Source organism: Onychostruthus taczanowskii, unplaced genomic scaffold (genome assembly GCF_017590055.1).
Source record: "Onychostruthus taczanowskii isolate IOZ18803 unplaced genomic scaffold, ASM1759005v1 scaffold53, whole genome shotgun sequence".
Taxonomy (NCBI): Eukaryota; Metazoa; Chordata; class Aves; order Passeriformes; family Passeridae; genus Onychostruthus; species Onychostruthus taczanowskii.
This window is the reverse complement of record NW_024502902.1, coordinates 1,428,602-1,548,349: the sequence shown is the minus strand read 5'-3', so window position 1 is coordinate 1,548,349 and position 119,748 is coordinate 1,428,602. Positions and strand designations below refer to the sequence as shown.

Below are 119,748 nucleotides of genomic sequence, written 5' to 3'. Positions count from 1 at the left end.
TCCCACTGGCACCAACTGAGACCCTGGGCACACACTGTGCTTAGGCCAAGCCTTGCCACTGTGCCCCACTGAAGAGAGGTGGTAAGTAACAGTCAGCCTTGGCAGGAAGTTTGAGGAGCTGCTGCTGGCCAAACTGAGGCAAAACTGGGCATTTATAACATATGGAAAAGGAGGTGTCTCTGGTGAGTGTGACGTCTGTGTTGGCAGTCAGCATGAGGAGCTGAGAGAGCAGAGCAGAGTTTTGCAGGGGCACCACGTGCAGGCCAGCTAGATGGAAGATCTCATCCATGTTTCCTCACACAAGTGATTTTCTCTGGCCCAGAGCAGAGACTTCACCTCTGATCTCCCAGTCTGGGGCAGCAAAAGCTCAGAGTTGTTGTCACTGGTTGCAGGGCACTGAGATGCCAGGATGTGTCCGCATCTTTCTCTTCCTTTGGACCAGGCCCCTCAGGATCAAAACAGCCCTTTCCCAAAGGCTGGCTGCTTCTGCTGCCTCTTGTGCAGGCCTGGACCCACAATAGCCTTTCAGGGAGGGTCTTTTCACAGGGGTGAGGTGCCTTGTTGAGCCCATGCAAGATCACTGTCTCCAGCAACATATGTCATTTAGATTCCCAGTGTCACAGAATGTATCACGGAAGGTATTTGTGATAATTGCTCACTGGGCATTTTCAGAAGAAGCCAGGCTCATCTCTTCCAAGACAGCAACAGCAGGAGAGAAATGTGTCAGGTATGGGAGCTGACTCCCTCTTCACACCCAGGTCCTTCCTGCTTCCCTTCTCTGGCCTGTTGGAAGGCTGCTCTGTCTCTTTGTGTTACCCTTTGCTTTCCCCTCCCTCCATCTCCTTTGCTTGGCTATACTTCCTACTAATGATATTGTTCCCCTAATCTTAAGCATGCCACTCTGAGTATTTTTGCAAGCTGAGACACCTTAGGCCTGCCTAGTATTAGGCCAGAAAAAACTATAGTTGTTGGAGTTGGCACCAACCACTTGGGAGCCAGCAGTGGAAGGCTCTGACCCCATGCCCAGTCTGCATGGTGGGTAGCCTGGAGCTGCGTTCCAGCAGGATGCTACCCTGATACCTTGACAACAATGTGTCCAATTAAGCCCTGTGGTATTTTTGTAATAGCAGAGCTGTGAATTGCAGCTTCCCAGCTAAATTGCACTTGAGTAATGCTCTCATGACATGACTATCTCTGCAACATTTTAATTAGTCATTTCTGCCTTCCCTACCAAGACATGGTATTAGTACAAAATTATTGTTATTAGTACAAAATGGCTGCCGTGATATCCACCGTCACACAGCTCTTTTCAGGATGGGGCTGTTTCAGCAGCAGTGGGTGTTTTTGGAGCCATTGGGGGAAAGAAGCATCAGTATCACGGATGCAGACCCAAGAGCAGACTTTTTCACTCCTTTTCTTTGCAGCCCACCGAGGACCTGCCACCCAAGGGTCATAATGCTCCCACAGAAGTCAGCTCTGATACTGAGTGCAGCAGAGGTGGAAACAGGCCCTGGGAAAGGATAGCAAAGACAGGAGCTTGGGATGGAAAAGATTCAGATGACCCATGTATCCTGACTCCTCAAGCATAAGCAAGCAGAGCTGGATCTATACTCCTGTTTTGTGCAGAGCCCTGAAAGGAGCAGTTTGTACTTGAAGGGTAACACAGCATGGTGATCATAAAAAGCCTGCCTCCCTTTTTGGCTCGAGCAATTAGCCCATACTCAATGTTTCCATTAGTAAGAGAACTGAATGACGGCATTAGGTTGTTTGACATAATCCTGTTTGCCTACAAAGAAGGTACAAACTCCTGCTTCTGTAAGCACAGCAGGAGTCAAACTGCATCAACAGCTTCTTTGGTCATAGCTGTAAGCCTCTTTTTAACCAGTTCTTCAACCTGCTTGGAGAAAGCTCCTCAAGTTCTTGCTGCGTGTCAAGTTGCACATTCTTCACTGTACTGTACACTTCTAGACAGTTTCTACCACCACTCTTCAGTTCCTCTCCTCTCCTCTCCTCTCCTCTCCTCCCATCATTTTTCTATAGTTTTGCTTTGGGATCAGTAACTCCCAAGTGCCTCAGGCCATTTGTGGTAGACACACAGTGCAGGAATTTGGTAAGACAGAGCTTCTTTCATCAGACACTGACATTTATTCCCCTCTATCATCATGTTGCATCAACATGGGTGACATATAAATGCCCTGTTGCCACTTTGCTTCTGATTAAACACCTTTGGGGTTTAATGAGTTTTCCTCCTGCTGTAAACCAGTGGCCACTGCTATGGTCACTGCCGTAATCCCAAAATAATTTTGCACATCCTGGGAGGGGTGGCAGAGCCAAATGCAGCTGCAGCGTCCTTCAGAGATTGAAGGTTGTTTTGGGGACTTCTGCAAAGCAAGAACACACCTTGCAAAACCCATCATCCCAGCTGGTCCGCAAAGACTGGTCTTAACAAGCCGCTCCAAATGTGCTCCCCTCATCTCTAGCCACCTTCTGCAATCCTCACATCTGCCACCTGCTCCATCATTAGCTCTTGGGCTGCAGCCAAAGACTGTGGCAACACCTGAGCTACTAATTGGGCTATTGCAGCAGCGGTAGCAGAGCAGGGACGCGGCTGCCAGCCAAGCCAACCGCTCCAGGACGGGCCAGTGTGCAGCCAGCGCTCCCACTGTGCAACGCAGCCCCAGCTCCCGCAGCTGCCTGCTGAGGCCAATGCTTTTGGAAATGCTCTTGGCTGCATGGAGGGCAGCTCTTGCCAGACGGGCAAGGCATATGTGGGAAGTGGAGAAGACTAGGAAGAGCTGTAGAGGGGGAAAAAGGGGAATCAGCTGCTTTCAGGTGAATGGCACAAGGGGAATAGGTACAGCAGGAGTCAAAGGGAGAGATAGAGCTGCTCACTGGTGGCAGAACTCTCCCTTACACCCTACTGCTGGCTGCTGTTTGCTCCTAGGATCAGGCCCCAGCATTTAGGGAAAATAATCCCTTGGAGCAAGGAAGATAGAGAGGTGAGGGAGAAGAGAAGGATAGGGCTTTGGAGAAGGATGTTTCCCTAGTTCCCCAGGTGGATGAGCTCCTACCTGGGGAATGTAGCACCCATAGTGGCATTAGCTGGTGTCATATCTAGAGGGCTGGGAAGCCTTTCCATATCCTTGGGGTCTTCCTATAGCTTTTGGCAGCATGTGCATGTAACAGCAAACATTACAGGGGTGCAGTCACATCTGTTCACCTTCCTTTCTACTCTGCCTGCTGAACAGATCCACAAAGCAGAGCAGACACACTCATCTGTGAGCCAGTTTGAGTGTTTCGCTCTCTGAGGTCAGACCTGCTTTGCTTGGCAAGGTGTGAAGAGGCCAGCATTCACCCAGCAGGAGTGAACCCTTTGGCAGGGCAGGCTCCAGGCAGGAGTGAAGACAGCTGCACCTCTGGGTTAGAGGCTTTTAAATATTTGCGGGGTGGAGAGCCACAGCCCTGCAGCCTGCTTTGCTGCTGGAAGAGCCGAGAAAGCCAGCCCCTGTCACCACAAAGATGAGTAAGATCCTGCCAAGTGCCAATTACCCTAGGAGGAACAACTACCACTTCCCCCACCAATATCTGCAGGTTAAGAGAGTGGTCTCACTAGGCACGGGAGCAAAGGAAAAGCTCTCTGGGCATTTGGCTGGGAGGGGAGAAGCACAGCCTGCAGTGGAGACCCCTTTCTGTCTGCAGACCTTGCAGAGAGAGAGGATAACATTAAAGACAGTGAAATAAATGGGGGAGGGGGAGGTGGGGGTTGCTAATTGTACCTTCCTCAACAGACTTGTATCACAGATAACATTAAAGACAGTGAAATAAATGGGGGAGGGGGAGGGTGGGGGGTGCTAATTGTACGTTCCTCAACAGACTTGTATCACAGCAAAATACTTGGGAAGGGTTTGTTGGGGGTTTTTGTGAGGTCAGAGCCAGCCCTGTACCCAATTCTGTCAAGGTTAACAACCATCACTGGATAAAATCATTGGGGTTTTGTCATCCAGGCAAACACAGTGACAATCCCTTCCCTTTGCCCTTTTACCTCCCAGCTGTGGGAGCCAAAAGGCACGTCCAGCCAATTGTGGGAAGCTTTGTCACACCACTGAGGTGACATGGTCTCCTCCAGTGTACTGCTGTGGTCTGGCTTTTGTGGCTTCCTCTTGGGGCCCACCCCCAACAGCTCTTGCAGCCCTATGAGAGCAGAGCAGCTCTGAAGACACTTGTGCAACTTTGTAGCACATTCCAGGTATGTTAAAGGAAGATATCCAGCTCAAACCTGTTCTGGACTATGAAGCTCTACTGGCCAGGCAAGGTAAGGGTCAGCACACAGTTACTAACAGAGACCTCCACTTCCTAGTCGTGCTTTGAAGACTGCTATTGTGGCCCTCTGATGGCCTCATTCAACCGGTTCATTCCACCTTCCAGGAAAGCTCCATCACAGGTGGAGATCAATCAGGTGCTGCTGGAAAACCCACAGGTCTTAGCAATCACCCTTTGTGCTCAGAGGAGTCAACAGTGCCTCCAGTCTAAGGCACCCCACAATACTGGAGTCAAGCTTGGATGGACTCGGGTCCTTTCATAGCATTCTAAGGTGCACTGAGAAGCCTGGAGTAATTTCTTTAAAAAGATAACAAAATCTTTTCAGCTGTGATGTTGTCTGTGTGTTCACATAAAGATGTGGTCACGTGGCTTTCTCCTGCAATAAATATTGGCCTCATATGACTGATGGAGTACATGCTGGTTACATGCTGTATTATTCTCTGCTGGTGATGGAGCTCTTGTAGCCCCCACTGTCACCTCTATTACCATTGAATTTGGGATGGTTTCTACTTAAGTTCTGTGACTGGTCTAAAAATTTACATAACAAGTATTTCCATGAAAGAAAATTGGATTTTTCAAAGAGCACGGTACCTTGGAGAAGACAATAATTCCAAGATTAAAAATAAAGCCTTATCAAATTAAAATAATCTTTCTTAGCTGGCTTTGAGTGGTTATTCTTAATGGTCAAGTCTCTCATTTGAAGAACCAAGTGATGTCTCTCTTGCATGGTTGATCTGTGGTGTGATTTATAATCCAGACCATAAGAAATTTTTTTTGTTTATGTTTCTAAAAACCAGCAACTTGTGGTTCCCTGTGCTGATGTGTTAGCCCTTAGACTGTGGGTTGTAGCATCCAATGCCTTGTCCAACAGTGACAGCTTCCATTGCTCTCCTCAGCAGTGCAGATCACCTTCAGCTCTGCTTTGGAGCATCACAGCCCACCTGTGCTCTTTCTGGTCTTATTTTGTTAGATCCTATTTTGTCTGGATTTGTCAAGCCCTTTCCCTTCCTCAGTGGCAGCTGGCAGCAAGGCATAAGCTGCCCTTCCCCAGCACGTCTCCCTCCCATCCTTTTGCATCACCTCCTTTCCCATTCAGAGCAGCTCCCGGCGCTGGAGGATCAACGTGAGGCAGCAGAAGAGACCAATGGTTGTCAGCCCGGTGCTCGTACTGCCTGTGAGCGCAGTGCAGCCATGGCTCCCCCCAAGCCTTGGCATCTCCACATCTGTGATGGAGGCAACGAAAGCACTGCGATTCATGGCTCCCCTGTAAGATCTGGCCAGGTCCCCAGAGGGGAAACACTGTGCCAGGACCAGCCCAGACTGAGAGCTGGAGGAGGATCATGTATGAGAGTTTGACAAGCAGGGAGGAAGGTGGGGGATGAAGAAGCTCTGCTTGGCTTTGCTCTCAAAGAAGGAGGCTCATGCAGCTGCTGCCCATGTTGGGTCACTGAGAACATGCACCTTTTCACCAGGTAGTGATGGGGAGAGTTCCTGCCTTTCTGTGGCATCAGCACCTGTGTGTAAACACCTCAGATGTCCCTGGGGTGCTGTCTTCCTTCCCTCTGCTCCTCAGTCCTCCCTTGGCTCATGTTTGTGGTCTTCCAGACACCACTGCTGCTCTTTTCCTTGTGTTCTCCACTGTGCTGCCAGTCTGTCCCCACAAGGATGCCAACCCCACTTGTCCCCTGGCAGATTAAGTCTCTGTGGTTCCCCCCAGTTTTTCTGTGTGCCCCTCACTTGCCCAGTGCATTGTGCGAGTGCTGCCACTTTGGATGTTGTGGGGGACATCCGGGGCGTCCTCCCAGCTGCAGCTCAGCAGCCCAGCAATGCTGGACATAGGTAGGGAAGAGGATGACCTTGGTAGATTTTGGAAAGGTGCCCGAGGCCTGCTGTGACGCCACTCATGCCTCTGAGGGAGCCTGCAGCAGCACGTGTTGACACTGAACCCGACCACAGGAAGATCAGGAAATGCAAGAACGCCTGTTGCTGAGGGAAGCTGGACTTGGTCCTTGCGTGAATTTGCTGAGCTCTGCAACCAAGGCCCGTGAAGGAAGCATTTCCTGCTGCAGCAACATCGCCCATTGCCCTCCCTACACCTTGTGTGGGTCATTTCAGGTTCATTTTTGTCTGATGAAAGCCCCAGCTGCACCTTCTGCAAGTAGTTTCTGGCTGATTCACTTGAAGGAAAACTTTGTCCTTGGTGGAAACACCCTGCCAAGTGGGAGGGACACACTCCCTCCTGAGGATCTGCTTCCTTCAGCATGCAAACTGTGCCAGTAGTGTGAGGCCAACAAAAATCAGCACAAATGCCCCCTCCTCAGCTAGGACTCAGCAGCTGCAGAATAACATGGGACTACTCTTGCCTTCTTGGCATTCGGTGAAGAGGGAGAACACACTTTCACCTGCACTATTCCCTACCTCTCCTCAAGGCAAAGAGGCAAAATTCAGTCGTGACCCTCTTTTCTTACCTCGTTCCTGTGCCTTTTTAGAAGGGCTTCTTAGAGAAGAAAAAAGAGCACATTCTTTCCTGACATATGCATGCACCATGCTGGAGTCACTTGCCACTGGCAATGGCCACACACAAAATGTGTCCTTCACTAACCTGTACAACTCAAAAGCACCAAGTGTGCCAGATAGAGCTTATCCTTCCCTGGAGTGTCTTAGGGATGGAGGGTGAAAGGTTCATTCTTCATCAGCTTTATAAAAATATCATGTTTCTGGAGGTGACAACACAGGCAGCAGTGGGGGGACACTGGAAGAACAGCTCTGCAAGGCTGGGAGTGAACATGCTCCCGGCTGTGTTTGAATTGGAGCCCTGCCACAGAAACTAAAGGAAAAAGCGCAAGGTTTTGGAGGTGGCTAACCTTGGCCACAGCCTGCAGCTGGGCTGGTGCCTGTGCTCTGGTGGAGGACACATGTGGGGTGGAAAGACCTGTCTAGCCCTTTGCAACCGTGGCATCAACCTTGCCCCTCGCACCCGCTGGGGCCATGGGCAGTGCTGCGGCTGCAGCCATGTGAGCATGGAGCAGGTGGCATTGGCAGGAAAACTCCTCGGGGATGCCAAGGACTCAGCGGGTCCAGGCCCCCCCACTAGTGGTGTTTTTCCACCTCTCGGTCCTGGCATGACAGCAAGCGCTGGGACACGGGGAGGCACCGGCTATTGGCAGCGCCCATGCCATGTGTTATTCAATCCCAATAATGCCGAGACTCCAGGAGGCTCTGGGGTAGCAGGAGATCCTCTCCTGCTAAACTAAACTCAAGCTATTTTGCTGGACCTGTATTTTAAACATAGTCCAGAGAATGGCTTTTCATGCTTGTCTAAGGCTTTCCTCTGGGCACCAGCCCCTTCCTACTCCCCAAACAGCCCAGTTCGAGTCAGACACTGCTGCTGCTGCTGTCACAGACCAAAAAGCCCCAGGCTGAATTGTGGCATTTTCTACCTGAGCTGTCTCTTCCTTTCAGGCAGAAGCCCGCCTTCTCGGTGACTCAAGTTTCAAGTTTCCTGCTTAATAACGGAGTCCCCTGTGACGAGTGTCTAAACAATACCCCCACGCCCCTTGCTTCGGAGGTTTCAGGAGACAAGTCCCATCTTGTTGCTATGCCTTGCTGGAGCAAGCTGCTCGGGGACTGACTCGGTCACTGTCCAAACATCCGGCAAACACTCCCACACCCAGGCACTACCCCACACTGGCCCAACACGGGGCTCCAGCAGCTCCCCTCTGAAGGCTGATGGAAGGCAGAGCCTCTCCCTGCACGCTGCACTACATGGGGTTCAGCTCCCTACACTCCTCCTGCTCCCTGAGACAGCACAGCGACAAATATCTCGGGAGGAACAAGCCCATACTAAACCTCTTCCCTAATCCCTGCTCAGGCTGTGCAGCTATCAGCTGTAAGCCAACTCCAGGCCCTACCTGTGCCCAAAAAGGGAAAGGCTCCGTGCCTTCCTGCGTCACAGCTGAGCAAATGCAGGGCAAGGATCAGGAAGGCACATAGTCGCTCTCGATTTTCCATTTCCAAAAACATGTCTAAGGGCAAGCGTTGTGCATGGTTTAGATAAATGATTACAAGGGGTTTGAGACACAAAGGGGAAAAAATAGTTTTGTTGCCTAGTGCAGTGTGACAGTCACGAGGCACACAGTAGGCATGAGCAGCAGCCCAGCTCCTGGGGCTCGCAAAACCAAGGGCACAGCGAGCTCTCCCAGGAAGAAATTTAGGCTAGAGGGGCTGAGGAGGCATGGGGGATGCTAGTGGGAGTCAGCTCCAGTTCCTTGTTTGGTTTCCTCAAGGACATTCAAAGCAGCTCCCTTCAACAGCTTTTTAAGGAGGCAGCATGGGGAATCTGAGGGACCCCTCGAGCAGGAGGCAGCAGGAGCGTGGTGGGGCTAGGGAAGCTGGGTTACACAGCCAGCAGCACACATGGGGCATGACAGGCATTTCAGCACCTTCCTCAGCCATCTAATCTCCTTCTGCTAAAAAGGAGAAGCTCTCTTGAACAGAAATTATGATTGAAACTGAGCAGTGAGTTCATAAAGAAAAACAAAATCAGACCACTATCATTACTGTGTGCTCTCATATCCAGCCTCAAGCCCACCCCACTATGGGAAGTTACCTTGGATGAACATTCACAGCAGGGAGGACAGAGCCTGCATATGTACCTTGATGCTCCCTTTGCTCAGCAAGTACCCCACCCACCCCAGAATAAACACAAACTGGTTTGTGCAGAGGGGACAGAAATCAACCCAAAATCAGCACCTCTCTGCAGGAAGCACTGCCGTGGGGAGCTTCATCTACCCCATGAGTGACACCAGAGGGCTCCTAACCCAGCCTCAGAGGTGATGGTCCTAGTCAGCTGACACAGAATTTGGGTATTTTAGGAACTCTGCTGCTTGACTGAAGGCTCCCTCCTCTCCTGCAGAGAGCCAGCTCCTCCCCCCACTCCAGGGAGCTGAATCTTGGCAGGACCAGGGATGGCCAGGCACATCGCCACTTTTTCCTATGTACTGCTATTCTTGGCAGCAGGAGAGGTCACTGAGACAGCTGTCCTGGCCATGTTGCACAATCCTGGGCACCACTGAGCTATTCCTAACGCTGTGAAACCGGGACCCTGCCTGCAAGGCTAACACTGAGCACCACTTCATCCAAGTCAGCTGTATTCCTCCTTACCCAAAATCAGGCATGTCCGAGGTGTTCTCTCTGCACTTAGCACACAACACACGACAAACAGTTATTATATCATGCTTTTAATACAAACTTAAAAAAATCTGGAACAATAGAAACTGTACAGATTTGATCAACCTTTTTGTGGGGTTTTTTTGTTTGTTTTTAACTAAATCTCTAGACACACCAATATCCCGTTCCAAAATATTGCACAACATTCTGAATACAAAACTCTGATTGTATTCCTCCTTCGCTAAAGAAAAAAAAAGAAAGAAGGAAAAAAAAAAAGAAAAAGACAGCAACCCCCTGGTTCCCCATCTCAGTAGTCCCCTTCTCCAAAAAAACCCCAAGCAGAGCACAGGCAGAAACCCTCCACTCGGAGACATACAGACTTCTGTCCTCTTTCACTCCTCTCCCACAAGGCAACTGTCAATTCACTCCTCGGAGAGGGGCAGGAGGAAAGGGAGGCTGAGTGGGGAGAAAGGAATCTTCACCACTTCTTTTTTTTTTTAAAGTTTTTTCCTGAAAAAATATTTTTTTCTCTCCTCTTTTTTAAGAAAAAATCTTGAAAAGAAAAAAATTACATTTTTTTACGTTAGAAATATACATATATTATATATACCTCTTACATTTTACAAATGTAGCAAATTATTCAATACAAACAGACATCAACAAAAAGAACATAAACCCATAAAAAATAAAAGTTAAAAAAAAATCTTCTCTCTTCTCTTCCTAAGAAACCAGGTAAATTAGTGCAGGTTTTTAAAAAATAAAATTGAAGCTGAACGCCTACATCCAAGACTAGAAAAGACCTGAAAAGGCCATTAGTTTCCATTGCTGCCTGATGCTGGAGGAACATTTCTGAAGCACACTTTTTTCCTTTTAAGATGCAAAGAGGCTGGTCCCTCTTCTTTTCCTCCTTCCACTCACACCACTATTTTTAAAGCAGGTATAATACGTGTGGCAGGGCAAAGCAGCATCAAAGCTTCACACACACATAAGCAAGTGGACAGGGGACATCCCCACTTCTTCCCTCCCTCCCTCCCTTGTGCTGGAGGAGAGCACACTGTCTCACAGCAGCAGCTCGCAGGTGGCTTGGCCAGATGTGGGGACAATCAGGGGCAACTGGACCGGGTCCTGCCATCAGAGGCTGAACACCCCTCAGAGTCCAGTGCAACATGTGGGGTGGCACCCAGCAGCACCCTGTTGGGGAGAAGGACTCCATGGCAGTGGTAGCATCCATTAAAAGCAGTGGGTTCAAAGGAAAGAAAAAAGGGGAACACAACAGCTGGGCCACTCCTCATCAACTTGTCCTAGTCTGGAAACCTGCAGGGTTGAGGTTGTGGGCACCAGCTTTGGGAAACCGGCTGGGCTCTGCTCTCCTCACCCACCTGCTGCATTGGTCATAGCTCAATAGCAAGCAGCCTGCTTGGGAACCCATGCTGGGCACAAGGTCAGGACTGTGCACCCCATCACCCATGGAGGGGAAGGGTACACTGGAAACTCTCCTCGGAGAGCTCTGGGCAGGGACAGTCTCCCTAGGACAGCCCATTACCTTCTGCAAATGCTCAGAGGCAACACAACTACAAAAGGGCTGGAAGTGCCTCCATCTCAGGGAAGGAAGCAGGAAAAGCACATGGTCAAGCTCATCTCACCTGAAACAGAGATTTCTTGAAAGAGCACATTGGTTCCACAAGTGCAGGAGGAGTGGATTTCAGACTGTGCCCCAAGAAGCATCATTAAAAGAAAACCAAACCTCAAGTTTGGGAAGCAGCAAAAGCTTATTTTTCATTTCAACTGAGAACTTCAAAGACTGCAGTTTCATCATCTCCATCTCTCTCCTCTTTGCACACTTCCATGCTCACACAGCAGCCTCCAAGGAAACCTCCCTTCCCACCAAAAAAGCCTCCATCCTTCCTGGGCATGAAGCAGTCCTCCTTTGGCTTTCTGTGAAGGTGGGTCTTGGAGTCCTCGACACAGAAGGGATCAAGCTGAACAGCCACTATTGCCTGACTGCCACACATCATCCTGGAGAAAGGTGCAGAGTCCCATATCCCATCCCTGCTGTGAAGAGGCACCATACATTCACAGACTGAGACAACCACTTGCCTTTGGAGAGCCCATCCCAGCTCTACGCTAAGCTTGCTGCTGTCCATGCTGATGTGATCAGGCTGGAATGAGGAATTTATGATAGGTGCTGCCTTTTCTCACTGGATCAACCACCTCCTCATGCTTCTCCAGAAAGGCAAGGGAAGGGCTTCAGTCAAGTGCATACCTGGCTGAAAGCATAAACCCTTATGCTACCACTCAAGACAGCAGCTTCAACAACATCACCTGATCTTCTTAAAAAGTTACGCTGCCTCGCTAACTAAAAAGGAAGGAATTTCTTCTCTCAGACAAGACGATGAATTCACAGCAGATAATGAGAACTCGGACCTCAGAGGCCACCCCAAGTGGATGCTGGCCCCTGCTGCTGGGGAGAACATCTGGGAAGTGGGGGAAGGATCCAAGTGGGGTCCAGCTGGTTCAGTGCCACCTCCTCCAAGCCACAGAGAGAGGCAGGTGTTGATTCTACACCACAGGGGCTGTTATCCAGACTGACTGGTCAGCCCTGAGAGAGCACAAAAAAAGCCCTCTTGCTCAGCTACAGAAAGGTCCAATAACCAGAGCCACTAAGCTCTAAGCACTGTCCCTCTGTAGCCACAACTGGAAGTGCAGATGAGTAAGGGAGCAGGAAGAAGCCATTTCACAGTAATGCTCTGCCCTGACTGTGATGTGCTGCGAGATGGTCAAGGAGAAGAGTTAGTGCTTTTCAGCACACAGAACAGCTGATGCCAGCTTGGGCTAGAGCCACAACAGCACAATGGTCTGCGCCCGTGGGCACAGGCGATGTTCTCTGTATACACAGAAAAAGCAAGCTCACCCACCCATTCTGGCTAGCACACAGCAAGACTGTGTGTGTCCCCACCAACACTGACTCATCCTCTTCTTGTCCCTCCTCCAGCACGGTGGTATGAAGACGACATCCCTACACCCAGGTAGAAGGACCCTGTGTCCAGTGTGGGGCAGGGGGTGGTGCAGGGAATCAGGAGCATTGTGACCTACAGTTGCACCAGTCCTAGGCTGGGGTGGGGAAAGAGGGCACACAAACCAAAAAAAAGCCCAAGACTCATTTTAAGGAGTAAAAAAGTGAGTAGGAAAAAAGCACAGGTACTGAGTTAAAAAACAATTCAGTGCTTCAGGAGCGTTACCAGCACAGCGCAACAACACTGAGCTCTCTCTTTTCCCAAGAACCTATATTTGTAAGGTTTTAATATTTTCTGTATATTTCTATTTTTCTTTTCTCTCCCTCTTGTTTGTTTGTTTTGTTCTTGTTTCCCCCCTCCCTCCCTGCCCCAAAATACTCTCCTTCCGTTGTATTCAGTTGGCCAGGACGACGGGCTGGAACGACTGGCTAGGATACTGCATGGCATTCAGGTTGTAGCTGAGTCCTTCCACAAAGGGAGACTTCTCCAAAAAGAGGCTATTGGTGCTGCCACCGAAGACCTGAGCCATATCAAAGGTACCACCTGTGCTGGCGTTGAACTGCGATGCTGGCGGGATGCTGCTGGCCTGGCTCTCACTGGCAACACCATCGAAGAAGAGACTGCTGGCTCCCGGCGAGGCGCCGCTGTAAACGAACTCCTTGGCATTGGGGGAGAGCTGTGACTGCGGGGCTTGGCTCCCAGCGCTCCCGACGAAGTTCAGAGAGTGCATCGACAGGGAGAGGCCCTTGTGCTTCAGCAGGTTGGTGGTGGGAGACCTGACCATTCTGGGCTGCTGCACAGCCCCTGCTCCGCCGCCCCCTCCTCCGGCTCCCCCACCCTTCTTCATCTTGGTCGAGCCGAACTTGGTGGCAGCAAAGGTGGCAGTGGTGAAAGTGATGGGCTGCGCAGAGCGAGGGATGAAGGTGGGGCTGGGCGACTGGCCAAAGGAGGGGGACGGAGAGTTGGACAGCGAGTTGTCCTGGCTGCCGATAGGGACAAATACCTGGGCATCAGGGTTGAAGCTGCTCTTGATTTCTTTGTCCAGCTCTGTGGCACTGCAGCCCTCGCTGTCATCTAGGTAGAGAACCTTAACAGAGCCCTTCTCACCGATTTGGTAGGAAACCTCAAAAGGATCAATCCAGACACTCAGCTCTTCTGGCACATTGGCACGCACATCCTCCACAGCCAGCCCGCTCCGCTTGGCCGCCAGCTCCACCACGGGATCCACCGTCTCCCCTATATGAACACAGCGATAGCCAGAGCCCTTCAGAGGTTTCTCTGGGTACCAGTGACCCTCATATTTCTTCTTCAGCAGGCGCTCTAGCTCCTCACCGAACAGGTCTGCCCGCCTCCGAGGAAGCTTGTTGTACAGGTATGAGATGATGAAGTTAAGAGCAACTTTGATCTCCAGATGCATACTCTCTTCCCAGCAAGCAAGTCAGGGCAGTATATTAAAAGTGACAAAATGACAGAAACATAGACAAGTTTTGACTCCAAAGAGACCTAGGGAAAGAGAGAAAAGGATGGATGAAGACTAGAGAACACAACAACTATCCCCCTGTTGAGATAAATAACCGTGCCTTTTCATAAACAAAGCAGAACGAGCAGTTTGCACAAATACTAACAAGAAGCAATGCTCTCTAGGAGAGTCATCACAAATCTACTGATCCTCAAAACAGAGGGATGCTGATAAGGAGAACTCTCCCTGCTCCTCTTTCAGAGGAAATAAGGGTGTAGCCACTACCCGCACGCAAGTACGCGCATCACGCTCACCTCGGCGCCGAGCACGGCTGCAGTAACCCAGCAGGGCACCGCCTGCTGGGGCAGAGCTCTGTCAGCACACCTAACACGCCTCTCCTGCCCCGGCACTCAGCCGCCTCCAGCACGCCTCAGCTGCACCAGCCCCTCCAGAGCAGCACCTGAACAGCCTCGTGACTCGCTCAGCAGCTTTGTGCAGAGACCTGCTCCCGCTCAGGACAGCAGGGCCGGCCTCTCCTCCGGGAGGCCGGGTGGTTGTGCCGGGTGCCACGTCCTGCCGGCACGAGGGACGAGAAGGAGCGAGGGAGGGTGCCGGGGCACCAGCTGCCGGCCCATGTTTACTATCCCCTTGACTAGCAGGCACGTATCTCATTTAGTGTACCCAGTTGAGACTCTGCCTAGCTACAAGCATAAAATCTCAGTTTAAGTCTGCTGAGTGGAGACTTAAATGTGCACAGGGTCACAAAATACAAAGATGCCAACAGCCTGTCCAATATGGTTCATATCGTTTATCCCTGCACAGAGGAAAGATGAGCTCTGCCGGGATCAGATACCTACTTAATAAAAACAGAAATTGCTTGCCAAAGATTGAAGTAATCCTCCCTCCTCTCTCTCTCTGCCTTGTGAGGAAGTCTCCAAAATGGAGAGAACCCACAAAAGCACAATGCAAAACCACAACACTCAACTCTCCCATTATACACAGATTTGCAAACAATGCTTGTCTGGGTACAAAAAACCCAAAACCAGGTATGTCAGCATACACTCGGTCACTCATCGAAGGAAGATGGATCTCACAGATATTTTAAGAGGAAGCACACTTCCAGTAGCCTCCACACCTCTCCAGGGGAAAGAAGAATATCCAGTTTTTAATTGGCAGCTTAGTCAGAGGCTGCTCTGTCTTCAGCTGCCCTCACCTTGCTGAAAGAGACACACTGTGTTCAACCATCTTCCTAAAATGGGCTTTAGGGATATTCTTGTACAGCACTCAAGCCAATGTTTATGATGACAATTATTTGGGGGTGGGGATGAAGTACAAACATACGCAGTTAGCATTCCCCTGAAAAATCCCAGCAGCACAACCAGGTATCCATGCTGGCCTGAGTCAGCAGGAGTTAAAAAACTGACCAGACTTGTTTGCTTGGTCTAGTTTATTGGACAGGAAGGATCAAATAATTTTGAAGAAGCCCTCAAATATTTTAAAGCTTTACTGCAAAAAAAGGGATGCAGATTCTATGCTTTTTCTGTACTACTCCACGTTCAGAGAGGCTTAGCTTTAGGAAGACAGTAACCAGAAGCAGATCCCCCACCTCTGATCTGCCAACAAGGAGGCCGGTTCTGGAAGGAACCCCCTTTGGGTTTGACTCAGCAACATAAAAATGCACAGGAACAAGGGACTGAAAAGAAGTCTCCTTTAAAACCAGCTTTAAGGAATTACTGTAATGTAACAAACTTTGGTAGATCACTGCAACCTGACCAAATCCAAGTAAGAACACCAAAGAAATAAGCAACCACAGTTTTTCTAGGAACAGTTATGAAGAAGTCGTTTCCAGAAGGCAAAAGTCTTGGCACAATGACAGAGCCTTTTCAACAAAAATTAAGTATGAAACAAACCCCTAAAGAGCACACCTAAACCCTAACAAGAGCCTGTACAGACTATACTACCTCAAGGGAAGATTATAGGGAGCTCTCTAACTTCTTTGGCTTTGAGATGTTCAAAAGAGAGGACACCTTGGAATCCCAGCAAGTTAAGCAGGAAGAGAACAGCCAGTTTGTAAGTCTTTTATCTTGTGATAAATTCTAATCCAGAACCAAAATCTCTTAAGAGATCAGATAAGACTGGGAAAGGAACAGTGGCCAAAATGAGTTAACATCCTATATATAATATACATTGAGCTCCTCATCAACTTTTTGCAGAAAGCTGTGAGGAGGTACAATTATGCATCATCTCCTTTTTTCTTTTCTCCAGTTTTCCTAAAAAGAGAATACTCTGTATCTTGGTTATGAAAAAGCTAAGTTAATTAGCCTAATAACACCAACAGCTGCCAAGGTAAAGACATTCAACTGATACCTGCCGAAGGCACAAAAAAGTCACTGGCTTCTCAGGTTGTTGACATGGCAAGATGAGCTCCAGTAGAATCCCCTCAAGCTACTGCACTGAAATGTGATAAAATAATTTTAAAAAATATTTAAGAACCCCCAAACCCACTGAAATGCAACCGAAGAAGCATGGCTCTGAGAGAAGAAACTATTGAATATCAATTTTAAGAGATATTCTGGGCAGTCCTCCATAAAGGCCAACATTTTCAAACTAAAGGCTTACTGTACATCGAGGTGCTGGCAGGGAACAAAGAGCCGTTTCTCTGCTCTGCGAGGGAAGGCAAGAGCCCCCTCAGACTCCTCGTTTATCGCTATGCTGAAGGGGTGAGGCCAGAGCATCACTTACAACAGAGAAGAGCGAACACGGGAACGATTCCCTCTCCTCCCGGCTACACCAACACGGTGGGTGACCTTGTGGGTATCCCCCTTCGACTCCTGAACGAGGCCGGGCCCAGCCCAGGCCGCCCGCCGCCTCGGGACTTAGACGGCTTCACGGCAGCCTGCGGCCCCACAGCCGGACACACCCGTCTGGAACGAGAGCGCCCTTCCCCGGACCCCGCCAAGGGCGGCGGAGAGCTTCGCCCCCACCAGCCGAACGGCCCCGCGGGGACGGGCCCCGCCGCTCCTCCATCCCCGGTAGCGCGGCCATTCCCGGCGCCGGCCGGCCCCGGCACGCCGGGAGCTGTAGTCCTCGCCCCCCCTCCCCGCCCCGCGACCTACTTCTCCCCGGACTGCGGCTCCCGGCGCGCCCCGCGCCCGGCCCGGCGCGGCCCCCGGCGGGGCAGGGCACAAAATTTTCCAGCGCACATGCGCGCTGGGGCCCGCCCGCCCTTCCCGGCGCTGCCCACGGCCGGGAACACGCCCCGCGGCCCGGGACCGCCGGGCAGCCGCCCCCTTCTCCCCTTCCCTTCCCCTCCCTCCCTCGCGGCAGGCATGGGCGGGCGCGTCCCCACCCCACAGCTGTTTCCCCCCCCACGGCTGCGGGACGGAGTCCGGGAGGCCCGAAGCCCAGTAACCTTCTGTCCCTCTCCCCCGCCCCCCGATGCTTGTCCCCTTCGCCCCAGTGGGGCACGCGAGGTCGGCAAACAAGGTTCCCAACGGAGCGGGTCGGATGGATGGGGATATGTCAACAAGGGCGAGCTCCCGGCCCCGCACACCCAGCGGGGCATCGCAGATCGGGGTGTCCGGGAGAAATGGGGGGAGGCGATGAGGGGGGGGGGTAGCCCAGCCCAGCCCCGACAGCGCCTTTGTTGTCGCCGGGCTTCTCCCCCTCGGACCTCGTCGTGCACGAAAGGGAACGCGCCGGCGACATCCCCCTTTCCCGGGAGCCCAGGGCACCCACCACCGCCCTTGGGCCCAGCCTGCCTTTTTTGGGGCTGCTAGGGCTGGGGCTGAGCCGCATCCCTCTCCCGCCCACCCCCCCCTCCTCTCAAACTAGGCTCTAGAGAACAAAATGGTGAACTGGGGCACTGCAAAGCGTCCCCGACCCAGTGACTTTCACCTCCGTTCTTCTCCCCTGAAGCCCCATTAATCCCCCAGGGGACTATAGCCGCACAGGGACTCCACGGACGGGCAAATCGCTGTCCCTGGTGGGGAGGGGGACGATGAGCCCCCTCAGACCGAGCTCACAAAGAGGACGCGCGCGGGAAGGGTCCCAGCCCAAAAGGGGGTGCGGGGGAGAAAAGCAACCCCGGCCCCACTTACTTCGTTCTCGGATCCAGGGCCGGCGGCTGACTGGCGGCTGTCGCGGGGGCCGAGGGCGCTGCCGGCAGGTCTCGTCTCTGCTTTGCCCCGTCTCGTCCGTCCCCTCCCTCCCTTGTCCCCGACGGCGCGGGGCGGGCCCGGTGCTGTGGTGCGGATGCCGCTGCTGTGCCCCCAGAGCCGCCCGCGCCCTGGCCCCGAGTGAGCCAACTCACGGCAAACTTTCACCCTTAGCAACCTCTCGGCGCACGGATCCGCTCCCGCCCCGCGTGATGCGGCCGCGGGGGGCGGGCCGGGACTACTTCCCCCTCGCGTCGCCGTCCGCAGCGCCCCGGCATGGACGGGGGTGGGGGGGCCGGTCCGGCGGAGCTTCCGCTGCTGCCGCCCGGACACCGGGAGTATCCCGGATTCGAGCTCAAGGGAAGGAGGGAAGGAATGAAGGGGCCGCGGCCTTAGCGGGGATTGACCTGAGGACTTCACCAAGCGGCTTAGCCTGAGGCGACGGGGGGATGGAGTGGAATCCAACGGAGCGGGGAGAGACGGGACCGGCCGGCGTGGTCCCCGCCCCCGCGCACCATGGGGACGGTGGAGCCCCGGCTCAGCGGCTAGGCCAGCCCCGGGACTCCCCAAGGGACAATTCTCTGCACACCCCAAGCACGTCTGCGAAGACCCCGTGGTGGAGCCCCCCGCCCCGCTACAGTGGAGGAGCTCGAGGAGACGTGCCCACGGGCAACCCCGTCTCCCTCCATCTTTGCGAACCCCTCGGGATCCCCGGTCCCCGATGCGGGCGGGGAGCCCGGGGGACTGCGAGCGCATCTCCCCGGGGAGCAACGGGGCAAGGCCAAACCGGGCGGGCTGGTGTCACCGCGGGGAGAACAGGAGCGGCGCGGCACCGAGACGGGGACGGAGACCCCGCCCTCGGCATGCGCTCCCGCCTCCCGGACTATTTTGTCTCCGCACGCCTGTGTCCCTCCGCCTCCAACAGAGCAGGGCCAGCCCCGCCGCGGCGGAGACGAGAGACCCGCAAGGTGCGCGAGCGCCGGCCGTGCTAAAAATAACTTCGGCGTGTTAGCAACAGCCTTCCCATTGGCTGGCCAGCCCCGGCGGCGCCTTCGGATTGGAGCGCTGCCTCAGCCAGTGAGCCGAAGGGGGTGTGCGCCGCGGGCGCTGCCGGGAGATGTAGTCACCGGCGCGGCCGCGGCCTGCCCCCGTGCCGGGTGCTCCCCCCGCACTGCGGGGCGTTCGCGGGCTCGGGCAGGGCTCGGGGTCACAGGCTGCCCTGGAGAAGGACAACCACGGCCACAGCCATCCCCGGGGCCATGGGCCGATGGCGGCACCTCCACCGCCAAAGGCTGAGCTGCACCACCCACCGGCAAGCTGAAGGCACTCTCCGCCAGCGCACAAACGGACCCGCACCCTTTATTTCAAAGCAGACCCATTACTAGTTCCAGGAAAATGGAATTGCCTACAGGCATCCCCAGGCCGCGTGTGCTACAGTCCAAGGTCACACCACCTTTCACACACACCACTTGCAAAGGCTGTTTGCTGTCCACACTTAAAGCAACTTTTGACCCAAGCAACACCCCGAACTAGTGGAAGGGACACCCAGAACGGTGTTTCCAGGCTCTCCCAGCCACGTGTTCTGCATCTTCCTCAGTGCTGACACAAGCAGACGGTGACACAGGCATTACCACAGTCCCTGTTGCAGCAGGGACAGCAGGCCTGGCAACCATCTCTAAAGTGCAAAAATACAAAGTTCATCTCTTGCCCTATTTCCACAATAGCCCTCAGCCTTCTGGGTTTGGTTTGTCCTCCTCTCTCATTCAGGAACACTTTACCTCAGTACTGCCTTTGCCACAGAAGAGCATTTCTTTTGAGGCCAGCCAACGCCATGTGTTAAGAAATCCATTAATGTTCCTTCCCAACCACAGCAGCCAGCCTTGCTAATTTTCCCACTGATTACAGAAAAAAAAACCAAAACCAACCAAAAAAAACCCCAAAAAACCAACTAATAACTTTTGAAGTTGTTTTATTTTCTGCAGGGAAAGAGAAGAGGAAGATTTATGAGAGCTATTATGAGCAGCCTTATTTTTGTCACTCCTATTTTAAAAGGAATTTACTTACAAAAGAACACCTTTTTTTTGTTGTTGTTGTTTCTTGTTTTTTTTCAATTATTCCCTTGCTTTGCTGGAAGCAAAATCATACTGTCAGCCAGAGATCAGGAAATTAAAATGACTGAGCTATTTTTAGCATCGTTAAGCAAAAAAAGGCAATTACATTTCTAAAATCCTGTTATTGTTTTAATAAGGTGTTAGTAAGAGGCTGTCGGGTATTAGGGCTCTTTAAAATACCTGTGCCTTGACCGTGCTCCCTTAATTCCGGCGTGGCCCTCGTACACATGCAGGCAGAGGAATTCTGTCACACTATCTGCTCCTGCATTCTCAGCCATTTGGCTATGAAGTCAAAGCAAAGCTCCCGTGTCACGTGTGCCTGGGGAGGGGAGCCATTGCCAAGCCACTGGGACAGAGCTCGTTTGGTTGGGTTATTTAATGCCAAGGAAGGGGAGTCAGGTTATAATTGGACATAATTAATATCGCCATACCCTGAATCCTCTGTACATTCAATTCACATGACAACCCCAAGGAAATGAAAAATTCTTTCCTGCTATTGAAAGAGGCAAACATCTCCGGCTGATGTCTGTAATGAGAAAATAACAGCTTCTGTGCAGATGAGGTTTCAGAAGTGAGATTTTGTCCATGCAGCTCCCAGGAAAAGCTCGCAGGCAGATTCCAAACCTCCGCCTACCTTTTCTTTTTGTTCTGTCTCTTTTTAAAGAGAAGCAATGCTTGGGGCTCGAGGGCTTTGTCAAGACGAGGTCTAGGTGGCTCAAGGAAGTGGATCTACGTTACAGAGCTATGTGCTGAGCTCAGCTGTAGCTGTGGCTGGCAGCTGGTCTGAAGGGGTGTGTAACAGGGAACACCTACATTTCAGAACACAGCAATGCCTTGTTAGTACTGGCAACAGAGCCTCATTTCTTAATAGGCCAAGAGGTCCTACGTTCTCTCCTTCAATGTAAATATTTAAAATTGAAGGAGGGTTTTTTTTTTTTACTTCTTATGCAACATTTTAATAAAAAATGAAAAAATGGCACTACCTAGAAAAGCAACGGCAGGAAGATACATTTAGCTCCATGCATTAGGATTTGAAGACAGCACCACGGGGTTTCAGCTGCCACCTTGACAAAGCTGTCCCCGTCTCTCCCACCCTTCCCTGCTGTTGCCACACTCCCTGGCAGCTGGCAGCCAGGGAGCCCCTGAATCTGGCTGCATAAAACTCCGTGGATGGATGAAGCCCTTCCAAAGCCTGGCCTGCACACAGCAGCAGGATGTGTCTTGTCTCATTTTTTCCCTGCGGGGAAGCTTACCCTTTTAGCATGTGTTCTGATCTCCTTCTCCTGGACAATACTTTAAAATCTATTTAGGTGAAAAATAATACACTTTTCTAGAGGCCCTGCCTAGGTATCATCTACTGGTGCACAGAAATCATTACCAAGCAAGGTCATGTTTTTCTGGGCTACACGAATGTGTCCATTGCCCTTGTCTGAATTAGCAGCTTCAGGGCAATGTCCCATCCATGCTCTGAAAGTACCAGAAAGGCAGCGGCACTGAACTGATCCGAGCACCAGCAGCATTTGGCACGCTCCCCAGAGCTGTCTGAGCAAACAAGGCAAAGGGGAAAAAGCCTGTCCCTCCCTCTCTCCACCTGCCCAGTGACTCAGAACAACTAGAAATGGCAGCTTAACTCTCAGAATACAGACCAATATATCCAGCAGTCAGCGTGAGGGCATCGGGAGTGCCAAGAAAGTGAGTATGTTCAGCTGTTTTTGGGGATGGGGGAAGGGATGGGGACACTCGTACCTCCACAGCAAGCCCTGCCTGGCTGAGCCGCTAAACGATCAGGAACAAGGGGTGCTCTAAAATTAGCTCACCAGGGTGTATTGGTTCTGAGACAAAAAATAATTCCTTGCTTCATTTCCCTCCACCTTTACTGAAAAACTTTGTCATCTTTCAAATTTCTGGGAAAGGAAAAAAGTGCGTACAAACCTTCTGCATTCCTAGCGAGATAATGCGGGCAGCCTGACTGAGGGTAAGTGATAAATTCTGGTTGAAGCGATAAAGTTCCAGGTACAACAAATCTGCATGTCATGGCCTGCTTTTAAAGAAACACAGAATTTAAAATGGCCGATAACAGGTCTGACATGGACTTCCTGGGCTGCAGAGGCAGTTGCTTATTCCCATAGAACTGCTTTGGGAGAATAGGTTTGCTGTAACCAATGAGCTAGATTGCTCTGAACATCTTGGCAAATGGCATCCATCAGAAGCTACGTAGGGAAAAAGACATACTAATACTCTCAGAACTGCAAAAAGCTTGGAAGAGAAACCTGACATAACTAATAGCTGGGGGCAGGAGAGGGAGGAGCAGCTGAGATACCTGCAGGGCCAGTGACAGATACAGCCAGCTGCAGCAGGGAAAAATTGCTTTTGAGGGCAGGATAATCACAACTTGTGCGCTTTACACTTTTATCCAAATGGCTGCAGCAGGTAGAAGAGGTATTTAAGCCAAGGAGTAATTAGAAGAATTGGTACTAGCCCCAAGGGAATAGCTGAAATCCTGGAAGGGGCACAAAACAAAAGAAGGTTTTGGGGCTCTGCACCCCAAAGCTGCACAAAGACAACTGTGTTAGCGTAGCGCACGCTCTGCTCAGACTACAGGCGCTTGAAGGCCCGCAGGGCACCCTGAGCAGGACCCTGATTTGACCACCTGAGGAGCACACACCCACGGGGAGCTGGGTTCTGCCTCTGCACAAAGGCGCCTGTTCCCAGACCTTTGCTGAGCCAACAGACTGCTTTTAGTCTCTACTGGTATTTGACAGACAAGCAGCCTCTGGTTTGCAGCGCGCACGGCCAATAGCCCAGAACACAATGGTCGGTTTCCCGTTACGGCAGGGAAGGCTTTAACTTATTCACAAGAACAGGACGGCGAGTCAAACAGCTTAGTAGGTTTTAGAAAGGGATTGGATGTTTGCACGGTGAAACAACACCCACGGCCGCATTAGCCGGGATAAGGGTTACGAGCTCAGCGATCCTCGTGCTACGGGACAAAATGATCGCTGGCTGGGATCACAGGCAGACAAAAGCAACAGCCATTCCCTGAAGCTCCTTGTGGCAAGGCCACGTGGCCACAAGCAGACACTGTCAGAAACCAGATAAGCCATTGTGAAGTGCTAGCTGGGCTAAGCCTCCATGTCCTCAGAAAGCTCCAGAGAGGCTAGGCACAGAATGAACCAAATAGAAATCCTTGTTGTACCAAAAATAAAAACCCAAAAGCAAAAGCTTTATTGGTATGCATCCTACAGAAATGGTTACAAGAAATGGCCTTGGATTTATCTGTAAAAGGAAACATGGAACAGCTGTGCTCTCCCTGGGAAGGTACCAGCCATGAGCAGATTCCTTAAAAACAGGGGAGCATGGAAATATACTGGAGGAAGGGAGGAGGGGAGCAGATTGGTGTTTTGTTCTTCAACACTCATGGATGGGGCAATTTCAAACAATTGAGAGGAGGCCCAGTAAGTACAACCTCAAGGTGTTTCTCCACACTAAAAACAGCACTTTCCATTTTTACATGGCTCCTTCTATGTGTAAGTGCTTGTCCACTCTGCTTTGTATAGTTGGGGCAACTACTAGCAGAGCTTCTGCAAAAGCAAAAGACAGTAATCTTCATTTGCCCTCTCTCATCATTGGTTCTCATCACATTTTAGTCCCCACTCAGTCTCTTATTTCTCCAACCCCAAGTATATTACTGAATTTGTATTGCTTTAGAAAAAAATCAACCAGTTTTCAGTAAGAGCAAAGTCCAGAGATGTTCCAAGACCCTCTTGCCAACCCAACAGGAGGTAGCCACATATGAATAGGATCACCTCTTCTTGAAGCCATATTTTTTCCTTTCATAGAAAAGATCTGTCTTGGAACTGCCCAGGTTGACAATCTTAGGGCAACCATCTCTCTGTAAGAAAAGAAAATGCAAGTTAGGAAATGGGCAAACACAGAACAACATCATAGCTGTAGTAGGTTCTCAGTTCCCACACTCCTTGCCCTGTCCTCAACACATTTCAAACACCTGTACAGACAAATTGCTCTCCAGTGTTGGTTACCAGTAAGACAGTGGAACAGAGACCAACATGGATGTCCCTTCAGCATTGCTGTAGGACATGGTCTCCCTCAGGACCGAAATGGAAAACAGCTCATAAAACATCAGCCATTTAATGAAAAGGACGTGCTGTGCCTCAAGACGGAGTTCTTTCTAAATCAGAATATGCAGGACCTCTAGGGCCCAGAGGAATAACCTTTTCCCTCCTTAGCCAGAAGAATCTTGCTGCTCTAGATGTCACCAAACCATTCTTGTGTTTAGGAACCCCTCAGCAGTGACAGCAGAACTGAATCTCAGATTTCTTGGATCCTGGATCGATTACTGCAGAGGGTGTAGGGTCAGCTACTCACAGCAGCTACATAGAAAAGTTCTTGTACCTGAATTCCAGTAGATGGTGAGAAAAAAGCCTCAAGAAAAGCAAGGGGAGTAGGGGAGACCCTCCTGAGAGGTGTAGATGCAAAACCAAATCAGGAATGCCCTCTTGGTATACCTGGGAACATTTGCCCATGGGCCACCTGAACCCAGCATCTGCATAATTCCTTAGGGCAAAACTTATGGCTGGCCACAGCAGTTGTGAGGGACCCAGCAGGCAGAGGAACACGTGTCTTTGGCTGAAGTGCAAGCCTGAGTGCATTACATTTAGAAAGCCCCTGGGCAGATGTCAGATGCTGTAGAATCTGCACCCAAGCTGCCTGGCTCCCATACCAGAGAGACAATCTGGTGGGGAGGATCTGCACGACAGGAATGACAGGAGAGGTGGGGAACAGAAATCATCCCTCCCCCATCCACCTGCCACAACCCATTTCTAGCTACGTCTCCTTAGTTCATTTTGAACCTCAATAGTAGGACTCCTCCAAGACTTGCCTCCCACAATCCATGGAGCCTGTTCAAATCTTGACAGCCTTATTGCAGGGCTCTGTTCATTCTCCCACCTCCTCCTAAGGACACAGCTCATGAGCACCCTCCTTTCTCCAAGAAAAGATTACTATTTGCGACTCACAGATGTGCTGGGTGACAAGGTGGGATTCAGGCCCTTACCCACAGATCAAGGCTGAAACAATACCTCATTCCTTCCTCCACCAGAATAAATGAACCAAGAGTAACCAGGTCCTTTGCTTTGTGCCCAATAGCATTCCATCTTTGCTATCCATTTTATTTGCTTTCTTGCTTCACTATCTTTTCCAGTCTTTCTCTGAGGATGATAAAGTGCTGTGGCTGAAGTGGCTGAAGCCTTGGGTACAGGTACAGAGCTTCAGGTACAGAGCTCTGCCCATCTGGTTTTCTTATTCACATCAGCACCAGATACCGTAATTGTGACAGGCAGCAGCACACTTAATTGTTCTCCTTCTGGGCTCCCTATGCTTGTGCAAGCATTCTTCAATCCTGCAACAAATCATGTTAAATGATTTGCTGTTTTAGATCTGCAACTTCACATCTGCAATAATACGTAACATCTGAGTTTTCTGCTACAGAGCAACCTTCTTCACTCACAGGAGCATTCACCCAGGTGTCAAAGTACTCCAGACATTTTATTCTTCTCTAGCTCTACTTTTTCTACAGTCCTCCCTGACAGAGCAGCTGGTTACTTCACACTGGAACCAAACATTAGATACAGGTAATCTTAGGTTATGCAAAACACCTCTTGGGAACCCCTATGAATTGATAAAACTAAAACCAAGCCTATTTTACTCATGACTCATAAAGTCAGGCATCCTCATTCCAAAGGCAAGTGAACAAAGCTACTGTTTCTCACAGCATTTATAAAGTAGGAGGCAGCACCCCCACCAAAGTACTTATATCCATATTTAGATACAGAGAATGATTATGGTCCTGTTAGATCTAATGACTAAACTCAAAGGAGGACCTGCTCCTGTTCTGGATTTGGCTGCAGGCCTCTAGAGAAAACAGGCACTAGAGAGAATTAAAGCAGCAACTCACTCAGCTGAGGACACTCCTGTAAATCAGTTTGAACCACCCTCTTAGCACGTTCTTCACAGTCATTAGGGTGTGTAGGAAATGAAATTTGCAAAGCACCAAACAACTTTTAACAGATACTCTCACAGCTACCAGGCCTACATTCTGGGACAGCAGAACTGTAAACATCGTGTTCTTGTTGTCCTGTAAGGTCTTTCTAATGCTCTGTTGCAGTTCATGTTCTGCACTCATTGTGTTTGATTATTAACAAAAGCCTTACAAGGGGTGAACAGCTGCCTCATTTCCCATGTGCAACGGCTTTCACTGCAACATTGTAAAAAGATGATAGCTCTGGCTACAGACAAAAGGGACCATTACACCAGAAAGCATTAGCAGAAAGAGAAATATCTACAACATAGACAAGTCCAGAGAAGAGAATGAAAATATACATTGTATCCCATTGAAATTATACAAGAAGCATCAAACTTGTGAAACACAATTACCAATAGAGGCACTGGACACTAAGGACCAACATTACCTTGTTATTCAAAGGAAAACAAAGGTTTTGATTCCACAGGCCTTATAGTACCATATGTGTTCTTAATCAGTGGCTCATAATGGATTTCTAGGGAGGAGCTGCCTCTGCCACTGCCTTGCGGTGTCTGCAGTGTTTCTGACCCTGGTGAAACCTAGGCTGGAGCTGTACTGAGATAACAACCTGAAGTGGTAATGAGCAGCGTGTGGAGGCAATGAACTGTGACTGTGCAAAACACTCGGAGATCCTTAGAACGAAGAGAGTTACGATACCTCAAAATGCTTTGCAAACACAGAGACCTATCAACAGCGGAATAAAGCTTTCAGGTATCGCAAACGAACGGCAATCGCTCCAGCACTAATTTCAGCAGCTCCAAGCCCCTTAAAGGTAAGCATGACTACTGTGGAGCTGGGATGGCAACTTACATCTTTCTCCTGGATGGTGCACTCCTTGCAGTAGTAGGCGTCGGACACGCCGGGCCCGCCGCAGATGACACAGCGGCCCTGGTAGGAGCCGTAGTTGCACTCGTCGCAGATGCGCACCAGGGTGCAGGGCCGCACGTACGAGTCGCAGATCACGCACTTGCCGTCGCCTGCGAGCACAGCAGCCCCCGTTACAGAACGGCCCTTCTGCACCCCCACGGCACAGGAAAAGCTTCCTGCTCAAATCACGTCCCTGTACGCTCAAAGACAGCACAGCTGACCGGCAGAAACGTGCCTTGCAGGCACAGGGCACAACTTCAGGCTCGAGAGGAACAAGGGTCGTGGCCTGCAATGTTTGAGGGGTTTTTTTAAATGTAGTTATTCATTCACAGTCAGAGAGGAAACCCAAAATTCCTTGGGCAACTACTTTGTGATTAGCCAAGGCTTGCTCAGTTTGTACCACTACTTTTACTCTAGAACTTTTCCTGACTTTGCAAAAGAAAACAAGCCAGACTGACAGGACTAAAGTCCTTACCTCCACAGAAAGAGCAGTGTAAGCTTCTCCCACAGTGCCACATCAACAAAAGTCTGGAGTTACTATGCTCAAAGAGATAAGAGAGTGTACTCATGGTCCCTTTAATCCTTCATCTGTGACAAGGCCAAAGGAAGGGCAAACTGGCATAAGCGGCCATTTCACAAAAGTTGCTCTTGCGCTCTCACAAGGATCTGAGTGAAATTCAAGTACTGATATCATACAGGCAAGGAGCCATCAATGCCAGTGACAGTTTCTGCTGAGCTGGACCTTAACCAAAACACTGACCTACGGATGAAAGGCTTCATATCCTATTACCAGTTCCCAAGGTATCTAATCCTGACTCCCACAAACAGCTTGCCTAACCTGCTCTTAAATCTCTGGCGTGACAGCCCTCAGCTGCTGCCAATGGCAATCTGTTTCACTGTCAGGTGCTCTTGAAAATTATCTTCTTGCTTCAGACTGTCCTTCTCCCACTTTACTTATTCTCACACTATTTTTGAGTCACAAACTACTCACGTTGTTTGTTGTTCAAACTTCTTGCCCTGCTTTAAAAGGATCAGGATGATATTTGGGTATTACAGGTTACAAGGATCCAATGAAGCAGTCACTGCAGCCTCAGCCACTAGAAATGCTGGCAGCAGGTACTCTAGAACTGGGTTTGTGCCAGAGTCTGTCTGAGCTTGCAACTTTTTAAGTATTCCTTGAGCTACACTTGCAATGTTAAGGTAATTGCTCCCTTCTCAAAGAGTGACATTAAGTTTGGGGTTAAAGCAAAAATAGATTCCAACCTTCAAATCCAAACTGCATGCTCTAACCACAACACCATGTTCTCAAGCAACTAAATGTGGATGCTATACTTACATTTTTCACACAGTCTTCCAATTGCTGGGGGGAAAAAAAAAGAAAAAAATTATTTGAGGCAGGAGAAAAATCTAAGTACAAGCTTGAATGTCAAATAATTATCTACTGCAATGAGCATTCCTTAAAAAAATTAAAGGTTAAACTATAGAAACAGTTTGAGCATAAATACAAACATTCATGATAAACAATACATATATATCCTCCTGGAGAGATTTACCAGGACCAGAGATGCACTATGAATGCACAATGACACCCCTCTGCAGTAAGAAAAACTACATTCATCATTCCATTCCAAACACAGCCAGTGTGTCTGACTGAAGGAAATGTTGTACAGGAGTCTTGGCACAGCTTTTACGCTGGGTTTAGTGGGGGGATAAAAACCAAAATCAAACGTTTGTTTAAAGCAGTCCAAATACCTTATTTTCTTTAGAAATGAAGATTTAAGATACATTAAATGTATCTTAAAAATCTTGTCACTTGTCTGGGGCACTCACAACAATGATGTTAGGAACTTGGCTAAGTGTAATATAGTTTCAAAGACTAGATGTGCACATCCACAAAGACTAAATATCGATTTGTCTGAAGTCTGAGAGGCAAGGGGTTTGTCAGGACATGATTTTCAACACAGACAGATGGTGAGAAGCACGGACTATTCTAAAAAGGAATTTCCTACGGACAGCGCAGCTGAATGCTTTGTGTTTATGGATCTTGCAGACGGCTGCTCGTTAAATTTGCCTTTCCGAGGAGTGACAAAAGCCTGGAAGGGACACCTCAACTTCTAATCTCGTCTAAGAGTTCTTTGAACCTTGACCCAAGTTCTGACTCAGCCGCGGCAAGGCTAAACCCCGCTATCTGCATTACAGGAATAACCCGGAAGATAACTTTTGCCTCGCAGCCAGAAAGATGCTCCCAAATGCTGCTGGATCCAGAACGCATGGCGGGGCACCGGAAAAAAAAAAAAAAAAAAAAAAAAAAAAAAGAAAAAAAAAAAAAAAAAAAAAAAGGAAAAACAAAAGAGGGAGGGAGGGAAGGAGGGAGGGAGGGACGGAGGAGCGGGTGGCGCGCGCCGCCCCTCCCTCCCCCGCCGGGCCTAACGGCCGCGCGCGAGCCCCACGGCCGGTAACGCGCGCGCGCCCGCAGCCCGCCCCGCGGCGGGAAAAGGGGCGAAGGGATCCTCCCATCCTCATCCCCCCATCCTCCGGGACCCACCGACGCCCGCCTGCTTGCGGCAGAAGATGAGGTCCGGGTGGTGCTTGGCCATAGCGAGGCGATACCCGCCCGGCGCTACTGCTGCTGCGGCCCCGCGGAGCCCTTATCCGCCGCGCCGCCCTCGGGTCCTGGCCGGGGTGAGAGCAGCGTCTGCCAAAGCGCCTCCCTTGAGCGGGAAAACGCCGAGAGATGCCGAGATAAACCCTCCCGCTAAAGCCACCCCATCTCACAGCCTCCCCCCGCCCAGAGGAGCCCCTCGCGGCAGCCGAGGACCCTCCCGTGTCGCGGGTGTCTCCCTGCCAGGACCCGCGCGGCCACGCCCCCCCGCGCGCGCCGGAGATGTCAAAGGGGCCGCGTGACGCCATCGCGGCGCGACTCCATCTTTGTCAGTGAACAAAATGGCGCCGTACTGCGTGCTGGCGGCTCGGCTGAGGGTGAGCGGCGGCGGCGGGCGGGGCAGGCAGCGGGCGGGACGGGCGGCGGGGATTGCGGCAGGGACAAGATCACTGCCCGCTGGGCCGCCACCAGGGCGGCCGCTCGCCCGCGGCCTCGGGGTCGGGCCGTCCCCGCCTCCGCGTGTAGGTCACCGTGTCCCCGGTGCGGCCCCACGCCCTGTTTCCATGGCGATGGCGGGGCGGCCGCGGCTTTGGCGGCGGCGGCGTGGCCGCTGCTCGGGCCCTGGGGCAGGACGTCTCCCGCCACCGGGCCCGGCCGGCCCTCAAGGTGAGTACAAGGTGAACGGGGCGGCGGGGACGCGGCCTGGCGCCGCCGCCTCCCCGTGTGCCCGGACCCCGCTGCGGTGGGCTGGAGTCGCTGTCAGAGCCCCGGACCTGGCAGGGCAGAGAGCCCGAGGGCGCGGGCCCGAACGGTGAAATAAAAGGTCTTTCCTCGGGGCACGCATTTTTCTTTCCCTCGTCTTGTATTACTTCCCCTAACTGGCATGCGGTAGCACAAGGTGACTCCTTGTTGTGTGAGTGAGCTGTCTTTTGGCTACTTTGCTTCAAAAATCCTCCTTTTAATACAAACAGAGGCCCCTGGGTGACAAAGATGCCAGCCTCTCTGTATGGGGAGCTAGGACGCCTGAAGAAACAGGCGGGTCAGGCACATAAATTGCCTTTTTTCCTGGGGCCGTGATAGAGGCTCTCTTGGTCCTGTCTGTCGTGACCTCTAAAACTCACCTTCACCAGTAATATGAGCTTGCCACAAAGATTGCCTTCCTTGAGACTTTGTCGTGGTTTGTGTCTACTCAGTAATAAAGTTTTCATATCTTTTAAAGCCTGTAATGCAAATGCCAGGTGCAGTTTTCTGTTTAGGGTTACTAAGGGATAATGAAGCCTTTGCTCCCCTGTGATAAAGCAGGCAGCGTAACTTCAGTTTGCCACTTGTGACCTTGGCCAACGTGTTCCCCTTTCTTAGGGAACTGAAGTAAGAATTTGGTTGGCCTTTAGTATTCTAAAAGTCTTTTGTGAATCTTAACTCCAGTTTTAGAAAAGTAGTGGTTTTTAAATTTAAATGAAGGTTACAGAATAGCACCATCTCAGGTTGGTATATTTGTTCTTATCTTTTAAATAGTTTTTAGTTTGTACTTTGAACAGAAATGACTTCTCATAAAATGAAGGCAAATCTTTTATTAGGGTAGTGAATTGGTTCTTGTTTTATGCTGTGACATTGCATGAGAACAAGCAGTCATTTGCTAAAATTAATATTGTGTGATGCAAAACATAAAGGCTGTGCTGGCACAGTGAATGGGGAATTTAGTGTTCCAGGAGGTTGTCGTCTGTTATCAGGCTCAGGGTGCATATTTCTTTTCCCCCTGTGAAGGACTAAATCTGTGATGCTAATCACACATGCCTCTAGGTGATGTCTTTAGGAGGCAGGGTTTTTGCCCCTGTGTAGCAGCCTAGAGATTAGTGAATATGAGCATCATCTTGTCAGTCACTGTGATAGTGCCAGCACTGACCATGGCACACATCCCTGCTATTGGTTCTGTTTGCCTCCCATCCTGGAACTGGTTTGGAACTGGAACTGCAGAGAAAGCTTGCCTCTCAAGGAAATAAATTGGAATTAGCCTGATTTGGATTGACTGTCTTATTTAAAGTATAGTTCTAATAGCCTCAAAGGATCAAGATCTCTTTTCTGCCTACCTGAAATAATGCCTTTAGTAGCATTCCATTTTTCAAGCCACATTGCCTGAAGATTGACTGAAAGGGAGAACTGTGCTGTAAAGCTCTAAACTGCCTGAAATATCAGGTTTATTGAAGGCATTATGGGTAAGTACCAAAATTATGCATGGGTAGCTTTGTGTGTCTGGCAGAAATGTTGGCCAGGGCTAAACTGATCTTCAGAACCATAATTTTGGTTGCTCTTTTGAAGTGGGTCTAGAAAATGAGCCTGCATTTACAATTTGATTATACCACACTGCCTTTTTTTTTTTTTTTAAAGGCTGAATCATGGTGAATGTAGGAAACTTGGCCAGTGTTCTTAGATCAGGGAAGATGAGGAAAGATGGTATTTTGGGTTTCAGCTGGGATTTCTAGGACAGATTTCCCAGATGGAAGTGCACGTAACACAGTTCCTACTCTTTGGAACATGAGCTTTTGCTCACTGGGCTCGTCTGCCTTACCAGCTGCCAAAATGCAAGTTATTTTCTGAATTCAGACTTCCCTTGGCATCTGGAACATTCACTGTAGTGAGCTAAATGCATGACATCTACCTTAATATTTGTAAAGGGCAGTGTTAGCTTCCTTACAGAGACTTCAGAAATAATGACCCATTTATTAGACTGGCTTCTGTCTTTAAAGGAAGCTTTTCACCTTGTGAAACACCAGTAGGCTTAGGAGCCCTGTAATGATTACTGCCATTCCTTTTACTGAAATTTGAACAAGGACACTGCAAACTGGAATAAGGGATTCAGTGCCAGGTGAGAGGAGGTCACTTGGCAACTGTTTGGTCAGCCTGGAAATAAACAGTTCCTGGATAAAAGGGAAAATTTATAGGTTTACAGATTGCCTACTTCCCTTGGCTCTTGGGCTCAAGGCACTTCTCACTACTTCCTAAAAAAACCACCATGGGAGCCCCCACAAAGCACTAGTACATTCCCTCTCAGAGAATGAGAGGAAATCAAACTGGGAACTGTCAGGCTTGTGACTTATCCTTAATCTTGCAGTTCTGCCATCCTGTTTCTGAGGATGCAAGAGGAGGAGGACAGGCATGGAGAATAGATAGCTGTGATGAGTGATACAGTTAGATCCTTTGTGAGGAGAGAGCAGACTTTTGAACCAGGCACTTTATACTTGTTGCTTGTTGCTGGGTGGTGGTGGATCCTTAGACTTGCTGGGTGCCAACACGAGAAGAACCATATTGAATCAAATTAATTCCCAGCAGAAATACAGGATTAGATTTATATCCTAAATGAAGATGAAAAATGAAGATGGCACTTTTTAAGTAGGTGCCTTTTAAAATTCTTATGTAAGAAAAATGCTTGTGTAGTCTACTGAAGCTGATTGGTTTAGGCAGCTATTTTCCTTTGGTCATATTGGCCACTGCAGAAACAGACCTTCAGTTTTCCAGACTTCTCCAGGTCCAGACAGAATCCTTCACCTTAAACACACTCTCCTCCTGCTTCTGGTGGTCTGAAGCTGTTTGCCAACAGGATTCAACTACTTTGAATTGCTGATCTTAAAATTACCAGCTGAACACTGACATAGTAGTAGAAAAAATATTACATTTCTTTGTGCCATTTCATGAAGTTAAAAGACCCATAGACATATATGTTCAAACAGAAAAGATTTTACCTGAATTTTTGTTTGAAAAGTTTTGTTCTACCTCTTTTTGGAGCATCTGCTTCAGATTTCTGTTTTAATCAGCTTTGGTCCCAGGCAAGACTAAGATGCTATGAAGCCTGTGCTATTACTTTTATTTGTTCTTCTCTATAATGAATTAAGAAGAAATTACTGCATTAAACCACAATACATTTCATGGCCTGGGAAAGAGATTATTTTTCCGTGAACAGTGATTGAATAGCTCAGTGGACTTTTTCCAGCCACTCCAGCAGTTGGAGACTTTCACAAGACTGAATATCTTGTGAGGTTAAAAAAAAAAATGAAAAAAAAAAAAAGGCCAGAGCAAAGCAAACATAAAAGTTATGTGGCTATTGGGTAAAGAGCAGCTTTGCCTAGTGTGTAAGTTAAACAATGAGAAGCTGGGTGGTATTTGTATTGGTGTGGGTGGTTATTCTGGGGTGGTTTGTTTTTTTTTTTCTGCTGATGGAAGAAGGAAAGGTCTTAAGTGTGACACCTGTGATAAGTTCTGGAAGTTCTAGGATTAAAGTGCAGCACAGTGAAATTTGATGACTGGGTTTCCCATGCACTTGTGGAGGAGCAGTGCCCTCTTTGTACAACCAGGCTGACTTCCCTCAGATATTCTTTCATAACACTGGTGTACAACTGCTGTAAGTCTGTACTGCTTCTAGCAAAAGCTCTGTGGAAAATGGCTTAGGACAGTTTGGTAAAAATGCAAACTGCATCCTTCTTGCTATTGTGCTGAGTAGTGTGATCTTGCCTAGCTTTCCCAAAATTTTTGTTGCAAAAGATACTAACAAGTGTTATCAAAAGGACAATAAAACAAGAGATTTTGCTAAAAATTGGTGATGTCTCTTTGATCGTGATTATTTCAGGCAATCTTTTCAATGCTGGTAACAAAAAAGCTGGAAAAAATACTCAGAGGGAAACATTAAAAGGCTTGAATGGGTTTAAAGAATTAACTAGGGTTTTTTTGACAGTGGTTAAAAAAACCCCCAGTGGTAGGTACAATGACTGTGTTCTGAACAAGGAATTCTTACAATCACACATGCAAAAGGGGTGTTTAGTGTACTACTGCTACATTTATGAACCTGTACTTATCAAAACTTTGTAACTCTGAAATAGCGGGTGAAGAGAAGAAGCGGACTGAGATTAAGGTGTAGTGCTGGAGGAGGAAGAGTTCTGAACACATTTCTTCAGTCTGTTTCCAGACTTCTGATGCTGATGAGTGAGACTTTGAAAGCATGTAAGAAATGCATGTGCCAAATCCTTGGAAGTTTTTCTGGAGGCTGCTGTCTGACTCAGTTTTCAAAGCTGCGTGAGAGCTTTTAGCTCTGGGCACTGACCCGTCTCTTTCAGGTCAGCTGCTGTGAAGGTGCCTCGCCATAGCCTGCCCTTCTCCTGTGTTCCAGGAAACTGTCTCACTGTGGAGGCTGCCAAGCGAAATTTGGGGTTTTTTTTTCCCTGGCACTTTGTGCTGATGCATTCAGCTCACAGTATAGTTCACCTGTCATGCAGATAACTCACCTGTAGGGTAAGTGCAAGGCTTTTCAGAGGCTAAAGGTGAGGGTGCCTTTGAGAGAGGAAGGAAAAGAGCACCAGCCAGGCTGGTGGAGCTGGTGAGTTTTTTCCACATCTTGCTTCTCCTGCTCTCTGTTACATTGTAGACCAGGCCTGTACACCGAAGTCTCCTTGGGAAATGTAATACATTCTGTAGCAGTATGGAGGGACCCTGCCTAGGAAACTTGGTATGTGATGGTGGAACAGAGGCAAGTCCAGTCACACTGGCGCTGTATCTCCTGCCAATGTCAATTTCAATGTCAACTCAGTGCCAGCAAGCAAATACAAACCTAGGGATAGTTTGCTTTAGAAACAGCATTGGTTCTTCACCATGACTCTGATGTGTCAGGAGCATGGCAAACTGGTGCTTTCTTGAGAATTGGCTCATCACTGCCTGAAAGCAGATTTCTCATTTGAAAGCAAAAGGCATCTGGTGCGACAAAACAAAATGTGGAATAATTTAGTAAATGTTACCTGTTCTGGGTACTTTGGTGTCTCACTGTTTAAGATAATATGGAGTATTGTATGATGAAATATATTTGGGTGCCTTTGCGTTCCTCAGTCTATAAAATCCCAGTAAAATTGATATGTTACAGAAATTCACTCTGCAGGGTTCCAGTTTTAATACTCTCCTTTTTTTTAGCATGCCTTGAATAGTGGGGTACGACGCTACCATGTTGCTCCTGTCCTGTGCCAGCGGGCCAAGGTGGCCATGAGCCACTTTGAACCTAATGAATACATAAACTATGAAAAACTGGAGAAGAACATCAACATTGTCCGTAAAAGGTAAGAGTGGAGAAGGAGAGGGGTCAGTGTATTGAACTGAGCTCTGCAGTGACAGGAGAGGAAGAAACAAATGTTGTGGGGCCCTGGCACAAAGAATGCTTACCAGGGAAAGCAGCGCTGAACAGTGGCAGTTGTAAATACAGGGAAGCATGAGTTGTAGTGTCTCCTCATAGTGGTGGGGCACTATGGGAGGGGGTTGAAGGATATGATGAAGCACTGCAACGTGCAGAGAACCAGGCCAGTGCAGAGGAGGTGCTAGAAAGGGCTCCATCCTCTTTGTTTAATACCCTCGTTGAGGAGTCTTTACATTAGCCCTTGCTTCTTTCTGGGGCAGCAGCGCGTGGGTCATGGTTGTTACAGGCTAATGCTTCTTTGCACTGTGGTAGGCATGGAACAAAGGGCTAGGAATTCATAGCATATGTAAACATAGTGACCTTAATCTGCTGATAGAGGCTTGTGTGCCTGTTAATTTGTCATTCCTGCTCCACTTCTGTGACAGTGCTTTGTATGACTTGTCCTTCAGTCTTTGTGTTCCTTGTTAAATGTGGTAGCTCTCATTTCAAGTTGTTGTGTTGATTTGGTTACTTCTCAGGAGATCTTGCTACATACATAAATAGATTCCTCAGCTGATACAGCTACAGGATGAAAGGTCTGAGGTCACGAAGCTCCACTTAGTTGTATTTGCTGTGGGATCTGGTATTTGAGTCAGAATTGAGTCTGACCTCTGTCTCACCTCTACATTTGCTGTCTTGAAGTATGATTCAAGAAGTGAGCGGTCAGTATTTCTTTTACGGTATAGGAAGATTAGAAAAGAAAGCATAAAATTACATCGGTTTATATGTTTTTGAACTTTATGAACTGAACCCTTGTTTAACCATGTGCCACTTGATATTTTAGTGCTGTAAGAAGAGCATGGACGTTTCTCTGTGCTAATAGGTCTTAACAGTCTGAGCAATACAGGGAAGCATTCTGTTACATGCTTAAAAGGGCAAATGTTGAAGTACACGAGATGCAGATACTAAAATTATTCTCCCCAGGCTTGACCGCCCTCTGACCTTGTCCGAGAAGATTGTATATGGACACCTGGATGACCCAGCCAAACAGGAGATCGAGCGCGGCAAGACCTATCTGCGCTTGCGGCCAGACCGCGTGGCCATGCAGGACGCCACGGCTCAGATGGCAATGCTTCAGTTCATCAGCAGCGGGCTGCCAAAAGTGGCTGTGCCTTCCACCATCCACTGTGATCACCTCATCGAGGCCCAGTCAGGCGGTGAAAAGGATCTTCAAAGAGCCAAGGTCGCTATTGCAGAGACGTAACTTCTGTCTGTTTGAAAATGTCCTTCCAGTTGAAAGATGAGCTTCTTTTAAATTTTTTTCCCATAAGGACAGCCAGGAATCAGATATGGTAACAGATTGCCTGTGGTGGTCAGCTCTGTAGGTCAGATGCAGTGAAGAAACAGACTAAATGGATTTTTGGGAGTTCTTCACCTCAGATTCACCCATTACATGGTTTAAAGGACCACGAATGTGGGAAAAACTAGTCTTAAGTTGTTAGTGATGGAAACCCAGATCACGTGTGTTCTAGAGAGAGAGGATATTTCAGCTAAAGGAGAGGAAAAAAATTATTTCAAAGGGGAAAAAAGGAAGTCAGATTACTCTGTGTTGCAGTATGGCAGTGTGAAAAACTTAATGAACATATGTCTGCATGGCACTGGTGTATCCTGTGAGGGGGAGGCAAGTAGTTACTTTCCCAAACCATTTGCTGCTGATTATCTGAAGAGCAATAACTGAATCATGTACAGCTTTCATGGCTCATGAGTATAGTATAAATGTGTGTAAAAGTATGGAGGATGTTGGGTTTTATGTGGGAATTTCAAAGTGTTCTTTGTCCATTCAGTGCCATTTAAAAATTTTCTACTCAACTGCTTATTCCTCTGAAAATGAGCTTCTGTAATCTATAGACACATTTATCTCTGACCAACATACCACAATGCATCTGCCAAGGAAATCTGATTACTCTGAGTGGACTTAGCTGAAGTCCACTGTCAGAGCCAGGAGGAATTGCACCTGGAATGTTGATACCAGAATTTATGAACAGTAAACAGGGGTCAGCTGCATTTCAAGATTTTAGTCCATACCTATTCTCAGAAACTTGTGGTGTTGAAGTATCTGCTTTTGGCTTTCTTCGGTGGGCCACAGTAGAGCAACTTGCACCATTCAGGAGTGATCTGGGGAGTTCTTGCTCTGCTTGTCTCAGTCCTAAGTTGTGCAATTAACAGTTTGAGACTTAACTAAATCAGACAATTTCTTTTCTCCTGTTCACCTCCTGTTTTCCCCTTTCCCCTATTCCTGCATTTATTCTCCATAGTGCAATTATATTTGCTGCAGCCCTGAACTGAGCTGAGTCCCTTCTTTGCCATCCACTCTGAGCAGAGCAAGTAAAGGTCCTGCCTTCTTCTGACTGGCCTCGCTGCTGCCAGCTGGCACGCAATGAATGCTGGCAGGCCAGAGGGTGGTTTGGGTTTACTGGGGGAGGGATGCACAAACAGAGTGGAGTGACCCAACTCCCATTGGAAAATGAGGCTTAAAGAGCTACTGCGGCCTCTTGGGAAACTTCAGCAAATGTGTGCTGAGACAATTCTTCAATTATCTCGTTTCCCCTTTCCCTTTATTCTGAAGCTTAGCTGCATGAGAACATTCTTTAAGAAATTCTCTCCTTCTAGTGCTTATCTTATCTACTCCAGCACTCTTCTGCCAAGAACTGTTAGGATATAATAGTGTCATACTTCCTTGGCAACCATGGTTTTTCTCACAAGCAATTTTCACGGTGTGACCTCCACCAGCAATGGTGACAGTGCAGCAAGAAAGGCAGCATTGTGCGAGTCTTAAAGAGGGGACTTGCTAGAATGACAAATGACACTCACCAACTCCCTTGGCAGTGATCACTTCCAGTTCCATTTCTTAATCTGCAAAAATAAAGCCAGAATATTTATCTAAGGGATTTGAAATGTCTCCAAAGCATCTGTATAGGAAAAAGAACACCCGGTAGAGAAGGAAGGAGGGGCTAGAATGAGTGAGGGAAACAGGTTAAAAAAAGCCCCTGAGAATAGGGAAAGTGAACACAGCATTTTTCAATGTCTTATTGACAGGGTTTTCCTTAAATTGTGCTGTTTAGAATTAGAAACTAAAAAACTTTTAGTAGAGCTACAGTTGGGATGAAATTAAATGGCCTGTTACAACTGTCTGTCAAACAGTCTTAATCTTAACCTTTTGGTTTTAAAGATTATGTGCACCTCCCTCCCGCTGCTGCAAAACTGGGAAGCAAACTACAGGCAGGCATGTGAAAAAGGAGCGTGTTTGAACGAGCTCTTGATGTATGGAAGAACAAAATGTGGTACTAATGCTCTGTGCTTCCCTGTGTGAATAGGACATAAACCAGGAGGTGTACAACTTTCTGTCAACGGCTGGTGCCAAGTATGGAGTGGGATTCTGGAAACCTGGGTCAGGAATCATTCACCAGGTAAAGTATGTGTGTTTGCAGTCTTTGAACATGCAGGGGTCTTTTACTTTAGGGTGGAGAGAGAGCTCAAGTACAAATCTTCAGAGAATTTCACTGGTTTAGGGAAGGAACTTGCTATACTTGAGGCAGGCGAGGTTTCTTACTTGCTCTGTCTCAGTTATCTTGACCACAGTGGGGTTTTTTTTAAAGGCTATTTTGGTCAAACTGTAACCTGATGTGTCATTAGGTAGTGCCAACAGCATGCCATGTGAATTACAGAAGCTTGAAATACCTTAACTGCTTGTGGGCTGGCTCCTCTTGGTACAGTTGAGATAGTAAGGTGAGGCCATGAAGCTGCCTACATAGGGTTAATGTGAATTGCTTTTGGTGGTAAGGAAAGCAGCCTTGGGAACGTACTTTTTTTAGGGTTATTATGTATGCATTTAGTTCTATAAAACCCAGAAGAGTATATGAGGACACAACAGAGCAGCATACTTCAAGTACTCAGGAGTGACAACACATAAGGATTTGCTAGGTGAATTTGAATAAAATGCAAAACGGTTTCCAAGTCTGAGATTCTCTGGCTATTACACTTGGATTAAAAAAGAATATGACAGTCCCAAAATAATTTACCACTTAATGAGGCTTTTTGTTTTGTTAAAACAAACACCTCTGTCAGGATGTCCCTAACTTGTGGTTGGTTTGCTTTGAGGGTCCAGTAGTCATTTTTCGTTGTTCCTCTGAGTCTCAGGCAGCAAAAGTTGAAGAGCAGCATGAAGGAAAAGGAGTGGAGAGGAGAATGGATGACTGGTTAAGCATCCTGTCAGCAGGGAACTTGTGACCAGGTGCAGTCAAGAGCTCTCTGCTGTGTTTTCTTAGGTACAAAATGAGTTACTAAGGTTACCTTAACTTAATGTGACGCAACAGCTGAACTCTTCAAAAGGTTATGGGAACACCTCGGGTCATTTGTGTTCTGGAACCACTCGTAACATCTGTCATGCGACAACATAGCTCTGTGCTGTGGTTACCAGTCTTCTTGTGGCTGACTTCTCTGGCTGGAGGAAACTGGTCCTGTTGTATAGCTTCAGAGTACAGCTGTGCCAAAGCGAGGCCTTGAGAGTGACCTTTCTCACACAAATACGTTGATGTGGATACAAGAGTATAAAGCTGAAAGTTCTGAAAGCAAAGGCTTGGTCTTTTTGGTAAAGGACTGCCTTAGTTCTGTTCAAGCTGTTCTGTGATGCATGTGCTGTGAGTTCTGTTCTTCCCAGAAACGCTGTTCCTAGTGTTGGTGTGGCACATATGCAGTGAGAAGTTCATTGGCTTGAGTTCTCTACAGTGTTGCTACCATAGAAATCTCATTTTTTCATTGAAGAATGGTTTTGTGGTTTTGTTAATACTTGAAAAGTCTTGCATGGAACTGGTAGCATCAATAAGGGAAGGGCAGTGTCTTGCTGAGAAGTTCCTCTATGTAATTCAGTTTTGGCTGGCAGCGTGGATTGGAGGAGCCTGTTGGTATTGTTATGGGAGCACAAAGGCTATGGAAGATCTTGCTAGCATTGGATAAGTAAACTGACTTGCTCAGCTGTTAATTAAGGGTGTGGAGATGATGGAACAGACTCTTGACGCCTAACAAAGGTGACACCTTAGCAAAAGCCTTAACTGGAAGGAAAAAGAGGAGATGGCTTTCTAATTTTTTTTATTATCCTGGGATGAACAAGGATCCTGGGACTGAGACTTGGTACCTTGTTCTGTCACTACATCCTCCGCAAGAAGTCTGAAACAAAAGAGAATTTCCAATTCAACCCATATTCAGTTATTTTCTTGCTACTGAAATCTGCAAATACAAACTGATCTAAACTCTTGTTCTTGTTTTCTTTGTGCTGTCTTTCCCCTCCTTTCCCACAAAACAAGCAAGCAAACAATCCATTTTTATTTTCAGATCATTCTGGAGAACTACTCCTACCCTGGGGTTATGCTGATCGGCACAGATTCACACACCCCCAACGGAGGTGGCTTGGGGGGAATCTGCATTGGTGTGGGTGGAGCTGATGCTGTGGATGTCATGGCAGGAATCCCTTGGGAGCTCAAATGCCCAAAGGTAGGAGCAGAAGGAATGTGAAGCTTTGATACCAAAGACCAGATACATGATGTGTAGGGAGCATTGATTTTCAAGCACTGTGTATATAAGGGATGAGATACGATTGCAGTATGACAGGAATATACCCCACAGCAGAACTATATACTGTTACCTTTCTGACAGGAAGTGATGCCAGTATTTTTTTTTTCCTTTGTCGATGTTGCTCAGGTTATTGGTGTAAAACTGACTGGCAAGCTCTCAGGCTGGACTTCTCCTAAGGATGTGATCCTAAAAGTGGCTGGCATCCTCACTGTCAAGGGTGGAACGGGCGCCATCATTGAGTACCATGGGCCGGGTGTGGATTCAATCTCCTGCACAGGTAGGTCAACACAGATCTCTTATCTGAGTGGATTGTTGGTGGAGCTGCTTTTCAGCTATCTGTGGAGGCTGGGAAGGGAACTAAACAAGAAGTACTAAATGTTCTCGCTTAGCCTGGCCCTGCAGTTTGTACATGGCAAACTGGAAGAGTGGTGTAATCAGATACCACTCCCTCTCAGTGAAAAAGTGACCTCTCTCCATTAAATCTTGGGATTTTGAGAACATGGACTGGTTAATTGTGAAGAATCCTGTAAGATGGTGTGTCAGGATAAGAATAAGGGTGGATGTATTCTAGTGTAAACTTAGAGGGTGGAGATGTCAGCGATAAAGGAATGACATACTCATTTCAGCCTGAAAGAGGCTGTGAATAGAAAAAAGAAACAGTGCTGAATTTGAACTAGCAAAAATTGTAGTTCCCTGTAATGTGCTAGTTAGGACCAAATTACAAGAAATGTCCTCCTTTAGCTTGATGTACAGCCTTCAAGCTGGACTTCTCCCCTTAATTTGCATGACTTGGCTACAACTTTGAATACTTGGATTACAAACAGAGAGCAATTTGGGATTTTTCTTTTCTGAAATCAGAGGAGTTTTTATATCTGCTTCTAGCTTGCTAAATGTTAAACAGGAGCTTCTACAGCTTCATTGCTATGTCCTTCAAAGGGATGGTTGATAGCCATGCTGTGAGCAAATATCTGGGATTTTTTTAATGTGTTCTGTCACTGGAAACATTTTATTCAGCCCACTAAATTTCTCACAAATGTCTGGCTCCTCCAGTGAAGACAAATGAGATTGTAGGGAGGGACAAGACACTCATTGCAGGTAGCAGAGACACTGCTCACTGCTGTAAATTATTTGATGCTCAGTGCAAACAAGAGTTCCTTGTTATATCAGTATCTGCAGGTATCAGTGTAATTTTTGGCTCATTCCTTTCCCAAGAGTCTGGTCACAGGCACTGTATTGGTCAGAAACATAGGGGGCTGACCCAGCCATTGTGTTGTCAGTGTCCTCTCAGCTGTGGCTTTAGGTTTCTGTGGCTGATGCCCTGATCTCTCTTAGCTTTGCTGTCTTTTGCATATACTGACTTCTGGAGAATTGGGTGGCCTTGAACTTTCTCGTGGTCTCTTCTTCCACTTCTGTAGGAATGGCAACAATCTGCAATATGGGGGCTGAAATCGGAGCTACCACGTCGATCTTCCCTTACAATGAACGCATGAAGAAATACTTGGGCAAGACTGGGAGAGCTGGTAAGAGGATTTGGGGATTGATGTGGGTAGAAGTATGGGTTCAGGTGAAGGTGTATTCTGGGAGCAGTAGTCTCCTACGTGTTGTCAGATGAGATTTTTGATCTTATGTGGTCCTGTAGGGCATCTGCTACAAGCAGGGAAGTCTGTAGATGAAGTGGCTGGGGAATTACACGTTGACCCCCCTGTGTTTAGTTATTCTAGACTTTTTTTTCTCCCTCATATTTGCTGCACTTTTCAGATCTTCCTTCTTTCTTATTCCAGATATAGCTGCACTAGCAGATGAATTCAAGCAACACTTGGTACCAGATTCTGGTTGTCAGTATGACCAGGTGATAGAAATCAACCTCAGTGAGGTAAGGCTTCATTTCTTCTTGCCATCTTGAATGCTGTGATGTGACTCTGCTTTGTGTGACTGAAGACCAAGCTGGAGTTTGATGCAACACTCCTGGTGCTGTGCTAGAACATGTAAAATACATTCAGGTCTGCTTCACTGACGGCTTGTGCTCCCCTTTTCATGTAGGATAATCTTAGTTACTAACAACTTCCAGATAGAGCTGTGAAAGGAATTGATTTGCTGCTGTGTTTTGGGTTGTTTCTTGCTACTGTGATTTCTGACTTTGTCACTGTTTCTTAAAGCTGAAACCGCATATCAATGGACCTTTCACACCAGACCTGGCGCACCCTGTGTCAGATATTGGTGCTGTGGCAGAAAAGGAGGGCTGGCCTGTTGATATCAGAGTTGGTGGGTAGCATTTGCTCTTTCCTCTGCCTTCGTACTTGTGGCTTAAACGTTGTTGTCTTGGGATAAGCTGTTGGTCATATAGCTTGGGATTGTTTATTCACTGCTGCTGTCTGTGCTTTGACTTTGGTGCAGTGTCATCTGTTCATGGCCATATGAATTTTCTGGGAAAAGTAGTGACCACATGGGCCAAGTGTGTAGGATGAGATCCAGGATAGTAGAAGGGATTTTAAACTCAAGAGGTAGACCAGGTTTCTTCCATTTTTGAAATGTTTGAATGTTTGGATTGACAGGAATATTACCCATTGAAGATCGTTTTTATTAAGAGTCTGTGGTATGGATTTACCTGTTGCAGAGAGTTGTCAGGAGCATCATTGTCAGCATTTCCAGCAGTTGGCTGTTGAACTCTTGGGACCTAGTGAAGTTAGAACTTGCTGTCCTAAAAAGCGGGCTTGAAAATTTATGTCCTTGCTTTTGGGATGGCAACTTGCGGGCTGACTTCTCTACTGTTGCTCATGGAGTGGAGGAAGGAATGAAAAGAATGGAAATACATTGTAAAGCCATGTCCCAGGTGGGAAGTGTATGATATTCTAGTGTTACAAATAGGATACAGTTACAGTAGGTGTAACTGAGAGAGGATTTTTATTTTGCTGCTTAGCACCTGAATGCTGTCAGGATGGTACAGCACGTCCTTGTGTGGTCTTCATACTATACTGAAGATGTTTTCTTTTCATAATTTCCTCCATTTCTTGCCATCTTGACTTAAAGCTTTTTCTGTCTTTGTGGAACAGTACCTCTCTTTGGTTATTTGCTTAACCAAAGTGCAAGTAGGTGACACTCGGGTCTTGTAAAACAGTAACCCAGTCAGATTAGACTAGTGACTGAGTAGTGTGTTCTGACTGTGCAACCTCCAGAGCTGGACTAGACTGCTTGTGACAGCAGTATATTGCTGGGAGGCTTGGCAGTGTTGGTACCTGAAACCCTTTCAGATTCCTTATCAACAGACAAGGGGGTTGTCTCTTGTCTGTTCTTCTGGGAGATGGGTCAGGGAGAATCTTCCAAGTGCCAGGGCTGCAGTAACCACCACCCTGTTTCTGTCACACACCACAGGCTTGATTGGCAGCTGCACCAACTCCAGCTATGAGGACATGGGACGTTCTGCAGCGGTGGCAAAACAGGCGCTTGCGCATGGATTGAAGTGCAAATCCAAGTTCACAATCACACCAGGGTCAGAGCAGATCCGTGCCACCATTGAAAGGGACGGTTATGTGAGTATGGCTGCTCTTTGCACTTCCAAACAGAAAGGGTTAAATTCCTCAGGACAGTATTCTGGGGGCCAAGTTAACTAAGGGAAGCCTCCTGAACTTTGTCTTCACTTATTGCTGGAGGTGCAATTACTGATGTAGTAATTGGTCTTGTGCTACTGTGCCTGTGGGTTCTGCCATTATCTTGACAGTGTTTTGACCTGATATCTTTACTACCTGGGCATGTAAAACCAGGATGAGAACTGAACAAGGCTGAGGCAGTTGTCAAGAACTGGGGCCCTGAGGAAATAACAGTATGCATAGCAAGGGATACCTCATGCTCCTGGGATTCTGTAGATGGCCACAGCTGACAAAAGGCTTCAATCCACTTTTATCCCAATATATAAAGACAGCATGCCTTTTTGTCAGAAGGTGGTTCCCAATTTAGACCAAACTTATGGCAAAATTCATATTGGCTTTAAAAGGAATGTTTCTGTTGAGGAACCATTACCTACTTTCTTCCTTTTTTCTGTGAAGAAAATGTTGTTTCAATTAGCTTTACTATTTAGTAAATTTTAGATCCTGTCATAGTACGAGGACAAAGTCTTTACATATGGATATTTGCAGCTAATGTTTGATGGTTCTTCCAACCAAGTCCTACCTTTCAAGTCATACCTTTCCTTACCAGCTGCCCCCTTAATTGAGTTGTTTGCTGAGCAGACTGAACAGGCACACATACTTGCCTGCACTGCTGCCAGTTCTCTCCTCACATGGACAGGAAGTCTATAGAATATTAATCAGACCAGACACTGCCCTTCAGTCAAATGGCTGTAAGTAGCTGGATTGCTCAAGTTGAAGCAGGTAGAGAATGGGAACATCAGGCAAGTCATCCTGTTCTCTGCCTCAGTGTTAACTCACAGTCTTACTGGGGTCAAACCCCATGTATTTATAAAAGTGACTCAAAACTGAAACAAGGAAGGGAACTTTTTCAGGCTCGGTGCTTCCTGTTAGTGTCTTCTTCCCCCAAAAGAGTAACCCCAGAAACTCATTCCAGGCATTTTGTGGTAACAAAGTTGTTTTCTGCCCCCAGGCAAAAGTCCTGCGAGATGTTGGAGGGCTGGTTCTTGCTAATGCTTGTGGGCCATGCATCGGCCAGTGGGACAGGTAAAATGAAAGATGGACCTCACTCTAGCTCTGTATCTTTTAGCTCCCAGAATGCTCTGTGAAGCATTTGATTTGATTGTAAATCAAATCAATTGTGAAGCACTGATTTGATTGTAAATACAACACACGGGTAATTAGATGTTTAAAAACCAACTGGCCATAGCTGTCTGGTATGTACTGGAGGAGGCAAAAAGAAGGGCTACAGATTTATATTGAGCCTTTAGGTGAATAAAGCTGCGGAATGGACACACATAGAAGGCAAAGAATGGGGAGAAAGATTTGTTGTCTGTGAGAGGGTGGACTGAAGTTTGGACCTTTTGAAATGGAAAAAGTGAACTGGTCCAACTTCAGTCATTGGAGTGGCAGGGAGAATAATTCCCAATAGAAGGGATGGGAGGCACATTTTTATGTTGCTTTATTACAGCTGACCATGGGATATCCAAAGGCAATGTGCTTAGTTGATTATTGTTTAGACAGTTCAACAGTGAACAACATGGTCTGTGAAAATTACGGCAAGAATCAGTGTTTGACTCGGGTTTGCATTCATTCATTTTGGGTCTGTGCTGAAGGGAGGAAAACATGTACAGGCACCAGCTCATGTTTCTAAGACAGTGATTGCTGCCAAAACCAGGCTGGGGGATTCTAGCAGTGAGACATCTAGAAGCAATGTTCCTTTTGGATCTGATGAGCACGTTTGCTTCTTTCATAGGAAGGACATCAAGAAAGGAGAGAAAAATACAATAGTTACATCCTACAACCGGAATTTCACAGGTCGTAATGATGCCAATCCAGAGACTCACGCATTTGTGACTTCTCCAGAGGTAAGAAACAGCCAAATGAGGGGCTGTGGGATAGTTCAGGGCACCTGCAGAAGAGGCCCAGTGTGCCTCATTTAGTAGCTTTTGGCTGGTGGCTTTGAGACTTAGATGTAGGACTTTCAGGTGAAGTGATGGGAGGTAGAATATGCCTTTAAATTTGTCCTTTTTTTTTTCTTTCAGATTGTCACAGCCCTGTCCATTGCTGGCACTCTAAAATTTAACCCTGAGACAGATTACCTGACAGGAGCAGATGGAAAGAAGTTTAAACTAGAGGCACCTGATGCAGATGAGCTGCCCAAGCTGGTAACTGCTCTGTCTGGGGGCAGAGGGAGGGAAGACCAACACCAGCAGTGTTTTCTTTATACTGAGGGAACTTAGAGGCACTGACCTCTTTATTGACACATGGTGGTAGAGCTAGAATGGGTGCAGTTGCCTGTATTGGCTTGTTCTTCACGTGCTGTTGGGGATGGCTGAGGCTGATGATTTTCCTTTCTTCTTTGAAAGGAGTTTGACCCAGGCCAGGACACCTATCAGTACCCTCCCAAGGATGGCAGTGGGCAGCGTGTGGATGTGAGCCCCACCAGCCAACGTCTCCAGCTTCTCGAGCCCTTTGATAAGTGGGATGGCAAGGATCTCGAAGACATGCTGATCCTCATCAAGGTCAGGAACAAAGTGGGGGAGCATCAGCTATGACAGGTCTGCTTGAACAGGGGTTTGCACAACAACTGCTAGAAGGTTTGGATGTGCCTTTGAGATACCTGGTTCCCTCCCCTACAACCACATTGTAACAGAAAGGGAAGCAAGGGGTCTTCCTTTCTTCCAGGTGTTTCCTTCTGATACTTCTTTCTGTTATAACTAAGTGACTTTTCTCCTTTGGGCTAGTGGTTTGCTAATACCATGCAAAAGCAAGCTTGTTATAGCATGTAATATGATCCTGCCCAAACCATGCAGTCTGCAGAATTTGTCCCAGTTACAACCTGCAATAAAAAGGTGGATGGGTTCTTTAATTAGCACCTCTAGTACTGACTGTTTAAGATGCATTTTGTCTGAAATGAGGTCGTTGGGAATTTCTCATCCATCAGTATGCATGTTCTCTTCCCACTTTATAGAAAGAGAAATTACTTCACACTTGTTAAACATTGCAATTTGGTCTTTCAATGGAGACATGGGTTTCTCCTCACTGCCTGAGGTGAGTTAACAGATGGAAATTTCAGTTGATATGGTGAGGGGTTCTGAAATGCAATCCCTTATGAACTGACCTTTGGGAACATTCCTGATTCTCAGTGACAGAGTTGGATGTACTCCCAAGTACATCCATTTGCCATACTGCTGTGCAAAAGTTTTTGACACAGGCAATTCCTTTATAAGCACTTTAGAACTTACCAGTTGGAAGGCCATTATCTGTGGTTGGGAATTCTTTTCTTACAAGCTGAGAAGGCTTATGTGCAGTTTGGAAACTTAGAGGGTAACACTTGGCATCTTGTTGAAGTTCCCCAGCAGGAAGGCTGGGCTGTAGCAGGAAGGGCTTAATTGCTTTTTGTACCTGAACAACATACTGCTGAGGGAAGTGAGGACACAGCAGGAGATGTCATGGCTAAGCTAATTTTTGTAATTTACCCTTTGGAAAAAGGATGTTCTTCTTACCCAATGCATGCAGAATGACTACTATGTTCTGCTTTAGAGTGCCTTGATTCTGTAACTGACGTGCTTTTCTGGGGTTTATGTCTTTTTAAAGAGATACGATGATCACAGAATGCGTTAGGTTGGAAGGGACCACAGTGGGTCATCTGATCCAACCTCCCTTCTCAAGCAGGGTCATCCCGGAGCACATGGCACAGGATTGTATCCAGATGGTTCTTGAATATCTCCACTAAGGGAGACTCCACAGCCTCTCTGGGCAATCTGTTCCAATGTGGCCACTGCACAGTAAAGAAGTTCTTCCTCATGTTCAGGTGGAACTTCCTGTGCCTCCGTTTCTGCTCCATTGCCTCTTGTCTTAATGCTTGGCATCACTGAGCAGAGCCTGGCTCCACATTCTTAACACCCTCCCTTGAGATACTTACAGATACTGTAAATGAGAGGTCCTCGTCTCATTTGTCTCTTCTTGAGGCTGAACAGGAGATGGTCCAGTCCCATAATTGCCTCTGTCACCTTCCCCTGAACCTGCTCTAGGGGCTCCATGTCTCTCTTGTACTGAGAAGTCCAGAATTGGACACAGCACTCCAGAGGTGACCTCACCAGGGCTGACTAGAGGGACAGGATCATTTTCCTTGACCTGCTGGCAATGCTGTTTCTAATTCACCCCAGAATACCATTGGCTTTCTTGGCCACATGGGCACACTGCTGGCTCATGGATTCCTTATTTTCCACCAGGACCCCCAGGTCTTTCTCTGCAGAGCTGCTTTCCAGCAGCTCGTGCACGGAGTTACTCTTTTCCAGGTGCAGGACCCTGAGCCTGCCCTTGCTGAACTTCAGACAGTTCTCTGCCCACCTCTCTAACCTGTTGAGGCCTTTCTGACAGGCTGCAGAGCCCTCTGGAGTATCAACCACTCCTCTCAATTAATGTTTCATAGTCACAAGAGTTGAGGAAGGGTCAAGTACATTAGTCCATCCTGAGACATTCTTCTCTTCTGCTATGCTTTAGGTAAAAGGGAAATGCACCACTGATCATATTTCTGCAGCTGGACCGTGGCTGAAATTCCGTGGCCATCTGGACAACATCTCCAACAACCTGCTCATCGGTGCCATCAACATCGAAAACGGCAAAGCCAACTCTGTGCGGAACGCGTTAACCCAGGAGTTTGGCCCAGTCCCAGACACAGCCCGTTACTACAAGGTGAGACGTTCCCCTGACACGTCTATTTTAAGAGGATGTTTACACTTTGGGCAGTCTGTGCCAAATATAAGGATCTCACCCTCCTGCTCTCAAGTAACAGCAGCTGCAAATTCATTCAGCATTAAAGGCATTTTCTTGGTACTTTCTCTGATGATTGCAGTTCCTGTAGGAGATTCTATGGGGAAGAGGGAGGAAGATCTCATGGCTCAGAGGGGGCCAGAAATCATAGACGAAAGAGGAAGAGCCTTTAGGCTCTGCACACCTTACAAGGCATGGGTGTCATCAGACTAACTAAATCTTGCCTCCTGGAATGCTTCACCTGTGACTAGTCTAATGTTTAAATAAATTATAGTCTTATCCCCTTATTCTTTAACACTAGGCTTCAAATCTTAAGAAATGTACTTTTACCCTCTGGACAACTTGGCAGTTGTTTCTGATTGGCTCTTTCAGTAGAAAGAAGTTAAAATTTTCCATATCCCTTCCAGAAGTAGAGCAGAGGTCATGGCTCGTGCAAACACTGGTCTGGCATAGCATGATGGAAGGAGAGGTGGCAGGAAAAGGAAGGAAAAGATTTGCTCTGGATCCCAAGAGCAATCCTTCTCAGCCCTTGTCAGCAAGGATGGCAGTGCCTAACTACTGTGAAGCACTGAACTCCTTTATTTCTCTCCTTACTCAGAACCCAAGGGAGTCTTCTGGGAGAAGGCATCATGGCATAGCAGTGTCAGTGAAATGCTGAAATGAGATGTGTGGATGGGTATTTATTGTACATTCCTCACTTGAGTAGCTGCACAAATGTAAATCTGTGTCTTTTGTCACAGAAAATGGGTATCAAATGGGCAGTTGTCGGGGATGAAAACTACGGTGAGGGATCAAGCCGGGAGCATGCAGCATTGGAGCCACGTCACTTGGGAGGAAGGGTCATCATCACCAAGAGCTTTGCCAGGATCCATGGTGAGTCAGGCTTCCCCTATGGTGTTTGTAAACAGGATGTGTTCAGTTGGAGTGGAAGTGGTGTTTATACCTTGCCCAGGGCTCAACACCTACAGGCATGAACCCTCCCTGCTGACAGATGGCAAGGTCCCTCCTGTCAGGAGTCCTGTTACATCTCTAGTTGGATATGCCACAGACAACGGATATGCTGATTTTGCTACAGACAGTAATTGCTGGAATACTAGTCTGAGCAGCCAGAAGGTAATCGTGCTTCCCTGGAGTGAGATGTTACAAGTGTGGTTGGTGGTTTGTTCTCCACAGAAACCAATCTGAAGAAGCAAGGTCTACTGCCTCTCACTTTTGCTGATCCAGCAGACTATAACAAGATTCATCCTGTGGATAAGCTGAGCATTGTGGGGTTGAAAGACTTTGCACCTGGAAAGGTAACTGTCCGGGTGTCTTGTCATGCACTTGGGGGCAGGGATGTGCCACTGATGGGGATCAGTGGTGAGTTGTGTGCTGGTGAGGCAGCATCAGCACTGATGAGCAGTGCAGTCTGCCAGGCAGGTGAGACACAGTGGGCTGGGAGACACAGGGCAGGTCAGAATCAGTGGTGTTCTGAACAGTTAAGAGAAACCTTCATACAACAAGACTTGTTGACTTAAGCATGAGCGTTCCCTAGAAGGAACTGCGACCTCAATTTTAAGTTAAGAGCCACCCTGAGCTGGAATTTTCCCCGTTTAGCTCTTCAAAGCCATGTAGAAGTTTTCCTGTGAGAAGCTTCAGATAACATTCTCCCTTGAAAGAAAAGGGAAAATAAAACTGTCTTCTTCCTTTAGCCTCTGAAATGCATCATCAAGCATCCCAATGGGAGCCAAGAAACAATCATGCTGAACCACACCTTCAATGAGTCGCAGATCGAGTGGTTTCAGGCTGGCAGTGCCCTGAACAGAATGAAGGAGCTGCAGCAGAAATCAAGCTAAGTGCACACAATGCCCCAGTGCACTGGACTCGATTCAGCTTTGGCATTTTCATGAAAGTGCAATTCCATGCCTACTGTTGGAATAAATGTCTGATCAAATGTAACCATAGCTTCCTTTTTGTTATGGTACTTCCTCTTCACTGACACTATGAAAAGGGAGTGCAGCTAGGCTTACTTTTGTCTTTTAAATTCCCCAGCTTCTTTTTTCTATTTTGGCTCAATTTCAGTTCTCTCACAGTTATTTATATTTGGAAATAACCAGCAAAGGTGGGTTTGTCTGCTCAGTTGGTTGTTTTCTGCCCATTCACTTTACTGATGGCTAAAGACTTAAAATGAAAATAAAGAATGTGACCATCTCTTCTGTCATGCGTTATTGTATTCATCATCCCAATCATTGTTTCTAGGAGGGTGGGAAAGAACTTCTTCTACATCACTGCTATATGGAGAAAAAACTCAAATTGAACAGTAACTCATTGTGGTAAAAAAAGAGCCCTCACAGCTGTCCTGGACTGTTTAGCTCTTGACATTAAACCTACTGCAAGCTACACTTGTGACTGTGACCACCTTCCCCCTACATTCCTGTCTAGGGCAACACTGCCACTATGACAACAGTGACAAACTTGAAAAGAACACCTGCTTCTCTGATGTCCCTGCACACTTAGTTTCCTAAAGCACAGCTTAGAGCAGGAGAAGGATTTTGAGGAGTCTCTCACGAGAGCAGCACACAAACCACATCGCTACCTCTTCACTGTACTCCGGGGAGCCCTGACCCTGTGCAAAAGGAGCTGAGCAAAACAACTACCTGGAGTAGTTGGACTGTTTTCTTCCCCTTGCCTTGGCACTGCCCCAGAAGAGCCTGTGCGGAAGCTCCTCACTTGTTTCACCCAAATTTCCACCTATACAAACAGCTGCGGGGTTTCTGCAAACAGTTGTTTCCATCACAGCTAGATGGTTGCATGTGTGAACACTGCTGCTCTGTAGGTGGCATTCAGTAAGCTTATTATGTGCACAGATGGACCTCAGTTACTATGTTAACGTAAAGAATTCTAGGCTCTCTTTTAATTAGGGCATTGCACCAGGAATAACAGTTGAGAATTAAGGGGTTCTAACGATGCTGCAGGGAGGGCACTGATGACTCAGGCTTTGTTTTCACAGTTGGAGGTTAAGCAGACCCACTATCCCAGGGAATTACAGCTCCTTCCTGCCAAACGTGGCTAGCTTTGTAATTATGTGCAACATCACTCTCTTGGCAACGGGCCCTGCATAGATTTTACTCACTGTTTTGTTCCCTCCTTTCCTTGTACTGCTGTCAGGGAGGGTGATGGCAATTGTTTGTCATTGGCTGTTAGCACAGAGCAAAGCGTTGGTCTCAACTCTGTCTGCCTTGAAATCCAAGTAGCTGAACTGCAGGAGGCAAGTGTTTTCTTCCTGCTAGGCAGGAAGCTAATAGTTTCCCCACAAATTGTACAGGAAGGCAGGCTGTGTGGTTTTTACTATTTATTCCACTTAGAGTATTAAAACCCCCACAAACAAGGATTTCACTTGCTCAAAGCGGCCTTCATCCATTTCAGTCAATAATTTAATATTTTCAAACTCCTGCAAAGTTCAGCTCATTCTGCATCAATACAGCCCACCCCAAAAAAGTCATTCCATTCAGCACAATAAGCAGCCTGTAGTTTTCCACAGTGGTCATCTTCACTAAGCCCGAGTTACTTTTGGGTAAACTGTCATTCCTCTTCCTTCTGGCTGACTTCATCCATGGGTGAAGTTCCCATACTTAGCAGAACATCACCACCACCTCCCCTGCTCTCTCAGCAGCAGCATTTTCCAGGTCTCCAGAGTACCACACCTCTACTAACTCAAGCCTTTTGCTGTCTCTTCTTCAGTTCCTGTCAAGAGAAGGGCAGATTTCTACTCCTCTGAGATCAAGCTCCCAGCCTAAGGAGTGATACTTCTTGATAGGTATTCTCTTCTGCCCTTACTCACTAAAGTTAATTCTTTCCTTGATTCAGGCAAGCAAAGACCTCCACAATTTTCCCTCCAGGGCAGGAGACCAAAGCTCCAGCTGAGTTTGTAGCTGCTGTGCTCAAGGCTTTTTGTGCCTGTAAATTCACTTCTGCACATCAGTGAAGACTTTTGAAAGCAACTGTCTCTCTCTGGCAGCTTGGAAGCTGAAGGGAAAACAGAATGGCAGATCTAATTTCTTATTCAGCTTCAGAGGAGCAGTGAGCACCAGCAGGGTCCCATTATGTCCCAAACATCCACTGGAAAGACTTTCTGTGGAGCAGGCTGTGATGGCAGCTAACTGTTTGTCCACCACGACAGGAGGCCCAGGCCTGGCTCGCTGATTGATCCCTGTTCATAGAGAGAAAGATGAGAGCATGCAATTGTATACTGCAGAGAAAATGCCTAAAAATTTATCATCTTTCCCGTCTGAGTTATGGAACACAGCTGCCACTGGTTCAGATCCACCTTTCTCATGCATTGTACTCAGGTTTCATGCCAGAACACTGTAAGGAAAGATCGTTCAGTTGCCACGTAGACCTTGATGTGTTGCTCCCAGCTCTGCACTCTTCATGCACACGTAGTTTGCTTTAAATCAGTTCCCAGGGGGAACCACCAACAACCACAAAGTGTTCCAGGGAAAACACTCAGAAAACAGAGCAACCACAAGAACAACCTCATTTCTCCCCTTTTCCACTCCTTTCATTTTGTGACTCCGCTTCATGGTCAGCTTAAAGCAATCAGTTCCTTGGGAAAGGGGTGCTATTTTAGACACCGAATAAACCACAACACTTACAAAGCCGTAAGAACTAATGCACATAGTTACCACAAGAGTGTAGGGTGCCTCTTTCTTCTGGACTTCTTCTGCGGCGTTTGAAGTGGAAGCCTCTGCGGAGCTTGGACCGGTCGGTGACGTATCAACAAACGTCTCATCCACGACTCGGAAGCGGATCTCTTCCCCAATGTCCATGTAAAGGTCATGGGCCCCTTCTTCTGTCTCATATTCCCACACCCACACCTGCTCTGCTTCATCACTGGCCAAGGATTAAGGAGGGAAACAGCATTCTCCTTGACAGATCACTTTCTGACAGTTCTGAGAACACTCGATTCAAAGCCTTTTCACACTTATTTCCCAATCTGCAATGTGCCATCCCAGCTCATTGTCTGCACAGCCCAGGACCCTCATCTTTCTGATTTTCCTGCATCAAGCTGTATGCTGCTTGTCTAGACATCCTCCAAAAAATCCCAGCAGCAGAAAAGACCCCCAGACAAGCAAAACTCCTCAGACCCAAGACAAACTCACCTACCACGCTGAAGTACGTCAGACACGCACGTATGTGGACATTACACCATGTGGTAAAACCTGCACTCTGTCTTCAGCAGCAGCCAAGACTGGAGGCAGGGATTACAACAGGGCAGGGGACACTGCCATTCATTGCTATCAGCAGGCACAATGATCCTGCAAAACCTAATGAGCGTGAGGGCCTGTCTAGCTGCGATAACAGTCTGTGGGACTTGCCCGACAGAAGGGCTTAGCTTCTGCTGCTGTGCACCTTCATTGTTGCAGTGGTGAATGCCTGTTGGGCCAGCACTGCACAATCTTTTGAAATGAAGTAGTGAAGCTATCAAAGGTGATCAAAGGATACAACTTAGCTGGCTGCTGCAGGGATTCTGGTGGGATGACAATATCATCAAAGAATCCAAGAGAAACTGCAGAGAAAAGAATCTGGTAAAGACTGAAAACATTCTTTGCAAATGATGTTCCACAGCGATTCCTAAAATGCATTTCTAGGCTCATTCTCCTTCCTCTCTCAGGAAGGACACTGAGATTATGCAGGAATTATTCTTTGAGCCACAACGCTCAATTTCAGTTGGCAGCAAAGCAACCACCCAGCTGAAAGTACATAGAGCAACAGAGGGCACAGTCTTCGTGCCCGCTGGGAAAGGAAAAGGTTGTTTGGAGCAGGAATGGAAATGAAAGCGTTCCAAGAAATGAGTCAGATGCTATAGAGGTCTGTGACAAAAAAAGAGCTCAGAAATCACAGATGTAGTATGTTAAATAAAGACCAATATAAAGTAAGAACAGCCCCCACATCCCCCTTAAGATTTCATTACGCTGAATTTTATCAGGGAATGGACCATGCCCAAATTCAGCAACAAAAGCAGCCAAGGTAACCTTATTGTCCTAATTTAACAACTGAGCAGCAGAGCTCCCTTGTATGGAAGACTCCGAGAGGAAAGGAAAGCAACTCATCAATTATATATTCCATGACTCTGGCAGCACTTTGTGCTCACGAAAACATTTCCCTGACACGTTTTCAGGTACAGGAAAAGAACACAAATTTGCACAGCACTATAGGAAAAGTACATCAGACCAACACAAGCCAATAGTTCCAGTCTGAACAACAAATTCTGTTAACTGAAGCAAGGAAGGAATCCAGACAGGTTATTCTTGGGCAAAAGGAAAAGTGGAAAAGCGAGTGCAGACAAAACCATCAAGGTCAGGGGAAGCTGCCAGGCTCAAACTACCAATCACCTCAGATCACAGCAGCAGTAGAGGCCAGCAATAGCCATGAACCAGCCCACAGACAGCACCACTCCAGAAATCAGTGTCTCAACAGACCCAAGGACTCTGCAGCTCACGTGTCCCCAATGTCAGAAGTTGCAGTTTACCGTGGACGCCATCCTGACTGCAGCTTTTGATCTGTCCAATGAGAATCTCATCCAGGAAGGGATGGAAGACCACATAGCGGAAATGCACTTAAAAGAAAACACATCGTTAATGTTAAGTCCATGTTGGTCAACTACAGTCCTCCCACAGGGTGGCAGCCATTAAAACAAAATCCCTATATGCCCTCTAAAACACACAGTTTCTTTTACGACTTCTTTACAGGCACTGATTAGATAGAAAAATGGGAATAGGAGTTCTGATTCCTAACTGGTTTGAACAAATTCTGGCAGCAGCTGATCAGCAGTGTCCTGTTCCCAGCTCCTCAGTTTTGCAAGTTCACAGAAAGAAAGTGTATGATGGTAAACATGGAGCATGGCCTCTGATGAAGTTATGATGGAAGCACAATGCTTCACGGTCAAGAGCATCAGTTGAAATTATACTTTCTCCTAATACTTCTGCCTTTTATCTTTGTCTGCAATGCTGTATTTTCATTAAATGAAATCTTTTAAATCAAGTATTATCAGATAAAACAAGGTTCTCTAACATAACAGGATTTTTCCTCCACGCTAGATAAAATGTTTCTAACTAAGCACATGGCATTTGTAATTACAAGACTGCTACACTAAGGCAATCTCAGCCAAATGATGCTTCTGAGAAATTGAACATCATTTTAGCTGTACCTCCTCAGTGCTCCTCTTTCACATACAACACAGGCAGTGCATTACAGAAAGAGTTATTACCAGACACAGCGGGATTTATCAAAGTGCCACCCCAGATTCTGAAAGCAGACGTTTTTCCCCGAGCTCAGAGAGAAAAGTTCTCTTCTTTCAGTTCAAGGAGTAATTCTAAGCTGAGAAGCTGAATGGAGTTTAAAGCAAGCAGGAAAGCCTGACATCCTCCTTCAGTATTAGAGAAGCTTTTATTTTCAGGAAATGAGTTCTATTGGAGTTAAAATTTAGACAAGGCGAGGCACACAGAGTCAGTACAGTTCCCTTCTAACAGGAGATATTTCATGTGCTCAACCTATGATTCCACACTGTAAACTGAAGCTAGAAAATGGATCTCTTACCAGTTTAAAGCCTTATTTTAACTTTAAAAAAAGAAATTTTCTTTCATGCGCTTCAAGTTTTTACTCAGATTTGCCAACAGTCAAAGTAAAGAAATTAGTCATTTCTTATTAAAAAAAAATCACTAGAAATGTATGATGAACCAGATCTGTCTAAGTTTCAACAAAAGTGTCTCAAAACTTCCAGCTAGCACAAGAGTGTTAAATGCTGTGCAAATGCTACATGTAGAAACAGGTTTCATATCCTAGCTAGGGAAAATAGGCTTTAAAAAGAAAAAATATCAGAGAAATGCAGACCAATTATTACAACTTATTTTCTATGTGCAGACTTTCAATAATTTTCAACTAAATCAACCCTTTCCTTACCCCACACCTATGGCTCCAGCTGTAGAACAGAGATGGGCTGCTGGATAAGGCAAGAAGGCCTGGCTATTTAAAGCTGTATTTGTACCCAAAATGGCAAAGAAAACAAGAGACTTTCACCATGTTCTTCTTGCCCTCCTAACAGGAACAGAGTCAAGGCTGTGAACTTAAGTTGTTAGTGCCCCTAACAACTGAACTCAGCTTACATTTCCAGATCATTAATTAACCTTCTGCAACACAATATAAGTGAGGAAAAGCAGTTACCCTTGGTGTGTGATGCACCATCCCCAGGAAATATGTATGAATCTTCCAGCTTTGTGATGTCATACAGACAGATGCAGAGCCCAACATTGTACACGACCTGATAAAAGAAAAAAAAATTCAAGAGCACTAAATCAAGCAACCCAGCAGGTAAAATCAAGCAAACTATGGAATTCATACATTATGCACACCTTTTCAAAAGGCAGCAACAGAGGGCTGACAAAATGGGATGGAGGCTGTTTTGGAACACTGCCTTCAACACCACCAGCAGCGTAGGGGAACCCCAATCCAAGCTGTGGGAGCACATTTTACTGGCACTGGAAAGAACTGGAAAGAGCACTGCTACAAAGAGAAACCCTTGGGGAAAGTGTCAGCGGTGAGAGAACTTGAGCTGCCAAGACCATAAAGAGCTCCCAATCATTCAGCAGCCCCACAGCTTGCCCAAATGCTAAAGACACTTTTTGCTAGAGTTACACTCTCAGAAGCCTCTAGGCTTGCCTTTGTCTTATATTATATTATATTAGCTCTGGGGGGACACGAGACAAATTCTTGGTTTCTCTGCTACTTCTGAGACAGCTTCACTGCCTAGGAAATTTGAGGCATCTACCAGTCACCAGTGGATGAAGGAAGACTTTTGCTCTTCATAACCTGCCTGTATAATCTGCTGTTAACAACCCTCGATCCCTTCAGGCTGCTCTTTTGAGCTCCTCTCACATTTACAGCTGCATTTTGAGTTTTGTGCCTGTCCTGTGTTGAAAGCCATACACTAATCACAGTCCCGGGGCTGCACAGGGAAACTCTGACCTCCAGGTCCACCAGAAAACACTTTTTATACCCTGCACCAAAGACCAACTTCCTACTGCCACCATGTATTTCAATTACCAAGCACAGACCAAATCAGCTATTAGCAGCTTCATTTCTCTTCCAGTATTACTGTTCTACATGCTTATATAGGGTTTTTTTCTTTAAGTTCCCCACTGGATGGATTAGTTTGCATTTGTTTTTCAGGCTGCATTTTGGATTGCTCCTTTTAACCCAAACCAGCAGCTGCTCTCACTTCTCTTCCACGCTCCTCTGCCCCATCTGGTGTCTCGGTATCTTCCCATTACAACATCAGCCATTAGAAATATGTCCCCTTTGAGATGATAGTGGCTCTTTGTTGACAGTCGCAGGGGATGGCCTTCACATCTAACCCCCTCTGACACCTCACCCACGCACCTCAGCAGGCACAAAGAAAAGGAAGGGACGCTCGAGGATGCTGTGATGCCTGCATCAACCTACTAGTGACCCACGCTTTACCTTATTGGCCAACTTCTTGTTTAGCTCTTCGGCAATGGATTCGTTCAGTTTCCTTTCAAACTGCCAGGGAGGAATTCTTACAGTGTCAGTCATCTCCACCAGCACAAACATGGTGGCGGGGGGCGAGGAGACGCCAACAGCCTCGGGAATGGGAGGGCTGCGAGGACCGGGCTGGGAGGTGGCCCCACGGCGTGGCACGGCGCCCGGCGGGCGGTGTCCCGGCTGTCCCCAGGGAACCGGCCCGGGAGCGCCGGGAGCGCCCCTCAGCCGCACGCGGAGCCGCGCCGCGCGCCCCGGCCGCGCGCCACTTCCGGCGCCGCCGCAGCCAATCGCGCTGGGCTGGCGCGTCGCGCGCCCTGATTGACATGGGGCGGGGCGGGGCCCCCGCGGCCGCCATTTTGCCCGTCCTCGGGCGGGGTGGGACGGCGCTAGGCTCGGCCCCCGCTGGCCGCGGAGAGGGCGAGGGTTCGGTGAGGGCCGGGGCCGGTTTTGGGTAATATTCACCTGAAAAGGGACTCAACGCCCGGGCGTCCTTTGCAGGGATGCTGTGTAGTTCCCTCCTTCCCCTCCGCCTCTGGCAGGTGGGTCCTCAGGCACTTTCTCCCGTGCCCCAGCTAGAACAATTCCCGACTGCGGTTATTCTGATTTAATTTATCATTTTCATAAACTTCAATCCAGATAGGGCAGCAAAAATCACAAAAGCACGGAACAGGTCAGATAGTACGGGACGCAGTGGGGCATCTGGTCCAACCTCCCTGCTCAAGCAGGTTTGATAAATAACAGAGAATAGAAATTTTCAGAGCTAGCCTTTTGTGTGTCCTATGTAGATAAATAATGCCTGCTTTCTAGTGCTTGAGAATGTGCTAGAAAGTTTGTTTTCCAGCTGTTTTGATATTGTGGTTATCCCAAAGCACATGGCACAGGAATTGCATCCAGAGGGCTCCTGCTTTCCCTCTCCCGTGCGGGAGACTCCACGGCCTCTCCGGGCAATCTGTTCCACCAGCCGGGCACCTGCACAGAAAAAAAAGTTCTTCACAGGTGGAGCTTCCCGTGCACCAATTCTGCCCCACTGCCTGTTGTCCTGCTGATTGGCACCACCGGGAAGAGCCTGGCTCCAGCCTCTTGGCACCCTTCATGTACTCATACACATTGATGAGGTCCCCTCTCAGTCTTCCCAGGCCTAAACAGGCCCAGCTCCCTCAGCCTTTCCTTGGAAGAGAGGAGCTCCAGTCCCCCAGTTATCCTTGTTGCCCTCTGCTGGACCTGCTTCAGGAGCTCAGTGTCTCTCTTGCACTCAGGAGCCCAAAGATGAAAGTCTCTGCCACTTCTTCAGCTGTTTGCCCACATCTCCTGGGTGGATTTATAATGGTCTTTGCACCTGGAAATCCCTCACAGCTGTGTCTGCCCAATGCTTAGGTCAAGGTTCTTTTTAGGAATGCTACCATACAGAGCTGGAATAATTTGTGAGTGTTAGTTGCCAAAAAGAAACCAACCCCCATTATATAATTTTTGAGGCCTTGGTGCATTCTGCAGCGAAGGAATCAGTGTGAGGGAGAAGCAGCATGAGGGATAGCAGAAAACAAGGGGGTGTGCTAACGTCTGAGGTTTGTCAGGGAAAATGAAAGGAGGTTGTTTGAAGTGTGCTTAAAAAAAGATCTGCCAGGAAAACCAAACATCCCTGGCTGACAGTGAAAACTGCACTGTCAGCATCATGGCTTTGATGCTAAGGCTAAGTGTGTCATCCCCCACGCTCCCCAGCAGCATGTGGTGGGACAGTAACGAGCAGTTTAGGTAAGAAATCATTAAATGTTGAGCTGTCTTGGAAAGGGAGGGGGAAACAAGGTTGGAAATACCCTGGTTAGGCCTCATGAAGAAGGGGCCTGTCCTTGGACAAGGAGGTGTTGATTTCTTCTCAATTACTCTGTTTCATCAGGGTCTGTTAGGTTGTGGGGTTGTTGTTTTTTTAAATCAACATGGCTGATGTGCCCATGTTTGGCATGTTAGTATTAAATAGGGGGCTCGGAAACAAGATTTCTCCTGTCTCCTGGGGAGAGCAGCATTTTCCTTGGAGCAGCATCTACTGTCTCAGCAAGGAGCTCTGCTGCCAGCACAGCAGACACCACTCTATCAGAACACCTCAGCCCAAATCCCCCAGCATTTCTTGCTCTTCTTGTCCTACTTCAGGGAGCCTCACAAAGGCTCCTTTCTCCTGCACTCCACTCACGGCTGCGCTAATCTCGGCACAGCACAGTTTTGCTGGCACACATGCTGCATCCCTTGCTGCTCTGTCCTGGCCTCACGCAGGTCTGGCAGTGCAAGGTTTGACCTTTATCTAGTGCAGCTTTTGCAGGTTCTGTAGCTACTTTGCTCAGAAGAGCGAATTGTTCTCAACCCTGTCCTGACGGCAGGGGAAGAAATAGCTTTGGTATCACACCAGGAAAAAGAACTCAGGCACTGTTGGTTGTGGCAAGGTGATCACTCTGGGTGCTTGAATATAAGAATATATTGTAGGGTTAAGTAGGGGCATGTGCTCAGGGAATAGTAGACTGAAATACCTGGGAGAACATGGGAGATGGAGAGCAGTGAATTTGGACAGAATCATATCATGCTTCCATTTCTAGCCCATTCTTGAGCTAACATTTGCCATGCTTCCAATAACTGTGCCCCATCGGGGGCTTCTGGGTGCCCAGTACAAAGCACACACATCTTCCTTCAGCCTTATCCACAGCCCCCAAAAAGCAGCTGTGTGAGTAGCAGGTCTGCAAGGCCTTGCTTCATACTGTCTTGGGTCCTATGGGTGAGGTCTTTCATGTGCTGTGAAGTGCTGGCACCAAGCAAGATGTACAGAACCTCTCTCCTGTATCAGCTCTCTGATTGCCAACAGGGATTGAATGCTGTGGGCCACTCTTCAGTAAGGACAGTAAGACTCCCCTTCTCCCTGCAGCTGTGTGTTTTGCTGAAACTTGCAGGTACTTTGATTTCACACTGGGGAAACTGAATTGAAGTGTGTGCAAAGAAAGCTGGTGATGGCAGTGTTGGATGAGCTTCACTGCCTCTGGTACCAGGCTACAGTAACCCCAGAGCTGAGTCTGGATGAGTGTTTCAGCCTCCACCAGTAACATCCCAGGCCGTGGGAAATTGTTTCCAGTCTCACTTTCTTCAGGTAGCCCCTCCCCAGTCCCAAGTGGTGCATGCCTGGGCTGTCTACGCATGACAGATGTTGCTCTGTTCCACCTCGGTTTTCTCCCTGGAGGAATTCCATATTTCATAAGTGCTGTCTTCAATGTAAAAATATAAACAAAAGCCAAACTATGCTCTGTAAAATATAGGTGTTGCCTCAACTCAGCTAATGGTAGTGCTCAGAGTTACTCTATATTTATTGCTGCTGCTGAAGTGTCTTGCTGTTGGAGAGGATGTGAACAGCTTGGTTTTGCTGAGTTGTCTCCTCCCAGTAATACTGACATGGTGAATACCCAGAAATAAATCCACAGTGCCTGTACATAGCCCTAAAGTCTCTAGAATCTCTCTCAGCAGTACTGGGGCTTTTCCAGTATTTCAGAGTTCTTAGTTGCTGGGTTGGGGTTTTTTTAAGCTTTAGCTGCTGGAATCCAGGGGTTGCAGAAGATTTTTTCTGTCCCTCGGAGAAAACACCAGACATTTCTCATTCTCTTGATTGTACAGGAAACTGGAAAATAATATTTGAAGTTACCCAAAGGATTGGAACCTTTGAGGAAAATGAAAGGAGCCCCCAAATTACTTGGTTTAAGATTTCCTCTGTCCCCACATGCCCATGGCTCTTGGAGAAAACTGTCTCAGGAATGTTAGGGGAGGTGAGTGGTAATTTGCATCTCAACAGTTCTGGCCCTCCTTTGATTGACTCCAAAGGAATTATGTATCTTCTCACATAAAAAGTCCTCCTCGCTCCTGCCTTTGCTTCCATCTCTGCAGGCATCTCTGGCACCCCCACTCCCACTCTCAGTTTGATCAAAGCTTCCCCTCTTCTCCTTTTATCATTTTTAAAGCATGCCTGCTTTAGAATCTCTGCCTCCTCTGCTGCAGCACATGCCCAGAGTCACCTTCCAGCCAAATGTACTTCAAGTTCCTGTGCATTTTCCTTCAAGATCCTTTATGTGGGAGAGCCAAAGTTGTCCCCCAAGAAAGGAGAAGCCATCTCAGGATAAACTCAGCGTGGAGACTGAGAGCTGGCTGGGGCCTCCTCCCCTTCTTTTGCAAAGAGTAGACTGGAGAGATAAGACTTGTGGTGTCTGTAGGGCATGAGTGGGGCTCCTGTTCTGTCCTGGAAAACTATTTGAAAGGCCACAAACAGAGCATGGTGGGCAATGGCACTTGGATTTTCAGTCTTCTTGGTGGCCTTGCCATGGGCTGTTCTCTTCTGCCTATGGAGCTTTTTTCTGCATTATAATTCATTGACAGAAGAGAGACAAGTGCTTTGTGATCTCATCCCTCTGTCAAAGCCCTTGGGACAGCCCCATATCAAGGCCAAGTATTGGGATGGATGGATGGATGGATGGATGGATGGATGGATGGATGGATGGATGGATGGATGGATACAGCCAGGTGGAGCAGTTGTAACCCTCTCTCCTGCCTCTGTGCCATGCCTCGTGGTTCCCACACAACTTGTACGCCACCCTGCAGTCCTGAGGGTTGTTTGTGGAACAGGTCTAGTTAGCATCACCATGTTCAGCTACTTAGAATGTATCAAGGAAAGAGTTTAAGGAAACAAAAGCAACCCATGACCACCCCACATCACCCATGACCACCCCAGGTCACATAACAGCTCCCTGCAGCACTGACTGCACCATGGTTTTTCTGGGTTGTTGTAAATTTTATTCCAGGATCACAAGGACTTGCTTGGTAAAGTGCTGATATCGACTACCTTTCCACTCCAAAATGAGGCTGATATCATCTAAATCCCCCCTGAGCTGTGCCTACCCAGCCTATTCTTACCAGCCTGCAGTGATGGAGACCCTGGTGATGGGCCAGGCAATCTACTTGAGTAATTAACTGTCTGTTCTGTTAGAAAGTGTTTCCTAATGTCTAACATCAATCTTGCTCTTTGTAATTTAAACCCCATTACTCCTCGCCCTATTCCCCAATGGAATCAACAAAGGATTCTGCCCTCGTGCCACTGCCCTACACCCCGACTAGAGAAAGTCTCAGGACAATTTAGGGCACGGCCTCTGCCCGCAGAGGTGGCTCCCCTGAGCACGGTGACACAAGCACAAGGGAAAACAGAAAGGAAAGATCTTTTGACACAGTGTGCTGATAGAAATGAGCCCCTTAGAAAGCACCTGGGTTTGTGATGGCCGGCTGTGAGCCCGGAGGGAATGGGGCAGTAGGATGGGTTTGTGGCATGTGCCTCCTGTTCTCTCTGACTGCGCCGGCCGCGACTGTAGTACCCAGGGGTGCTTGGGCAGGCGGGAAGAGCGGCTGCAGAGCACCAGTGAGATTTGGGGTGACAGGAGAGAGGTTTCACCCATTGTGAGGGACCCTGTCTGCATCCCTGCCTGCAGTGCACACCCCTACAGCCCGTGGGGCTGCCCCAGTGCGTCCGGCTGTGCCACCGATGTGCGTCACTTTGCGCAACCGGAGCGATGCAGCCCCCCGGGGCCCACCCTCGTCACCTCCGGCCCCCCGTACAGACTTTCTCCTTTAAGCCTAGCTAGCTCAGAAATGACCAGGCTGATCCCTCCCACCTGCCCGCTCCCCCTGGCCCGGCCCTGACGTCAGGGGAAGGCGTGCGGATGCGTGTGTGTGTTCGAGGCGCACATCAGCCATCCGCTCATCAGACACCGCACATCCATCAGCCGGCGGGCAGCCAGCCCTGACAGCCCCCCGCAGCCGGGCTGCAGGCGACACCGCTGCTCCTCGCAAGGGAGCGGAGGAGCGTCCGGCCCCGCCGAGCACCGATGCTCTGCGGAGCGCAGCGCCAGGGAGCCCTTCGCTGCTAGGGAGGTGAGTAAGGGGAGGCACAATGGCCATGCAGCGCGCCAGGGCTGTTGTAGATGGAGATTAAACTTCACGGACCACCTTTTTCTTTGAAACCTGCTTTTTCCTTTTGACGGTGGAGAGGTGAGAGGGTGAAGCGTGACTTCCCTCCTCCGGTTTGGTTATTCCCCACCAGCCTCAGGAACAATAACTCCCCTGGGGGTGGCGGCGGCAATGTTGCACGTCTGTTTTGGCTTGGGGGCAAATAATCCCGGGTTTTGCCACGGAGGGCTGAGCTCAGCTGGGATCCAGCTCTCGGATTGCCGAGTGAGCGGGAGGCAATTTGTGAAAAATCTGACTTATTAAAATAGGCTGATAGTGATGGGGGCTGGAATTGGGATTTCTTTGGACTGGCTGCACTATTCCTGCAGATGGCAAGTTAGATCCACAAAGGAGGAAGGAAGGACACAGACGAAGATGTCTGTGCCATGTCTTTGAACAGATACTATGCTAATTAAAAAAAAAAATCTCAAGAAAGTAAATAAATCTCACAAATTTGGTGTTTGGGAATGATGATTATGCATACATGCTTAAAAGGTAAATCAAGCCTCCATGATGGTTTCTCCCTTTGCTTGTCCTTTGCATTTGTCAGCCTGCTTGCTTTTCCTCATGGCCTCTCTGAGAATTGGGCAGCCCAGCACGGACTAAGGGAGCTTTTAATAATCAGTCCATAAAGGTGACATTCATATTTTAGCGCTAAGCAGGCTGTATCGTAGGCGAGACTATCTCAGCAAAGATCCCTGGAGTTGGGAGTGTGATTGGCTTAGCTGGGGAGGGGATGTTGTCAGTGTGCATTGCCCAAAAACCGCCTAGTTTTATTTTTCCTATAGTAATTTGTCTCGTCAAAGGGGTTTGTAATAGGCAGGGAGGTGAAAAAATGGCTTTGCTTGGTATTTAACTCTTAACATGATCTGGTGACCAAAAACGGGAGAGGGGGGAGCTGAGAGGCTTTCATTAGCATCAGACAGAGACAGCATTTATAAAAATCTGCCAGACACCAAGGCTGTGAGCCTTCTCCGAGGAAGGAAGGATGGAGAAACACAGCCCAGCCAGCGTTGCAGTGGCCCTGCTCGCGGAAACCCCTGCCTGAAGCCATCGTGGTTTCCCAGCTGGTTCCTGCCGTTCATGGCAGCCCCCCTGGGATGGCTACTGGCCACCGTGTTGTTGTCGGGTCCCTCGGCAGGTGAATATGTCCAGCAGCTGAAAAATGGGATTTTTGTTTTGGCATTGAGCTCTGGGGACACGCTCATGTGTGTCTGGAGGGGTGTAGCTCTTCTCTGTTTCAGCCTGTGTCTAGACAAGCTGAGTCTGGGGGGGCATCAGCCTCCCCGAGAATGGCAGTGGGCCAGAGCATTGCTTTCTGTGCTCCACGGGTGAGGAGATGGCTGCTGGCAGCTGGCTGTGGGGATGGGGTGTCTTTTTGCCATACAGAGACCTTTTCTTCTACTGGGGCGGGTTTAGAGGGGGTAGCAAGCCTGACTCTTGAACTGGGCCAGTGGCAGTTGCAAGGGATGGAGAAAACGTCATGGAGAGTGGCATGGAAGAGCCGTGCAGGAGATTGCTGCAAAAGGTAGCAGAGGGAAAATAACCTCCAGCTCCTTGGCTGGGGCGGAGGTACCAGTGGCACTCGGGAGAGCCGAGTGTGGTGTCAGGCAGCATCCGAGCTGGGGATTTACAAAGAGAAGCGGCGCCGTGAAAGGGAACTACCCACAAAGGCGACGGCCTGGCCGGCCGAAGGGTCACGTCCAGAGCCGGAGCGTGAGGGCCGCCAGCAAAGCGGCCACCCATCCGCCAATCCATCCTGGGCATGCCGGGGGCTCAGCGCACGGGAAGGAGCACAAAGAAACGCCGCACGGGAGGGCCGGCTCACCGAGGGCGATTAAGCTAATTAAATATGTATTCCCCCGCCCGGGCGAGGGAGCGTGAGGGGTTTTTTTTTCGCTGCCACTAATGAACGGGGAGTGGCAGACAGAGGCTGCTACCTCTTCAAAAGGCTCTTTCCCCTCTTCCAGGGGGCCTTGAAAGGCTGTTTAGTTAAACAAGGTCACAGCCAGCACCCAAGTCAATGTGTTTGGCTTTAAAGAAGGGGAGGGAGACAGTGATTTTATTTGATAAACCGCAGACCTTTCAGTCGCTGCTGATGAATGGGGGACTTGGATCTCGAGATAAAAGCTGATGTGTCTACTGCCTGTCTGCCTTAATTGGCCTGCGTTTCCTGCCTCCGTCTGCAAAGGCTCCTGACTGTCAGCTCCGCTTGCTCAGGAGCCTGCCCTCCCAAAAATATAAAAGCAAAGCTGGCTTCTGCTGCCAAAGAAGACCCTGTCACCAGAGGGCTCTGGCGTTTGGCTTTGAGATGGGTTTTTTTTTGGGAGGAGAGAAGGTGGGCAGGGAAGGAGGTGTTTTTTATAAAGAGCATCCTTTCAGGAAGCCCTGGGCTTGCAGCCACTTTCCTCCTTGGCTCGGAGGACTGTCACCCCGGGAGACCCTCTGAGCAAAGCCACCAAGAGGAGACAGGGAGGAGCGAGGTGGAGGTCCAGCAGTGGCGGTGTTTACTCTGGAAAGGCTTCCCATGCCCCGCGGCAGAGCCGGGCTGCAGCAGTCTCTCCGCTTGCTTCCTCAAGTGACCCGGATTTCATCCGTCCCTGCACTGTATACGTGCGTGGGGTGGACATAGTGTCGTGGGGAGGTGTCAGCCAGGCCGGGAGAGACCTGAGGTGGGGAGAGATGCTCTCGTCCTCAGCAGAGATTACTGTGACCATAGGAGATTGAGGAGAGGGTGAAAATGCCTCTTGTGCCGAGGTACTCCCTCCTCGTCCCCTGCTGGGGCTGCATTGTGGAGAGATGGCTGGGGAGAGGATGGTGGGGTGGAGAACAGGGAGGGAAGGAGGACAGTAGAGGTTTTCCCTTATCTGATTTTGGGCTGGGAGGAGAGGAGACACTGGTGAAGATATCCTTGTGTTCCCGCTCTTCTTTCAGCCTGCTGTTGCCCTGAGTTTACTTTCCTCGGTCCCTTTGTTTGCAGCAGGGATTTAAAAGAAATGGGAGGTAGGACACAGCCCTGGAGACCCCCATGTGCCAAAGCTCCTATGCAGCCTCAGCTTCCCCAGCACCGCCAAAGCCAGGAATTCAGCTGCTGGGCACCAAGGCTGACCAGCAAATCTGGGGTGCTTGATCCAGGTGCTGAAGAGGGGCTGAGCGAGACAGCCTCAGCCTGGCTCCAGGACAGGGATCTCTGCTCCAGCCCCTGCTCCATGCAGGAGACAGAGCAGGCAGCTCCGTGACATGTCCAGGCAGTGCATCCACCAAGGATCGGCATCCTACAGCCTTGCTGTGCCCTGTGCCTGTGTTTATCCCAGTGAGCTGCCACCCTACACCAGGGCCCCCTCCAACATCCCCATGGGCCATCCGGAGAGCCCTCAGGGTGCCTGTGGGGGATTGCATTTCACTTGTTCTCCCACAAGGAGCAAGCTCAGCTCCTGGGGGCAAACAGCAGCCCAGGAGGGCACCCTCTGCTGCTGCCCTCAGCTCTCAGGAGCAGACTGTCTGCCTCCTCAGCAGTGCCTCTGCCTCAGCATGTTCCCATTCTTCCCCACCACTCATTTCCCAAAACAGGGAGCCTTCCAGGGCACCTGGGCCTGGGCTGGTCCCTGGGTGAACCCGGGGCACCCCCCTTTGTGGTTGCCACTTCACCAGCGCACACCGTTTTGTCCGTGCAAACTCCTCCTCCTGCACACCCCCTTGCTTCTTGTTTTAATTTTGCCTCTGGGAAACTTCCATTTTTCCAGCCCCTTGTGGATTCCAACCAACTCCCTCAGCATACTAATAGTTTGCTCCAAGCATCCTTATTCGGGTTAAATACCCTCCATTGTCCCTAAACTGGTGGGGGAACAGAAAGGCCTCCTCTGTCAGAGAAAGCCGCACAGAGGAGGTGCACCACTGTGGTGAGGCCGTTTTCATAGTGACAGCTTCATGATGTGGCAGAGAACTGAGGGCCATTTCCCTCAAATCATCCCGCTCCTCCAATCCTGACACCTCCTGGGAAGGTGACAAACCCTGCAGAAATGCATGGGGATCACATCACTTTTTGCTGCCCTAAAGTGGCCAGGCTGCTCACCAGCCCAGGCAGGGCAGGCAAGTGGGGGCACAGATGGGAGCTGGGAAGCAGTTCGGTGTCTGGTCTGCTTTGGGGTGTCTCGCTTGGCTGCTCCCTGAGCCTCGCTGAGCTCCTTAGGCATGGAGGAAGGAGATCTGAGCCTGAGCCTGGGAATGGGAGAAGGAGATGCTGAGCCAGGGCTTGGAGGAAATAGATGCTGAACTGGGCATGGAAGCAGGAGCTGAGCAGCCCCTGTGTGGGGTGGGATGGGGGCAAAGGCAGATGTGCATGCTCCAGTTGCTGCATGGAGGAGAGCAGCCACTGAAGCACAGGAGGGGTTGGTGTGGGGGTGGGTGGGGAGCCAGCAAAGGGAAAGATGGTTTGTAGGGGTTTGCAGCCACAGCTGGAAGTTGTCTCAGAGGGCAGGAGGAACGTGGTGGCTTGTGCCTTGGAATCCAACTCTAGTGTGGCCTTTACTGCCTGGGCCTGGGGGTGAAGCTCTGCAGGGCTGAGAGGGGGTAGCTGTTTGGAGGCTGGCTCAGGCCCGTGTGGGCAGCATCCCATGGCAGAATCCAAGCTGGACTGGCAGCCGTGGGGACCCAGTGGCAGGCACAGCCCCTGGCAGAAGAAGAAGGTGGAGGTGGGTGAGGGGAACAGGAATTGCCTGGTGCCTCCTTGACACTTCAGTGCTCTAGAAATCTTTTCCCATGTCCTTGGTGCCTGCTAATTTCAGAGTGGAGGTGACCCCCTTTTGTGCATCCCCCCAGGGCCTTCATGTCTCAAAAGGCCACAGTGAGTCAGAAAAGAAATTAAATATTCTCTCTGTTTCCTGGTGTGTGCAGGTGTTGTTCTAAAAGATGCTGCATGCCCCAGTGGGGTGGAAAAGGGCTGATGGGGGTGCTGGGGAAGGGGATGGAATCCGTGGAATATTGGGCTCCTCAGCTCCAAGTGATGGAAACTCCTGAGGAGCAATGGAAATGGGTGAGCCCCCACCCAGTGCACCCAAAGAGGGGTGCCCTCAAGCAGCCCCTGGCGTGGGGCACCCTGGGACAAAAGCACCAGCGTCAGATGCAGCAAATGATTGGAATAAAAATCAACAGAGGCCTTTCTCAGCAAACAGCTGCAGTGCTGATCACACATCAGAGCATCTGGGAGACTTAAAAATGCACAACCCCTCCAATTTCATGCTGGGTGCTTCAGTAAGGACAAGAGTGCCCACAATTGCGATTGCTCCATCTGCAGGGTTTCTGCCCCTTAGGGCTTTAACTGCTTGCAAATGGCATGAAGCCTTCAGAAACTGGAGCATGATGATGGCAGGAGGTTGTGCTTGTGTAGTGGCTGGACTGAGGTGCCTGAGGGGCATGAGGGCTGCTGGCAGCCTCACCACAGTCTCCTGGTGTCCCTTCTTTCTGTAGGAATGTGCCTGGATGGGCAGCAGCTGCTGGCTGGGGTTGGGGTTGTGTCCTAAATCCTGTGGGGCTGAAGTAACCTCCTGTGCTGAGAAGACATCAGACCCCTGACCTTGACATACTGACCTGTTGTCTCAGCCTTTTTTCTTCACTTTTTAAATTACCAATCCCAGGATGGGGGAAATTCTCAGAGCCTGGGACTGGAGGCCCAGGCATGCTGGCACTGCATGGGCATCCTTCCCAAAATGGTCCCTGCCTGTGGCAGCCCAAGCTCCACTGCTTCTTTTCCCAGGGTGTGCTTTTTAGTGACTTCATCTCAAATATGTGGGATTATCCTGGCAACTGAAAGGTTGGACAAACCAAGTTCTTCCCTTGGGATTGATTTTCTGGAATGTCCCAGGTGACTCCAAGCTGGGACAGGCTTCCTGGGGCAATTCCCAGTGCTGGAGGTTGGTGTCCAGCCTGGCTGAAGGCTGGCAGCATGTGGGAGCTCCCTGCTCCCACAAATGGCTGGGAGCCGAGGGACAATTCCTGACAGAAAATTGTGCCAAAAACCTCACAGAAGGTCCTGTAATCCCCAGCCCCTTTTGCTCCCCAGGTCACCAGCAGTAGGCCCACACACCTGGGCATCCTTTCTCCTGCTGCCTACCCGCCCAGTCCCAAAACGGAGGAGCCCACCGACCCCACCATGTCATCGGAGCCCAGCGCCCCGCCGGCAGTGCCACCCCTGCACTCCCCCAAGTCGCCGGTGTGGCCCACCTTCCCCTTCCAGCGGGAGGGCAGCCGCATCTGGGAGCGGGGCAACCTCCTGCTACGGGACCTGCCCAGCCCCCTCCCCACCAAGAGGACCAGGACCTACTCGGCGTAAGTACCTGCTGGGTTTGGGACCGTCCAGTGGAGCCGTGGTCACCTGCAGTGCCTGCAGAGCCCTTTGCACCTGGTGCACTTTGCCACCGCGGTGCCCAGCACCGCTGCAGCCCTGCCCAGAGTGCTGTGGGTGGGTGCCATGCACTCGGCTGGAACTGTCGTGTTCGTAGCAAAAATCCCTCCCTGTGCCTCCACCTGGGCAAGTGCCACCAGTGAAAAATCTTCCCTTTCCTCCTGTAGGACAGCGCGTGCCTCTGCTGGCCCCATCTTCAAGGGTGTCTGCAAGCAGTTCTCTCGCTCCCAGGGCCACGGGTTTATCACCCCAGAGAATGGCACCGAGGACATTTTCGTGCATGTGTCTGAGTAAGTCCCAGGGCTGTGCGGTGCTGGAAGGCCCCAAGGAAGCCATGCCATCAGCATGGAGCTGGAGACTTGTGGGCTGGGGTGTGGATATCTCCATGGGGTGGACATGGGTCTCTGCTTGTCCTGTACCCTCCATCACCAGTGGGTTTTCTTTTCCAAGGCACAGCTGGTGGGTCAGGTGCCTTCCTTCGTTTTGGGTGGTCTGGGGCAGGGGTCCATCTCTTGGCTGTGGCACCACCACCACCACCTCTCCTTTCCTCTCCTGCAGCATCGAGGGAGAGTATGTCCCAGTGGAGGGGGACGAGGTGACGTACAAGGTCTGCCCCATCCCTCCCAAGAACCAGAAGTTCCAGGCAGTGGAGGTGGTCCTCACCAACCTGGCGCCCCACACGAAGCACGAGACATGGTCTGGCCAGATCATCGGCTCCTAGGCGCCCAGGGGGGCCGCCAGCCACTCAGCCCCATGGAGCAAGCCTGCCCAGCCGCTCACAAGGGGTGTGGGGGGAGCCGAGGCGGCGGCGGGGCCGGGGCTGCCCCCAAACATGCAGGCGTTTGCGTTCAGTGTCTTTTATAAGGTTACGGTTTCCTTTCTCTGTGTGTGTTTGTAAGTGTCTGTCGAGGGGGACGGGGGAAGTGGAGCCCTCCCTGACTGTCCCCCAGCTCCGGGGGCAGCACCGAGCCCCATGTTCCATTCCTTGCCCCTGAGGCCATGGGGAATAGAGGAACCAGTCCTAGCCCCAGCCCTCCAGCTCTACTGGGCTGAAGCAGGTGCTGAGAGCAGGAGGGGGTGGGGAGAGGCTGGGTGGCTCGGCTCACCCTCCTGAACTCCACTCTGGCAAGATGGGCACCCCACTCAGTCCACAGTGGGACAGCAGCAGTGGGACATGCCCTGGTGCAGGGACAAAACATGGTGGTGTGAGGTGGCATATCACTGTGCGGGGTCTGGGGGCTGAGACCCATCCCCATCGCTGGCAGCTCACAGCACCCACCTGAGCCACATCCCTCCATCACAAGATCTCAGGTCAGCGGTGCCACGGGGAGGTGACTGCTTTACAGAAAGCAAAAATTTGGTTCTAAGAGGCAGACAGCTGCTGGCAGGGCACCCGGGGCACTCGGTGCTGCTGTGCCTGGGGGGCTGCACCTGGGCACGGGGCAGGGGGCACTTGGCACCTCTGTGCTCCCCACTGCTGCTGGGCAGTAATGCACTTTTCTTGGCTCAGTGCTGATACGGTTTTGGGGAGACAGACACTTTCTCCTCCTTCTCTTGCCCTCCAGCCCCCTGGGGACCCCCTTCCCACGTGTGTGTGTGTGTGTGTGCATGTCTGTAGCTTGCTGGGGCGGTGAGGGGCTGAGGGTCTGAGCAGCCTCGGCCATGGGGCGAGCACAGCCACCTCCTCCCCAGCCCCTCGGTGTAGGCAGGGTCTTGTATACAAAGCACAAACTTTGGTTTTGGTCTTTTCTGCCATACCCTGGCCAGGTGGGCTCCCACAGCCCCAGGGAGCGACGGGGCAGAGGGCACTGGGACAGGGACAACATGCACTGGGCTGGTCTTGAGCTCACCCCAGGGAAACAATGCCGATGCTCCAGGAATTACCAGCATCTTAAGGGGTTCACAGCAGGCTGGGGACAGTGGGGTGCCAGCAGGTCCTCCCCAGCAGGGCAGGAGCTCCAGGCAGCTCCCGGAGCACCGTGCCAGCAGGAGCTGCTGCTGTTGGCGACAGGGCTAAGTGGGGAAGAGGAGCAGAGCAAGGCTGCTGCCACGCAGGACAGCTGGGCCCTGTGGATTCAGGAGGACCACGCTGGTGTGGGGATTGCCCCAGGACCCTCCGGCCCATCTCACTGCCAAGCCAAAGCCTGGCTCTCCCAGAGGCCGTGGCAACGGTGGCTCAGGCTCCAGGCATCCCCAGGACATGCAGTCAGCTTGGCCAAGGCAAACTGTTGGATTTTTTTTTTTTAAATAAACTAAAACCCTAGACTTGTTGGTGTTTTTACAACTCTGGTGTGGTTCCCGCCTGTCTGACCATGTGTCAACCTTTGTAACATTGGCAATAAACCATTAAAAGTGACTTTCCCATGAGCCCTGCCCATCCTGGCTCTTTGTCCTGTGTGCATGTGTCACAGTGACTCTCTTAGGTAAAGCACCTGGAGCACCCAGGAGTTTATCCAGACATCAGAAAGGACTCACCCACAGTATGTCACTGAGGGGGCTGGAGATGCTCCACACTGTGGGCCTGGGACAGGAGGCTGCTGCTCACCTGAGGGGTGACCAGGAGTGGGGCTGGTCCCCCATTGCTGTGGGGACTGTGAAGTGTGTCCTGCCTGTTGTCTGCCTGCCCTTCACCCAGCACAGCCCAGCACAAAGCACACACTGCATCCAGCTGCTGCGTGTTGTGGCTTTAATAGGATTGATTTTAATTTTTTAATATACACATCTATGTATTTAAATATATTTCTCATTTAACAGTTTCATCAGCCAGACAGGAGCTGCCCATCTCACACTGATATGGATCCAAACAGCAGGACAGTCCCAGGTAGGGCCTGCCACGTCTGCTTGCTCACACCCATGGGGAGAAACCCCAGTGATGCTGCGGGCACCCACCACGAGAGGAGCATCATGGCAAAGGGGCCTCAGGGACAGGCATGAAATGCCTTTCACTTCAAAGGTGCATGTCACCTCAGCCCCCAAGGCCACCACGGTGCCCCACGCCGTCAGGGCCAGACCCTGCTCTTCACTCATCACTAAGCTCATCAGAAGTCCTGCTGGCTATGAATAGACTCACAGGAAAAATAAACTCCCCAAGACTCACACATATCCTGATCCACAGTGAAACAGAGAGGAAGGAATCACAAAACACAGTTCCTCCACGAAGGTTGCAGTGGAGGGCCAAAATGTGTGACCTGTGAAAAGGGTATCCTGAACACAAGCTTCTCCAACAGGTCCTCTTGTCCCACACAGAAATCTTCCCTGGGTAGAAAGAGGAATTTGTGGCTTTGCTGGGGATTTCTGGATGCCAGGCAGACTGCTGTGCTCATGCAAATGTGCTGCATCAGAGATCTGATGTGTTGTAGTTAGGAGGTGCAGTCAGGTGGAGGAGACAGCACCCCACCAGCACTGGTCATGCAGTATCCCTGCTCCTGTGGCCAGGCAGCAGTGCCAAGGGCCACCAGGGACTTTGCCCATGGCAATGTGGGGATCCAGCCCTGCCCTGGGTCTAAAAGCACCAGTGTCTCTCGCCTGAGGAGGATGGTGGTGCCTTGGTAGATGGTGGTAGGCAGCTGAGAAACTCCTCTCTGCAGTCCAGCTGCCAGTGGAAAATGGAGAGCCACAATGAGGAAATCAAAAACAGAAGAAAAAGGAGAGAGAAAACAGGACCAAGAGATGGGGCAGTGCCATAACCAGCAGGGATGAGGTAAGAAAGGTTCCTGGGAAACAACGGGGGAGGGTTTGCAGAAACCTCCAACATTCTCCAGGTCCACAAACACCAGATCTGCGTACCTTGGGGAGCTACAAGCAGGACATCTCCCTGGAGGGGATCCCTGAGCTCCTTTTGAGCACCAAGTTGTGACAAGTGTCACCATTGTGGCCACACACCACAATGCAACTGCCGGGAATAAAAGGACAATGTGAGGGACAAGGTCAAAGGCTGAAGGACAAATATGGGTTTGCAACCCACAAAGATCCAGGGAGAGGACATATGACAATTGCACTGGACATCCTGCCTCCCTAAAGGTGAGCTTGTGAACTGGGTGTGTGGGATGAGATGGGGGGAAGAGCAAGCTTGGAGGGCACTGCTGAGCAGGTACCTCCAGTAGCTCTGTGAACCAGGTACAGCCGGTGTTGGCCCTGCTGAAAATGCCCCTGGCAGCAGGATGGAAAGCTGAGCACTGGGGAGGGAAGGGGACTTGGTCTGTTATGAATGCCCGGGGTAAGGTTTTCTAAGGACACCTCTGGGAGCTGGGCCCGTTTAGTCCAGAGAAGAGGAGACAGATCTCATGAATGCATATAAACATCTCAAAGGCAGATGCCAAGAGCATGTGCCAGATTCTCCTTGGCGGTGCCCACCAACAGGATGATGAGCAATGGCCATAAACTAAAACACAAGGCTCCACTTCAACATGAGGAAGAACTTCTTTACATTGAGGGTGGCAGAGCACTGGAACAGGCTGCCCAGGGAGACTGGGGAGTCTCCCTTTCTGGAGACATTCAAAACCCACCCAGACACATTCCTGTCACCTGCTCAAGGTGACCCTGCCTTGGCAGGAGGGTTGGCTAGATGATTTCTAGAGGTCCCTTGCAACCCTAACAATTCTGTGATTCTGTGATGCTCAATAGATGCAGGAGTGGGAAGACCTCTGGAAATCCTTCTACTCCAAACTGTTCCATAGCATGAAGTGCCAGGATCCTCCAGCTGTGCCAAGCAAGGTCTGACTTGAAAATAGAGAATAGTATAGAAAATAAACCCTAGGTGGTTTTTGTAAGCTAAAGAGAATTGGTTTCTTTATGCAGAGCATAAAATTGGTTTCTTTCTTCAGAGCAGCAGCCCAGCCATGTTAAAACTATCATTCCCAGGTCATCTGCAGGGAGGGACTGGCACACTGTGGCACTGAGGGGAAGGACACGGTGACCTCTCCATTAGAAAGCACAACAGTGCAACAAGCTGGGAACTCAGCTACTCCTTCCTACCACAGGCTTGGAGCAAACAGCCTTCCTGGCCTCCTGCCTCAGAGCAGTTCTGCCAAGAGCCTCAGCAGCCCCAGCCTCTCTGGCCAAGGTGCAAGGGGCAGAGAAAGGTGAGCCACACATTCCCTCATGCACAAGTGTTACGAGAAAGTGAGTGGAAAAGGAGAAGAGGAGAGGAGAGGAGAGGAGTGCAGGACGGACACACACTCACTCTTTTGCCCTTTCTGACCACAAAAGCCTCTGCATCACCGCCCAGCACAGCTGAACTGTCAAGAGAAAAGTTTCTCTGGAGAGGAGGAGGGTCTGGTGCCGTGCCGCCCAACCCCACACGGGGAGCGCTGAGGGGCTGCTCAGCCAAGGCCCCCTCCTGCCACCCACCCACACTCACGTGTTACATCCTGGCCAGCTCTGTCAAGTGTTTTTTTGGTCTACCCTGAGCAGATTCCACAAATGAAGGTGCTTTTCCTGGTGGGGGGAGAGGGTGGGACCGGGGCAGGGCTGCAGGGAGCGGGCAGTCAGCACTCGTTTGCTCTTTCTGGAAAGAAGATTTCACGGCATCGCTGGACCGTGTCCTGCGGGGACTGGACACTGTGTCCTACAGTGCGGGGATCATCATAGATTTCATAATCGTTCCCTCCCTGCAGGGGAACAGAAAACAGGGACAGCATTAGCAGGGTCTTGCCAGAACAAAGTCATCCATGAATCCAGATTTTGCTCTGTCCTGTGGGAAGCTGGGCTGGGAATCAAAGGCTGGGCAGGCAGGGGCAGGCAGGGCTTTGCTGGCCCACGGGGGCAGAAGAGGCTGGGCTGGGAGCTCTTCTCCATCCCTCTTGCCTCCCTCTTCAGTGCCAGGGGAGGAGCATAGAAAAGATGGGGAAGGTCCCAGATCGGCAAAGCTTGCCCAGGAGCCTGGGTTAACCCCTTCCCTGCCTGTGGAGGGGCTAGCAGAAGGTGGGATGGGCATATCTGGGGAGCAGAGGCTGCCAACATCTGGGAAGAGCTGAGTGGATGACCAAGCTGATCCACAGCAGTAAGGAAGCTTCATCCTCCACTGCTCTAAAGGGAAGGTGAAGCTGATCCTGCTGTTGAGGAGTCCTCTCCCAAGTGCTGGGGGCTTGTGTTCTGGGTCATGCCGGCCACAGCAGTGGCTGCTGCCATCCCGAGGGTGCTGGGGCAAGGGAAGCAATGCTGAGGTGGACCTGCTTCCCAGCACAGTGAATCCAAGGTGGTTTCCCCACGAGCCAGCAGAGCCATCATGAGAGCACACTCACAGCACAAGGCAGCATCCTCCCCCCTCACACCACTAAAGGTCTGTGCTGGCACCAGTGGGACCATGGGACCCACAGGACCCGTGATGGAGCAGCAGGAGAGAAAGCAGCCAGTGTTGCATACTCACAGGGGTTGTCTCGTTCCCAAAGAAGTGGATGGTGTCAAATCTCTCATCGTCGAGCACATTGAGGCAGTAGCGCTTGTCCCAGCCCTCTGGGAACACGTCAAAGCTGATCATGCCACCTGCCAGGAGAAGGGAGGGCATCAGGCAACCTTGCTGGGAGCTGGCAGGGTGTCCCCCCCACCCTGGGATGGGCAGGAGGATGGGAGGGGGCTGGATGTCTGGGGGGAGCCCCCACCCCAAACAGCAGCCACAAACTCCAGCTCTGCCTTGGTGTTCCTCTTGGCACGTGGCTAGGATAGTGGCAGAGGCTGTTCCTATGACAACAGCCTGCAGTGACATCAGCATGGCTGGGGTGACATTAGCACAGCTTTCCTGCAGGCAAGCAGGAACCAGAGGGTTCTTCCCAAGAGAGGCATCTCTTGGTGGGGAGATTTGGGGTCATGCCTTGCAGATAGCACCAGCACATTCTGTGTCCCAACAGGGGACAAGGACCTTGGAGACTGGCACCAAACTCTCTCCTAGGCTCCTGCTAGACATCACTGGCCTTTCTAAAACCACTCTTCTGATGCTCCTTAACTGTGCAGGGACGGGGGTCTCCTGCAGGCTGTGTCTGCACACTGATCAAGGACCAAGGACCTTGCCATGGAGGTACCACCAACCCACTGACATAATCAGGGCATGACCCTGATCTGTGACTCTTGACACAAGAATTTAGTGAGGGTTGCCAACATCTGGAGAGGCACCAGGTCACATCTGACCAACACAGAGTGGCAAGGGAGCTTTCCCAGAGAACATGTGTATGGACATGGACACCCACAGCCACCCAGGGTTAACAAATGTCCCAGCCCTTGCCCTTAGAGCAGGCAGAGTTTACCCCAGCACTTTGCTGTTTTTGGGGGTGCTTGGAGGCAGCAGCTTCCCCATCCTCTCAAGTTCCCCACTGTGTCCACAGGCTGCAGAGACCCTTGTCCCAGCACCACGACAGGAGACAAGCTCTTCCCAAAATAAAGCCTGCAGCGTAGGGTACATGCATGCTTGGGTCCCACTCAGAGCCAGAGGTACAGGGATTTGAGCTGGTCTGTGTGACCTCCTGCCAGTCAGCTTGTCTTCTCCAGGCAACCGACTGGAGCATCCACAAGAAATCCTGGAGTTTCACACTCTCTTTCTTAAATGATAACCCCACCTCTCTAAGGAAGAGGGTGAGTAGACGATAATCACAGGGTCAGTTCCTGCTGAAGAAGAGGCACTGACACCCCAGGTTGCTCAAACATGCAAGCCCTGATGTCAGGCACCTCTCCTTCCTGGCTGTTTGGAGTGTCCCTGTTGGTTTGGGGATCCTGAACCAAGCCTCCTTGGAGCCTGAGAAGATAGAGCCTACATGTCCACCTTGCAGCAGACATCCAGCATCAGAGCAGGAGCTAAACTTGGTGACATCCTCTTTTTTTGCATCCCAAGCCATTTACCTGTAAAAAGCACTGCCTTTCACTGTATTCTAGCCCTCCAAACAGAGCTGGGCAGCAGGAAGAGTATCAGCTGGAGCAGGTAAGAAATCAAAGGGTGAAGGGGTGGTGTGAACCAGCCAGCACTGTTACTCCTCTAAGTACAGCAGGGGCCTGGGGGCTGCAGGGAGATCTCCCACCACCTCTGGGCCTTGAATCCTCCACAGCCACAAGGCACATGGAGCCAGCCTGGCAGAAGAGCTGTGTTTCTGCATGCCCTTTATTCAGACACCTGACCTGAGACACCCCACATTTTCTTTGTGGAGGAGCAGGGGGCCCACAGCTCCCCTTCGTGTCTTTATAAACAGGCCTGGGCTCTTTGTGGCAGCTCCCCAAAGCCCGAGGGCACACAGCAGCAGGCACCTTGTCTTTCTCTGCTCTGACAAATGGTGTGTGCCAGCGCTGTGGGCAGCACAGGATGCCCCTGGCAGGATGCTGAAGGCAAGTGAAAGCTCTCAGAGAAAAACTCTTGGAGGATCAGAGGGCCTGGGGTGCCACCCACTGCCTCAGCCTCACCACTCCCTTGCCCTTTGGCTGGGCTGCCACATGGAACATTCCTGTGTTGCACCCCTGCAGAGGATCCTCTCCCAGCATCACCCCCACAACTTACACACCCTCATTTTTCTCCCTATCTTGGCCAGACACCCAGGATTGCTCAAGCCCCTCCTTCAGCTCCGCATCTTTGGTAAGCCGGCTGTCAGATCATCCCAAGAAGTGGCCCTACAAAGGGAGCTGCAATCTCCTTACTCCTTGTCAGATCTCCCTTCAGGAAAAAAAAAAATACTTCCCTTGCAGCTAACTGTCCCAAAAAAAAACCCCAGAGCCAAGACATGCATTAGTCTCCTGTCCCATTCCTAGAGAAGCCTGCATGTGCCTGGGGCTCTGCTGGCTGCCGTGCTGCTGAGGCTTGAGCTAGAACAGATTCCTTGGGCAGCAGTGGGCTCCAGTAGCTGAGATTAAGGCAGGGATAATGCCACAGGATGGAAACCTGGCTGGCTGGCCGATTCCCAGGGAGGGAAGTCTGCAGCATGGCTTACTCTCTGCATGGATGCAGACGTCATGCATGCAATCGTGACTCCCCTGTGGCAGCTCTCCAGGACTAAAATCTGCTCTTCCCAGGGTTTCCAGACAGAGGGAACAGTTGGGATTCCTGCTCCCTTTCACAGAATTTTATGGGAAACATGATAAAGGCAAAGCCAAGGAACCCTCCCTGCTCACCTCGAGAGAAACGCAGACCTTTGCCAGCAAATTCCCTCTGCAAGGCTGCCACAAACTTCTCCCGTATCCGCTCTTTCTGTGGAGGATCAGGGGAAAGGGAAGAAAAGAGGGTTTGAACAATTAGATGTTGACAGTCTCCCAGAAACCACTGTGACCTGTCTGCTGGGCAGCTCTGCTCCCTCCCCAGCTGCCTTGGGCCCCAGTGCCATGCCATTTAGCCGGCTGCCACCAGTCCTGCCCAGTGTGTCCAAGCAGGCCACCAGCTCACTCCACTGGGGAGGAGCAGATCCCAGATCTTCCTTGGCAATGAAATGCAACTGCTTCAGTTTCCCACAGCTCAGTTCATAACCCAAACCCTCCAGTTTTGCTTAAAAAGTCTTGCAAACATCAGCTGATCCCTCAACCCCAAGATAGCTTCCCCCGGCAGAAACTGCATGAGCATGGGCCAAATCCTCTGGAGACCTGCCCAGCAGACCTGCCGTGACCCTCCCAGTTTGGAAAGCCCATTAGTTCCAGCTCTGTTGGGGCTGGGGAAGTGGGAGAGAGAATACAGCTGCTGGGCCATCTTTGGGTACTGCAAATGAGGAAACACTGTTAAAGAACTGCCACATTCCCTGGGGCTCTCCCACAGCACAGGGAATCCTGCTGGCCACCCCCTTGTGTTGGTCGTCCCTAATGAAATCAAGTTTCTTCCACTCATTTTTGTCTTCCCTTGGGTTTCCTGGCTCCTAGTCCTGTCCCTTGTTGCATATGCACAGCTTGAAGCTGGACCTCCCTTCTCCTTGGGGGGAGCACGTAAGACCTGAGATCTGGGGTGCTGCCAAACCAGCCAGGGGGAGGCTGAGCCCAGGTCTGGCCCTTGTACCTTGTCCAGCTCGGAGAACTCGATTCGCTCCTCTGGGGTGCAGCTGCGGCCAATGGGGGAGATGTTCAACATTCCATTGCGAAACTCAATGAAGGTCCCTCTGCGGGTGGGCAAAGGCACAAGGTTACTGGGGCAGGGAGAGAAAAACAACCTTTCCAGGAGAATGGCTGCTGAGCGAGGCTCTGCAGGAACGTGCAGGAGGGAAGGAGAGAAGCCATGCCCATTCCTGAGTGATTCACAACAGGCACAGGTCAGGCACCAACAACTGCTTAAGGCTCCAGGGAGCTCAAAGTTTTACAGACAGATAAGAGAAATAAACAGTCCCTCCGTGCCCTGGGGATAGGCTGGAAGCAATGAGCTTAGGGGAGATGACAGATAACATTTTCTAATGTTGTGATAGCTGCAAAGACAGCTATTCCCTGGCCTGGACCAGCTGCCTGATGAGGCTGTGGCACCTCTACCCCACGAGGCTCTTAAGACATGCTGTGTGGGCTGGGTGAAGCTGGCAGTACCTTGGGGCACTGGGATGGCCCAGGTCAGTGTAACTCGCTGTTGACGTCAGGCAGCAGGCTGAGGAGCAATCAGTGCCTCCTCAAGGGACACAAATCAGGGTCTTTGTATCTCCCTCTTGACCCCTGCACCTTTGACTGCAGCTCTTATCTAAGCCTGCACAGACAGGATCCAGTTCCTGCTTGCCACCCTCACCCTGTGCTGGGGTAACTTCTTGGCTGCTTCCTCGGTGGGGTGGTTGAAAGCACTGAGCTGGCAGAAAACTGCTCCCTTCTTTTGTGTCTGGTGAAAACCCAGCTACTTCTGTTTGCTTATTGAGGGGTCAGACAGCTATACCAGTACTGGTAGGGCAGAAACAACAGGGGGTGGCAGCCCTGACAGTGTGAAAACAGATGGAAATTCTTGTGCTGGAGAGGGAGATCCCCTCCCCTGTCCAGCTGAGGACCCCTGAGCTCATTGTCCCTCCCAGCCCTGCCTGCTGTTTCTCTGTGATAAAGTGCTTACCACCCTGAGTCTGGAGGAAAAGCTCTCCCCCTCCTATCTCCTGACACAGTGAGGAACATCATGGAATGGACACACAGGCAGCCATGCCTGCAGCCCAGGAGCAGCATCTCTGTGGCACTGAGGGTTTGGTGGCTCACATCCCAGGCCAGGACTCAGGAGATGTGGGTTAAAGTCCTTGCTTTGCTAGAAATCCCATAAGGCTAAACCCACAGAGCTACCTGGGAGCTGAAACTCCACCAAGGCTGTTGGGTAACCAGACAGCAGTGAGGCAACCAAACAGCCCTGAGGGCTCTGGGTCCCAGCCTGTGCTTTTGGGGGCCTGTTCTGCCAGCAGTCCTGTTGCAAGGAGCCACCCTAGCCCCCCTCACTGGTCCTTGTACTGCCACGTGGTGACTCATAACAAACAAATAATCTGGATGACAGTTTAGCAACTTTTATCAGATTAATTTCACCTGTTTTGTGTTCACTGTACATACACAGGGGGCGAGCAGGAAAAAAATCAGCCATGGCAAGGGGAGGGCAGAGCTGCTGCCCCCAACAGCCCTGGGTGGCTCACGTGTTCTTGAAACTGTGGTCTGAGCTGAGGTTTGACCCTGCAGCCAGGCTGGTTTAACTGCAGGCTGCACCTGAAAGAGGCCCTCCTGCTCCCCCCTTCCACCTTCATGCCATCAGTTCTCTCTGTCTCTTTCTGTGCTAACAGTGAGCTGATCCAGTGGAAGACTACCCTTTCTTGTCCTGGCAGTGGCCTGGCCTTCCTTCAGCAGAGGTGTACCAGCCTAGCTCACCCCCTGGCTGCTGGATCTCAAGGGGAAGAGCAGAGAGTAACACAGGGTAGGGAGCAGAGCAGGGTTAGAGCAACACTGGGTTAGAAACAGTGTGAAAATGTGTGCTCAGGGGCTGGACTTCCCATCTTAAGATCCATTGTTTGCCTGGTTGGAAACATATATTACCAGTGATGCCTGATGCCCTGACCAGTAACAAGCTGGCACCATTGTCCTAAATGAGATACACACGGTGGCTGCACCCTGCTTCCCAAGGAGGAAAATCCAAGGGGCAAAAGAGCAGGCATTATGCTAAAACATAGCGCAGACTGTTCAGAACAAACACATTCCATTCCTCCATTATTTGCCCAAGGTGCCCAGCTCAGGGAGACAGCAATCCTACACAGTGCCTCTGGGCGCTAAGATAAATCGTGAAGCAAGACAAGCTCTGTAGATCAGCTCTTTTTAGGAGAGATCTGGAGCTCAGCTCCATAGAAATCAGTGTCATGACTTCCACTGGTATACGCTGGAGCCGTTACCGTTTCTTGGGCAGCTTCAGCAGCGCCATGTAGTTGAGACAGAAGTTGATCAGATCCTGCAGCAGCTCCTCCCCCAAGTGGTCCTGAATGGCCTGCAGAAAGAGAAGGGCAAGTGATGATGCTTGACTTCCCATGAAGCCCACCTGGAAGAGGTGGCAACTGGGGCGAGGAGGCTGCCCCTCTGCCTGGGTAGGGCAGGTGCTGCTCCCCACGGAGCACAGGGCAGGAGAGCCATGGCTGCAAAGGGAGCTGGACTCACCTGCTTGGACACCAGCTGCCCGTTCTTGTACTGCACTGTGCCGTTCTCTGCGAAGACGTAGTCAAACTTATCAATGACTGAGAGGGGAGGGAAAAAAGAGGAAACATTACTACTGCCTGGGAAAAGGGGCAAAAAGGACTGGGATCAGGACTGAGTGAGCCATCTTCTTGTTTCCTTCCACAGCTCCTGTCCTCTGCAAAGGGCCACTGGCCATCCTCTGCTCCTCGCTTTCCGCGAAGCGGATGAGGAGATTATCTTCTGCTCACGGCTGGGGAGGTGACGCGCGCAGGGGGAAACGACCTGACTGAGGTCACGGGCTGAATCAGTTGCAGGACGAAGATAAAGGCTCACAGACGTTTGGCTTTCAACTACATTCGTGCTGCTCCGCTCGCTGCTGTGCCCTCCCCACTGCCAGGCTGCTGGGGTGATGTGGTTACTGGTTATCTAACTCCAGCCCCCCCTGCAACCCAGACACGCAGCACTGGCGACTCAGCAATCAGCCTCAGCCGGGAATTTCTCGGCCTCCCTTCACTAACGAAGTGGAAGGCAGAGCTTGGAGCCCAGTGGCGCTTCTCATCCATGCCGGAGAACACGGTGGAGGAGGCAGTCGTTGCCTCCTTGCCCTCCCACTCCTTCCTCTACCCCATGTTCCCGTTGGAAGGCGAGGAGGAACCTGCAGGGACCCCAGCACGGAGCAGCAGGGAGGCGAAAATTGCCGGCGGGGCGTGAAGCTGTCAGAGCTCTGAGGCAGCTCGTACGAAACGAGCCGGCAGCCCTGGATTGGAGCCGGCAGCTTGGATTGGAGCATCCCTGCCTGCCCTCCACACACGGGGAGAGGGAGGCAAGCAGCAGCTCCCGCCTGGGCACGGCCAGCCTCTCCAAGGGCAGCCTCGGGGTTGGATTTAGGGCACAGCTGACCCCCCGGGAGACCTCGTCCGCCGCGCTCACCTTCGTCCCCTTCCCCCAGCTGCTCGGCTATCTTGGCATAGTCGGAGCCTCCCACCACGCCGATGTGCACCCTCTCCCGCAGCTCCCGCAGGAACGCGTCCACCTCCGGCTCGATTTTCTGGCGGGGAAGCAGCGGGTGAGGCCGCAGCCGGCGGGACGAGCTCCGCCTCGCTGGCCGAGCCCCCCCGAGCCCCGCGCCCCCGCGTCTCGGTACCTGCCGGGCCGGCGTCAGGGTCCCGTCCACGTCGAAGAGACAGAGCACCCGGCCCCGCGCCGCCGCCATCCCGGCCGGGCTGTGCGGGCGGGGCGGGACCGCGGAGCTGATGGCGGCTGCCCGCCCCCCGGGGCCGCGCGGGCGGGACGTGCCGCGGGGCCGGCACCCCGCGTCCGCTCCCCCGCGGCTCCACGGCCCCTAAAGGATGCACTAAGGTGCGGTCTTGAACGGCGTCGGCTCCTTCCCTAAATCATTTCAGAGCCGGGAGTTCGGGGGAGGGTGCGCGTGTGGCGCTCTTCACATTCGCTGTTATTACTGCAGTGCTCCCGGAACCGAGGGGCTCTGGATTGTGCTGCCTCCTGAGTTCAGCTCCTCCGAGGGTTTCCGTGTCCTAGTGAAGGGGACAGGAGCAGCACGCACTTTCCTAGTCAGTGCCTCACCATGCTTTTCCAATGGGATGCTGTTAATATTTTCACTGGGGAAGTGAAAATACTCTCTGCACAAAGCCAGTAGCTTTTGCTTTGACCCGCCTACCATTTACCCCACGAGTCATTTAGGATTTAATTAGACCATCTGGTCAGACCATATTCATACAGCGCTGTACTATGGTGGCCTGATGCTGACAGCTGGCGCCATACCCCTCCTCCTCCCCACCCCCCGGTCTCTTACAATAATTCCTGAATCATTTTCCAAAATCAAAACCAGTTTATGTGGAGCATCCAATGCTTTCTGTTCAAAAATTAGCTTGCATTCTTTCCCCCAACAGCTCAGTGTGCTAGGTTGGAACTGGGGAGAGATTTATTCTTCTTTTACAGTCTTGATTGTTTTTTGCCTCAGTATAATTTGCTCCAGGATATCGTGCAATTCCTTTTCCCAGTTCCCCACCAGATTCCTCTCAAAAGGAAGCATTCAGGTGGCTTCACAGATTCTGTTTTTTTCTTGTTTGCAGTTTATGATTTTCCTGCTCCCACTCAGTGGCAGGGGTATGCACAGAAACAATGTTAATAATTCACCTCTGTGCCATTGTCTCAGACAAGGTTTACCAAAGTACCCTCAGCTACTTTGTGGGGGAGACATTCCTAAAGTCCACCAGGACAGCTGTTTCCATACTGTTTCTGTGAGCTGCCTCCACAACACAGCGAGTCAGGAATCTTGGATGGGTATTACATGTGTTATCCCAGCACTGATATTTCTGTAGAATCTGTGGCCTCTGGATCAGACCTGGTTATGGACTCCCACCTCTGGGAAGGTGGACCCTTTTCTCAGATGCAGGGAAGCTCCCAGAATGGTTTCAAAGTAGCACCCAGCTACTTTGTATGCAGTTGGGTGCCGAGTTTTGAGCTGAGTTTAGGTTACGCTCATTTGTAGGACTTGTTGGGGTGTGGTTACAAATTTATCATCAGTTAATGTGTGGACACTTACTCCAGAATATGAATCCATCCAAGTGTGCCGACCATGGCATGCTGACGGCTGAGTAGAGATGCCTTCCTGCATTTGGGTGTTGAGTGCCAGAAGCCAAGGAACTGTTTTTCCACACAGCAGAGCCATGAGCTAACACCCAGGGCTCTCAAAGAACAGCTGTGGGGTCAGACACACCTCGAACTCCTGGGGTTTCAGGAATGCAAACCTTTATTTTCCATAAATCATGACATGGTATGAGGAGGACACTTCCCATGTCTGGGTGGAAGCGGTGTGGAGTTAGAAAACCTATTGCAGCAGCACTGGGCTCTCCATGGTCTTGTCTCCTGGCTGCTCCTACCTGCAGCTTTCTTGTCTGGGAGACCTCCCTCGTGCCTCTTGCACTGATGTTACCATGGGCATCCCAAAAGCGGGAGCCGCTCTCCCCAGGCTCAGGTGCATCCCTGTGCTGCAAGGCAGCAGTGCCACCTCGGGGCACTTTCCAGAACTGGGAGGTCTGCTCAAGTACTGGACAGCGCTCACATTTTCACACTCCTGCAGTACTATTGGGTTCACGCTACCCACAAGAACTTCCTGAAACCTGAATTACCTGCTGTGCTTTCTCAGCTTCTTGTGCTGCTTTAGGGAGTCTCTTCATGTCAAAACGCCTCTCCCAGGAAGCGCCTTGGCAGCCATTTGGTATCAGCTGGCGAGGACCTGGGACAATTTGGTTTCTCTGGGAGCATAAATGTGCCTTGTGCTTTAGTGCACAGCTGTCCACAGCTGTGGCTGTTCCCTCAGCTGGGTCAGCTCTGAGATCAGAGCCACAGACCGTGGCTGTTCTGGTTATTTAATACTTCACACTCCAACCACTCCTGGTACATTCGCTTGGTTGCCGTTCGGATAGGCGGCAGCTGTTGTCAGGAATAAAATCTCTTGTTACCACAGGAAAGGCCAGGAAATTTTGTTTTGAGGTTTAGAAGGCAAGCAATTGTGAGCATTGACTTACACTCTGTCTAGAGCTGCCATTAAGGTCAAGGTTTTCCTTTTAGTTTTAAAATTTAATCTTTAAAAAGTAAAACAAAACAAAAAAAAATTAGAATACCTGTTTCCAGGTATTTTCTTTGGGGCCAGTACTAGTACTTGGTAGCAAATTAGCACCACATCTGAAGAACACAGCCAAAATAACCACAATCACACATCCCTGTTACAATCCCCTTCTGTTACAAGACCTCTTCTGTACTGCGCTGACACACTCTTACACAAACAGCAAACTGTGTGATTTGTCATTTGGATGCCATCAATAAGCATGCAGAAGGCTGAACCAAGCAGAATGAATTTCTTCTCCAGAGCCAGATATTTTAGGCAGTGCTATATAATCCTCCCCAATATATCCTCTGAAGCTCCAGAGGAACGCAGTCATGAAGTCTACGTCTTACTCTACTGCTTTTTTTCCCCTTTTTTTTTTCCCTTTTGAAGGTAACATCAAGGCAGTCAGGAAAATACTTTTTTCCACGTTAAAACTCTGTTTGGCCTCTTCTTCAATAGCAGACATTAGACATTTTTTACTCGTAGACTTAGATTACCAAAGGCTGAACAAAACCTGTGCTGACAGAACATCTTCATTCACCTCATCCAAGCTGTGTCAAGCTGCAGGAGTATGGTTTGAAGTACTTACAGAAGAAAAGATTTCCCAGATTTAAATAAGAATATTGCCTTTGGCCAGTTAGAGCAAAGGGCAGTTGCCACCACTACTTCCAGCAGCAGCACCTGGCACAAACTGCTTGGACAATTTCTCATGCTGCACTTCCCAGGTGGCACCAGAGTGAAGAAAATGACTGCTGGGCAGCTGCATTGGCTGGGCAGCTGTGTGGGCACATGCATTCAACCAGAAAAATGTGTTGTATTTATTTTTATTGTAATAGAAAAAAACCCCACAAGTAAATCAAAACATCACTTTCTGCCTAAAGACATTATTAACATTTTTAAATGGCACAGGGGAACCTCAGCAATACAAGACAGAATAGTAAGTGTGGGCAAAAGGATTCCATTCCCTTTCAGGATTTCAGTTTCCCTGCCCCTTTGTCAAACAGCTGCCTGAAGTTCATCACCTATATACATTTACATACACTTCTCAGTCTAGTTTGTTTTCAGCTGGGTGGAACATTGAGGGCACAGTCCTGCAATTTACACATAACCATCTTTGGAGAAAACAGGTTTCCTAAGAGTCCTGCAGGGAACAGGGGTCTCATTACCCAGTAAGACCAAGCAAAGAGGATTCCCTCTTACAGTTCTTTTGCCACAAAACACAAGAGTAGGTCCTGAGCCCAGGAGTTCTTTGACTATTGCAAACAATATATGGCTGAGTGAAATTTTACCCAGTGACCTTAAAGAAGGAGTATTATCTCTGCAAAGGGGCTCTGCTCAGGAGGGGAAAAGGCAGACTGCAAAAATGCACAGGGTGAATGTCTTCCTTTTCTTTCCTGCCCTGAGAGGATGCAAAAAGTCCTGAAGTAGGCAGCCAAGCAGAAACTAGGCTCAGGCCATCCAAAGTGGTGGACATACAGGGCATATCCTCATTGTGTAAGTGTGTGAGGCAGAAACCATGGCACCACTGCTTCCATCACAGGCAGCTGTGCCTGAAGTGATAGTTTGCTGAAGGGCAAGCAAGCACTTGTGCTGCTTGCAGGTACCAAACCAGCACAGCAGGATGCTGGGCTGCAGTGTCAGCTAGAGTGGACCTGCTCAGCTGAGGAAGCTCCAAGATCTCTAACATGATCTACAGCATTTTGTGGCACAGTCATGTGTGTATGCAGATGAAGGGCTGGTTACTCTCCACAAACATGTATGGGAAAAGACTGGAGATAATACATATACTGGACAGGAAAACTAAGCTATGGCCTAGTAAAACCAAACACCAATCCTCCCTCCAGGAGCATCAAAAGGCATTCATAACTGACTTTCATAGAATGTTTTCTGCAACCAGGACATTTGGAGGGGGAAAGATTGAAAGCTTTTGTATAAAGCCATCTGTGGTAACTGCTACACAGTTACCTCTGAGTCCAGTCCATCAAATGAAATGCTTAAGGAGAAGGTGATGGCACAAGCTGAGAATGACAAGGAAAAGAAGCATCTGGGCTGCAGGGGCCACTGCTGTGCACTGAGAGCAGGTAAACATGAAACAGCAGAATGGCCTCACAATTCCCTATTCCCATCTGTGCACTGGCTCCACAAGGTGCAGGACAACAGAGTACTTGACAGTGACTAAATTGCAGTTTTCCTCTATTCCAACCCCTCAAAAATACAAACTGTTATAGCCCACACAGAATAACAGTGTGAGAAATTTATCAATCTGCATTATTCTGGGAAAAAGAACCCAGCAGAGGAAAGACATCTCCTTTAGCTATATAAGAAGTTTCCAGTGCAGGAAGTTTGAGATGCAGGACTGAATGGCAGCAATACTTTTCACAACAAAGCACTGGACAAATGGCTGTACATTTGCATAGATGCTTTTTTGGCAGCATCTGGGATGTGCAATCCCCATTTATAGAGCATCAGCAGTGTTCTGGGGTTTGTCTGATGTCTTTCTTATATTCCTTCCTACATGTAACTGCTACAAAATTGTTCAGGAAAGTAGTGTACATATATTTGCATGAAAAGAAAACATTGTGCCTATTTTTTCATTCCCCTGTTCTTTCCCACTGCAAGTAAATGCAAAGCTCTAAAAATCTTAAACTAGAAGATGCAGTATTGCTATAATCAAAGGTTAATCTAAGCACAGGACTGCTTCTGCATGTACCCCAAGAAACTCAGTTGTTCCAGAGAAAAGCTTAATTTTACTCTTCCTCATTTTCTTTACGTTTAGGGAGACCTAGCACTTATTTCTCTTAAGGAAAGCCCTGATGTGCTTGACTGCTTTGGAAAGGGCAGCACTTTGTTGGAACTCCTACTGTGTCTGCAATTGGATATTGAAGGCAGAATTGGTCCAGCTGGTATTATCATGCAGTTGCCATGCTACTCCTGCCTTACTGTACTGTAACTCTGGCTTTGCAAGGAAAAAAAAAAAAACAACAAGAAGACAGTTCTTATGCATTAACAAGGTTCTGACTATCTGCTAATAAGCTTATGTGTGAAAAAAGGAAACATTTCACTTCATTTTATTTTCACCTGATATTTGTCTCTACCACTTCTGCTCATGAGATTCTGTTCTTTCAGCTGGTTACTTCCCATAACTCTTGGATCTGGCATTACAAGGCTCTTGGTAACCTTCAGCTCCAGGTTCCCTCTCACCACAGCAAGTGCCACTGAATTTCAGCTTCTGAGTGTGACACTGACACATGGTTCAGCATCATCACCTTTCCCATACACTTGTACCACTGCAAATTCTAATCAGATGAGTTCAGCTCGTCCCTTGAGCAAATGTCAGTGAAATATGCAGACTAATCCTGGGACACCTTCACTTCCTAGGCTACCAACACTTGCTCTGCTTTTTTTGCTAGACTTCAGCAAAGACCCCCCTAAGAGAGGCAGTGACAAGACAGATGCAAGTCTGCAAGGGATGGCCAGGACATCCCCTTATTTACTTCAGGTTGTGTAAGGGGCCATTGAATGCTCATGGAATGAATTTCCACTTACCAGCACAGGAGTTATGTAGAAAGTGTCAGCCTACTTGGACAAGACAGCCTTTATAAATTAGTATAATACTATTAGAAATTATGGCAATATTTTTGGTAGCGTTGTCTTACATGCACCCTGATAAATTCTCTCCCCAGGAAATTTTAAAACTTGTCTTGTAACTTCTTTAGAGTTAATTCTCATGAGAAATTATAAAATAGAAATCTGGCAGATTCATGTTTAAAAAGGAAGAGGCCTGGTGAGGCTGGGCACACTGGGTCACTCCTGTTAGCTCTGTCCATTGTGTCTGCTGAAGGTATTGCCTCCGGGTGGCTGGATCTGGATGGAGTCCAGGAGGGGCCTTAAAGCTTGTCCAAAAGGTCTGAGAAGTAAAGAAATAAATATCTCAAATAGTTTACTTGGTCAACAACTCCCATTTACTGAAGTGCACTCAAACCAGCATTCTAGAAGCAAATGTGAAGAAAAGACTTCCACTACAAACCAAAGCAAACTAATTTAACCTATTAGTTTACTGTTCAATAACTAAGAAACTTAAACACGATTTTGTATCATATAATCATCAGATAAGGTAGTTCTGAGTCCTAACATGCCTAGACTGCTAATGTAACACTGTCTGAAACCAGCTCTCAGTAATTAATTCTATTTAAGTGTGCAAACAAAATCTCTGTTATGCAACTGCAGTGTTCCACTAAGTACATCACTACTGAGGCCTGCCAAAAGAATAGCCTCTAGCTTACTTAAAAGACAATGGTTCAACACTGCCAGAAAAATTTCTGTTGCAATCTGTAGCACCTGGCTTGTCTTTCAGTAAGACTCACTCTGTTACAGACTTTATCTGATTTTGAGAGATCTGAAGTGCTAAGAGTCCAGGGTAGAAGACCCATGTCTCACAAATAATGTGCTACACCACTATTATGAGAAGTAAGACCTAAATGATAGAGCTCACATTATCCTACTGGGATCCTCACTAGCTGAGAGTTAAAAAAATAAACAAAACAAAAAACAAAAACAACATGTGAATTATCAAGCAGGAAATTCTTAATTTCCTTTTTTTTCATATTCTCTTTCTCCACCCAATCCTAGCTTTAAAACTGCATCATTAATTTTAAAATTGCATCTCCCCTGCCTCTTCACAAGCAAAGTGACACCTCTGCAATTATGGTGCTTAGAGAAATGACTTTTAACAGATACTGGTTGTCTAAGAAGGAAAAAACCCTTGCACTGTTTTCTGAAACTTTCCATATATAAGAGACCATCACAAAAGAGCTAGTTTAAGTTAAAGGTAGAAGAACATCCTTCTCCTCTCTTCTCTGAACACCAGTGCCAGTTAGCACTTGTCATACAGTGTTGCAAGTGTTGATGTAAAGAAAATTGCATCCTCTCCTTAATCTTATGCTGGCTCTCAGACAGATCCATCAGAAACTGGTACTGCTGGCTCTGTCAAATGTTTAAACATTAGCATGAAGCAGCTACAGAGAGGAGGGGCATCCGTACTCACGTGGAAAGAACTTCAGATGGAAGGTCAGTGATATAGGAAGGGATTTTTTTTCCTGTCAGAAACTGTGCCACTTCATTACTGAAGGTGTTGCAGTTATGTTCAAAGAGGTTATAAGACTCTCCTCTGTGTCACAGAAAGAAATTGAAACAAAAAATCCCACAGATTCAGCAATACATCATACAAACAGAAAAAAGTCTTGTACCCTTAATGAAGCACATTTTACATTAGCACTTCCTCCCCCCACCCCAAAGAATTCTAAGGTAAATAGGTAAAATACAGACATCAATGCACCCTCAAATTCCATTGAATCAGGGTGGAAAATGACATCTCTCCACATCCCTGACTTTAATGCAACCATTTTTGGGAGAATAAGTGAGGTCAGGTTTCTTCAATTAAAACCACAGTAGCAGTAACGAGAAATCACAGGAATTATTGACTCTGAAAGACAGCCAGAACACTAAATATTGTGGTTTCCTACTCTTGTGAGAAGCAGAGTAGACTCTTTAACAGTCAAGACCTTGCTTCTACTCGTGTGAAAATTGGCAGCTTTACTACAGTGACTACCTATGACTCACAGGGGAAACTGCTATTTACTGAGAGATTTCATTTTCTCTGGTGACTCTCTCAAAAACATTTCAGGCATTATTCGATTTTACAAAAAACAGCATTAAAGACTTCCCAGAAGAATGCTTTCCCAGCCTAAAAGGTAGCTCCTTGTGTGTACTGGTGCATCAGTCCACTCCATATTTGAGAGCACCAAATGAGAGAGTAAGCAGACCAGCTCTGGGAGCTGGATTGCTTTCATTACACCTTCCTCCATTCTGCACCTTTCTGATATACAGGTTTTCCAGTACAGGCTCTTACTTACCGGAACGCAGATTCCCCCAAAGAGGAAAGGTATTCCAGAAAAATTTCTTCAGTGACTTCAGTGTTGCCCAGATCAACAACTGTGTCTGGAGGGCCAAGAAGTGTCCCTCCCTGTGAAAATGAACAGCCAGAAGATACTGTCAAATGATCAGGCCGAATTCTCTTGGAGGACTCTACTGAATGAAGCTATTATAGTTCCTCCAGGCACAAAAGAAGGAACTTTTGGTGTGTTTATCAAGCAAAAAGCCCTGCTGGTCTCCCTTGTTCTGCACTCAAGAGAATGAGAAGGAACAAGAAACTTCCATTTCAGCTGGTAAATTTGGCTCTTCGGGCTGAAAGCTCTAAGTTATGGCAAAATTCTGCTTTAGAAGAACAGCCCATCCATTTTACCTCTCTAAGAACAGAAAGGTCTGAGAAAACACCATGGTTTGGGGCTTTTTTTCACTCTTAAGAAGTCTGCATGTTACACTTAATGATACAGAATTGGACAAGGTGTCACTCTGGCAAAGCAGCTGCAAAAGGTGTTCTGGATAGATAGACTCTACCAGAAGAAGCAACCCCCAGCCTGAACTGAGTTGGGCTTCAACCCACTGTCCATGCTCCCTTCACCCTCAGTACTCTGGGAAACCATACAAGCAGCTGGCTTCAGCATCTGTCTGAATTCAGAAGTCTTTTGCTGCTTTTCTAAAAAACAGTAACACAAGCAATTCTGATCAGGTAACCTTACAAAAAATGATCAGAAAATTAAGTTTAACTTACGGGTGCACAGCTGGAGATCCCTCCACTGCCATAGAAGAATTCATCCTTATGGACTATTATGGAGGAAAAAAAAAAAGTTGAAATGAAGGAAAAAAGTAAATAGCCTAGCACAAAAATCACTGATAAATTTATGAGCTCAAGGATATAATGAAGGGAATAACTGAAAGAAAAGGTCAATGTGTTTCTGTGAGTGGGAACAGGATCTGCTGGGACATGAAAGGATATGGAAGCAATGATTATCAAGCCTACTGTAATTCTGCAAGCAGTTAGGAAAGAACAGGTTTAGCTAAGAGCCCAGGCATGAGCCTCTCTCAGCTAACGGGCTGAGGGTGAGGTCAGCTCTCAGAGACAGAACCAGCCCTGCTACCACACTGACAGACACTTCTCACTGGCTGAGAATCTGGTCAAAGAGCCACTGGAGATGGATCAGAGGAGAGGAAAATGGATGAACAAGGGTTTAAGGGTTTTCTTGCCTTTAAAAAACCAGCAAACAAGCCTTCTTCACGTGATATCAAAATTCTTGGTATGAATTATAGGAAATTAAGGGGTTTTTTTGTGACTGAATATAGATACTGCTCTTATAGGCAGAAGACTTGATCCTGTAATACCTTCTTCCCACCTACTCTTTTACTATCATGTTTAGTCATGCCTGGAATTATAAGACAAAGTGCTTGGGACAAGGACACCATCTTACCCTTGAAAAAGTACACAGGTGCACAAAAACACAACAGCTACTAAGAACACCCCATTCCATGGGGTCCACTGAGCTAAACCACAGGGTGGTTTCAGTAGCACCTGACTGTACATCATCTTCCTGCCAGTCTCTATTCAGGAACAAAAAGTGTCATGGTCTCTCTTCCACCACAAAATGTTCTTAAGCTCTGAAGCATATATAACTGCATATTGAAAATACTTCCTACACCAGCGTTTTACCCACATTATGCAATTTAAATCTAGTCACTTACCAGATGCCATCCAGCTGTTTCCCTGTATGCAGAGAAAAGAAGAGTTATTAGCAATGTATTTTCCAGATTTCAGCCTACTTTCTGTCAATCACTTAGGAACCAAGCTCATTATTTAACCACGACAGCAACAACAAAGATTTAATCCAGAGCTGCTTCTAAAAAATCCAGAATATCTTTCAAATTGACTACTCAATCACCACATCCATTGTACTTCTTCCCTCCTGGCAGGCAGAGGTAGCAATGCCATCCTATCCTGCTGGTGCTTACCTTCCTTAGGTGTTTTTCTACAGACCAAGAAAGAAAACATTTTCCTAAAATTTGAGTCTTCAATCAGGAGCAGAAGAGCTGAATTTGACAGATTTGATAACTGCAGGCAGCTGGCCAGCAGAGTGTATTCAGTTCTCTTTCTCAGTAACTGATGACAGGTCTGACATAAACATATGACCAACGGTGGTAGCCTCTATAAAGTATTTCACTATTTTCTCTTTTCCCTCCCATCCCCACCCTTAAAAATTAGTTTAAGTGGGAAGGAGGTAGAAAAGTACAGCACTGAAATGTACACAAGTTATAAAGCTGTGTGCTTTCCAGAACTCAGCAGCAAAGACTGGCTTCAGGCACCACTACACTGATAATATAATTGGGTCTCAGAGAAAAGGTCCCTTTTAAAATGTGTTTCCAGTTCCCTAGAAGCAGGAGACCTAAACCTCTCTGTTGTTCATGGCAGGATCTCAAGATTAAACCTATTTCTAAAAGGTCACCTTTTACTGCTCCAGGCAGTAAATTATCTATCCAGGCAGTATTTTATCTATCATAACTGAAAGCCTTGGTCCCTGGTACCCTCCCTTTGGGAGCTTGTAGGGAGCCAGTGCATGCTGTGGGAGATGTGCTATAACTTTATTTCCTGAACAAGCTGCAGAACCTCCAAAAAGCAGATTTAGAGCAGAAAAACTACGTGCATACCAACATGTGGTATTCTCTTGAACCCAAGCACCAGACTGAGTACTCCTCTGCCACAAGAAAAAGCAATCACTAAGACATTTTTTTCCACTCAGGTCTGAAGTAAAATAGGTACCTGCTTCAGATGAGGGTCATGGAAGAGCAGAGGCAGGGGAAAGGCTGTTGTGACAACAGAGCCATCAGCTGAAGTGAGCACACATAGTTTTGAAGCAGGTGGACTGATCTGTCACTCCCATGGGTCACAGCCAGGCAGCAATCACATTCCCTGTCAGCCCATCGCACAGAAATGTAGCCTTGGAGGATGAAGGCCAAAAGAGAGTGGCAATAATGACAGAACCAGAAGAAGGCTGTGTTGCAGTATCTCAGAAGCATCTGCTGGCCCTTTAGCATGTCCCACCGTTGTGCTTCATGATCCTCTGGCCTTTGTTCCATGTGCTCCCCATGAGAGGTTTCACCTCACACCCTGCCAGCTCTGCGGCCCGCTGGCCCTGCAGGCTCAGCAGCACAGGCAGCACTGACCTCTGCTTGGCTCCACCCTTTGGCTTTGCTCGTTAGCATTCTGTGTATCTATTAACAAATTATTACACATTTGCTCATGATAAATAACTTTTTCACTAGAAACTTGAACTTTATCCTTCAGACCAGAGAAACAAACCATTTCAAAGGCAGCACATATTAGAATTGTGCCTGTTCTTTGCATGCTAAATTGAAAGAGGACATCTTAGTATTTACTTTCACACACACCTGTAGCAAACAATAACAAAAGACTTTCCAGAGAGCTGCCACTTTGTACCTAGATTCTGAATGCAGGTGAAAGAGCTAGAGTGGATATTGACAATGTCACAGGTGCTGCCAGGACCTGCTCCTGCAATTACAACACCTACCTGAAAATATCACTGCAGCAAAGGCTACACAATGGGCTGCTCTAGCAAGGTTGCAGCCCACAGCTCAAGGGAAGTGACTCTGTCCTTCAATTTCACACTTGTGAGACCACATCTGGAATGCTGTGTCCACTTCTGGATCCCCACAATATAAAAGACACTGACATACCAGGCTGGAGCACTTACTGTACTGCAGAAGAGCTGAGAAAAGTGGTGTGTCCATCCTCAAGAAGAGAAAGCCCAGAGTCTGTATTCCTGTCTACAAGTACCCAACAGGTATGGATGAAAGGGGACCCTTGCTCTACTCAGATCCGCACAGTGAAAGGCAACAGGTGCTAGCTGGAAAATGGGAAATTCACAATTCAGGAGGAAGCAGGGAAAACATTTATCATGAAGGTGGTCAAACACTGGGGCAGGAGTCCAGAAAGCATATGGGATTTCAATCCTTGAAGATACTTAGAACTCTCTCCAGGGCCCTGAAGAATTTGCTCTTGTTGGCTCTACGTTGAGCAGAACTTCTAGAAGTCCCTTTTCAACAAAGTACTTGTCTGACTGTATGTACAAAACCCAAGCAGAATTTAGGAACTGGACTTTGCTTTTGACTGCAGTCCAATCTTTACTGCTACACATGAAGTCTGTAGCAGTCCAAAGGCAGCAGCTGCCAGGGCAGTAACAGAACAGCTTTTGGCAAGTGAAGCTGCCTATCTTCACAAGGCAGGTCTGTCCGATGCGGCTCAGCTTGGTCGGTTTGTGCCAACACTGATTTGAAAATCTTAATGAAGCTGCAGACCCACTATTTTTCCTTGGCTCCTAGAAGTCATTAACCAAGCTGGCATTGTGGAAAACACACACCAGATCTGCAGCACTGCTGACAATGAGGCATCTGTGGTAGCTCTCCAGCCTGCAGCAGAGAAAATATAATCCCTTTCTTCCACTGATGGACTGTGTCTGGTGAGAGGCAGTGCAAGTGTCTTCAGTGATAACACTGCTGGAGGAATCTCATGCCTAAGAAACCTGCCATTACTGGCCACACATGCTTCAAACAGAGACATCCAAGATTGAGAACTTTTTAGGCTGCTGCAGTACCCCAGGCTCCACAGATGGCTGTTGTCATTTCAACTCAAACAGAGCCACAGAGGAATAAATCAACCAGTTTCTGAGGAACTCGGGCAGCTCCCTTTCCTGCTGCTCGGCAAGAATCTCAGTGTTGCTTGTCTGTCATGTAAGAGGTTATGTACAGACATTCATGGACACAATCATCTTCCTCCTGAAGTTCTGCCTCTGGTGGGGGCCCTCCTCTGTGACTCTTCTTGCCCTCTGTCCCAGACTCAAGACACTGCACAGAACAGGTGACAGCTCACCACCACTGCCACCCTGGTGAGCTCAGGCAGAGCAATCAGGGCAGCCTGCACTAAGGAGGAGTTATGTTTTGCCTTCTGCTCAACATTGCTCACTACACACAAAACGTTTTGCCCAGAGCCCCTGAAGTCTTGATACACACAACAGCCCCAACAGCATGACCAAGCAGGGCTACAGCATTGCTGTGAGTGCTAAGACACAAGCTGTCACTGGGCCTTGCAGCAACACTTTCCAATAAAGCTGTTTCTGGCAGTACTGTCCAGCTTAAAAGCCAGAAGCTCAAGGTTGCCATGAACCTCCCCAAATAATCCTACAGCGCAATAGAGCTGACATCCCATAGTCAACTGAGTGGACTGTAAGAAGGGGTTGCAAACACTATCCAGGATACTGGCAGATATCATCATGTTTCCTGTTCTTCCACTCCTTGGCACAACACTCCAAACTCCTGTGGTCACTGCAATGTGGGTAGAGCTGTGTGCTGGTACTGCCACCAAAACCAAGCCATTTACTCATAACCCGAGGCTGTCTATTACTATATAGAGATTCTCCAGTAATTTCCATCAGAGCTGCAAAAGCCCTTGCAGCATTAAACTGCAGGCATTACCCTTCACTCAATACCTACAGTAAAGCTAATCCAAAGCATGCACATGCTCATAATGCAGAACAGGAATGTCCTGATGGGATGATGCTCTTCTGGGCACTTACTGTATCTGAAGGGAGGGTTATCAAGAGGATGGATACAGGCTCTTCTCAGTGGTGACAAGGAATAGGACAAGAGGCAATGGGCAGAAACTGAGGCACAGGAAGAGCCATCTGAACATGAGAAGAGCTTCTATACTGTACAGGTGATGACACACTGGAATAATTGCCCAGAGAGGTTGTGGAGTTTTTCTCACTGAAAATACTCAGGAACCATCTGGACACAAACCTGTGCAACGTGCCTGAGATGACCCTGCTTGGGCAGGGAGGTTGGACCAGATAACCCACTGTGGTCCCTTCAAACTTACCTATTCTGTTATCCAGGTAAAACAGGGAAACAGCAAGATGCTAACTAGGTTAAATATTTCAAGGGTCAGGGGCTGTTGAACAGGAAAGGTCATTGCAAATTTAGATGTACACATATAATCACACAACATTTACTGTATATGGCCAGGCTATCAGGTATCAACCTTCCCAGAGAAACTGCCTATGTGCCAGCTCAGCCTGAAGTAAATGTGAAGCAAATCAGCTTAGTTTGATGTGCATCCATTCCAAGCTAATGCAAGTCAAGGTACCTTGTTTTCATCACAGACCATGAACATGGACATGAAAAGCTATGGTGTTATATTTGTGAGAGTTTAGGGGGATAGCCTGTCAGTCTTTGGAAACATGATCACTACGTTTTTTGTTTGGGGATGGTTTTGTTTGTTTATTTACTTTTTTATTTTTCCCTTGCTGATGTGCTTCTGTGGCTCGTTCCTGAAAATACTCACTAGAACCTGGGGGAGATGCCAGTTCAGCATAAATCTGTGTGCTTAGGGATATCAAAGATTCAATCTGTTTCAATAAGGCAGAGTATCATATAGCAAGTAAACAAGTTTCTGTATTTGCTGTTTTCTTTATAACATGCATAGCTCAAACACTGTAATGGTGTTTACATGAGCCAGAAACCTATGAGAAAAACAGAACATAAACAGTTCCAGGACCCTCAGCTCAGTCACAGGAACATGGACAATGAAGTAGTTAGATTAGTTTCTTGTAAAATCAATTCAGGAGAGTGTAATTGTTTAGATACAGAAGTATTTTGAAAGAAGAAACAAGCCCATATAATTTTAGAATACCATCAAACTGGATTACTTCCATGCTTAGATTTGTCTGGAAGGCCAAGCACAAGGGAGATTAGATGCTCACCAATCTTTTTTATCGTCACAGTAATTTATTAATCTTGAGGGCCAAACAATGTTGATTATTCCTGTGCATTTTAAATATCAAATGAAAGTGGCATTTGTATATTAATCAAAATTATGATACTGAAGGGCAGAAGAGCTCTGAGACACGAGGGAAGGAACTGTCTGTGCAGATGGGCCCTTAGTTTACCCTATTTGGAGTTCAGACCATCCAATCCTCAGTGCAAGATCTATGCCTGCTTTTGAGCTGTAAAGAAATAATAGGAAGATCAGTGTCTTTAACAATATATTAGTGCTCTGCAATGGATATGCAAACTCCAGAAGACCATAAAAGACTCTAAACAAAAGGAGTGAACTGGTCTCCTGTGGAATTGGAAGCAATAAAATTTGGTCAACCAATATGGGTGTTTCTAGCAGTGCACTGCTTTGCATATTGTTGTAATTTCCCTAGGACAGTCCATTAAGATTCCTGCCTTTTTTCAATTGAAAATTACTCTAATTAGGCAAGCACTTAGTCAAGCACTTTCTTCTATGCGCTACCCAGCGTGCTCAACCAAAGCAAAAAAAACAAAAAAAAAACTAACGGAGAGGGAGGAGCCTGCTTCAATTCCCTTCTCCTTGAGGTGCCTAGAGAGACCCAGAAGGAGGCTGTATTGGGGGAGGGTAACACACACCATTTCCATGAAATCCCCAGCGAACGCTGGGAGCAAAGCTGCTAGAATATCATGCTGAAGCAATTCAAAACTGTCCAGAACAGATGGAGGAGAAGCAGAGAAATGTGCTGGCCTGGGAAAGTGGAACCAAGCAGAAGGCACCTCCTTTCAGCAGTTACCTTTCGCTCCAATTCCCTCTGGGCTGTTAAGTCCCTACAGCTGAATGCACCACTTAAAAATGTCAACCTAAACATACTTCCAGTCCACTCAACGTTAATTTATACTACATTGAGCCAAAGCTGCTGTGGTTAACCAAGCTCCCAGCTCACCCTGTGAGTCACAAAAGCAGTAACCTCAGTTACAGGACAGGAGAACTTTGAGCTGGTAGATATTTTTCTTTAAGCCTATGATGCAATAGGATTTTAATCTTCCTTAAAGACTTCTCTGCCTTTGGACGTCTATTTCAAAATCAGCACTGCAAGCTGAACTATTCTCTTTTCCTCTTTATCCTAAACAGAATCAGGTGGATTATGTTTTCTGTCTTGGCAAGAGAAAGCTTACTGCATTCAGGTCAACATTTCCTATTACTATAACATGAATTTGAACAGACAAATGTAGTCACAGACCGAGAGTGGGGGAGAGAGGACCAGCAGTAGCTACTGAGAAGATGCAAAGTAAAGCAACATAAGAATTAAATGTGCTGTTTCTGATACCAAAGGCAACTGAACTACAATTTTTGGTTATGTATACTTCAGAATAGAAATAGTCACTAAATTACAGGAAGCTTACAGAAAAGTAAGAAGAATAAAAGTAGTCTGGGTAGAGAAAGAGTAAACTTGCCAAGAAAAACAAAGACCATCCGAGGGATGAGACGAAGTCACTCTAAAGCCTGCTATGAACTGTGCTAAACATCTCTGCCTTCCAGATTCATCATTAAATGACAACAGAGAGAACTGGTACTGAAAAAGTCGGTACTCTTGGCAGTGAGAGCTGATCCCTGAAGGCTGTGCTGACACAGTCCCCAGTACCTCAGGACCCTGCTAGCACAACAGAACACACAGTGCAGTGATGCTCTCGCAGTGCTCAGTCTCATAACTCAGGATTCATCCCCCTCTGGCAAGGGGACCTGAGCTGCTGTTTTCAAGCCTGACAGAAATTTATTTTAGCACAATCAATTACTGTATTTATTTTTTTCCTTTCTGAAACAATGTATTTCAATTTAGGCACTATTACAGGATTACCACTCAAAGCAAAAGCATTGTTTCAAACTTGGCATTGATGAAAAGAATACTGTAAGTAGAGATGCCAAGTGTAAATCCTTTAAGAAATGGCCTCCTCTTTAATTTTTATGACTTTCCCTGATGACCTATAGTTTCTGAACATCACTAATGAAAGAATTTATATTGACCATCTCAGAGTTGATATACAGAGAAATAAAGAGAGGGTTTTTTGTTGTTCTTCAGGGAAAAAAGGGTCTATGCATGAGGTAAGAGGAGTATTCTCTCAATCACTTGGCTCTTGGGGAGGTTTCCAAAATCATCTGAAACAGAGCCGAGTGTGAATGCACAGAAGACACAGTTGGAAGGAAGGAAGGAAGGAAGGAAGGAAGGAAGGAAGAATGATTTGTTTTACGGGCAATCATGTCACAGGATCTACAATCTCAAATGTTCTGCAGTCTGCACTGTCACTGTGACCACGCGGGCCTGCTTGGCCACGTTCCATGAACACATCTGAACAGTCACCAGGCAGTACTAGCGAGCAGCACTTCCCCTACCACCAAGAAGCATTCAGGTTTTTAAGCTTTCCTTTTCGCTGCTCAGATTCCCCAAATTTACCACCAAACTATATCACAAGCACAAAGTTTTCAAGCTGTTGTCTGAATAGATTAGAAAGCACCAAAATGAAGTCACGTGCTATGTGTTTTTATGTGGAAATTCAGAAAGCTACAAGATCCCAAGACTGACTTTGTGGGTAAGAAGGGAGCTAAAAAGCCTTTGCTTGATCTGTGTGAAGACTGGCATGGAGACAATTATAGTGGCAACCTATCTCTATTACAGTCTTTACTAGGACCAACACTTTGATATAAGAGTAGTTAAATTCTACTCAACTCAAACACAGGTAAATCATGCATCCATGTAACCTCAAGATTTATAACTCTTAGCACATGATAAAACATGGTTATTTCACCTGATAGGTGAAAAGCTACTTCCCTAAGGGCTGCAATAGAAGCAATTCTGACCACATAAAAAGTTTTGATGTTATCCAGTGCAGGAAACACACATCTCCCAAAGCGGTTGCTGCTAAATGACTAACAGAGCACAACACACATGATCCCTGTACTATTTTCTTCTCAACTCTGCAAACCTATCGTTGACCTGCATGAAACCTCATGCTAAGGTTTGGACTTTCATTTTAAGCTTGCAGGAGATCACAAGAATCTCCTCGTAGGGCAGATGAGCAAAGTGAATGCCAACAAACTGTAAAACAAGATTACACAGAGCCATCTGTTCAGACACTGGGTCTGTTGAGAAGTCTCATCCCGCACAGCCTGCTGGTCTGACACGGGTCAGAATCTGCTCCATAACAGGTATAAAACACTCTCTTGTTGCATTCCTAATTCATGCTTCCAAAACTTTAAGCAAAACCCGTTTCCTTTCCATCCCAAGTTTCACGTTCGGTTGGAAACGCACACAATCTCGACAAGACATACAGCAGGCTCCTACGAACTCTCTGCAGGAGAGGGAGGACAGATAGCTGCACATCACCAGCCCAGCCCGGCCTCGCCACAACATGGAGCCGCTCGAACTCAATAACCTTATAAACAGCAGGCGCCTTTCTCCAGCTCAGCCTTCCGGGGAGCCGGGCTGTCCGTCCCTGCAGGCCCAAGGAACTCTCGCTGCGCCGTTAGTAAACACCACCCGCGCCGCGGGGAGAAGAGGCTGGACCCAGAGCAGCTGGATGTGCCGCGCTGACAAAGCTCGTCCTGAAGACAGCGGGGTCGGGAATCCCACGGCCAAACGCCGCTGTGTTCCCAAGCACCGAGCCGCCGGGCAAGCCCCGCACATCCCAAGCCGCGCTGCGCGCCCTCAGGGAGCCTTCCCCGGCGGGCCGCTCCCGCAGGAGAACGATACCGGGCGGGGATCGCCACCCCCGGGACAGGAGGCGGCGACTTCGGCCCCGTTTTCCGGCGCGGCAAAGCCGGGCCGCGGTGGTCGGCGGCGGAACGCGAGCCCCCGGGAGGCGGAGGCCGGGCCGGCCCCGGGTCCCCCGCCGCGCTCTTACCCAGCATGAGGTGGCTGAGGCGCCGGGCCATGCCCTTGGACAGGTCGTACACATAGAGCTTCACGGGGTGCAGCGCCAGCGGCTCCTCCATGGGGACGCGGGCGCGGCCGCCGGGCGGCAGCCGGAGCCCTTGCAAACAAGGTTGAACGGCCCTTCCCTCCTGGAGACGGAGGGAAACGGGAGGAAAGGGCGGCCCCGGTGCCGGTCCCCGGCGCAGCGGCACCAGCCGTGAGCTGACAGACGGGCAGGAAGGGGCGAACCTGCCCGGGCGCATGCGCGGCCTCCCCGCGCCTGCCGGGCCGCCCCGTCACTGCGCGACAGTGCCGGGGCGGAGCTACAGCCGGGGGGGCGGGGACGGACAAGTCCCGCTGTCATTGGCTGAAGCTCAGAGCCGCGAGCAGGGCGTGAGGAACTCCCGCCCTTCGCTACCCCACTGCAGCCAATCCGCGCGGGGGGAGGGGCAAATGCCCCGGGAGGGGCGGGGCCCGGCGCATTCCCGCTCTCGCCATTGGCCAGAGTTGTTGCGGGGGCGGGGCGAGCCGGCAGTCGGTTGTTGGCAGTGCGGGAGCGGGGCCGTGCGGCGTGGGGCTGTGTGAGGCTCAGGCCATGGCGGGCTGGGGGTCCTTCTACCGGGGCGAGGGGCCGGAGGAGGAGGAGGAGCCGCAGGAACAGGAGGAAGGGGCTGAGGCGGTCGGTAAGGGCCCCTCCTCACGGAGGGCAGATCGGGGCCCACTGCCTGCTTTGCCGGCTCCGTGGGCGGAGGGGCCGCTGCTAAAACTGTTTCCCCCCGTTCCGTAGCGGAGCAGAGGTTCTCGGGCCGGGACAGCCTCATCTTCTTGGTGGATGCGTCCAGGGCCATGTTCGAGTCCGACGGGGACGCAGAGACTCCTTTCGACATGACCATCCAGGTAGGGATGGATGAACTGCTAACTGCTAAGGCAAGACTTTCACACTCCTTTCTGAAAACTATTTTCTTGCAGTTTTGACCTGGGTGCGTTTTTTTTCAGTGCATCCGGAATGTGTATACCAGCAAAATTATCAGCAGTGACAGGGACCTGTTAAGTGTTGTGTTCTATGGTACAGAAAACAACAAGAATGCGGCAGATTTCAAGCACATTTATGTTCTCCAGGAGCTGGACAATCCAGGTAAAGTGGTATGAAGGTTTTGTAGAAAGATGGAGTAAGGAAATTGGTGTAGTAGTGTTGTCAGTAACTGTTCTCTCTAAAATCAGAGAGCTGTCAGGTAAGTTCTTACTGAAATCTACTGTTGGTGGTGGGGATAGATTTAGATATTTATTGAAAGCTTAGAAAATTCATGAGAGCCTAGTGTTTTCTCTTAGAGTTGGTTCAGATCCTTTCCTATGCCTTTTCTTATATTTTAATGTGGTGGCTTCACTTGCTGTCTGCTAAACCTTAGAGTATCTCAGCAGAACTCTTGAATATCCATCAGAAAAGTGTGTGTCCATGTTAAGGCACCACAGATTCCAGCTGATGGAGAATATCAGACTGGCTGAGGTTGGATGGGATTTTGGAAGTCATCTTGTCCAGCTCTCCTGCTCAAGCAGTGTCAGCTAGAACAGGTGGTTCAATCTGGTAGCCTGTTTGGGGTGTTCCATCTCTTATTTCCATAATAAGTTCTGCAATTCATGAATTTTGCTCTTTCATTTTCTTAAGATTGCAGACCATCTGCTTGATAACAAGTGCTGCTTGCTGAATTGGAAAGGCAGTAGGAGAAGTGCAAAGAATACATGCTAGTGCTGACAGATTGTCTGACAGTTGAGTCTTCTGGGGGAATTTTGTCTGCAACTTTTCATCGCAGCCTTTATCACTAAGGATGTTTGATTTTATTTCCCTTACTAGGGGGTGCAGGTTTAACGACAGAGGGGCTTCTCCTGAAAGAATTGAACCTTGTCCTATTGTCAGAATTTTTTACAATATTATTACTGTAATATTATTATTTATTACAACAGAGACCTGATAGGACTGCCCTAGGTTCTTCTCCCTTTTCTGGCAGACAGTGCCTTACAGGTCTTGCTTTTTCATTTTCCTCCTTCCCTGCTTGTCCTTTCTCCCATGTTAGAGGCAGTAGCCTCACCATGAGGATGAATACAGCACAGGTGAAAGGTGGGTGTTGTTCTCATGCCTTCTCAGGCTACCTGGAGCAGAGGCTAGACAGAGTTCAAGGAATAAAGTAGGTATTTATTAAAAGGCCTTCAAAGGATACACCTTGGGCAGTACAAGAGCCTGGCCGTGGCTCCACCCAAGATGGACACCCGGACACGAGTTTTCACACTTTTATAAGTTTTGGTCCATTTACATATTGGGGTTAATTGTCCAATTTCAGGTTGAGGTTATGAATTCCCATCCTCCCAGATTGCTCTCCTCAGTTTGCTTTTGTTTACACTTTTTGGGCCTGAAGCTGCAACAGTGCTCTTGGTTCCCAGGCTGGGAAAGGATTGCTTTGTATTTCTGCCCTGGGTAGAGAACTTGCTAACACTTTATACGAAGTTCAGAGTTACACACTAAGGCAGCAGTACAGATCTTGAAAAATATGAAAGCTAAAACGTAAGGCATCAGTTCAAAAGAAATGGAATTGTGTATTTGCTGCCCCTGGAGAAGGAAGAGATGCTATAGGTGATTATTATGGAGTACATTATTATGAAGATTTACATTAAAGGACAGATGAGGAGATGAAAATAAAATAGTAGAGGCAGAGGAAAACGTTTTCAAATGAAATTTTGTAAGTACTATAGAGCTTAAGTGAAGGACAAAGGAAGAAGCTCTGCAGAATGCAGTGCCTGAAAAATGAAAGCTTGTCTCCCATTGTAGAGTAACAGGAGAGAACAGATCCTGCTGTAAGACATGTGGGAAAAGGAGTCCTAGCTGGGTTGAAGAAATCCTCAGAGCAGCAGCAAGGCTGTGGACACCTGAGCTGAATGTTGCTGTGCTCAGCTTGGTGATCTGTGGGCTTCGTCTCACCTCTGTGTGCATTCTCTCTGACATGAGGGGTGAGGAAGGAGGAGGAGGAGGAGCTCTCCACCTTCCCAGCACGCTGTGGAGATGCAGGATGCATTTCAGGCTCCTCTCTTTTCTGTGGTGGTGCAGCAGTCTGCTGTGCCTGTGCAGCAGGTGCAGTTTGCTGCTGAGCACTTGGCATTCAGTGGAGGGGATTTGCAATACTTTGATCCCTGTCTGTTTTTGACCCCTTCCCCACAGAAAGAGCCCACATTGGTGCCAGGGCATTTTGTGTCCCCTTACCCTAGCAGCTGCTTTCATTGGTGACTGGCTTGTGTTATTGCAGATGTTAGGCCATGCTGGACAGTTTTCTCAGCCAGGTGTTGGAAGGACGTTGCCATAGAGGTGCTTGGGAGCATTCCTTGGATGTCAGCTGCAAGGAATTCCTTGGTGCATACTTGGAAGAGCTCACGGTGCTTCTGTCAGTATTCCTAATGCTTGCACCCCAGAGCAGACAGAGAAATATTCCCGGTGCTCTGGGTTTCCACACCTGTGACTGCTGTCACCCCTGCAGGTGCGAAGCGTGTTCTGGAGCTGGACCAGTACAGGGGAGACGAAGGACGGGCGCTTTTCCGGGAGAGCTTTGGCCACAGCGCCGACTATTCCCTGGGTGAAGCGCTCTGGGCCTGCTCCAATCTCTTCAGTGACGTCCGAGTCAGGCTGAGCCACAAGAGGATCATGCTCTTCACCAACGAGGATGACCCTCATGCCAATGACAGTGCTAAAGCCAAGCTGGCCAGGACCAGAGCTGGTGATTTGAGAGACACAGGTCATTGCTTCCCCTTTTCGTTTTACGCACAGTAAACGTGATGGATCTTTGCAGCAGATGTTAACCGCGTTGCTGGTTTGTGATGGAAAAAGATGTAAAATCATCAGAACTGGGGAATGTTTCTGAAAGTTCCTGAGCTAGAAATTTGGTATCTGATCTGAATTAGAATATATGTTTTCTGATCTGATATTCAGTAGCTAGCGCTTGTTTTCCAGGATCTCTTTCTAGTTTGGTAGCATAAATGGGGACATGACAGGCCCAAGAAAATAAACTTTTTTTGTTGTTGTACCATTTTCCAGGAAGGGAATGCTAACACCAAGTTAACACAAAAGGAAAATTACTTTAATGGTTCCATTTTGAATTAGCTGAAGGACATCAGCCTGAGCTCAGAGAGTAGACAGCATTAGTTCAGCTGTGTAGCTCAGGTAACCAGTGTTTTTGGAAATCAGGAGGCGTCCTGGATCTAGAAGCTGTGAGGCTTCCTTAATCCATTAGCCCCTATAATTAAAGGAAAGGGGATTTTCTGAACTTGTTACTCCCTTCTATGCCTGAGGTAAGATTATACTTTATAGGAGCTTATCAGAGCCATTTCATATTCATTGCTGTCCAGATTCTTTATTAGAGAGGAAACATTTTCTATTCTGCATTGTTTTGACTGAAGTTAAAGACTGTGTTTTGCCTCTTGCCCTAGAATTGTCCCTTTCTCCAGAATATTTCACATCTGGTACAGATGACAATTTGGAGCTTATTTTTACTTAAATTATTTGTGTAGATAGAGAAATCTGAGAGTGCTGAGATACATGCTGATGTAAGAAAAAAGCAGTTTCTTACCCTGCTCTTATCTCTTCCGTTGTTTCTAGGTATCATCTTGGACTTGATGCACTTGAAGAAGCCTGGAGGGTTTGATATCTCTTTGTTCTACAGGGATATTATAAATGTAGCAGACGATGAGGACCTTGGGGTCCAGCCTAAAGAGTCAGAGAAACTGGAACATCTCATGAAGAAAGTACGAGCAAAGGAGACGAAGAAACGGGCTTTGGTCAGGTTTGTGCTTGGTTGTGGTGCATCATTCAGCAGGGGCACCTGATGTTATTTTCTGACTGCATCTCACTTTCCTCTTCTGGAATGATTGGTCTTTAAAGGCACTTTGAAGTGCTTACATTCCTCAGTCTTAATTCCTCAGTCCAAGATTGGTGTTTCTTCTGTGGTTTCCAAGGATATTTGTGGATGAGAGGAGCAGAGTGGACCTCTTGTTTCCTCTGTGTGATATCTGCTGTATTGAGCTTGGCCAGAAATTATGATTTGTTAAGAAGTACATAATTGCCAAATACTTATCTAAAAAGCTGCAACATAAGAAATAGTGTATAGTGAAATCTGATTGAAATTTGGCTTTTCTTGCCAATACTAACAAAAAAAAAATTCATCTGAATGTGAATGCCAGGTATTTTTTCCTGTTATTAAATAGTTACATGTTGTCAGTCTGTCTAGGTACTTGGCATGGATTCACACAGCCTTGATATTTCTAATCTCCTACTAAAAGATTAGAGATACTTAAGAAAGATTAAAGGGATCTTGACAAAGCAGATAGAAAGTATTTTTGGAACCACGTGCTCCATAACAGTTGTTTTTTTTAGGGAGTGACTTCATAGCAGAATGATGTGGAAGCACAGAAAGGGAATGAACTTCAAGGTCTAATTTTTTTTTCCCCAGTATTAATAAAGTATCCCAACCTGAGCTGTTGTCACTGGCATTCTTGCTCCTGCTTGCAGCTTTATTTTCTTTTCTGGGAATGTTCCTTAAGTTTTCTAATAGCTGGGGAGGAAGAATCCAGTGATACCTTTTACAAGAGAGGAAGTTGCATTTGTAGTAACTCACTCTTCTGCTCTCATAATTTGAAGATTGCCTCTATTTTTAAACTTCCACATCTAATTTTTTCTCTAATGTCTGATTTATATTTTTTTCTTAAATCTTGGTATTGTTTGTCTTAGTGGGTTTTTTGGGGAGAATTTTGCCTTCTGCTCAAACAGCTATGAGAATTCATGGACATTACAGTAAGCATAATTGGGGTACCCAGATGGGGACTTGTCCTGTTCTCTGTTTGAGCATAGCTGCCCTTCAGTGAAAAAAAGGTCAAAGAAATATGGTAAATTGCTTGTGTTTAGATAACTTTTATGATGAGAAATGATGATATTGCAAGAATATTCAAGTGAGATTACGACTCAAGTGATAGCGTGTTTCCAAAGATACATGTGATTTTGGGAGAGGAGAACAGGAGAAGATCAGAGGAAATAACTTACATGAGGAGGTGATTTTCTTCTGCAGTAGTTGATTTTTCAGGAATCTCAAGTCTGCATCTGCATTTTTTACACAGGCTAAATCTGCATCTGGGCAAAGATGTGGCTCTTTCTGTTGGTGTTTACAACCTTATTCAAAAAGCTTATAAACCATATCCAGTGAAGCTTTATCGGGAAACTAATGAACCAGTTAAAACCAAAACAAGGATGTTTAGTGGAAAAACAGGCAGCTTGCTCCTGCCCAGTGACACTAAAAGGGCTCAGGTAACTTTTTGATTATGTACCTGCTTTTTCTTGTCTCTGTGGTGTGTGAGGGAGGTGCCAATTCCCTTGCTGCTTTTGTTTCTATTGCGCTTTGAAGATGAGATACAGAAATATGTGCATCTGTATGCAGCTGGGGACAGGCTGGTCGTGTTGTGAGCTCTGCAGGGTGAGAATGGGTTGTCTCCCTGGTCTGACTGTCATGGGAAGGCATAGTGCTGGTGGAAGTGCTGTCAGGAGCACAGGTCATTTCTTTCTGTAAGGCAGAACGAGGCTGTCAGAGCCTGACCTTGTGTGACGCTGTGCCACTGGCACTGCTGTCAGCTTTGGATTCGTTAGGATCAGATCTGGTCCATTTTTATAAACATACAAGTGTGAATCACAGGAGAGTTGGAGCTGCTTTCCAAACAAAAGGTATCTTTCCTTTGGAGTTTTTTGTATAAATTTTTCTTTGTTTTGCCTTCCTGCTTGATAGTTTGGCTGATGTAAATTGAGTGTCACGTTGTGATCAAGCACAGCTTTATTTCAAAACAGGTTATGTAGTTGCTAGGTATTCTGTCACAAGTGTGCTTTGTCTCTTCTTAAAGTTGTTGTCTTAAAATGAAGTATTAAGTCTATTTATAGTGAATATTAGTTTCTTGAAATAAAGTATAGGAGATAAATAGAAAGCTGAGCATTAAGCCCTGAGGTTTACCTTCAGCAGCTGGACTATAATATGGTTTTGATTTTGTGATGCATGAATGGTGCTACAGAAACATTGTTTCTCAGTCACTATTTCTGTCGGGAGCAGGTAGCTGACATGCATCTGCTGAAGCAAGTTTACAGTTGGACAGGACCTCTGAAAGTCTGGTATAACCTGGCCCAGAGCAAAACCAGATCAGGTTGCTCAGGGCTTTTTTGGGACAGCTCTGAAGAATTCCAGAGATGAGATGTGACAGCTTCTCTGTATCAGGACTTAGCCATTTTCTTAGAAAAGTGCATTTTACTTATGTTCAGGTAAAATTTGTCTGTCACTTGTGTGCACTGCTCACGAGAGTTTACACTGTCTTGTCTGTAAATTTCTTTTAAGTAGTGGAACACAGCAATTGCATCCTCTTCCTGCACTTCCTGCCCTGTCCTGCCTCCTGGTCCTCATTTTTTTTATGCTGGCAGCCCTATCTTCTGCTCTTCCCTGCTTTAGACATATGGAAACCGACAGATTGTGCTGGAGAAAGAGGAGACAGAAGAAGTAAAACAGTTTGATTCTCCAGGTTTGTTTCTGATTGGCTTCAAACCACTTTCAATGCTAAAGCAGCACCACCATGTCAGGCCCTCCCAGTTCATCTATCCTGAGGAGTTCCTGGTGAGAGGTAAGCAAAGATGGCAAGAGAAGATTTATCACCTTGCATTAGTGTAACCTTCTGATCCACCGTGTGTTTGAGTGGGGATCATTGAGTGTAAAAGCTTTGTCTAACTTAAAAACTTGCTAATGTTAAGAAGAACTGAATTAACTGTTATTGCCCCTCTCAGCTGCAGATATTTCTTGTTTTCTTCTATGGCAGAGCAGCCAATTGTGCTTCATGTTTATGCATCATGACAAGCAGCCAATTAAACCATGCAGATGTAGTCCCAAAGTACTTGTTTTAGCCATTCATGAAAGTGAAGGATCCTAGTACCTGACAAGAAGGTAAAGATGGTTAAAAAAGCCCAAACCAAAGCAACCAACAACAAAAAAAGAAAGACCTAAATCCCAAACCTGGGGAGATAATTGCTGGTTTTAAGTCCTTGTCAGCTAGGAGTGGAAACACGATACTCAGGAAGTATAGTTGAATTAACAGTGCTTTATGGGCTTGTAAAGAGAGAAGGCAAGGACATTTAGAACTGCTTTTTTGTCTTTTTATATGTATACATATGTCTGTTTATCTAGAAATATATCCAAATCTGCAGTAGTAAGAAAAAACTTCTAGCTCCTCAGTCTAGCACTGGATGAAGAGGGCTGAGTTATGACCAAAGGCTTTGCAGTGTCTGACTAAAGAAAAACACTTATGCTTGCTTCTTTAACTGCAGTTTCCTGGCTCAACCATGTTCTTTATATGTCAGTCTTTCCCTGACCACCGTGCCTGGTGAAATATACCTGAGACAAACATGTGCCTCAGGAAGAGTACTGAAGTCTGAATTCTTAGTGTGTTGCTTTCACAAAAGGTCTATGATCCGCTTCTATTGTGATGTCCCACCAAACAAAAATAGACTTGGTAGATAAAATTTCACAGTATTCAATCTCTCAGATGGTAGTGATTTTACTTCTACCACCAGAACTCTCACTGCTGGTCAGGAGAGACTCACTAACATTGTCCACTTTGAGTCTTCTCCCTTCCAAAATTTGCTTTTTACCTCCACAATAATGCAAACAGTTCAAAGAAAGTCACAGGTTTTGACACTGTAATGTCTAGGGTTATATTCCAGAAGAAAGGAGCAAAGCAAGCTGTCAGTCTGACCAATCCCCTCTTTCCTTTGCAGGGAGTACAACACTGTTTAATGCCCTGCTGATGAAGTGCTTGGAGAGGGAGATGATGATGCTGTGCAGATACACCCCTCGCCGGAACATCCCTCCTCGCTTTGTGGCCCTGCTTCCCCAGGAGGAAGAGCTGGATGAGCAGAAAGTGCAGATAGCCCCTCCAGGTATGGGAAGAGATGCTGCCTTTCCCTGTATGATTGGATCTAGTCAGTGTAATGGTGTCCTGTATTGAGGGAAAATGTTCTTAGTGCTACCTCCCCTTAAAAGTGGGGAAAATGCTTTCCAACATTCCTTTTCTTCAGTTTTGTCAGTGTAAGCATCTGGTGTTGAATCTATTTTTAAAGCCCCAGTTGCATCAGTGCTTGCTCAGTTATGACCTGGCTAGAGTGTTTTCCCTGCCTTCTACCTCTTTTCATCAGATTCAAATAACTGATGTAGAAATGAAAAGCCTTTTTTTCCTGTTTGAAGACTAGACAGAGTATCTTTTCTTGAATTATGTTGTATCCTTGAGTAGATTGTAAAGTATTAAATAATCTCACATATAGTGATCCTCATGCCACATTAGATGAGTTGGGAATGATTAGGGAGCAGGTTCTTGCTGTTTTGCATTTTCTCACCTCTTCAAGTGCAAAAACATCTTCTGGAAGAATGTAAAGTAGGGAAGTAACACTGCTTGTGTACAAAGTAAAGTACTTCAGAATAATGTGGGCAATATCTTGATTTTCAAACAAATCTTTCTCAAGCTCAGACCCAGTGAGAGAGGTGGACTAGTTGATCTCCTGCATATAAAGCAAGTCACTGGTATCCAACTCATAGCTATGAATTTAGTCTGAATGTCTTTCACAAAGCCATTAGTGATGTTGGTTACAGACACTGAGATTGGGATTGAGTGTGGTGCTGTAGGCACTTGGAAGTATTATGGATTGCTGTTGTTAACAACAAAACAGGAGGTTAGTTTGGAGTCATCAGACCTAGATAATAACCATCTTGGTTTTTCCCATAAATTATTTTGAGACCATGCTTCTGTGTAACTGTTGTCTTCCTCCCTCTCTTCTGTGCAGGTTTCCACCTGATTTTTCTACCCTATGCAGATGACAAACGTAATGTTGATGTTACAGAAAATGTGCCAGCCAGCCAAGAGCAGGTAGACAAAATGAAGGAAATAATTCAGAAGCTGCGGTTCAAATACAGGTACCTGGAGATAAATAGGGTGCAGGGGGTGGCACAGGGAAGAAAGCACAACCATTGCTTGCTCTATTGCACATGTTGTTCAGCTGTGGTGTTCCTGAGATCAGATTTTGATGTATTTTGATAGAAATTGCTTCTCTTTGCAGTAGCTTTGTGCAAACTTTATTCTTAATCATTCTGGATACCCAGGCACCACAATGCTTTATGTAGCACGTTCTGGAGTTCTTTGTAGAATTGCTCTTGTTCTCTGGGCTGTTGTCATTTGTTGCAGAGGTATCACATTTTATTGTGGTTCTGCCACTCTACAGCAGATCAGACCCAGATCATTTAAATTAGAGCACTTTAGAAAGAAGAGTTAGGCCTTTTTTTCATTATAGCTGGGATAAATGCTATGAAGTACTTTGATGGGAGATTTTTTCCTAGATACCTGGAAGCCACCATGACTGTTATTGAAGTTTAATGCCCCTATCTCCTTTTGCTTCATTCAGCTTTCTAACTCTCACACAGCATTCCTGTGTGGTTGATACATGACAGGAGAGTGATTCAGCAGGTAAATTGCAAAGAGGAAAAGCAGTTCTGATGCGATGGATTGTTGTGTGGGAAAGAGGGAAGTTTTATTCTGACATAAGTTGGTGGTAGATCTTAAGTGTTTTGTCTGTCTTCTTGGCAGCATGCATTGACATTCTGGGGGATTCTTGACAGGGCTGACAGCTTTGAGAACCCAGTTTTGCAGCAGCACTTCAGGAATTTGGAGGCTTTGGCGCTGGATATGACGGAACCAGAGCAGGCTGAAGATCTTACAAGTGAGAGCTATTGGCGGGTGTGAAGGGAGGCAGGGTAGGGGGCTCGTGACTTTGTTACAAGTCAAATATGTGCTGCTACAAACCCAACTGTCTTTTAAGAAATATTTCAGTTGTGTGCAGTTTCACTGTTTAGGATTCTGGATGTGTCCATTCTGAAATACTGAAACCTTATTTTCTATTGCTGTCACTTTTAAGGTAAAGAAAAAAATGCTCACTTTACTATCCAAAATTAAAATGGAATCACCTTTTTCATATGGTGAGAAATGTTTTGTCTGAAATTCCTCTCTTCAAGGTTCTCATTAATATTTCAGTGTGATAAATGGACTGAATGAATTATTCTGTTGGGGGCAGGGCTGCCACCTAGTGACTGGGAGAGTTTATATGTGAGTGTCCTGTGTAATCACAGAGTGGGTCAGGAGCGGAGGGACCACAGTGGGTCATCTGGTCCAGCCCCCCTGCTCAGGCAGGGTTATCCTACAGCACATTGCACAGGGTTAGTTCCAGGTAGGTCTTCAATTGTTTTTCCAGAGAGGGATACTCTACAGCCTCTGTGGGTGACCTGTTTCAGTGCTCAGTCACCTTCCCAGTAAAGCTTTACCTCATGTTCAGATGGCTCTTCCTGTGCTTCAGTTTCTGCACATTGCCTCTTGTCCTGTTGCTTGGCACCACCAGGAGCCTGGCACTACACTCTTGACACCTTTCCTTCAGATGCTTAGATGAGGTTCACCTCTCAGTCATCTCTTCTGGAGGCTGAACAGTTCCTTCAGACTTTCCTCATAAGGAAGCTGTTCCAGTCCTTTAATCATCTTTGCTGTCCTCTGCTGGAGCCATTCCAGGAGTTCCATATCTCTCCTGTACTGGGGAGCCCAGAACTGGATGCAGCATTCCAGATGTCCAAACTCTTACCAAGAGCTGTAAATTTCTCATTTGGGAGAAATTTAAATACTTGTATCATAACACAAGTATTTGCATTTTTGCATGCTTGCAGGACACTTGTGGATTAGTTATTACAGAAGCACAGTTGTGTCTGGTGATGTTACTGAAAAACAGTCAGACTTGTTAGCACCAATGCAGCTTTAAGAAGCAGGTGTTCTTTATCACAGTGCTGGATGCATGAGGGGATATCTCCACCAAAATCGTGCATCTCTAGTACAGAAAAAACTGTTTGTGTAGGTTTTCTCAGAAGAAACATACGTGTGGTAATCATTTCCCCAAAATCATTAACGTGTTAATTCCCCTTGGTGCACACTTTCTTCTGTCCCAGGGGTCTCTTTGGTGGTCGTAGACCCTAAAGTTAGAGCTGAGAGCTTGATGAACTGGTGTTTCAAGCCAATACAGAGCACAGTTGGCATACCTAAGCTGGTTCATGTTTTTTAAGTCCCTTCTTGGTGAATGTTTAACATAATCCTACAAAATAAAGTATTGTGTGGTTCCATACACTAATGGTTTTGTAGAATGAGCATTGTATTTTTCCTACCAGGTGAGCTGGTAGTTTATCTGGCAACAGGGATGGCCTTGCAGACTTTCTTGTGATCACACTGTTTCTGAGAGGGCAAATCTTTATCTTTTGCCAGTGCCAAAGGCTGAACAGATGAGCCACAGGCTGGGCAGCCTGGTGGACGAGTTTAAGCAGCTGGTTTATCCCCCTGACTACAGTCCTGATGTGAAAGCTGTAAAGAGAAAACAAGGTAAGTAGTGGTGGTGCAGACTCAAAATATAATGTCTGTATTCTGTTTAGAAGCTTCTGTTTTCAGTTTGTCTCATAGTTTAAAGAAGCTGCTTGTGCAACAACTCTACCAATCTCCACAATGAATTATTACATCCAGTATTGATTCTATTCAACTGAGTAGAGAACATTGTGGTATCCAGTGAGGAGTTGCTGGAGTGACAAACTGCAGAGTGAAGTATAGGATGTAATGTGGGTAAATTACTGCAGAAAATATATATATGTAAATAAATAAAATTTTAGTAACTTTCTGTTTTACAACAGAGTAGTAAAATCACTCATGCTTTCAGTTTGTGTTGGTGAGACTTTTAAATGTGTAAGCAATGCTGAAGTCCATGTGTAATTTGGGAGTCTGTGAAAGACTGCATAAAGTGAGTATCAGTTAGCTGAGCATCTTGTGGAATCATTGCATTCTGCTGTCTCAACTAGAATCCCTTAAGTTTCATTTGGAGGGTGGTGTTTTCATCAGAACACACAGTTTCATACTTCAGCTAAGATCACTCCTATCAATGAAATACTGCATGGCTTACATAGTGATGCCTATTTCTTCAAACATGGAAACTAGGTCTGTGAGTGTGTGGCTGTTAAAGCACCATGTGCTAATGGCCATTAGCAATGGTATGTGTAAGAAACATTGATGTCTTTCTAATTTTTAAAATCTTTGTGATCTAAAATGTATCTTTCTAGCTTCTGATGGTCAAACTGAGAAGAGGGCCAAGGTAGAAGTCTCAAAAGATGAGCTGCAGAGTCATGTGCAGAAGGGCACTCTAGGCAAGCTCACCGTACCTGTCCTGAAGGATGCATGTAGGTTTTTGGGGTTGAGGTGTGGAAGCAAGAAGCAGGAGCTCGTGGATGCTTTAACTGAATACTTTAATGAGCACTAAGCTGGAGAGGAAGGCCCTGGTTTACTTCTGTCTGCTTAGAATCTTGATTGTCTTATGTGGGTGCTGTGAAAAGAGATGAAAGAGATGGCAACTAAAGGTTTCTCTGTCTAGCAGCAGAGAAACTTTTTACTTAGTCGTGAAACATCTCTGCAAAGTTGGATTCTGTTGACAGTAGCTAAAGACAGAACTGAATTCCCTGTGAACTCGGGTCACCCATTGCCCATGGACAGAGTTGTGCCTTGCTGGTTTCTTAATAAAAGTTTGGACCTTTTCCTTTGCAACACCGACTGTGCTGTCCGTCTCTCCATCATGAAGACAGCAGAACTCACTTCAGGGTAAGAAAACACAATGACCTGTGTTGATGGCACCTCATGAATTCGAGCAGCAGATTGAGTCTGTGTCCTAACAGAGGGTATAAATATGTATTAATCTCCAGAGCAGCCAGTATCAGTACTAGTAATCAAACTGGGTTCTTTTCTGCCTTCACCGTTACAAATATTACCAGCAGATCTTAAAAGAAAAAAATCATTACTGGGAAGCAGTATCCAATCCCTTGGGCAAAAAGCGGGCACTTAACAAATCTGCACACACAGGTTTTCCATTTTTAAGTGGTAATAGCAGAAGCTGGTTTAAAAATGGAAAACAAATTGTGTTCCCCGGAAGGCTGCAAGCATTTATCCCAATTAAATTACTGAGATGGCATGGAGCTTTTTCACCTCTCTAAGTGAATATGAGTCAGACTATTGTGCTTTAAAATAGAAGAATAGCAAGTTGTAGAGAGAGCCCTTGTTATATACAGTATTTTTATTTTTTTAGTCATACTTAAGAAGGCTGCAGCTGGATTTTTTGGGTTTTAGACTTCCATCCCTGGCATGCCCCACCTGTCTTGTAGTGCAAGATGACTAAAACCAATAAACAGTTGTTGCATTTGTTTTGGGAAATTACTAATTGTTTAGTTAATCTCTTTTTATGGGACACAAACATTGGATACCTGAGGTGTCCATTTTGGTCTGCATAGTGTTTTTAGTGTCCAGAGATTCCTGTGTGTGGCTCACAAACTGTCCTATCACCAGGCTGTAGAGTGGCACGTGTGGAGGCAGCTGTGACCACCCTTCTGGCACTGTGACTGCCCTAGCTGTGCCAGCATGCTGCTCACTTCTACCTCCACAATTCCTCCAGAGAGCAGCTAGCCTGCACTGAGCTCTGCAGTACTGAAACTACATTACCTGTTACACTTCCAATCAGCCTGGATTAGTTAATTATAACAAAGATTTGCCTAAGCACCCAATTTATTTTGCCCTTGGGCAATGAAGTTACTGTAAATGCTTGTTTTAGCAAGGCTTGAAGAGTGGAATAGTGAGACTATCCTGTCTGTGGATTGAATTCTGCAAATACCCTTGTTAACATCTCTCTTGGCTTGCTGACCCTCAGGCACACAATGTGCCAGGCTTTGGATGATTGTGGCATTTTTATTCTAGGTTATTACATCTGCCTCCTGGCTTTTTTTTTTTTTTTTCAATAGCAGGCTATCACATTAAGCAGAAATTTAAAAGGGAAGGTGATGGGGTGCTTCAGA

The 119,748-nt window shown here is 48.2% G+C and overlaps 8 protein-coding genes across 11 annotated transcripts; 3 read left to right on the top strand and 5 right to left on the bottom strand.

Moving 5' to 3' along the window:
• Window positions 1-9,544: 9,544 nt before the first annotated feature.
• TOB2 (transducer of ERBB2, 2) lies at window positions 9,545-18,267 on the bottom strand. 4 transcript variants are annotated; one of them, XM_041416666.1, is made up of 3 exons: window positions 18,063-18,267; window positions 13,836-14,006; window positions 9,545-13,739 (listed from the first exon to the last, which is right to left on the bottom strand). In XM_041416666.1, the coding sequence occupies exons 2-3, from the start codon at window positions 13,918-13,920 to the stop codon at window positions 12,898-12,900; spliced, it is 927 nt and encodes a 308-aa protein (XP_041272600.1). In that variant the 5' UTR covers window positions 13,921-14,006; window positions 18,063-18,267; the 3' UTR covers window positions 9,545-12,897. The 4 variants fall into 4 exon arrangements, with proteins under 4 accessions (XP_041272600.1, XP_041272598.1, XP_041272597.1 ...); XM_041416664.1 differs by lacking the exon at window positions 18,063-18,267 and adding exons at window positions 16,330-16,415; window positions 16,705-16,839 and having other exon boundaries at window positions 9,545-14,006; XM_041416663.1 differs by having other exon boundaries at window positions 9,545-14,006; window positions 18,063-18,266.
• Window positions 18,268-23,432: 5,165 nt separating this feature from the next.
• On the bottom strand, window positions 23,433-29,940 carry PHF5A (PHD finger protein 5A). The gene is made up of 4 exons (XM_041416792.1): window positions 29,743-29,940; window positions 28,534-28,557; window positions 27,141-27,307; window positions 23,433-24,122 (listed from the first exon to the last, which is right to left on the bottom strand). The coding sequence occupies exons 1-4, from the start codon at window positions 29,792-29,794 to the stop codon at window positions 24,033-24,035; spliced, it is 333 nt and encodes a 110-aa protein (XP_041272726.1). The 5' UTR covers window positions 29,795-29,940; the 3' UTR covers window positions 23,433-24,032.
• An 84-nt stretch (window positions 29,941-30,024) lies between these two features.
• Window positions 30,025-52,158, top strand: ACO2 (aconitase 2). The gene is made up of 18 exons (XM_041416791.1): window positions 30,025-30,176; window positions 35,746-35,888; window positions 36,926-37,184; window positions 39,316-39,408; window positions 41,330-41,488; window positions 41,696-41,846; window positions 42,985-43,089; window positions 43,351-43,442; window positions 43,726-43,831; window positions 44,939-45,096; window positions 46,163-46,236; window positions 46,946-47,057; window positions 47,235-47,357; window positions 47,559-47,714; window positions 49,699-49,890; window positions 50,709-50,841; window positions 51,142-51,263; window positions 51,660-52,158. The coding sequence occupies exons 1-18, from the start codon at window positions 30,141-30,143 to the stop codon at window positions 51,801-51,803; spliced, it is 2,358 nt and encodes a 785-aa protein (XP_041272725.1). The 5' UTR covers window positions 30,025-30,140; the 3' UTR covers window positions 51,804-52,158.
• A 1,128-nt stretch (window positions 52,159-53,286) lies between these two features.
• Window positions 53,287-59,773, bottom strand: POLR3H (RNA polymerase III subunit H). Its single transcript, XM_041416870.1, has 6 exons — window positions 59,467-59,773; window positions 58,171-58,267; window positions 56,480-56,566; window positions 55,453-55,516; window positions 54,633-54,840; window positions 53,287-54,157 (listed from the first exon to the last, which is right to left on the bottom strand). The coding sequence occupies exons 1-6, from the start codon at window positions 59,575-59,577 to the stop codon at window positions 54,104-54,106; spliced, it is 621 nt and encodes a 206-aa protein (XP_041272804.1). The 5' UTR covers window positions 59,578-59,773; the 3' UTR covers window positions 53,287-54,103.
• Window positions 59,774-65,993: 6,220 nt separating this feature from the next.
• Window positions 65,994-72,638, top strand: CSDC2 (cold shock domain containing C2). Its single transcript, XM_041416817.1, is given in 5 exon segments — window positions 65,994-66,116; window positions 66,119-66,151; window positions 71,576-71,841; window positions 72,085-72,207; window positions 72,476-72,638. Coding segments are annotated over 5 exon segments (708 nt in total).
• Window positions 72,639-74,592: 1,954 nt separating this feature from the next.
• Window positions 74,593-85,740, bottom strand: PMM1 (phosphomannomutase 1). Its single transcript, XM_041416809.1, has 9 exons — window positions 85,599-85,740; window positions 85,385-85,502; window positions 84,437-84,513; window positions 84,178-84,269; window positions 81,864-81,963; window positions 80,999-81,074; window positions 78,285-78,400; window positions 77,277-77,526; window positions 74,593-75,509 (listed from the first exon to the last, which is right to left on the bottom strand). Exons 1-8 carry the CDS (start codon window positions 85,665-85,667, stop codon window positions 77,404-77,406), a joined length of 771 nt encoding a protein of 256 aa, XP_041272743.1. The 5' UTR covers window positions 85,668-85,740; the 3' UTR covers window positions 74,593-75,509; window positions 77,277-77,403.
• Window positions 85,741-88,895: 3,155 nt separating this feature from the next.
• Window positions 88,896-105,030, bottom strand: DESI1 (desumoylating isopeptidase 1). The gene is made up of 6 exons (XM_041416655.1): window positions 104,739-105,030; window positions 95,718-95,742; window positions 94,756-94,822; window positions 93,998-94,107; window positions 93,130-93,252; window positions 88,896-91,992 (listed from the first exon to the last, which is right to left on the bottom strand). The coding sequence occupies exons 1-6, from the start codon at window positions 105,010-105,012 to the stop codon at window positions 91,899-91,901; spliced, it is 693 nt and encodes a 230-aa protein (XP_041272589.1). The 5' UTR covers window positions 105,013-105,030; the 3' UTR covers window positions 88,896-91,898.
• A 275-nt stretch (window positions 105,031-105,305) lies between these two features.
• XRCC6 (X-ray repair cross complementing 6) lies at window positions 105,306-118,453 on the top strand. The gene is made up of 12 exons (XM_041416687.1): window positions 105,306-105,432; window positions 105,537-105,646; window positions 105,746-105,884; window positions 108,268-108,522; window positions 109,383-109,566; window positions 110,894-111,080; window positions 112,258-112,426; window positions 113,574-113,735; window positions 114,633-114,762; window positions 115,462-115,562; window positions 117,137-117,250; window positions 117,976-118,453. The coding sequence occupies exons 1-12, from the start codon at window positions 105,345-105,347 to the stop codon at window positions 118,170-118,172; spliced, it is 1,836 nt and encodes a 611-aa protein (XP_041272621.1). The 5' UTR covers window positions 105,306-105,344; the 3' UTR covers window positions 118,173-118,453.
• The last annotated feature ends 1,295 nt before the right edge of the window (window positions 118,454-119,748 follow it).

What these genes read in the sequence shown, in the direction of transcription:
- TOB2 (XM_041416663.1), bottom strand. Translation starts at nt 13,920, where the DNA reads ATGCATCTGGAGATCAAAGTTGCTCTTAACTTCATCATCTCATACCTG.
- PHF5A (XM_041416792.1), bottom strand. Translation starts at nt 29,794, where the DNA reads ATGGCCAAGCACCACCCGGACCTCATCTTCTGCCGCAAGCAGGCGGGC. An exon ending in CCGCAAGCAGGCGGGCGTCG is followed by an intron (nt 28,558 to 29,742) that starts GTGGGTCCCGGA and finishes TTTTCCCCCCAG; the next exon opens with CAATTGGAAGACTGTGTGAA. An exon ending in GCACCATCCAGGAGAAAGAT is followed by an intron (nt 24,123 to 27,140) that starts GTAAGTTGCCAT and finishes CTTTTCTTACAG; the next exon opens with AGAGATGGTTGCCCTAAGAT.
- ACO2 (XM_041416791.1), top strand. Translation starts at nt 30,141, where the DNA reads ATGGCGCCGTACTGCGTGCTGGCGGCTCGGCTGAGG. An exon ending in GGGCAAGACTGGGAGAGCTG is followed by an intron (nt 43,090 to 43,350) that starts GTAAGAGGATTT and finishes TTCTTATTCCAG; the next exon opens with ATATAGCTGCACTAGCAGAT. An exon ending in CATTTGTGACTTCTCCAGAG is followed by an intron (nt 47,058 to 47,234) that starts GTAAGAAACAGC and finishes TTTTTCTTTCAG; the next exon opens with ATTGTCACAGCCCTGTCCAT.
- POLR3H (XM_041416870.1), bottom strand. Translation starts at nt 59,577, where the DNA reads ATGTTTGTGCTGGTGGAGATGACTGACACTGTAAGAATTCCTCCCTGG. An exon ending in ACAAGAAGTTGGCCAATAAG is followed by an intron (nt 58,268 to 59,466) that starts GTAAAGCGTGGG and finishes TTCTTTTATCAG; the next exon opens with GTCGTGTACAATGTTGGGCT. An exon ending in TGGTGCATCACACACCAAGG is followed by an intron (nt 56,567 to 58,170) that starts GTAACTGCTTTT and finishes TTTTCTTTTAAG; the next exon opens with TGCATTTCCGCTATGTGGTC.
- PMM1 (XM_041416809.1), bottom strand. Translation starts at nt 85,667, where the DNA reads ATGGCGGCGGCGCGGGGCCGGGTGCTCTGTCTCTTCGACGTGGACGGG. An exon ending in AGTTCTCCGAGCTGGACAAG is followed by an intron (nt 81,075 to 81,863) that starts GTACAAGGGCCA and finishes GATCCTCCACAG; the next exon opens with AAAGAGCGGATACGGGAGAA. An exon ending in TTGGGAACGAGACAACCCCT is followed by an intron (nt 77,527 to 78,284) that starts GTGAGTATGCAA and finishes GTTCCCCTGCAG; the next exon opens with GGAGGGAACGATTATGAAAT.
- DESI1 (XM_041416655.1), bottom strand. Translation starts at nt 105,012, where the DNA reads ATGCGCCCGGGCAGGTTCGCCCCTTCCTGCCCGTCTGTCAGCTCACGG. An exon ending in CAGCTGGATGGCATCTGGTA is followed by an intron (nt 94,823 to 95,717) that starts AGTGACTAGATT and finishes AACTTTTTTTTT; the next exon opens with TTCCTCCATAATAGTCCATA. An exon ending in TTGGGGGAATCTGCGTTCCG is followed by an intron (nt 93,253 to 93,997) that starts GTAAGTAAGAGC and finishes TCTGTGACACAG; the next exon opens with AGGAGAGTCTTATAACCTCT.
- XRCC6 (XM_041416687.1), top strand. Translation starts at nt 105,345, where the DNA reads ATGGCGGGCTGGGGGTCCTTCTACCGGGGCGAGGGGCCGGAGGAGGAG. An exon ending in CTTTCGACATGACCATCCAG is followed by an intron (nt 105,647 to 105,745) that starts GTAGGGATGGAT and finishes GTTTTTTTTCAG; the next exon opens with TGCATCCGGAATGTGTATAC. An exon ending in CCAGGAGCTGGACAATCCAG is followed by an intron (nt 105,885 to 108,267) that starts GTAAAGTGGTAT and finishes TCACCCCTGCAG; the next exon opens with GTGCGAAGCGTGTTCTGGAG.